The sequence below is a fragment of the Marmota flaviventris genome, chromosome 5 (genome assembly GCF_047511675.1).
Source record: "Marmota flaviventris isolate mMarFla1 chromosome 5, mMarFla1.hap1, whole genome shotgun sequence".
NCBI classification, from domain to species: Eukaryota; Metazoa; Chordata; class Mammalia; order Rodentia; family Sciuridae; genus Marmota; species Marmota flaviventris.
The window spans coordinates 87,472,106-87,616,284 of NC_092502.1; the positions used below are offsets into that span (position 1 = coordinate 87,472,106).

Sequence of the window (144,179 nt, forward strand, 5' to 3'; positions counted from 1 at the left end):
AACCAAGAATCTTATATCCATCAAACCTAAGCTTTATATTTGATGATGAAATAAAAACCTTCCATGATAAACAAAAGTTAAAAGAATTTACAACTCAAAAGCCTGCACTAAAGAACATTCTCGACAAAATATTCCATGAAAAGGAATTGAAAAACAACAATGAAAATGAAAAAAATGGAGGGATTACACTAAGGAAGAAACTAATCAAAGGAGAAACAAAGTCAAGTTAAATCCAAAAATATTGGCTGGGAATACAAATCATGTCTCAATAACAACCCTCAATGTTGATGACCTAAACTCACAATCAAAAGACATAGACTAGCAGATTCAATTAAAAAAAAAAAAGACCCAACAATATGCTGCCTCCAAGAGACTCATAGAAAAAGACATCCACAGACTGAAGACGAAAGGTTGGGAAAAATCATACCACTCTCATGAGCTATGGAAGCAAGCAGGGCTCTCCATCCTCATATCAAATAAAGTAGACTTCAAGCCAAAGTTAATCAAAAAGGATAAAGAAGGACATTTTATACTGCTTAAGGGAACCATTCATCAACAAGACATAACAGTAATAAATTTATATACCCCGAACAATGGAGCATCTATGTTCATCAAACAAACTCTGCTCAAGTTCAAGAGTCAAATAGACAATAACACAAAATTTCTGGGTGACTTTAATACCCCTCTTTTACTACTGGATAGATCATCAAAACAAAAGCTGAAAAAAGAAGCTATAGAACTCAATAATACAATCGATAACTTAGACAACTGACATACATAGAATATTTCATCATTCAATAAGAAATACACTTTCTTCTCAGCAGCATATGTATCCTTCTCTAAAATAGACCATATATTATGCCACAAAGCAACTCTTAGCAAACATAAAGATACTACCCTGCATTCTATCAGATCATAATGGAATGAAATTAGAAATCAATGATAAAATCAAAAATAAAAGCTACTCTAATACCTGGAAATGAAATAATATGCTACTTAATGAACAATGGGTTGCAAAAGACATCAAGGAGCAAATTTTAAAAATTCTTACATGTGGGCTGGGGATGTGGCTCAAGCGGTAGCACGTTCGCCTGGCATTCGGGCGGCCTGGGTTCAATCCTCAGCACCACATACAAAGATGCTGTGTCCGCCGAAAATTAACTAAATAAATAAATATTTAAAAATTCTCTCCTCCCCCCCCGCTTTTTTTAAAAAAAATCTTACATGTGAATAAGAACAGATACAACATATTGAAATCTCTGGGACACTATAAAGGCAGTACTAAGAGGAAAGTTCATTGCATAAAGTTCATTCCTTAAAAGAAGAAAAAGTCAACAAATAAGTGACCTCACTTTACATCTCAAAGCCATAGAAAAAGAAGAACAAATCAACACCCAGAGCAGTAGAAAACAGGAAATAATTAAAATTTGAGCTAAAATCAGTGAAATTGAAACAAAAGAAAAAATTGAAAATATTAACAAACAAAAAGTTTGTTTTTTGAAAAAAAATGAATAAAATTGACAAACCCTTAGCCATGCTAATGAAGAAAAGGAGTGAGAGAACTCGAATTACTAACATATGTGATGAAAAAGGAAATATCACAACAGACACTACAGATATACAGAAGATAAATAGGAATTATTTTGAAAAACTGAGCTCTAATAAAACAGAAAATATTAAAGGAATTGACAAATTCCTAGAGTCATATGATTTGCTCAAATGGAATCTGGATGATATACACAATTTGAACAGATCAATTTCAAGTAAAGAAATAAAAGACATCATCAGAAGCCTACTAACCAGGAAAAGCCAGGGACCAGATGGATACACAGCAGAGTTCTACAAGACCTTTAAAGAAGAACTGATACCAATACTCTTCAATTTATTTCAGGAAATAGAAAAAGAGGGAGCACTTCCAAACTCATTCTATGAGGCCAATATCATCCTGATTCCAAAACCAGGCAAAGACACATCAAAGAAAGTAAACTTCAGAACAATATCTCTAATGAACATAGATGCAAAAATTCTCAATAAAATTCTGGCAAATTGAATACAAAATCATATCAAAAAGATAGTGCACCACGATCAAGTGGGGTTCATCCCAGGATGCAAGGTTGGTTCAACACATGGAAATCAATAAATGAAATTCATCATATCAGTAGACTTAAAGATAAGAACCACATGATCATCTCAATAGATGCAGAAAAAGCATTTGACAAAAATACAGCACCCTTTCATGTTCAAAACACTAGAAAAACTATGGACAACAGGAACATATCTCAACATTGTAAAAGCTATCTATGCTAAGCCCTAGGTCAACATCATTCTAAATAAAGAAAAATTGAAAGCATTCCCTCTAAAAACTGGAACAAGACAGGGATGCCCTCTTTCACCACTTCTATTTAACATAGTTCTTGAAACACTGGCCAGATCAATTAGACAGACAAAATAAATGAAAGGGATATGGATAGGAAAAGAAAAACTCAAATCAGCACTATTTGCTGATATAATTCTATACCTAGAAGACCCAAAAAATTCCACCAGAAAACTGAATTCAGCAAGTAGCAGGATAAAACAAAGGCATTTTTGTATATCAGTGACAAATCCTCTGAAAGGGAAATGAGGAAAACTACCCCATTTACAATACCCTCAAAAAAGAAAATACTTGGGAATCAACCTAACAAAAGAGGTGAAAGAAATCTATAATAAAAACTACAGAATGCTAAAGAAAGAAATTAAAGAAAGCCTTAGAAGATGGAAAGATCTTCCCTGTTCTTGGATAGGCAGAATTAATATTGTCAAAATTACCATATTGCCAAAAGCACTATACAGATTTAATGCAATTCCAATCAAAATCCCAATGACATTTATCACAGAAATAGAAAAAGTAGTCATGAAATTCATCTGGAAAAATAAGAGACCCAGAATAGCTAAAGCAATCCTTAGCAAGAAGAGTGAAGCAGGTGGCATCACTACTATACTGGACCTTAAACTATACTACTGTGCAATAGTAACAAAACAGTATGGTATTGGCACCAAAATAGGCTGGTAGACAAATGGTACAGAAGAGAGGATACAGAGACTAACCCACACAATTACAGTTATCTTATATTAGACAAATGCATCAAAAACATACATTGGAGAAAAGATAGCCTCTTGAACAAATGGTGCTGGAAAAACTGGAAATCCATATGCAACAAAATGAAATTAAATCCCTAACTCTTACCATGCACAAAACTCACTCAAAGTGGATCAAGGACCTAAGAATCAAACAGAGACATTGTGTCTAATAGAAGAAAAAGTAGGCCCAAATCTCCAACATATCAGAGTAGGGACTTCCTTAACAAGATTCTTATAGTGCAAGAATTAAAATCAAGAATTAATAAATGGGATAGATTCAAATTAAAAAGCTGTTTCTCAGCAAAAGATTCCATCAGTGAGGTGAATACAGAGCCTATATCTTGGGAGCAAATTTTTACCCCTCACACATCAAATAGAGCACTAATCTCTAGGGTATACAAGGAACTCAAAAAGCTAAACTCCAAAAAAACAAATAACCCAATCAATAAATGGGGCAAGGAACTGAACAGACACTTCTCAAAAGGTGATATACAATCAATCAACAAATATATGAAAAAATGTTCAACATCTCTAGCAAGTAGAGAAATGCAAATCAAAACTACTCTAAGATTTCATCTCACTCCGGTCAGAATGACAGCTATTAAGAATACAAACAACAGTAAGTATTGGCAAGGAAGTGTGGGAAAAGGCACACTCATACATTGCTGGTGGGACTGCAAAACGGTGCAACCAATATGGAAAGCAGTATGGAGATTCATTGGAAAACTGGGAATGGAACCACCATTTGACCCAGCTATTCCACTCCTCGGTCTATACCCAAAGTACTTAAAAACAGCATACTGCAGGGACACAGCTCCAATTAACATCAATGTTTATTGCAGCACAATTCATAATAGCTAAACTGTGGAACCAACCTAGATGCTCTTCTAGGTAATGAATAGATAAAGAAAATGTGGCATATATACACAATGGAATATTATTCAGCAATAAAAGAGAATAAAATCATGGTATTTGCAGGTAAATGGATGGAGTTGGAAGATATAATAATGCTAAGTGAAGTTAGCCAATCCCCCAAAAAACAAATTCCAAATGTTTTCTCTGATATAAGGAGGCTGATTCATAGTGGGATTGGGAGGTGGAGCATGATTAGATTAGAAAAACTTTAGATAGGGTAAAGGGGAGGAAAGGAGAGGAAGGGAGCAAAGGGGTTAAAAAAATATGGTGTAATGAGATGGACATCACTACCCTGAGTACATGTATGAAGAAGACAGGAATGGTGTGAATATACTTTATATCAAGCAGAGATATGAAAAATTGTGCTGTATATATGTAGTATGAATTATAATGCATTCTGCTGTCATACATAACAAATTAGAATAAAATATTCAAAAAGAAGGAAAAAATTTTAATGACACCTCCCCCCAAAAAAACTGTTTTATTTGACAATAAAAACAGCAACAACAAATATTTGTGTTTGACACCATAAACAAAGTCAAAATATAACTGACAAACTAAGAGAATGCATTTCGATATATATCACAGGATGAAGACTAACATCCTTAATGTACAAAGAACTATTAAAACCTGGGGAACAAAGATGCAAAAGCTAACAGTAAGTGGGAAAAAAAAACATGAAATATAGTTCACAGATACAAAGGTGTACAATAGTCCTTAAGCATATTTCTTAAAGACTCAAAATCATTAATAATCAGAATAATAAAATTTAAAACATTGAGATGACACTTCTTGTCTATTAGAGAAGAAACTATTAAAATTTATGACAGCAAATTCTTTTAGCTAGTTTATAGTGAAGCAGTGTACAGCAACACATTATTGCTGTACATGCTAACTGGTACCATCATTGTGAAACAATTTGGCGATTTCTAGCAAAACTGTGTATGGACTTATTTTTTAAAAAATATATATTTTTTAAGTTGTAGATGGACACAATACCTTTATCTTATTTATTTATTTTTATATAGTGCTGGGGATTGTTCCCAGTACCTCATGCATGCAAGGCAAGAGCTCTATCACTGAGCCACAACCCAACCCCTGGACTTGCTTTTGATAAGGAAATTCCACTCCCAGAAATGTATATCTCCAACAATATAAACATGCATGTACAACGTTACTTATTGTTGCACTGTTTGCATTTTAAAATATTACAGATATAAATGTCTATGTAAAGAAGAGTCCTTGAATACATTGTGGGTTACTATGTAGCAGTAATAAAATGGACCAGGAAGATGTTTGTGAATTGTTAAGAATTGGCTTCCAGAATATCATTAAGTGTAAAAATAAAGCAAAAAATAATAATAATAATCTATGGTAAGTTATTTTTTAAAATGATGGATATATGTCAAAATACATTTATCTGCTCATTTATGTAAAAAAAAAATAATCCTGGAAGGATAAAATAGAGAGTAATGAGATAGTTTATCTATAAAGTATGGAAATGAGTAGCAGGTTTGAGAGTATTAAAAAAGGAACTGTGTACCCTTTACATACAGTTCTACTTGCGGAACTATTGTCATTGCTGTAATCTGGACCTTGAGTGTCCCTCAGAGGTCCAGATGATGAAATCTTAGTGTCTAGGATGGCATACTGGGAGCTGGTGGGGCTTTAAGAAGTGGGGCTTAGTGGGAAGTCATTAAGTCCTTGCAGGGGATGTGACCTGAAAGAGACAGTGGGACCCAAGTACTTTCCTCTTATTCTTTTTGACTTCCTGACCACAAGGTGACTGGCTTTGTTGTACCACATGCTTGCTTTCTGCCCAATGTGAGTCCTCACCACAGGCCCAAAAGCATCAGGGCCAAATCAATCATGGACTGAATCCTCTAAAACTGTGAATGAAAATAAACCTTTTCTTTTTATAAGTTGGTTATCTCAGATGTGTGTTATAGTCATAGAACACTAACAGTCATGTTTCATATCCATTTTATTTTATTTCAAAATTTTATTGTATTTCAAATTTTTAGAAATTAAATTCATCTATGAAGTAAACTCAACCCTAATGGAATACAAATAATAACAAATGTACCTAACTGAATACAAATTAACAATCTAATCATGCTGAAGAGGGTTGGGGAAAGACAAGAACAAACCCGAATACTGCTGTGAAACAATATTTTCACAATAACTCTAAGTATGAGGATAAAAAGAACTGTACATGAATGGTGCATGGTGTACATGAATTTGTTTTTCACAGGGCTATGTGTTAGAAATTCCAAAACTATATTTGTACTCTACAGCTGAGAAAACAAGTAAATATATTATGGGTAATGAGATGCAGATGTCTCTTTCTGGATAAAGAAATTACAAATAAAGAGAGGAGGAAGGCTAGAAGGAATCCTGTGGGATTGGACTGGAATTGGACATGGCAGTTATGAACTCATGGATACGCACACACGCGCACACACATGCACACACACACACAGACACACACACAGAGATGGATGGATATAGAAATAAGATTTGTGTGTGTGTGTGTGTGTGTGTGTGTGTGTGTGAGAGAGAGAGAGAGAGAGAGAGAGAGAGAGAGAGAGAGAGAGAGAGATTATCTGTTCCTATATTTCCTAGCTCCATTCAGTTAAAAGGCCTAGAAGCAATGAAAATTCAGTTAACAATGAACACCTAGGTACCTGGATCTTGTTAAAATTCAATCTCCATCTTGATTTAAAGAAAAAAAAAACCACATAGCAAGCTGAGGATAAAATTAAATGTCCTAAATTGGAAAAAGAGTATTTTTGACTACCACATTACATTGTGCTCAGTGGTAAAAATATCAAAAGTTTGCCTTTCAAGACAGGATGGTTATTCATGTTAGCCATGAATGGTTAATGGCCATTAATGCTGCGATTTCTCATTGCACTGGATGACCCAGCTCATGCTGGAAGGCAAAAGAAAAAGAGAAAAAAAAATTTAAAAATAAAAGTTTTTTAAAATGATAAAATTATCATTATTTATGGATGTATGTTTTATATAATAAAAACTTGAAATGAATCTACAGTAAGAATTAAAAATAACAGGGAAAGCAGGGCACAGTGGTGCATACCTGTAATTCCCAGCACCTTGAGAGGCTGAGGCAGGAGGGTCGCAAGTTCAAAGCCAGCTTCTGCAACTTAGTGAAGCCATAAGAACTTAGTGAGACCCTGTGTCAAAATAAAAAATAAAAAGGGCTGGGGATGTGGCTCACCTCCAGCCACCTTGTTAAGCTCCCCTGCGTTCAATCCCTGGTACCAAAAAATAAAAAAACTGGGAAACTTTTCAGGATAAAAATCAATATACAAAAATGAATTTTATTTCTAAATGAATAATATAAAAGACTATAATTTAATTAAAGAGAGCATTTACGATATTATAAAACATTACCTATATTGAAAAAAATCTGCCAAAAGATATAGTGGATGTCTACAGATAAAAATTATAAAACTTTATGAGAAACAGCAAATAAATAATTGACCTAAATAAGTAATTAATACTGTCTTGAAAGACCAGAAGACTTAATATTACAAAGAAGTAAATTCTGCCCATACTATTCTATAAATCCAATGCAATCCTCATCAAAATCCTAGTAGGATTTGTGTATAACATGAAAATATATTTCTAAAATTTAAATGAAACAGTAAAGGGTGGGAAAGAACTACACCACTCCTGAAGAAATTGAGAAAACTTGGATACTGAGCATCAATATTGCTATAAGTCTACAGCTGACAATGTTTGTTTCTTGAACTATATAATCACTGCCCAACTATTTACAAATATACATGAAGCTATTAATTTATGCTTATTCATTTTTTTGGAATAGGTAATTTTTGTTGTTATGTTTCACAATGAATGGGGTATTTGAAAAAGAAAATTTTTTTAAAAGTTCCTTCTTTCTGTCTTTCCAACCAAGATTCATTCATGAGTATTAAGCATTTGGCCTGCAAATGGCTCAAAGCCATGCAATATGTTATTTGCTCAGTGGTATTTTGGCTAAATGCTCCTTGACCTGACTGAAATTTTAGCTGGGGAAATTTCAAGTATACTGACATTTTATGTAAGAATTGGCTATGGGTAACCCAGGACTTTTACTAAAATTTTTCTTTTTATATGTATATTAGGTCTGGCCCTTGAATTCAATTACATAACTACTCTTTATGTGAAGCCCTATTCAAATACATCAGGAACAGTAAATACTGTTATTTTGTTGTTGTTGTTGTTGTCGAACAAAAGAATTCCTAAGTAATAATGCAAGGGAAACACCCTAGATAAGTTTATTAAAGAGCTAGGTAGCATGTTTCTTTTGCTAGAACACTTTCTGTAGTACTTTTTCAATGTCAATAAACATTGAAAACATTTAGCCTGGGTACTATTGAAAAGAAAAAAAAAATCTTTAAATCTAGTCCTTCCAGAAAATGTATCATACATGTTTTTCAAAGTATTTTTGGGAGCCTGTCTCTCTTTTATTTTATCCTTTTAAATCACTATTTTGTTCTTTCCTTCTAGCTCCTCCTCCAGATTTTTCTTCTACTTTTTTTCTTCTGATTCTATCAATCTGTGTCTTCAGGACCAAATAGAGTGGTTAAAGAGAAAAGGATTCAGAAAACAAATAAAAGATATAGGCAAAATGAAAGCCAAGTGATAACAGAAGGCAAAAGAAAGTCAAAGGAAACCTGTAGTCATGAAGAGTTAGGTTTTGTACAGGAAAATGAAGGAAGAAGAAGCACAAAGAAGGATGGAGGGGAGTGAAAGTTATCCACGGGGTAAGTTAAAATCATGTGACCTATGCTTGGTCATCCAAGTGAGACTGACAAAGGCATTTAGATAGTCCTGTAATACAAATGAATATCCATCAGAATGGATTGAATCTAAGGAACAGCTATTTTCTCTAAAAGGGGGATTTAAGTGTGTGTGTGTGTGTGTATGTGTATGTGTGTGTGTGTGTGTATATATATATATATATATATATATATATAATTTTAAAAATATATAAACACTATTAAAATATGTATATATAAATATAAAATATATATAAATATAAAGAATATATATACACTTTCAGTACAGCAGGAACTAATATAACCTTCCCTTCCTGGATAAGATCCAGAAATCAAGTTTAGAATTTCAGAGCACAGTTAGGAAAACAGAAGGGACCTGTGGTTTCCCAACAACTGGTTTCCCCAAGGAGCAGTGTGCTCTGAAGGTAACTTTGGGAATTTTAAATGGTCCAGGATGATGACCTTTTTTAAATCAAAAAGCAACCAGTGCATAGGATTTGATTTCACTGAAAAGGACACTTGATATTTTCTGAAACTTTTCTAAACCTCCTCTAATATTTCACTGTGCACCATCAGCGTATGAGAAATAAAGCTGAATTTCAAATCACAAATGATCTAGAGAAGAATATTGTTTATTAAGAGTAATTTTATCTCCATGAATGAAATTGTACAATTTCATGATCAAAGTCAAGTGATAACAGAAGGCAAAAGAAAGATAAAGAAAACCTGTAGACATGAAAAGCTACAATTCCATTGTCATCAAGCTCCTATGTAACATCCTCCTTGGAACATCATGCCACCTGCCCTAGAAATGGAATATTCATAAACACCATGGATATGGTTTATCATGCAAATAAATATGTTATCAGAATATTTGACTAGGAGATAAGGAGAATTTCATGCAACCTTTTCAAACTTGTATTTGTAAATTGATTGATATCTAGGAATGAGAATTAAAACAACAATGATGAATATTTGTTGTTTTCTATGTGCCACAAATTTAAGTATCTTAACTTATATTTAATAAAGTCCTCATAATAACACAGTATACTACCAATATTCCCATCTTATATTTTATAATATGGATTCTTATCTGCAAAAAAAGATATTATTTAGACAAATAATCATCCATGCTTATATTCATTTGAGATTGTTGTTGAGTGATTTGTGCAAGATCTCTGTGATATTTAATGACCAGCTACTCATGCCAAGCGCTGGGCTAAAGTGTTGCAAGCACAATGATAGACAAAACAGAGAGCACTCCCGACCTCATGAGACTTACATTTTAGGGGCTAGAAGTAATTGCCTAATGAGGCAGTAATGTAAAATCTTTTGAGTGCACTGTACAATAAGTACATGAAGTCTGTTATAAGCAAATAAAAGCCATACTAATCTGGCTGAGAAGAGTAGGGGCTGGACAACAAAATTGGGTAGAGTGTTTTGTTTTGTCTTTTTTTTGTTTTGTTTTGTTTTAAGCAGAAGAGGAATCCAGATGCCCTGATTCCCAGGCCAGGAGTCATTTCAAGACCTCATGCTGTGCTGCTCCATTGTACCTCCCTTAGGTAAAGGCCTCATCAGCCATTATTAGTGTTGTCTATCTTTGATGCTGTTTGATCAGTAAATAGTGTGTGTTTGTTATGCTTCAGAAAGGGGAATGCTTATCTACTTCAAGCTAGGATTTAATCACTCAATGTATGCACATACATGTCTTGACTTTGGTGTACACATGTAACACAAAACTTGACTTTACAAGTAAAAGCATGTATATATTATGCCCATGAAAAGGATTAAGGCATCACCTATGTCAAGAGATAGTCACTGGCTGATGGTTGAGAGGGTAAAATGACTCCCAAATTAGGATAAGATGCATATTCTTAGTTTAATTTAGTCTGAACCCCAAAATATATGAATTGGATGGTAAAACTAGTTGAAAGACCCAGTCCTGTTCTACCTTACTAGGCCATTCTGGAGAGTCATCTCAGAATCATTCTATCTAACTAGTTCTAAATAGGATGGCTACATTTAAAAAGATGGACAATAACCATGTTGGTGAAGATGTAGAGGAATTAGCCTCATACCTTTCGGATGGAAATGAAAAATGGCTCAGTCACTTTGGATACAGTTCTGGGAAATTCCCCAAAACATTAAAAATAGAATTGCTTTATGATCCATCAATTTCATTGCTATATCCAAGATATTTTAAATGTATGCCCATACAGAAACTTGTATATGGATATTTATAGTAACATTATTTGTAATAGCCAAAAAGTGGAAACAGTTCAAATGTCCATTAACTAATGAACAGATAAACAAAATGAAAGATATCCATACAATGGAATGATGTAATGATACATGCTCAATATGAAGGAAACAGGAAAATATTACACTGAGAAAAGAAGCTAGACACAAAGGTCACAAACTGTATGACTCCATTCGTGTGAAGTTTCCACAATGGACAAAACCATAAAGATGGGAACAGAAAGCAGATCACTGTTGCCTGAGGCTGGGGAAAAGGAGAAAGAGAGGTTGCTAATGGGCAAGAGGTATTTGTAGGGGGAATGACAAAATGCTTTAAATTAGGTAGTGGTGATAGTTGCAAAGTTATGTGACCATATGTAATAAAAAAAATAAAACTATTATCTAAAAATTATGCACAGACATATAGTTTATACAGAAACCATTAATATGGTTAATTTTTATACACTTCTGACAACTCAAAGTATAAAATGGAGAAACATGTGAGCCTAAAAATACTTTTACCACAAATACACAAGTACTTTATGCTAGTATAACTTTTTCCATCTCATTGTCTCTATTCTCCATTTCAATTTAGATGCACAGATCTATTGAATGCTATTTTCAATTCTAATGCATTGCTTTGGAGTGTTCTTTCTTTTCTAACCATATTCCCTTGCAATTCTTCTGTCTCTATTTTCCCCATGTCCTCAAGCAACTCTTCCCATTGTTTTGTGACTCCCATAAAATCCTTTTTCTGGGTTATGTCATTAAAATACCTGCTAAAGTGTAGCTAACATGAAATGAAACTCCAAAGCTGGAAGTATGTCCTCCCCTGGATCAGAGCCTCTTCTAGTTCTGTGACATCAGAGTTACTTGTCAGTGTTTTTATCATCTAGCTGTCGACCTGAGTGTTTTCTACTCCTTTTGACTGGATGTGTCTGGAATTGTTAACCAAACAAAAGCAACCTGGTTGCTAAGCCTGCAAAGATCAAGCTGTTCACTGACTACTTCCTGTTTGCGCTGCATGGTGTGGGCAGAGGGGAGGGCAAGGCCTCACTCTGCTTACGTCTATTTGGACAGAAGATGAGCGAGGAGGCTGTTTGTATCTCACTTACCCAGACACACTCACTCAGAACTGCTTTCTGGATCCATCTGTGGTAAAATCTGAAAATGTGCTACGCACAATTACACAAGCAAACACAATGTCCCAAGACAAATATGCCCGATTAGTAAGCAGGCCAGAATTGAAGTAAAAGCAGGTGTTTCCTATATTGGAGCTGATTGCCTACATGTGTGGCTACACTGAAATTATTTCTTAATTACTCTGAAGGGCTAGCTCCAGCATAGAGGGAGAGAGAAAACTCCATGGGAGTTCTGAGGGCTCCCTGGTCCTCCCTTGGCAGAATTAAAGCTTAAGGAGCTGAATCCTGTAATTAACTAATTTTTTAAAGGAGCTATCATGGCCTATTTTTGCTAAGCAAGAAAATTATATAGTCTAACATACACTGTTGATTTTCTTCTCTTCATATTATTTCTGAAGGATCACAGCGTTTATTAATCAAGTGCCCCACTAGATAGGGACCTGGATTGACTTCATGCCACATGGTCTTAATGTTCCTGACTTTATGATCAATATTACATTATGTGATCATAAGAGAACTGAATTACATAAAAAGAGATGTAATCTCCTTAGCAGAAATAGGCATGCTTCCATGTTTGCATTCCCAAGACAGGACCACCCTAACTAGCCCAGGGAAGCAGCCATTTATTTCTGGTAAGTAGAAAAGACTGATGGTTTAATTTTGTTCTCAATCTCAGGTTTTTCCATGGACAAAGCAAAAGGGACAGTGCTCAGTTAAGGAGACTATATATAGTATAGGAAGACTCACCTTATTCTTGGCATCACATTAGGCATCAAAATGTGAAAAAAATTACAAATTGTTGCTAGCTTCAAATCATATTCAAGGACATTTTACGATGAACTTAGTACTTAGAATGCTTAAATAACTGTGAGGAATAATTTTTTAAGTATACCAAATGCCAAAAACTGGCATAAAATTAATGTTGCAACTGTTTCTTCTTAGCAGTGTGAGATCTGAGGTATGACCTGGATGAGGATGGTGTTGGAAAATAGGAAAACCTAGAAACTTGGTAGATTATTGAAATAATGCTAAAGAAAAGGTAATTCTGAAAATTCTCATGATATCCCTAAAGAGTTTAAATCAAAAAATTAAAAAGGTTAAGCAATGAGGTCCATCTCCCCCACATAGAGAAGACTGGCTCCTGTTTTGGATAACCAGTTAGAATGAACTTTAAAACCCTGTGCTCTTAACTGTACAATATTACCCCTTTTCTGATATTATGTCCATTCTTATTTCTTTGAGCTATAAAAGTGCTACTTTTATTAAATTCTGATGATGACAAAGAACAAGATTTGTTTATTTGGCAAAAGACTAAACATTGGCAACTATAAGTTCATCCTTCTCCCTCACCCTCAAATTTTACTGATCCCCCAAATCCTAATGTCTAATAATCATTTCTCTATATCTAATTTTCCATAAGAGACAGATAATATTCTAAACTTTGTAGGTCATATGGGTATCATTTGCAACTACCCAAATATGCCAGCGTAGTACAAAAGCAGCCATAGATAACACAAAAACAAATGAATGTGGTCACATTACAATAAAATTTTATTTATGGACACTGAAATATAAATTTTATTAGATTTTTCCTGGTTTACAAAATATTATTATTCTTCCAATGTTTTCCAACTATTTAAGATGTAATAACCATTATTAGATCTGAGATTACACAAAAATTGGTGACTGGGCAGATCTGGCCCTTAGGCCATGGTTTGCTGACCCTTGTTCTAGATGACAACAAACTGGGAAAATCATTAGCCTATGAAAACAGGGAGTGACAAACTTATCTTGACAATTTCCTTTTATGAAAACATACATCATCCTTTGTCAATTTTTCAAAGCAAAAAATCAGGAACACAAAAAGGATAATTTTTGCATTAAGTTTTAAAACCTAACTACAAGTTGTACAAAAGAGTTATAAACCCAGCACAGAAAAACTATAGCCGCCTGCCAATGTGACTCTGGTCAAGTGTGAGTTCCAACGGAGTAGCTTTACAGGGAGTGGTAGCTTCCAAGGAGAGGAGAGTGACAATCCATATTGGTTCAGGGAGACAAAGGCCATCTGCTCCCTTAAAAACAAAACAACAACAAAAAAACTTGATCAGAAATAAAGGGAAAAGAGAGTCAAAAATTCGAGAATATTCACTTGTATTAAGTTGTGTAGATATGAATACTACTATTGAGTTCAATAGCATTGAAGCAATAGACATAGAAGACAGGCATTGAGGCTAAAAGTTTGTATCTTACTGTGGATGTCAGAGGTTGAAAGTTAATTGTTGGGAGTGTGCCTGCTATGGACATGTTTTGTTTGGAATCGTCAAAATCCAGTTTGTCTTAAAAAATCAAAAGATCTGATAATACAAGTCCAGCATTCCTGTACTAGTGAGTATCCAAGAATGCAAGTACCCAAGTTTTCCATAGTTCCAAACTCTTGTTATTGAATTATTTATTTCTGTCTCATTTCATTCATTCTGTTATTGTCATACAGGTATAGCTCAGATACATTTCAGATCCTCAAAGCCATTGTACTCTCCTTTGCCTCCAAGCCTTAACACATTCACACACACTTTCTCACACACATGTGTACACACATGCATGCAAACACACCAGTCCACTACAGCCTGGCATGTCCTACTTACCCTTCAGGGATAACATTAAATGTGCCTACACAGAGACACTGCTTAGTATTCCAATCCAGTCCTCTTGGAGCTTATGTTCCAATGATAGGTATAGACAATAAGTGAATAAACACATAACTAAATAGTTTGTAAGAGAGTGCCAAGTGTGATCAAGAAAAGTGAAGCAGAATAAGGAATGAACAACACAGGGAGAGGTGCTGCTACATTCTGTAAAGTGCATAGGGCAGACTGTGGTGACAGAATGACATCTGAGTAGACACCTAAAGGCAGCAAGAAAGTGAGCTGCCAGGACATCTGGGAGAAGACTATGCTAGGCAGAAAAGAGCAAGGACAAAGGCTTTGAGGTAGGTGTGTTTGTGTTTGAGGAGGCCAGGGTAGCTGAAACCATGTCGGTGAGGCAGAACACAGTAAGAGAGGGAATGAGGCCAGATCTAGGACATTGAAGGTCAATGAAAGAACTTTACCAAGGACACTGTTGAAGAGTTTTGAGTAGAGACATGACATGATCCAACTTGTTTTTAAAGGGGATCATGCTGGCCATTATGTTGAAGGTGGACTGTGGCAGGTGGCCAAAGGACAGAAAGAAGGAGGTAAATTAGAATGCTATTTTTTCTTCTTTAAATAAAACCTATATTTACTTGGGCTTTAGCAATAGCAGTGGGTATAAAGAAAAAAAGGAGTGGAGAGCTTTGAGAGATCTGAGAATCTGTTTGACTCAAGGATTGATCTGGTATGAGGAATGATGGAGAAGGAGAAATCATGGCAAGCACTAATAAGCTCTGGGTGGTAGCTTCTAACTGCTGTCCATCTCTCTATGTTTGACATGACATAGAAGTTCAAGGAGGGCAAGAATATGTATGTATTATTTTCAATTTTATCCCCGGTGCTGGGTGTGGGCTATGCATAATGAATGAAATAAGCAAGGTATATTAAAGAGAGATTTGGGGACAAAGATGGATTTGGAACTTGGAACTCAAAGCAATGGTATTTGCTTTTCTTGGAAAAGTTGAATATTAAGCCATTTGAATTACAAATGGTGGGAAGGGATGCTGGGAGTTATTAAATACTTTTAACAGGTTTTGCCTCTAGGAAAACCTGTAAAGGAAATAAAGATTTTCATGAAAGCATGGATCACACAATGGAAACTCAGATAGGAATGTTTAACTCAGTAAATATTGACTCCTAATTTAAAAAAAAAAATTGAGTTAGTTTCCAGTATTACAGTCAGCATTCATATAGAAATTAAGATCATAGAATTCATATTAGATACCAGAATTAATATAGAAATTTAGATGTCTATCTTCTGTTGGAAAAAAAAAAAGTCAATCTGTGGCCATACTGGCTTCTTATTTCTTCATGGCAAACATTGGTTGATGCTAAGTCCCATCCACCATCTTTAAGAAGCCTGTGTTGCCCCTTCTCCAGTCAACAGATTTCCCACTCTTTCCTGGGAAAAGTGTCATCTTTTCCTGTCATCCTCCAAACACTAAGAATGAGAGTGGTTCCCTCTGTCACCTTATGCTCTACTCTCTTTCTCATATGTTTTCTTTTTTGGATACATTGGGATTTTTTTTTTTTTTTGTCATCATTTCTATCTCCCAGGTGAGCTCCTTCTTCATTCTTCCCTCATGAGCTCACTTTTCAGGAGCCCAGAGGCATCATCCTGCCTTCTTTGCACTAGCTTGTGTTGAAGGCCTACTGTGCCATACACTGGAGATAGAATGGTCTTTGAGTAGACCCAGGGTTTGCCATCAGGAACTATAAAGTATAAAAGAAAAGACAGGAAAAAGGAACAAACCAACACAAATAATTTTAAGCTATGGTAAAACCATGAAGAAAAAAAAAAACACATAACAAGAGAAATTAATCTGTAAGGAAGATTGAATTTCAATAACTGTTCAAAGGAGGCCTCTGTGATGGCGGGGGTGGGGGTGGGGTGGGTGATAGTGAAGCTGTGTGAAAAGCCAGAGGAGAGAGGGATGTGGGCAGAGGGAACAGCACAACAGAGGTCCTGAAAGGACAGAGGGTTGGCATTGTGAAAACCCTAATGGAAGGAGGCCCACCTGCCTGGGAGACCCTGAGCCAGGCGAGAGAGCATGAGATGGTCTTAGAAGTGAGCATGAGTCAAACTCTGCGGGACACTGAGGGCTGCAGCAAGAGTTCCCCACATGTAATAGGGCCAGGATAGCCATCAAAACTCACCACCAAGAAAGGATCAAGAATGCCTCCATGGTAGAAGCCTAACTCACTGGTGGGAGTTAGTAGGTTGCTTTTGTTGATGGAGGTTTGATTTTTGTTTTAATGAGAATCAAAACTTTGAAAGATGAACATCCTCTGCCAAAATGAAACGTGTCAGCAGGATGCATGGAGATCTGAATATAAAGACCTTCATAGTTTCTGAATGAAATATTTGGGCAGAATAGTCTCTTCCTGGCAAAATAATTTGAAACAGGAATGAATTCAAACTGAAAAATTAATGTGCTTTAAAATAGGGTTAGGTTGTATGTATTATTTACACAAGCATCTCATTTGTTCAGATAATTTGTCTAGAAAACTTGACTATGTGGGACATGCCTGGGAAGGAAGTACAGAACTTAGTTCTCAGTAGCTAAAGTAGATATCATAAAGCCTATGTATTATGCTTATGCTGCAGGGATAATGTCATAGAAGAGTTTTCCCATTGCCTCTCCAGGGCACTTCATTTTCCAGAAGTTTTAAATGAAGTTGCCAAAATCAGGTACCTTGATGGTGAACCATAATGACAACTGACAATATTGCAAAAAGGGTAGATAAAGATAAATATAAAATACTACCAAGAGTTTGGACCATTTGCTGGGAGTGGTGGTACTCCCCTATAATCCCAGCAGTTTAGGCTGCTGAGGCAGGAGGATCCTGAGTTCAAAGCCAACCTCAGCAACTGAGCAAGGCCCTAAGCAACTTAATGAGACCCTGTCTTTTATTATCCCCCATGTCAAGAAATGGCTGGGGATGTGGCTCAGTGGTTGCGCACCCCTGGGTTCAATACCTGGTACTAAATATATATATATATATGACAGTTAGTTCACCTGAGGCCATTTAGCATGGGTAAACAACTTCATGAAACTCTCCTAGCACTCCAGATATCAGAAGTTGTATAATTGAGATTTATTTGTTAATTTTCATAGTGACAAATTGATGCATCAAGATAGTGTCAAGTCATATTGTAAAGTCTGTTTTAGAACTTGGGGAAAGGCAAAAGATATTATGAAAGGATATCTCTCAAGAATGATTATATAAATCAGTTTCAGGAGCTTAAGTGTCAGCCTTCATTAATTCAATTAGCAAATTTTCAGGGACCATTTGTCCCATGTTCCAATAGCAGAGAGACAAATTCCACCCTGTAGGAACTGTTGTAGGAGTGTCCCCACATACAAGGTGTATAAAGCTAGATAATGGGACAAAATAATAAAGCTTTGGATTTGGGATTTTTGCTTCATAAGGAGCATACATTCTCAGTCAACCCTGGGCAAGAAAGTTCTTCTTATGATTCCATATTTGCATTATAAAGAGAAAGGTTGTGCAAGATGCATAGCCCTCCTTATTTTTTGCAACTAAATAGCAAATGTATTACCTGATTATTCTTGTTTAATCTTCCCTAATGAAACTCTTAATTACTGGAACCATGATGTCAAGGTTTATTATCTTTATCTTGTTAGAACCAACTTGGTTTTATTTCCAAAGATTATTTATAGTTTGCCTGGAAAGAAAAATCACTTACTGACCACTGTTTTTTTTTATGATAGCATCTAATTACTAAGAATGAGACTTACATGAATAATTTTTGGTTCACAAAAAAATCTGTTCTACAGAAAAGAATATTTCACTTCCATTCATTCTTCACAGAAGAAATAAGAGACAGCCTTTCCCTGTAACTGAGCTGGGGCCAAGCCTGCTCCAGGAGAGAATACAGGATAGGCTGCCTATAACCTGCCTGTTCTTTTTGGTAGTATTTCAAGTCATTCATCTTCCAGGTTTGACTTTCTTGCCATATTTTTGTATTGCTATTCAATATGCATTATTGATATATTTCTATACTATTAATTTAAAAATATTTTAACTGACTCACTTTTACCTTAAATTAACTTAGAAAAATTTATATCACTATCAGAAATGAAAAATTAGTACCAATTGTCACTAATAGAGGATACCAATAAAATAAATGCTTTGTTGATTGCTTGCCAAAGGCTCTGAGCCAAATGCTTCCCTTTATTTTATTGGCAAAAGAGGTTAGCAGCAGTTTTAAAAGCACACAAGCGCCAAACTGAGCCATTCTCCTTGATAGTTATTGTTATCGGAGAGAGAAAAGGCACTGCATTGCTCTTTGAGACTTAAGATTACTTAATATGGGTTCAGTGGACCACCTAAAATCATTTCAATTGCCACTGGTGAAACACTTGGGAAATACAGTAATTTAAAAAAGAAACAATCTCTGTTCAATGTAATTTATTGGGGAAGGAGACTAAATTTTGCAGTGTTTTGCAGGTTCCATTAGGCTCAGCATAGGGCTAGGTGCAGGATAGACAACTCAGTGATGGCCAACTTGATGTCTATCATCATGACTGCACCCCTGCCTCTGGCAGCCAGCCACAGAATTGCTTCTTTTGATTATAAGGATTAGGGCATAGTGAGATGACTGAACTCCTGGAAAATAAAAATCATACTGCTGGGACTATTAACAGTCCCTAACCTAAAAGTAGCAATGTCACTTTTTTCCTCCCAATACTGGAAATTGAACCTGTGGATACGCTAGGCAAGTGATCTACTACTGTGCTAAAGCCAGGCTACTGTGTATATGCTAGGCAAGTGATCTACTACTGTGCTAAAACCCCAGCTACTTTGTTTTTTATTTTTTTTTTATTTTGACAGGATCTCACTAAGTTGCCCAGGCTGGCCTCAGTCTTGAAATCCTCCTGCCAGAGCCTCCTAAGCAGCTGGAATTATAGGTGAGTGTCAAAATGCTTGGTTGCAATGTACAATTTTTTTTCTTTTAAAAAGGGATTAACTTTGAATCTAGGTTCAAATCTAGCTAAAAAACTCCCCAGTTTCAGACCTTGAAAAGGTTATTTAATCTCTTTGGCTTTGGTTTCCTTGTCTGTAATATCATTCTGATAATGCTTTTCTTATGGGAATGTTATCAAAATGAATGGAGTAATATAAATGATACAGCTGCCACATAATAGAGTCTCAGTAATTAAAGCCATCTCATATTACAATTTAGGAATAAATACACACACACACATACACACACACACAGAGGGAGAGAGAGGGAGGGAGGGATGGAGGGAAGGAGAAGAGAGAGAGAGAGAGAGAGAGAGAGAGAGAGAGAGAGAGAGCGAGCATATTAGAGAATTCAACAAAGCCAAAAACCATTTCTATGGATACATACTAGAAATCTTGAGGGAATTGTTCAAAATCCCAAAATCCTGTTCACTGGGACTAATTAAGGCCAGATTAAATTGTGTCTATGTTTTATTTTTTCTTTTATTTATTTATTTTTTATCTTGAGTCATCTAAAGAATTCTTGCATTCTCTTTTTGGCAGTGTGGCTGAAGTACTAGGCAGAAGGAGTAGACACCTGACTTTTTTCATCTTTGACTCAGGAATGTTCTACATATTTGAGGATTATTTTTACATTTAAGGTTCTTACTTGATGTCAAAGCATTTCTTTTGATCAGATCAATATATCAAAAATATTGATTGAGTCTAGTTACCTGATAAAAGTCAATGGAGCATGTTCCATGCACACTGGAAACTTATCACATGCAGGCTTAGCTGCACATTACCCACTGAGAGCAGCCCAATCTGTCATTCATCTGTAGGAAAACCACTTTGGATCTTCTTAACAGTGCTTTTCTGTGATGCCCAGTGTGCCTCCTGTGGTGACCTTGATATATTATTTTGATATAACTGGAAATTGCCATTTTCCTTTTTATATTGTTCCACTCTTAATTTCATAAAGAAATTTTGTTCCCTTAAGATGCACAATTTCCTAGATGTATTGTAGTAAATATAACTACTCATTGGTGAAATACGCATATAGGCAAAATAAAAATAAACTGGAAAATAAATTCATAGAATATAAAAATCTGCTTAAATACTTCCTTAATTAAAATTAATAACTCTTCCTAAGTCAATGCCAAGAGGATTCAAAATTGAATTCATATACACATAGTCACATAAATTAACAGAAAAAAATATTCAGTTAAAATTATTTTCAACTTGGGGATTGAACCCAGGGCCTCATGCATGCTAGACAAGAGCTCTACCACAGAATTTCACCCCAGTCCTCCACTGGCATTATTGGATAGCTATTTATGCTCTGTTTTGAAACTCAGAAATTTAACATCTTTTCATCATTCCTTTTAGGCCAATTTTTCTATAAGAAATTTTTCTTAACTGAAGTAAACAAAAATTTTTCCCCTTTGAAAGAAGTCATGCTTGTTCATTTGATGAACTCATTCCTTATCTACTTAGAATTTCTATGACAAGACTTTTTTTTAAGTCACCAATTTCTTCACTTACTCACTTCATCATTCATTCATTCCAAAGACACATATTGAGAACTGGATAGTATCTGGAAAAAATGGGTATGTGGTGGGAACATGAGAAAGTAAAAGAAAGCAAGGAAGTATGTGACCATGAAGCAAATGTTTAATCTCAGAGATGAGAGGCTTAAAGAAAAGGACAGATCAAAACCTAAAAAGAAAATAAAAGATCCCAATGCACTGAAGGAAAGAGAAATTCCCCAATACCCTTCCTGTTTATTCTTTTAATATAACACACAACTGGGCCCACTTTATCATAACCTGGTTGATACTAACTTTATCAAATTTTTCCATTAAAGCCAAACTGGACTTAGTGCAGTCAATGATGGACCGCTTGTATGCCAAGTGTATCCCTTGTATAACTGACTGTGTAAGGGTTGAAATTGAGAAATCGGGCAAAAATATCAAGTAGCTGTAAAGATTGCAAAGGATCCAGGGTTTGAATGATTACCATGCATGCACAAATGAACCTATGCAGATAACTGCTGAGTACAAAGAGTACAAACTCAACACATGTGTTACATTGTGGCCAGTTGACCATGACCTTAAAGGAAGAATCTGGAGGAACCCTGGAGTTCCTATCATGCACATTTCTAACCACAGATACAAAATTGAGTGCCAGATGATTATGGAGCCCCTTGGTTCTGATTCTTTTTATTTTACTTTTTTTTTTTTTTTTTTTTTTAGAGAGAGAGAGAGAGAATTTTAGTTTTCAGCGGACACAACATCTTTTGTTTTGTATGCGGTGCTGAGGATCGAACTCGAGCCGCACGCATGCCGGGCGAGCACGCTAGCGCTTGAGCCACATCCCCAGTCCCTTGGTTCTGATTCTTATAAGACAAAATCCTCTACCTTCCTTCAACCAACTTTCTCAGTTGCCAGTTCAGTAAACAAGCTATAGAGTATAGAATAATTCATATAGCAGGAATTATTTTCTCTGTTATTAGCTGAATATGGTTAAATATACTCACTTCTTGATGCTTTTTGAAAATGATATTTTGTCTCATTTAAAAATTGTTGCATTTTTAAAATAAATCAGATGTTCTAGTAAAAAAAAATCTAAATAGTGTTACCACTAGGTTAGATTCTTAGAGACAATATGGGGGTGGTAGGTGGTGCCCAAAAGAGGTTTCTGCCTTTCAGGGGACTACAATCTGTGGTTAGATAGAGTACAAATAAGCAATTGAACATGTTCTATAGGAGTAAGTGATAGATATTCTTGAATCTCGCAAGGAAAAACAAACTGGAAGAATTAGAAGACAGATCAGATTGTGGTTGGATAGGCAGGATGTCATCATATGAAGATGATGTAGAAGGAGGGCATTCCAGGAGGGGAGAGTTTTCTTCATATGAACTCATTCAATTTAGTCTGAATCATTATTTATTAAGTTTAGATACCTGAGGTGCTGGGATTGTAGCTCAGTGGTAGAGTGCTTGCCTAGGACATGTGAGGCATTGGGTTCAATCCTCAGCACCACATAAAAATAAAATAAAGGTATTGTGTCCATCTACAACTAAAAATATATTTTTTAAAAGTTTAGAGAACTTAGAGAGAAAACGATGGTATGAAATAATCCCTATGCAAACAAAAGACCAGATCAAGAGGTCCAGCAATCAAAACACAGAAATCTCAAACAGGGAAAACAGAAATGTCAATAGTGAACTAATAATTCCTTTGGTGAGGAATTATGGTGGATGGCAGTTGTGCATGTATCAGAGGGTGAGATCATATATGAAATAGGAAGCCAGAGAGCCAATCTTACTCTTGTAAAAATTGCTTCCTTTCTCAAAGACAACCAGGGTTCTAGGAGAAATGCCTTGATCTCTTCCAAAAGCAGCACACCCAGCAAGAGATAACTATATCCCATTAGGCTCCACCTCAGGTAATATTGTCACTCTGGGACCAAGTTTCCCACCTCTGAACCAAAAACCACATGCAAACCATGGCAGCAAGGAAATGAAGGTCCAGTTTGTCATGCACATTTCCTGAAAGCCATGCTCTGGGTAAACAGAGGCCTGGGCTGAGGCACATCACTGAAATTTCAGAACATTGGAGATAATGTTTTATAAAAATTGTAAAATCCTCCAAAAAAATAAAATAAAAGAAGACAGCTTTGAGTACATTAGCAAAATCTTAGTTAGAGGTAAGATATTGGAGCAATGTATACAAATGACCAGGGAAAATCACATTTAAAATATGGTATTACACATTCATACAAATCCTTGATTAGATATGAGGGCTGAATTTAAGGCATTTTTAGACATGCACCTTTTTTCAGGAATCTACTAAAAAAGGATCCATAAAAACAAAGGAAAATACCAAGATGGGCAGAAGATTTGTGACCAAGCATATTAGTTCTAACTCAGGAGAATGGTGAAGAGAATCCCTGACAATGATGAACGGTTCTCTCCGCAAGGTGCACGGAACATCAAGAGAATCTTGTCCAGACAATCCAGGTTAGAAGGCTCTAGAAAATGACCCCAGAAAGATGGCATAGATGGACTATGTGATACATTTAAATATAACAAGAAGATATTTGAGAATTTTAGAGATAAATTGGTGATAATTTTATAGAAAACAAAACAAAGAACACAAAATATTCAGCATAACAAAGTATATACCATGAGAAAAGCAATCAGAGTAGACAATATGCCTTAGGGGTGAATCAACTTTATATGACCTAATCATGAAATTACTGAATGTATGACTGGAATGAATTTTGATGTATATATGAAGAGACAGAAGCTATTGTAAATGGAAGGGGTACAGTGGTGGTTAAGATGCCTTCAGGTGGCTAGATGCCTTCAGGCCACACAATGGCTAAAACTTTAAAACATCAAGATAAAAGAAAATCCCAGCAGTTCCAGAGGCTGAGGTAGGAGGATTGAAAATTCAAAGCCAGCCTCAGCAACTTAGTGAGGCCTGAAGCAACTTGACAAGACCCCGTCTCAAAATGAAAAAATATTTAAAAAGTAGGAATGTGGCTTAGTGATTAAGTGCCCCTGGGTTAATCCCTATTACCAAAAAAGAAAGAAAGAGAGAGAGAAAGAGAGAAAGAAAGAAAGAAAGAAAGAAAGAAAGGAAGGAAGGAAGGAAGGAAGGAAGGAAGGAAGGAAGGAAGGAAGGAAGGAAGAAAGACCCAATATTACTTAGAGGGAAATTTTTGAAAGTCAAGAAAGTTGAAAAGTTGTCTTGAAGGAACTGAAATCAGATACACTGGGGAGACAGAGAACTATTGTTTGCTCTAACCATGTGTATAACTTGATCCAGCTAAAGCACCAAATATTTTAAAAGATACCATTTTTCTTCACAATTTATCCAGGGAGTCTAAGTTTAGGAAAGGTTTGTATGGTATATGATCCAATTAAGTGGCAAACAGAAACGCCTTTAAAGATATCTGGTTGACTGCAATTTTTTGATCAGTGATATTATATTTGTGACTCTGTATTTAAGACCAGACTTTCCTTATGTGAATTTGATCAACATAGGCAAGCTCTATATATTTAAATTTTTTGCATTGATCTTACTGAAAGGGAGTAAACCCACAAGAGCTGCAAGATTTTAAGCACCGACATAAACACATACAAACATTCAGTTTGTTCTAATTGGAAAATGCTACATGCAGCAGAAGTATCTACAGTTCAAAGACGTCATGTAGAAATAAAATTGTCCATAGAGGTTGAGTGAAACTGTTTCCACAGCAGCCAACACAATGTTTGGTGTTGATGAAAGCATAGAAAATATTTGTTGAACAAATGAATTAATAAAATATAGCAAGTTGGTTTTTTGAACAGCTTACAGGATGATTTCCACATGCCAAAGCAAAACATTTGGTCACTTGCTTTCACTTCTCCTTTAAATCCACAAAGTAGCAAATAATTGGATAGTGTCAAATCCCTAAGGGACATAGGGATATATGCACAAAACTCCCATTCCATCAGGAGTCACACTTAGAACTTTACAATTTATAGCTCCACACACAAGTTAATACACTTTCTGTAATATGCTCAGTCTAGAAATGAAGACAGCAATAGCTTTTTTTGTAAGGGCACTTCAATCCCATGCTCCAGATAGATGCCCTGAACTGCTTCTGGTCCCTCATTTCTGCTCAGTCAGAATGACCCTGGCTTTATATGTTCTTTCCTTTACAACTGGGAATTCCATCCAAAAAGAAATCTCTACCACATAAAATATCTAAAAACCACCAATGTGGTAAGAAGCTGTTATAGCAGAGTGTTTTTTAGTTCTTTTTATATTTTCAGGAGTGATGGGAAAGTTTGTAGGGTCTTGGAACACAATGGACAGCATTTAAACCAATTTAGTTAGAGTCTCAAAGACAAGGTGCCTCAGAGTGTACACACACACACACACACACACGCACACATACACACCCTCCAGAGTACGCATCAAAGGGCAATATGTATCTTTTGTTTTCCTATAAACAAATGTACTATTATAAAAGAAGAAAACCGTATCAGGTCTTTCCAAGTAAACTCAGTCAAATTATTGCTGTTATTTTATTATCAAATGCAGGCAATGTTAAGATTCTTCATTTCTCTATTCTTTAATCAAATGACATTTAATTCCAAAGAGAGCTTGTGCAGGAGCGTATGGAATGAGTGTGTGTGTGTGTACGTGTATATATGTGTGCTGGATTTACTTGGACCTGTTCAGTATGCATTGTTTTCTGATGGCATCAGTTGCTTTAAATTGTTTTGCCTATCTTTTGTAAATTAGCCCTTATGCGCAGTATTTCTGCTGCTACCTGAGGTCCTAACTTGGATTCAGGTTTCTTGAAGTTCTCTGGTGATCCCTCTACCACTTCCAAGTGCCCTCAGATCTGCACACTTTCAGCTGTAATGGTATTACTGAAAAGCGTGAGAGAAGCCCTAAGGAGTCTCTCATGCTTTCTCATGCCTGGGCTTATTTTATTTTATTCCTCCCTTGCCATTGTGCTGTGAAGCATATATGCACCAATGCTACTGCACTGTCTCAGATGGGAGCCAGGTACCACCTGCCTCTCTCCAAGTCTGTTATTTAGCTCACATTGACCAGAATGATCTTTTGAATTAATGGGACATCTCTTCTAATTGGCCAATGCTTGCAACTTTCTAATTGTTAAATACTTGGACTCCTGCCTGTTCTCCCAAATCTCCAAATGACAGGAAGCTCAGTCCCCATCCTTCCCTCCATACCTTGGTCTTTGAGGAAAAGCTAAAATTGCACACTCATGTTTCTCAGCTGCTTTTTCTTCAAAGTGACCCTTCTTCCCCAAGCCTCAGCAACCTTTATCTAGTCTCTAGGATACAGCAGTCTAGCTCTGTATCTATTCTCTTTCCATCCTATTGTTTGTGACACAAACTTTATGTGTTACTTCCTTTGGGGCTTGTCCGCTTGTAGCTCAAAAGAAACTGGATCTTGAATATCAATACCCTTGACTTTATAGATTACGTGTGTGCAGTGAGGTTTAAATTGTATTTTTAGCGATTCAAAAGCTGAGCACTGACTGCTTATTTTCTTTTTGTGTTCTGGTATAAAACACTGCATCCTCTCTGAAGCAAAGCCTGCAGCTAACTGAATAGGAAAGGAGCTTGGGGAACCCTGGTTCACATCTCCAAATCTTATCCCTCCACACAAATTCTAATGAGGAGCCTATCTAAACACTTCCTCCTGCAAACACAGAAGAAAGTCCAGAAATTACAGAGACTCAGTTGGCCATGGTAGCTTTCAATATCATATAAATGGTAGACCATTTTTTAGTGTAACAAGGATTATGGGAAAAAAATAAGTCAAGTTATATTTACAATTGAAAATGGGTTTCTTATGTAAACCAGTAAGGGATTTGTCAGGGGGATGGGTGGGTACTAGACATTGAATCCAGGGACACTCTTACTACTGAGCCACATCTTTAGCCCTTTTTATTTTTAATTTTGAGACAGGGTCTTACTAAGTTGCTGAGACTGGCCTCAAATTTGCAATTCTCCTGCCTCAGCTTTTTGAGAGGCTAGGATTACAAGTATGTGCCACCACACCCAGCCAATGAGGTATTTTTTTTAATTGATAAAAAATGACAGAAGAATGCATTACAATTCTTATTACATGTATACAGCACAATTTTTCATATCTCTGATTGTATATAAAGTAGGTTGACACCAATTCATATCTTCATACATGTACTTTGGATGATGATGTCTATCACATTCCACCATCCTTGCTAATCCCCTGCTCTCTTACTTTCCCTCCCACCCCTCTGCCCTAAAGTAAATCACTGGAATTCACTGATGTTCCTTTGGATAATTGAAATTTAATTTACAATACCAAATAGCAGACTTCATCTTGCTTGCCTCCCCTACTACACACCCTGACTGCCTCCTCTAAAATTTACACATAGCAACAGGATCTGGAACTCATCTTTGCTCATAACCTGACTTCAAAAAATGCAGACAAGAGAATGTCAGAGATTTGAAAAAAAATGCATGAAGCTTAGGAAATTTACAAGGTTAGACCAGACTTGGAAATTAAGGATTCTAGAGTAAGAGATGGCATGTTTCTGAAATAAAGAGAAGAGTGGGACTTTAAAAGGAGAGCCAATTTAACAGAGGGATAGACTGTAAGAAGAAGAGAAGAGAGGTAAGGTCAGAAAAAAACAGGAACCACTTAAAATGACAGCTGCTAGAGATCTAGAGAATATTCCAAAGGGATCAAGTTTCTGGGCAATACCTTGGCTCTCTTCTCTAGGCCAAGAAAATAGGAGATCTAGACAAAGCCTTTATTTTCCAATCCTCCACTAAATTTATTCTGCATGTTTTGAATGTACCACCAGAAATATACATACGCTTATTCTGGGGATTAGGGGCCAAGGTGGTTCTTTAAAAAGGAAGGGAAGGGGCTTCTTCCTCCTTTCTCTCTTTTTTTTTTTTTTTGCTGTCATTTTAATTTTAATAAAATAGATAATTTCATATTACATAGAGAGCAAGTCCATCCACTCATTGTTGATAAAATTTTAGAAATATTTTCTATAAAAAGTTTAGTATTTGATTGGGAATTAGTCCATTATAACATAACTTCTACAGGTACAGAGTTCCATCCTCACTCCCATTCTTATTAACTTTGAGAAATTTTAAAAATACAGAAAAGTACAAAAAATAAGACAAGATATCCATATACCACAATCCAGAATTAGCCAGTATCTTCATATATTTACTTGCAGTCTTCAAGAGAAATGGATGTTTTATATAAAAAGCTGAAGCCCCCTCCCCACCCTACCTCCCATACTTATTCCCTTCCCCTCTTGCTCTTCACAGGCTACCACTATCAAAAGTTTGGCCTGTATTTCTCCATTTCAAAAATGTTAACATACACGTATGTATTCATTACCAATATAAAGTACTAAATTTCATGAAATTTTAATTCAAATTTACAAAGTCACTGTATGTATCATCCTGCAACTTCTTTTTCCCCCTCAATGCAATTTTTTTTAGATCCTTCTGTTAATAACATGTGGATCTCATAGTTGCATTTTGCAGATGTATAGTGTCACATCATAAGAACTTCTTTTTGTTCCTGATGAACATTTAAGTTGTTTCCAATATTTGGCTACAAATCAAGCCACAGTAAATTTCCTGGTATCTCCTGAGCATATACACTCACAAGTAAAACTGCTAAATATTTTTAAATTTGTTAAGAAGGAAAGTTTCCCTACTCCAAAGGTCACAGCCACTTTAGTGCATGGCTTTTGTATCTTTCAGTCTTCAATTCCCATGAATTTTGCTTGTGTGTTCATGGTCTATTTTCTTTCCCCTTCAGAGAACAAATTACCTCCAAATAATTTTTTTAAATAGTCCCGTATTTACTCATCTGATGAATTTATTTAATATTGCAAGTTCTACTAAATGCATAGTTCTCTTTCTGGAATCTCTTTCCCTCTGCTGAAGCAATACCAGAGTTTTATTACTTATAGATGATCATACCATCTGTTTTTGTCTCTTCCTTTCTAATACAAATTATTACACAAGTGAAGAACTTCACATCTATATTGATGGAGTAACAGGCCTGTTTTCTGTTCCAATTTTAATGGAAATGTCTATTGTTTCAGCATTACCTTTACCATTGACTGTGGAGTATTTTTTTTATTGGCAGTCTGCTTATCATACAAACGTCTTCCTCTTCAGTATGAATTTTCAGTGTCCTCAAAGTTGTTCCCTTCATTTGTGATACACTGCCTCAGAATGACTTTATGATATATAAATTTTTGATGTGTTCCTATCTTGAAGGTACTCATAGGGTTTTTAATGAGTATGAATTTTCTGATGTCTAATATGGTGTGATTTCTGGCTGAAAGCTTTCCCACATTCACTGCATTGGTAAGGTTTCTTACCTGTATGTATTCTCAAATGCAGAGCTAGGGTTGAGAATTGAGAGAAAGCTTTTCCACATTCATTACATCCGTAAGGTTTCTCACCTGTATGGCTTCTTACATGTACAGTGAGAGATGAACTCTGAGAGAAGGCTTTTCCACATACATTGCATTCATAAGGTTTATCACCTGAATGAATTCTCACATGCACAATAAGTGATGTTCGTTGAGAGAAGGCTTTTCCACATTCATTACATTCATAGGGTTTCTCTCCAGTGTGAATGTTTTGATGCTTTATGAGGTACTTCTTCTGGCCAAAAGCTGTTCCACACTCATTACATTTAAAGGGTTTCTCTCCAATATGAATTTTCTCATGCTCAGTAAGATTTGATTTCCCACTAAAGGTTTTCCCACACTCCTTACATATAAAGGGCTTCTCTCCTGTGTGAGTTCTCTGGTGTCTGATAAGGTTGGACTTCTGAATGAAAGCTTTCCCACAATCTTTGCACTCAAAAGGTTTCTCTCCAGTGTGGATTTTCTGATGGGTAAGGAGGTTTTCTTTCTGGCTGAAGGATTTTCCACAATCATTACACTCAAAAAGCTTCTCTCCAGTATGAGTATTCTGATGTTTAATGACATACTGCTTTTGGCTAAAGGCCTTCCCACATTCATTACATTCAAAAGGTTTCTCTCTATTATGAAAAAGCTCATGCTCAGTAAGATTGGATTTGTGGCTGAAGACTTTCCCACATACCTTACAGGCAAAGGGGCTTTCCCCACTATAAATTCTCTGCTGACTGAGGTGTGACATCTGAATGGAAGCTTTCCCACATTCACAAGGTTTCTCTCCAGTATGAATTTCTTGATACATGAGGATTTACTTTTGACTGAAGATATTTCCACATTTCTTTCATTTAGAAGGCTTCTCTGTATGACCTCTCAAATGCAGAGGAATGGATAAGATTTGTGAGAAAATTTTATCATCTAGCTAAAGGCTTTTCAATACTCTTTAGAAGCACAAGGTTTCCCTTCAGCATGACTTCTATGTTCAATGAAATGTGATATGTGGGTAAAAGTTTTCCCACATTCAGTAAACTCATGAGGTTTTCCTCCAGTATGAATGCTCTGCTATCAGATGCTATATCACACTTTTTATACTGAAGGCATTTCACACTGCTTTACACTTATAGGGGGATATTACCATAAGAAATAAGCAGTGGTAGAGAACATCCAGCTAGTAAAATTGGAGACTCAACTACATACCTTCCCTCATGGTTAAGTCTAAACAGTTTCAACCTAAAACTTCAAAAATGTTTCCTTAAAGAAATGAGGTTGAGCAAACAGGATTTTTCCAATTTTCTTATATCCACATCCTTTTTTCCTCAGTCTGTAGTTTGATGAACACAACTTGCCTCCCAAGTCTTGTTGCTTCTCTATCTGCTCATCATCTTCTCAGGCTTTTTCTGACAAGACTTCTTTTCTACTTTTTCCCCACCATCCAGTGGATCTTCTTGCTTCAGTGGAGGATCATACAGTTTGGTCTCTTTATCACCTGCATTGGGCAATTCCTCTTGAAGAAATCTGCTTTAGAGAGAGTCCTGCGCGCCACGTGGACCAAGAGACCGTCCTGACCCGCGGACAAAGACCAAAAATCTTCCTCCTTTCTCTGATCTCCAATTTTGCAAGGACGAGAGCAGAAGAGTTATGCCCGGATTGTCTTCACCATCATTGCTTTCTACTTCATGCCCTGCTGCCCCTTCACAGCCTCCTCCTTCTATCTGCTGAGTGGACTTCTGGACGCTTTTGATGGACATGCTCAATCAAGGAACCCGGTTTGGAGCCATGTTGGACATGCTGACGGACTGATGCTCTACCATGTGTCTGTTGGTCAACCTGGCCCTGCTGTACCCTTGAGCTACCCTTCTCTTCCAGATCAGCATGAGCTTGGATGTGGCCAGTCACTGGCTGCACCTCCACAGTTTTGTGGTCCGGGGTAGTGAGAGTCACAAGATGATTGACCTCTCTGGGAATCCAGTGCTTTGGATTTACTACACCTCCAGGCCTGCTCTGTTCACCCTGTGTGCTAGAAATGAGCTCTTCTGCTGCCTCCTCTACCTGTTCAATTTCTCCGAAGGACCGTTAGTTGGCTCTGTGGGGCTTTTCCGAATGGGTCTCTGGGTCACTGCCCCCATCGCTTTGCTCAAGTCCCTCATCAGTGTCATCCACCTGATCACAGCTGCCCGCAACATGGCTGCCCTGGATGCGGCAGACTGTGCCAAGAAGAAGTGACCCTGACAACTTCTGGAACCTCCCACCTGATTGGTCATCTTATTGTGCCACATGGCTTCCCTTTCCCTCCTAGGAGGCCCATTCTCATATCTTCCTAATGTGTTCTCCAACGTGCTGGGATGGGGGTCAGCCTCTCTTTGGTATTGTCACAACCTCTGTAACCCTGAAGATTAGGCCCACCCTTGTGATCCCCAAAGACCTGGTCTACAAATCAAAAAGGATGCTCAGGAGGCCCTGTGGTACCAGGCAGCCTATTTGAGGATTATGCATAGCCACACATGTGGTTGGCTCAGCCCTGGCTTCTGGCCTGGCCTGAGGTTTTAGGGACACTTGAGAGAGATGATACAGGGGCCATGTTTCCCAAAAGGCAGGTGAGTCAGATCTCTGCCCCCTGCCACAGGAAGCCTGGGACACAGTGCCCAGGAGGAAAGGGGCCGTCTAGATCCTTCCTATGGCAGTCTCCTCCATCCAGTCTACCCTGACCTTGAAAGCCTTGATAATAAAGGCAACAGTTTCTCTCTTCTGGACTTGGTTTCCTTTTAGACATTTTTGGATCAGGCCCTGGATTAAGGGAAGATTGGGAAAAAGGAAGGTCTGGATGTTTTCCCCTGGTTTGAGGCTGGCTCCTTTCTGTCATTCCAGAATGACAGAGAAAAGTCCTTCCGACCACCCACGCTCATGCCACATCTTCTCAACCCACCTTCTTTATGTCCCAGATGGTCATATTCTTGATATTTCTACCCCCCACTAGAGTGTAAATTCCCTGAGTGCACAGACTTCCTGTTCCTTTCTCTGTGGTTAGATAGATATTTACCTTAACCTGACATTCAGTAGTTACTTAATAAATATTCCAGAAAAGATTAGTTGGTTTCTCAGAATGTGGCTCTTAGACCACTTATAGGTTATTCTCAGAATGCAACCTCTTGGACCTTTAGAATCAATCAGTCTCCAGAGATGAACCCAGAAGTCTGCAATTTTAATAAACTCCACTTAATTCTTCCTCCCCCCGCCAAAAAAAAAAAAAAAAAAAAAAAGGAAGGGAAGGATTTCCTTTCTCTATGGACTTTGATAAATGTTTTCATCATGGAAATTAACCTATAAATGACAGACCATAGGAATGGTAGCATGGATAACAGTGTCCTGTGCTCCAACATACATCTCTAGGGCAGCCAGGGACATATTCCTTGGAATTTCAAAGGATAAATTTCATATGGATTATGGAAATATATTCTTTTTATTTTATATAAGTTGAATTATATACTACAAATTTCACATATTAATTGTATAAAATAGACTGTGACAGACCTGTTTATGGGGATCCACTCAATGTACATAAATGGAAAACTTCTATAATCTAGGCACAAAATAAAATAAGGTACACAACTGTGTCAAATAAATCTCTGGATCAGAACTTAGGCAAAGACCTGGATATCAGAATTGTTGAGTTGTGTGATTTGTTGCCTTACATGATAGGATAAGTTGTTTCTGGGCAATGAAAACAGTAAAGAAATCAATCTCCTACTTTTTGCCCTAGGTCTATCAGATTTCTCATCTCTACAAGCTGCTGACCAGCATCTCATCCCCTGGGAAGAAGGGGAACCTCAGAGGCTGTGCTTGGTCAAATGCATCCTTGTCAAAGGTGTTCTAGTAGCCTTTTGATGTTTGATATGGCTTGTGGATAGAACTCATTGTTGCTTGTGAGTTCCATTTCTGTCATTAACTTTCTTTTTAAAATCATCATCATTATCTTCATCTCCTGTAACTTCTGCTCATTTCCCTCCTCCTCCTCCTCCTCCTCCTCCTCCTCCTCCTCCTCCTCCTCCTCCTCCTCCTCCTCCTCCTCCTCCTCCTCCTCCTTCTCCTTCTCCTTCTTAGTGGTAGTCTTTTTAAATTTGGGTCAAAGACATTGTGACCTCGGGTAAATTGCTTAATCTCTTGAAACCCCAGTTTCTCTTGAAACCTCATGTATAAAACTGATAACAATAGTAGTTCCCTTAAAGATTTTTTTTTGTGTGAGATTCAAGTGATATAGGATCCTTAGTAGAAGAGTAAGGACAGGGAAATTGCTTAGTTTGCTGCTATTATTAATGACAATAAACTATCACTTTCCACATAATATATCAATATATTTCCATAACAATAAATATTCACTGGTATGATTTTTAAGGTTGCATAGCTTTCCATTGTATAACTACCCTATGGTTTATTAGTAATTAAATACTGTGATTCTTTTTGATTGACCACAACACTTCCAGCTAAAATTTGTTGGTTAAATATAAGTGTCTACTTTCATTCTCTCCTAAAACCCTCCAAAAACTACAATGAATGAATTCATGGAATAGGAATGATAGGAGTGGAAACAAAAATAAGAAAATTATGGAAGCAGAAAAGCAGATAATTTAGAAGACCCGATAAAACTGACTGTCAAATGAGTGGCAGGAAAAGCCAAGAAGTAAACCTTTCTACACCTTGGAACTTCCTTGGGCTTAGGAATTGGCAACTATAAAATAGGTCTGGTCATTGGGATGAAAATAGATGCTAAAATAAAAAAGATTGCTTGAAAGTCTGTTTGAGAAGTTTCTGACATCACACTCTCCACTGCCAGAAACTGTCCTTCTACCACCCTTGAGAGAGACGGAAGGTTTCTTCCTCAGAGAGTAAAACTGGGGCTCACCAGGGACATCAGGCACCTTTAAAGCTGGAGGTTTCTCACTGAAACATGAAACGTCCCTTGAGATACAATGTATGCTGAGTTCCCGAGGGTTCTGGTCCACTCCCTCAAGAATCTGACAGACCCAGAAGGAATGCCTTTGGGAAACACTCTGCTACCAGAATTCTCTCCTCTCATCCACTCAGCAGACCAATCTGCAGCAAAGCACTCGACTGTCAGTCCCCACTTAAATGATCACAGTCTTTCTCTCTTTACTCTTAATGTGGCTCAGCAACCAAGTATCACCAGAGATCTGAGGAATGCCCTTACTATGAGAGAGGGAGCTGAAACCAAACAGGGGAAAACAAATTACTGAACTACCCAGAGAGAGGAAATTTTAAAAAACAAACAAACAAAAGAAACTGGTATTAATATTCTAAACCTTGAGAGAACAGGGGCAAAGAAAAAGAAACAGTCATAAAGCAAAAATAATCTCTTGAAAATTAATACTATTAAGTGAAAAAACTCAGTAGAAGGGTTGAAATATACATTGAGAAAAATTCACAGAAAGTATGACAACAAAAAAAGAAGAAACGTAAACAAGAGAAGAAAAGATAGTTTATAGACAATGATTTGGTGGGAATATTTAAAGAGGATATTTTAAATCATAGAAACCAGCAGAATTTGGAGCTTGAGATAACATCAGAGAAGAATTCAAATTTTTGAGTCAAATTTTTGATTTACAGTGCCAGACCCTTAAGACAGACACCAGTACGAAATTACTAGTGATCTAATTTTTTTAAAAAAAGTTTTATGCCTAGCACCAACAACATGAAAAAATGTTACGTGAGGTTTATTGGCAAGTCATAATATCAGTACATTACTTTTTGATCAAAATAGAAAAAGCATAAGCTAGAAACATGAACTGGTACAAAGAACATCCTCTTTATGTAAGTGTCTCCATTTAGCCTTCATAAGCTCACACAGGACAAGGTTGGGTGAACTCTCAGCTCAAATGGCTACTTCTACAATAACAACCGTGATTCAGCAAAGGAAATTGTTTAACCACCAGGTTTAATTTTCTTTTATCTTTATTTCTAGTACTGCTAAAATTCATTTGGAAAGTCCTTAAGATTCCATGTATTATAAGGTGCTGAAATTCATTTTGACAAGGTCATATTTATCCTAAAATGAAATAGAGAATTGAGATATTTAAGAAATCTTAGCATTTCATTTCCCTTAAAATATGCAGGTAATTGAGACAAATGTGTTTTTGAAGTTATCCTGCTTTATTTTACTTCTAGGCTAAATCTATGTCTATACCCCAGGATAACATAAAGAGCAGGAAATGATTAAGTACATTTGATTCATGTATCTCAGCAGATAACCAATGATACCCAATAGAATCAACTAGCATCTTCCATTCCACACCAATTAAATCACAACCTGGGAGTTTAGGACCCCGGCAACAGTATTAAAAAACTATTAAATGATTATAGTATGCAGCAGAAAATTATAATCACTGATAAAGATAATCAAATATACAATTCAGGTAAAATATACTTTGAAAAATTGGTAATTGAAAAATACCTGCTTTTTGGAGGCTGTCTAGATATAGGGTTCAAATTGGTGACCATACTTGGTTAATTATTTCATATCTGGCACTAGGCTTTTGTGTGTTTGTGTGTGTGTGTGTGTGTGTGTGTATTTTCCCAGCATTTAGGTGCAGTAAGTCAGGAGTTGGAGCAGGAAGTGAAAGTTGATAAAATTCTTGGAGTGCCTGACTATCTTAGGAAAAAACCCGTCAATAAAAAAGTAATATTTCTATTGTGGAGAACAATAATTCTACATCTAGTTTTGTATCTTCATAGGAAGAACTTTAAAACCTACTGTCAGGGCACTGAATGTGGATCAACATTGATAAGCTCCAGAAACAATCATGGCTCTTTGAGGCCTTGTGAGATGGTGAGAGCCCTCCAGTGATGTGAGGAAATGGTTACTTGAACCTAAAGATTAGCTTCCTAATTGGATCCAGAGAAGATATACATGTGTTAGTCTTTGAGTAATTACTCTGTTTTTTCTCCCTAAGTTCAGTGGTATTATTATCTCCGAAGAGATAATAATAGAGTTAGCCTAACAGTGGAAAATAACCTCAGGCAATCTATTTGAGATGGAGAAGGAGGGGGAGGAGGAGAAGGAGGAGGAGGAGGAAGAGAAGGAGGAGGAGGAGGAGGAAGAAGAGGAGGAGGAGGAGGAAAGAAATGAGCAGAAGTTAGAGAAGATGAAGAGAATAATGATGATTAAAAAAAAGAAACTTAATGGAAGAAGAGGAGAAGAAGGAGTAGACCATGAAGTGGAATTGGAAGAGGAAGAGAAGCAGTAAGGGTAGAAGCAAATGTTAGTTGAGGGCCTCTCAGAGTGTTTCTCATAGCCTTGAAGGGTATTTGTTGAAGTTCGTAGATTCTTCGGTCACGCACCATCTCAGAATGTAAAGGGGTTAGTTCTTAGGAATATGTATTTTAAGTAAGCACCCCAGGTACATGTTATGTGTAACAAACTATTTGAAAATTATTGCCATACAATATTTGGGGCAAGAATGCCAAGTTTACAAAAACAACAAAAGATAGTAATATTTTAAAGTAAGATAAACCTAGGGAATGGTGCTCCTAGAATTAATTTGAAGACATGGACAGTTCTCTTTGATGCAAAGCCATGAAAATAACAAGAAAAGATAGTCTAATAGTCATACAGCTAACCTTTATTGAGCCCTGACCATGCATTGAGCCCTATTTGAAGGGATTTATATGATTTAGACACATTCAGTTCTCATAAATAACAGGCAATGTTATTTCCTCTGTTCACAGAAGAGAAAACTGAAGCTTCAAGAGCTGTCCCAGGTAACTATGCTAGTAAGAGATAGAGGGGACTCAATGCTCAACTGCTCAAAATATTAAACTTCAAACTAATCCAGTAAATGGAGGGTGGGAGCACTGCAGACCTGAGCTCTGGTTTTAGCTCTGTCAGATTAACTAAGAAAACATGGGTGTCCTTGCCTCCTTAGCTTACTTACCTATACTCCCTTGATCATGGTTTATGTAGGCTGGATCCAAACTTACCCACATGAAGTTAAGAAAGAAACTAAATCATTGTGTTACTATCCAGTCACACAGATAGAATCACAGGCTGGGCTGGTTACAATAGCAAGAGAGCAAGGTGTAAAGATAAACACAGTTTAAAAGATCCCCCTTTAACTATTTTCACTGCTGATGTTGAATGTTGAATCCATATTTAACAACATCAAGTCAAAATAGTACTTTATTGTAAGGTGTCACTTTTGGAGAACATGTTAAGAAATAGCAACCCTCTAGGTTTTATCAGTACCCTTAACTCATCACTGATTATTCTCCATCTTGAAATAAAATGCCAAGAACTGAAAGAGGAAAGGTATGGTACCAAGTCAGACGTGTGAAGCCAGCTGCACGAGCCATGAGTCAATCACTTCATACTCAACAATTCAGTGAACAGGAGTTAATAAATCTGTCCTCCCTCTCTATTCAGGCTTATGGGAAAATCAGTTAAGATTATACTACAGGACTATGAGAGAAAGAAAAGTCGAAGGGGAGGGGCTGGAGATGTAGCTCAGTGGTAGAGTGCTTGCCCAGCACATGTGAGTACACACACACACACACACACACACACACACACACATAAGATGAAGGGGAGCACACAGAAAATTAGTAGGTAGGAAAAGAGGAGAGAAATATGAGTGTTGTGAGTCATGGCTCAACAGCTTTCGGTTTTGAAATCATTTCCCCAGTCAACCTGCCTCCACAAACACACAACCTCCTCCAGACTCCAGGACTTGAAAACACTTGGCATAAAAAACTGTGATGTAAGGAGAGAGCTTCCCCCCCACCCCACAACTCAGTAAAAATAACTCTCATTGACTTGTACTAGAAAGTACAAGTTATATATAATAACTCCATCAGGTAAGTCACCTTTATGCTCCATTTTATAAATGAAGAAACTAAAGTAAAGAATTGTTGAAAACATGTCCAAATGTCCCTGGCTAATAAGTGGCAGAGCTGGGATTCATACCCATGTGGTCTGCAATGAGTCTGCTCTTATCTCTGTGCTGAATGTTTCTTGAAATAGTATTCACCTAGTGTATTAAATGGTGTCAGTTTTCTATTAGTTTGTAACTAGCTTTGCTGATAAAATTAAAGCTGCAGCCTTTACTTTGTTCATTGACAGAAAACTAGGAAAGGAGAAGCTGGATCATTAGCTATTGTGCCCACTTTCTCATTCCTATTTCTTTCCTGAATTTCTCACTGTTGAACTCACTCGCACATTTCTCCATATGTAGGTACCTGATTAATTGAGACTGGAGAGTCAGAAGAATTTGAGTAGCTTTAATGTGCTGCCTTACCCTGCTTCCATCTCTCCCACCTCCACCCTCAAGTTCATTTCTTTCCCAAACACATAAGATTGGAATAAGTTTTTGCAGTTTGATATAACAACTCATAATTGACAATACACATTATTTGCTTGAGATAGGGTACCTACTGGCCTATCCTTCACTTTCTGCCTCTGAGTAGAGAGCCATGGAAACACAAGGTCAGATTTGAACATTGTAGAGTCTACAGGAGGCCCTAGGGAAGGGTTGAAGACACAATCACAGCATTCCCAGGAGACAGGCAGACACTATAATTTAATGGGTAAGTCTGGCATAAGAGAAAATTCTGTCTGGGCTGGGGATATGGCTCAAGCGATAGTGCGCTCGCCTGGCATACGCTGGGCGCTGGGTTCGATCCTCAACACCACATAAAAAATAAAATAAAGATATTGTGTCCAGCTTAAAAAAAAACTAAAAAATAAATATAAAAAAAGAAAAAATTCTGTCCTTACACTTAATTCTCTCTACTATTTTTCCCTCTACTTTTGATAGGGTTAAGCATTCTTGTTCTTCATTATGGGGGAGGAAATTAGAGATGAAGTAAACACATTTGCAGAATTTGACACTTTGTCTTAGTATATGAGAATAGTGGGGACCACTGTTCTCAGACCTGCACTTTCCAGTTTTAAAGAGGAGCCATTTTTTTATGAGACATCTCCTGAATTTAAATATTAGAAACTAATTTATAATTTTTTGAAATACATTTTTAGTTGCAGATGGTCACAATATTTTTATTTATTTATTTTTCTGTGGTGCTGAGGATGAAACCCAGTGCCTCACATATGCAAGGCAGGCACTCTACCACTGAGCTACAGGCCCAGCCTTATTTTAGAATTTTTAAGGTAATGTGCTATGTACTAATTCTGCCGTAACACTTATGTTTTTTCCCTTTCCATGATGAAGGTCAAAGGGTTCAAGGAGAGAAGAAAAGATACAGGCAGCTGAGAATGGAGTTGTCAGTCTTAGGATGTGAATTGGTTTCAGATTTTTTCCCCACCCCAGCACCAGCTGAAGGCTTGGTCACCTCAAGGTTTCTTACTAGCAGGTATTAATCCACTGAGAGATACATAGTGAACTGAACATAACTTCAACTTTGCTTCTCGCCTCCTTCTAGTGATTCTGGATTAATCTGTTTATTGTTTAATCAATGATAATCTTGAAAGACTGCATTGAGATACATATAAACAAACAGGGAAAAATAAACCTTCAATGATTATCTCTATTAATGGTTAAAAGAGTGTTACCATCCTGATCCCAGATATGACAAGCAAGAAATACAATCAGTAAAACTGAAAAGCAATCTCCTGATTTCACGTATGTGCTAAGTTCAATATAAGAGTAAATTTATTCTGAGACATCTGAAATAGCATCAGAAATCACTGCAGAATGTTAGAAGAATACAGATCAGTGCTTAAAGACTATAAGTGGTTAAAAATTCTCAGTTCCAATAATAAAAGGGAGGTGAGTTCCCATCAGTAGATGATCATAAAATTCAGAACAACTAAAAATTTGGTTTGTGTACTCAAAAAAAATGTTGATCAATGACACCTAGCATGACATAGGACAAATTATGATAATGCAAGCCAAAGCTAGTTCTTTATATATAAAATGGCCATTATCTATCTGAACACTTAATTTCATGTGACAAGATGTTTCTGCTATCTGGTAAAGCAAATTAGTAACAGTGCCGATTATTAGATCAATTTTAACTTGTAGCAGATTTTTTGGTGGGTCCGCCTTCTTTTCTTTCTAAATCTTATTACTACTGTGAATGAAGACACTAATGTTTACTGACACTTACATATACAACTTGAAGCTAGGAGCAAATCATTGGATGATAACATCAAAATTCCAAATATCTTCAGAACCTGAAATTCAGTGGGAAAAAAATATTGACTTTCACACTCTGAGCTCTCTCTCTCCCCATACACATATAGAAAAAGTAAAAACTATACAAATCAGGTTGGAAGTGACTTAATATCAAGCACATGTGAATAATAACAGATATTAGAAGACTATTTGTTAAGTAAGAAAAAATAAAACCAATTCTATTTTAGGCAATTATGACAGAAAGTTTCCTAAAGGAGACAAAATTCCTGCTCAAATTTGCATAACTGTAGCCAACTATACATTTCACACTGCAGTCTCAGTACCATATATTAAAAATTATGTTTAAAAGATCCTATTCAGACATGAGTAACCACAATGCAAAAGTTTTTAAAATATGAGGGGTATTTAACTAGAGTAGAAAAAATTTAACAGGACATAATAATCTGTCTTCAAAATATGAAGAGCTAGAGCTATCATGTAGAAAAGAGACTTGTCAGAGTGTTTCTATAGGGAGAATTAGCATGCTTGACTGGAAGTAGGTAATGAGGGAAGATTTATGTCATTGCAAGGGTGGACTTTGTAACCATTGTGCCAATCTAAACCAAAGAAGTTGCTTTGGGAGACCATGATTACCTGACAACTTGCTAGGAATACTTCTGAGGAGTGTCAGGCATATAAGGGGTGTTAACTTGTTAACTAGATCTCAAACTTCATGTGGAATGATTCACCAAAGACTCATTAAGTTCTGAATCAGTAGTTCTGGGTGGGAGTTGATGGCCTGTATTTCTAATAAGCTCCCTAGTGGTGCCCATGGTGCTGGCATGTGGACCACATGTTGTAAAGCAAGGAACTAGATAACATTGAGGTCATTTTTTCAATACTAAGCATTTATAATCCTCATAGAAAAGTACACCTCAGGAGAAAAGAAAGTAGTTATATATGAGACATTCCTTGGGAAACTGAGAGTGTTTGAGAGTGCAAACCAAATTTGTGCAAACCAAAAGCATAAGCATTTCCTAGAAAAACAAGCAGGAATATTCTAAGATTCCCTTGGTAAATGCATATTTTTAAAGAATCTCCTCTAAATAAGGAAGATTTATTACTAAATACTTGTATACAATTATGTTTAATTATCCATTTTCATTAAAATATTTTTTCAGTACTAGGAATTGAACCAAGGGCTGCTTTAGCAGGGACCTACATCCCCAGCCCTTTTAATTTTTAATTTTGAGACAGGGTCCCTACTAAGTTGCTGAGGCTAGCCTCAAATTTGCAATCCTCCTGCCTTAGCCTCCTGGGTAGCTGGGATTATAGGGATGAGTTACCACACTTGACTAAAAACCATTTTCAACAATTGGAATTAATAGCATCCATTGCTTCAAGTTTAATAATTCTAAATTAAATTCAATATTTTAAGTGTTCATCTATTTTATTCAGCAAAATCTTCATTTACTTCAGAAACTTTTGAAGTACAGGCTTAATTTTGTTATTCTCTTACCTCTCTTTCTATGATCAGTGCTTCCAAACAGTTAATTATGTCTCTCAAGATATTTGGTCTTCTTATTCCTAGTGAAACCCAGGCTAGCAGCTTGATGCTGAGCTCCTAGAACTCAGTTAAGCAACTAGCTATGACATTGATATCTACTTCAGCAACCTGCTACAAGTAAGTCCCTTTTCATGATGTGAAAAGGGTCTATGAATCTGCTGGAGGAATTTACATTTTAAGTGTGTGTAATTAGTATAACATGCCCAGCAAAATTTGGTCATGGGAGAAGAAATAATGAAGAAGCAAGTCAGGTGTTCCTGTCAAGTGTATCTTTACATGTGTCCCTAATATTAGTCTTCCCATATACTAAATACTTTTATCCTAAAGCTGGTCCTTGGTAACTTCTCTTAAAGTCATGTGTATTTTCCAATTTGGAATTTCAATTTTATTTTGTGATACTTAACATATAAAATTTGAATAGATTCTATATCTATGTGCATCACCAGGTGAAATTATAATGGTGATTTTGACAAGGAAATTAAAGGAAGCACTATTATATTATTTAAAATCAAATAATCAAAATTGCAAGTTGTTGAATGGTCATAGGGTGTTTTAATAACATTTTTTTATTGTGCAAAGAAGTTTCAGTGACAGTGCTATCAAAAATTTGAAAAGATAACTGAATGTGGTGGTACATGCCTATAATCCCAGCTAGTTGGGAGGCCAAGACAGGAGGATTGAAAATTCAAGTCCAGCCAGAGCAACTTGGCACAAAATAAAATAAAATAAAAATTTTAAAAGGGGCTAGAGGTAGTTAAGTGGTAGAATACCCTTGGGTTCAAACCCCAGTACTTAAAACATTTTTTTAAAAAAAAGAACATTCATCTTTAAAATGCTTTGATTAGAAATGACATTAAATACTTTTCAGGCATTAAACCTGATATACAAAGTTATATTGATGGAAGTATATTCATATTTCTCAAAGTCATCTATATTCAATTTTAATATATTGCCCAAAATGGTGTATTTTACTTTCTTGTAATTATGTAATATAAAAAAAAAGTCTTCATCAAGTCCCCAAATTTCCTCCAGTTTATTTAAGTATGTCATACAAATATCATTATATTCTGTGTTGGGAAACACCATTATAAGTAATTTTTCCTCTATAAATATACTCTGTTACAAAATAGCTTCTAGTTTAATTTTAGACTAATTGATTACACATTCAACTTCATGTACAATTGCTATTACCCTCAGCAAACAATTGTCTACATGACAATTAGAAAATGTTAAACTAAAGTTACTTCTTCACCCTTTCCTTTTTCCTTATTTGAAACAGGGTCTCACTATGCTATCCAGGCTGGCCTCTAACTCCTGAGCTCAAGTGATCCTCCTGTCTCAGACTCCCAAGTAGCTGAAACTATAGGAGCACATTGACACCTGGCTTCTTGCCCCTTCTTCAGTGTCTCTTGAAAGTCTTAAAATATTATTATTCAAGGCTCAAAATGTTATTTTCCTTGACCTGGATGTTTACATATATATTCTGCAACAAACCATTAAGTACATTGTATAGTGTACATGAAAGGGTATATTTTATTCCACATTAACAAAGGTTTAAACCATTTGTTTTCTAAGACTAACAAAATCTGGCAATCTATAGGAATGTATTCTTACTTCCTGCTTATACTAGCCTTGTTCTTGTTACTCCCCAAGAAAACCTAATAAATTATTAACTGTCACTGGGCAGTTGGGAGAAGTCCTGAAAAGCATGACATTTAATAATTCAGAATAGAAACATAGGCCTTTTTAGTTTCTGATACCCTGTTTCCTATATAAATTAATCAGATCAAAGGAATGCTACTAATCTCAACTTAAGAGTTATCAGTGGCTTTTCCAATCCATGTAAAACATGATATATGTATGTGGGCCTGAATCCAAAAAGCAGGATAAAACTAGCCATTGATATGGAAACTTTAATGTGGATTCTAAATATATTTATACCCATACCTTGGCAGAAATTCATTTCTTCTGCATCCCAGAAGTCGTCTGAAATAAGATCCTTTGGATAAAATTCAGACAATTTCAGTATAAATATGGATATGTATTTATGGAAAGGGAGAATTTCATTTACCTTATTAAATATGTCAATTACATGTTTATTCCAAGCCTGTATGGTATTCCATTTAAGATAAATGAGACACTGGCCTAATTGCTAACACTGTTCCAAGCTGATTTACTTGAATGATAATAAGAAAGAGACAAGCATGTTCCTGCTCTGACCATATCTACCATTACCAAACACGTGCCACAGGTTTCCCTTGCCTTTGTTAGCATCTATCTGTAGTTAGAATGAAACACTCTAGAGAGCTAGTGAAAGATTGTGCTCTATTTGTGTACAATGAATCGAAGAGCATTCCACTATCATGTATAACTGATTAGAATAAATTTTAAAAATTTTAAAGAATAAAAAAAGAAGACAGCTCACCCAGCCATCAACATACACACGTGAATTTACAGAGCAGACAACAGAGCTATTAATCGTGGCCCTCACATCTCACATGAGAGTTACATTGTAAATCACTTAGCTTCATCACATGTCTTATTAGCTTAGGCCTTTGTTTTGATAAAGCATGTTTTATGTTTAATGAAATTATCAGTCTAGTCCACATTTCTGCAAGCCCAGAGGAAATCAAGAGTTAGCACTTCTGAGCCTTATCCTCCACCAAGTCTTGTCTCATTTGCTTCTTGTAAAAAGCATCTTTTGCTTTCTTTCTCCATATATCTTTGTTTTCTTTCCAATCTGCTTCCTTTTCTTTCCACAGGCTAGATTGCGCCCCCCGGCGGTTGGGAGTATTTTTAAAGGATTTTTCTTTTTAATCTCGGTCTCGGTACACTTATTCACTTTTGTCTCACTGCAATTTTACTTTGGGGGGCTGAGTCCAACCCGTTTCACAAACTAAGATGCAAAAGTCTCGATCACGAGCAAAACCACACTCCCTCCTGTGGCCAATTCCCTATTTGCTATTCTAACGAAGAGAAAGGCACCGGTCAAAAGGAAACAACTTGGAACTGGACAGCTGCAGAAGAGATTTCTTTGGTGCTCAGAAGCCAGAGCAGCTCCGGCAATTGTGCACCTTGTGTCGCTGTCCAGAACTCGGTGCTGAATATTAGACACTGGTTTCTCTCTCTCTAGGGTCAATCCCTCTGGATCCAAATAGGTTCCGCCAGAGTAGACTGAATTCATTTTTCTCGGGTCGGGGGTGGGGAGTTCCTTTAAATGTTCGCTTGTTTTATTTTCACGGAGAAGCATTCTCCCACAAAGATACATTGTGCATTTTATGGGAAAGTAATCGCACAGCTTTAATTCAATACCAAAGTGAAGAGCTCGAGTGAGAGAAAAATGGAAAGTTCAGGGTTAATGAAACCTGATCTTTCCTTTCTTGAGTCAATAAAACGTAATTTGGAACCCTAGACCCCAACCCCTTATTGATAAATGAAAACATGTTTTTTCAAAAATCATGTGACTAACCCCCCCCGCCCCCCATTAAACACTGTAATGGTGCTGATGGTGCTGGGCTATGCATAAAATTCTATCTGGGATAGAATTTTAGATGTTTTTTTCCCATTCCCAGTGTGAAACGGTAGAGAAGGAAGTAAATTTGTGAACTAAGGTGGTTTGAGTGATTAACACTTATTTTTTTTAAATATTGTTTTAACATTGTCTTGTAGACATGGTCATTTTGTTAGGTAATGAATCTGGGCAGTAGCAACTTACTCTCCTCCCACCCACCCCCGCTCCACCCCACGACTCTGTCCAGTTTGAAAGATCTAAGAGCCTTTTTTTCAAAGGACCAAAAGGACCATTATAAGAATCCCATGCCGCCCCACTTCTCCAGGATACAAGACACCAAAGTAAATATAAAGAAAATGGATATAGGGACGGAAAAGAGTGCTGAGCTTCCAGCCTTTGGCTCTTAGTAGTTACATTCAAATGGGGGCACTTCTGTTTGAGAAGTGAAAATATTTCTCACAGCTCCAGAATATACGGGGAGGCAGGGAGCAGAATTAACTGATCCCGGCAAAAGGTTCCTTCCTTTCTTAATCCCTTGCTGCTTATTTTAGCCGTTTCTCCACCCCGCCGGGAATACCATCCAGATCTTAGTCCAGGTAGATCTGACGTCAAGAGATGGCTTTCGTCGATTTGACGTGTAAACACTCATTTCCATTCTGTCTGGGAAGGGCTGGGGCTCCACTCAGCTAGAAGACCAAAGCGCTTCAGTGAGCGCTTGCCGCCGCCCAGCCTCTCCTCGCGCGCCTCCTAGCTCTTCACAGAGCTACTAGGAGCTAGGAGTGATTCAGAAACTGAGGGTAGGAAGATCCAGTCTGTCTGGCTTTTCCCTGTCTTGCATCTTTTCCCTCTCTCCTTCCCACTCTGTGCGAGAAGTGTGTGAGCCATGGAGCGAAGAGCCTGGACTCTGCAGTGCACTGTTTTCGCCCTCTTGTGCGCTTGGTGTGCTTTAAATAGTGCAAAAGCGAAGAGGCAATTTGTCAATGAATGGGCGGCGGAGATCCCTGGGGGCCCAGAGGCAGCCTTGGCCATCGCAGAGGAGCTGGGCTATGACCTTTTGGGTCAGGTAAGAGTTTGCACTTTCAAGAAACTTTCTGGTGTCCGTGGGGACTGGTGAGACTAGAGCGCGGTTTCCCAAGTGGGAGCCCCTGGTTGCACTCTCCCGCGCCTGGTGTGGTTAAGAGCAAGGAGCTTCTCTTGCTCTCTCCCTCGGCACGCTAGTGGAGGGAAAAGGCTTGCATTATTTACTGTTTGCGCAGCCAGGCAGAGGAAGCAGCAGCAGCTGGGTTGAGATTATTCTTACTGTTGTCCTCTCTAGAATTGAAATCCTTTCCCGCGCGGTTTGGAAGAAAAACCGGTCCACGCGTCTTCAGGGAACTTGAGATGCACACAGGCTCTCACCAACCGAGCGCCTCTGGGAGATGCGCTCGGTCGCCCGGGACTGGGCAATTTGCGTCAGGAGCCGGCCGTTTCCTTCTTTTCAATATGGCAGCATCAGATACAACTCCTAATGCAAGGGACCTAGCAAGCTTGGGGATGTCCGTCGGCAAGGTTTGGGGGCACGCCCAGAGCCCTAGGAGAGCACCAGCTTCTGGAACTAGCTATTCCGAGGTTGGGGGGCTGCGGAGTGGACAGGGAAACTGGCAGGAGATCAGGTGGGTGCAAATCTCTTAGCATTTTCAGGGAGCCCTGGCTTTTCACCGGGAACTTGGGGAGTCCCAGCTTCATAACTTTGCTCTGCAGGTGGCCCTGCAGGATCGACCTACAGAATTGACTGTGGGCAAAGGATCTATCTCCTTCTTATTCTTGAGCCAAATGCGTAATCGTTTCCAGTTTATGAGGGAAAATGACTCGCTATCCAAGAGGCGACTGGTTAATAGATTGCTTGGGGAGAGGGGTGGAAAAACGCGAAGGCATTAAGAAGGAGCCTGGTGAGCCCCAGGATTCCAAGTGTCCCCCAGGGATGTGACTTCTAATCTAGAGCTTTCCTTTTTCTTGACTCAAAATCAATCCCTTGTCCCTTGTCTTGGAATTGGTTCGCATCAAAGCGGGGGAGGAAGGAGTTGTAAAATATTTTGGCGCGTCCCCCCTCCCTTCCCGAGGTGGTAATTGAGACTCAGCTGAAGTCATGGATGAGTAATCAGCGTGGGCGTTGGCGATTCCATAGATCGACTCAGCTGGGGAATATGCCTTCCCTAGCTAGAGGCTTCATTCTCCAACTTTGTGAGCCCAACTGTCTTTGAAATGCCCGGTAGCGTTGCAGTGGATAACCAAATTGACTTCTCAGTGTCCCAGTAGCAGACTGAGCCTTTTGCCTTTCCCAGTCTTGCTCTTTGCCATGATCTGTGTTGAAGTTATTAGAAAGGAGGAAAAGAATCCAAGGAATACAGAATCTAGAAGAAATTGGTTCAGAAACAAATGATTGCAAACTAATGCAATTTGTGTGGCAATGCAAGTTGTGCTTGGAGTCTCAATACAGTATTCGTTAACTGAAGCAAAGAAGGTGGGAGGGAATATGGGAGATGTGAAAGAAGACTGCCCAAAGGAGGAAACATTTGCACAGGTTTAGGAAGAAGAGTAAGAAAATGCTAGGAGAAGATAATGAGACGGAGAAGGCAGTCAGAAAACTGCTTGTGGGAAACAGGGAGACACAAGGCAGCCTAGAAGTAGTCTGTTAACTACCTGCAATTTTGTGAAATTCCGTGAACAAACAGAAAATGACAGATGGAACTACACTGGTGAGCACCATGGGCACCATGGAAATCTTGTATGTCCTGTGGAAAAAATAAAAACTGAAATTTTAATTCTGTATTCCTTGGGCAGCTACTGGCAGGCTCAATAGCCCTGACAATTGTGTAGGAGATTGAAAGAGAAAGCAAAAAATAAATCTCTTCTTTTCTCACCTGTTAGTACCATACACACATCCAAACCTGGGAATATGAGAATTGCTTTTCAAAATAAATAAGCATAAATCCAAAAAGTAAAATGCAATAAATCAGTGTTCTTGGTAGGATCTTTGTGATAAGGATGGTATAGTCACAAAAATAATTTTAAAACAGTGAGTGGGGGGGCATCTATATTAACATATGATTTGCAATACTATCTTTCCTCTAGCCATTTCTAGATAAAATTGCATTACTAAAACAAGAGTTTTTAAATTATAATTCTTTGTAAAAAGAAACTGATAGTGCTTTTCTGGATCTGTTTATTTTATTTTGTTTAGCATTCCTATGATTATACCAATTTAATATTACTCTCCTAAAATATTATTGCCTCAAGATAAAACTAAGATGAAGGTAGAGACAAAAGCAGTTGAAGCAGAAACAGAGCCAAGAATCTGTGTTAAATCCTTATGGCTTCTGATCTTTCCCCCCCAACTCTGTCCATAACTTAACAGTTATGCTGCCTAAGGTGCAGTCTTAGAGCTGGGCGTAGCATGTCTATTAAAAAATTCCCTAGGTGATGAAAGCTACCTATTCCAATTTAAATAACATACTGCCTCTGAAATGAAGTGTTGTCAATTGTTTGGCTCTTGATTTAAAAAATGCAAGGTATCTAGAGAATTGGGGGGGCTTCAATTTTATTACTATTTTGTGTAAAGAGCTTAAAGAATAATGATCATATTTCTAAATGGACCAAAGATGTTGTTAATCACCCAGAGAAACATACATACCCTAAGCTTGGATCTGTCCTAAATATGGCATGCTCTTCTTGAGAGTCTTGAACTAGTAGAAAATCAAAAGATCACCAAATAATAGCTTATAACAATTATATCACTATGGACTTAATGACTGCATTTTATACCAACAATATCTTTGAATGTGACACCACAGTATAGAAAAGTCAGCTGACAGGATACATTTGACTCTGTGGGTATATTTAAAGAAACGTATACCTATAAAATATTTATATACACAACTCCCTTCCACACTCTCTCAACAAGTTAGTTCTTCTAAAACATGTGAAAAACAAGCATCATCAGTCCCCAAGTACACTTTGAACACAAGCAATAATGTCCTGAGATTCATTTCAAAGCCTTTATCAGTGCCTTCCTTGTAAAGAAAAAAGCTAAATTCAAGGAATAAGAAATGGACTTAATAAAGTTTCATGTCTCTAAGTTAGTTAGTTTTTGAACTAATCCATAAGTACTTACTTGTGAAAATAGATTTTTATTTTAATTTTTTATAGATTGGATCACTTGAAAATCACTACTTATTCAAGCATAAAAACCATCCCCGAAGGTCTCGAAGAAGTGCCCTTCATATCACTAAGAGATTATCTGATGATGATCGGGTAAGTGTTGTGCATTTGTCCACAAACCAATACCCTGAATTGTCAGCTTTCTTTATGATTTCCAATGAGAACAAAAAGCAGTTTGCAAATGTGATTCTTTTTACTCTATCATAATTGTTTACCTGTAATGTTTCTAGGTTTTTTTTCCCAAGTGCTTATAACTACACATATAATAGCAAGATGGGATTGCATTAGTTGCGCTGACTAAAGTCAGTAACGTGTATATTCATTTATGTTATATTATTTACATTATGTTAATTATGTTGATTTTATATATAATTTTTTTATTTTTAAATATTGAAAATCAGTTGTCAGTATTGAAAATTTTTGAGAATACAATCAACAAATTTCAATATGCACCTGTTATGTAGCAAGTTCTTTAATACCATGTGAGTATGCCAAAGACATGCAAGACCTCTACTTTCAGTAGCATTTCAGTATGACTGAAAAACATCCATGTTTCCACTACTATAACCATACTAGTGTTTGTGAGAGAGCTCTAAATCCATGTGTTTATGAGGTAGATGACTCCATAAATATTGTACTATTTGATTCAAACTATTTCATCTCTTTTCTTCTTGTTTTATATACCTATTCATGGTAACAGCAAGAAATATCTAAAATGAATTTAGATAAAAATGGTAGGGACAATTTGAATGCCTGCATAATTTATCTATTAATTTTTTAATCTATTTTCAGTTCAGCAAGTGTATTATTAGGAAATGTTGACTACATTAGTAGTGTTGAAATTTGCATACACATTGTGGCCTCTTCTCAAGACTGTGTCATACTGAGAAAAGTTTATTTTGGTTAGCCTATATCTGTATACATCATTTCAGTTGTCTAGGACACCATGGGGAATAAGTGAGGAATATAAGAGATATAAAATGTTTTCTCAGCTTCCTAAGAGGAAAAAAAAAAATATGAGTCTCAGTGGTAGAACAGTTAAGGGTACATGGGATTCATGAAAACTGTGAAGGAACTTGATGGTTTATTTTGCTTGAAACTTATAGAATTTTTTAAAAATAAGACAAATTATAAGGGTAGTACATTATTGGGCCTTGGTCACCAGTGTTCAAATGTAAAACAAACAAAAAAACAACCTCACAGTAACAAACATCGCTGTATCAGGACCATGGATAGCAAGCTTGCAGCTCCAGTAACACTTCTTGCTAGCTCTTTATGTCAAAATGCACACTGAACTTCATTTTAAAATTTTTCTTGTTCACTGAAGTCTCCCTTTAGCCACACAAAGGCTGAGGGCTTATTGTTCTGGGGCTCTGGAAAGCAGATGGTTCTGGCACTCTAACTAGGCTTGGAGATTTCCTTCATTAATGCACAGGAGTTAAACTGACCTCCCCTCTCATTTTCATAGGAGAAATTGGTCAGCATCAAGTACACTGTTATTCTAACTCAGATTATCTCATGATAATGTACAGATGTCCCCATTCTGCTCTTCTTAACAGTTAATTATGAGGGACAATTCCAAGGCATGATACAAAAATCTAAGAACTTACTCCCAAGTAAAACTTCATAAATTTTTTATATAGTCCCATAAAAAATTAGTCCTAGAATAATTTAATTTTAAGATAAATCCTGAAACCACAGAATCTTGTATTAGAAGGTTGGACTACATGATTTTTAATGCTATTTCCAGATCAAAAGTATTATTTACAATTAAGTACATGATACCTATTATATACATAATAAGAAGACACTGCCAATTTTCTCTGTTACATTTGGTCTGCTCTTCTAGATTAATATGCAATTCTGAGTTAATGACATTAATCATAACACTGTTTCCTACAATTGGATGTTTATCTGATCAGATGGCAGAGCGCCTCTTTTTATATTCCATTTTTAAAATTGCCTTTGATTTTCATTTTATTGCTCTTTTTAAATGAGTGATAATACTCTTTCAAATCAGCCCTATGAAATGCAGCAATAGTCTATCTTTATAAGTCTGCTAATGAAATATCCAACTGTGAGTGACCCTCTCCCACAAAGATTAGTACTTGTTCCCTAGCAGCCAGCTCCCAAAGACTGACTTAGATGACAGGCAGTGTATTCCAAGCATGGAGGTATTTTAAGCCAAAACAATTAAGCTTGAAAATACAAGCACTTTAAAAATAAATTATAGTGACTAATTTCTAGCTCTCCAGTCCCTCCCAGTGTTTATAATAGGTTTTCAGTATATTCCTAATTGAAAATTCAGTACAGATTTAGTGGATGGTTTTATCCTTTAGCTGCAAATTATTTTTCAGTTCTTATTTTTGGATCTGACTCATGAGGACTCTCACATTGACAATACCCAACCACATACTGGACTGTCATGTATACAACAGAAAAGCTATGTTCGGAGTAGAAAATAGTCATGTTGCCCAGCAAAATAAGAGTATAACACTGTCTCATAAGGCAGTCTCTCATTCTCTCAGGGCCTCAAGTATAATAGGATTAGGCCATAAATGTGGGCCAGGTAATTTTTGCATTGTCAGATCTCTTTGCATAATACATGAGACTGAATTAATGGCAAGTGTGTCTGGTCAGTAATGCTCATTCATCACCTCAGATCTGTTTCTCATATTAAATACTCTTAGGCAGGAGGCTGAAACAGAGAGGAACCAGAATTTCAAATTTGCAAAGACACTGTACCATTCTTGCCTTATGTAATATTTGTAATTTGTACCTTTTGCATGTGAAGAAAGAGAAATGAAGCTGTAAGAACACCATAACAGAAGTCTCAGTAGTCTCTTGTTGATTCATTTCATGAAAATGGACAAATTTTCAGCTAAAGAGTCCTGGAACTTCAATATAAAAATAGATATTATGGCCCATTTTCTGATGAAAGCAAGCTGAACTTTTACTTCCACTTTAACCACAGTGTAAATAATTTGAGGGAATCAACACTTCACTGATTGCTCTCCTCCCCCTAAAGATACTCTTTACTGTAACAGAGGAAATGTTCATCTCCCCTGTGAGCAATCCCTCCTTCTCACTGAGCTGCTAGTTTGATCTGTGGTCAAACAAAAACATGGCAGAGCTGCCTGAGTTCTGATGGGAAGGGTCCTAGAGATAGAGGGAAGATGATTACACAGAGGTGGCTACTTGACATTTTGATTTTATTGCTATAAAAACCCTTATAGGTGATATGGGCTGAACAACAGTATGAAAAAGAAAGAATTAAACGTTCAGCTTTAAGAGATTCAGCACTAAATCTCTTCAATGACCCGATGTGGAATCAGCAGTGGTATTTGGTAAGTAACTAAAGAAGGACTGTGTGGGATCTGGGCTTTTCATATCAGCTGCACAATGGAAAATATCGCCATCTCTATCTCCTTCTCCCCCACTCCCGAGAGAGAGAGAGAGAGAGAGAGAGAGAGAGAGAGAGAGAGAGAGAGAGAGAGGTGTGTGACAGAACTATGTTATCTAAAGATTAGGGCTGACACTACCCTCTTAAGCTGGAATTTCTATTTTTGTGGGTGAGGGTTTCTGAAACAGCTCTTTATCTGTTATGAAAAAGAGAACTTGTCATCTTTTTGTCTTCTTAAGTTTATCTGCAAAAATCATATTTTGCCAGGATAAGAGTCCTAAAAGCAGTATTCACAGTAAAAATCTCTTTTAGTTAAATTATTCTTAAGAAACCTCTAAATCACTCATAGAATACATTGAACATGATAGGTATATACAGCCATGAATGGCAATTCTTACTTGCTACAGGTGAGGATATCTGAATAAGGCTAAAGGAAGGAACGCAAGGAAAGTCTGTTTGCAAATGTCTAGACTTGCACACTGTTCTACCTTTAAAATACTTACTGAATCTTTATAGGTGTGTGTGCAGTGAGTGGAGAAATTGTAATTGATGCTGCTTGCCTGTAGGGTGTTCTCTTTTCTGTTTTAATGTTAAACCTCTATAGAAGTAATACATGTTAATAGAAGTATTTGCTGCTGAAAATATCATAAAAGACAATTTTCCACAACAACTGTAACCTAAGGGTTAGACACTTTTGTTGCATAATGAATGGGATAGGGGATCAGTTCCTCTTGCCATTCTCTTCACCTAAGCAACAGTTGCTCATTGCATCAAAAGACACCTATCAGTCAATGCTTGTGCATTTATAATGTGCCCAATACTAGTATGTTTGACATAAATTAACTCATTTAGTTTTCACAAACACCTTATGTAGTAAATCTAGTAATTATGCCCATTTAATAGGAGAAGAAACAGAGATGTTGTCAAGTTGAATAATTTTCTGAAATCAAATGATGGTGGGCCATGATTCATGACCCCAGAGGTCACACTCTTAACACCAAACTCTCATTGCTCCTGCAATTGACACACAGAACTTCTTCCTAACTTTGGATAGCCGTTTATGTGTGTTTCCAATCTCCTGTGATTCAGCTTCACACTAGCTTGTTGAATTCTTGATTTCACCTTTTTATGAGGCTCATTCACAAGGGGAAAATCCATTCATTGACACTTTTGATTGTTGTACTTATGAATTTCTTACTGACTCCTGGTACCTGGCACTCTTCTACTGTGACTCTCACATACTTGGAAGTACACTTATTTCTGTGCTGCCTTGTTACTCAGTTTTTCTCCAATATAGTCGTACATACTATAACAGCAAAATTATTTGAAAAGAAAACCCTAAATCTCCTTTCACAGATATTTATTCTGTAAAACACTCATGCATGGAAATTGGCAATTAAGTTACAATTACTGATGAGACCACATTCTCCTGAACATTCCACATTTTTATTTTTCTTCCAGAGGAAAAGTTCTAAAACATCCATCAATGACTTTGCATCTGACAATATAATGAGAATTCAATATGGCAACGGAGGCTCAGGACTTTGGGGAGATGGAAACACAGGTCATCAAATAAATCTTCAGTAGATGAAAAGCTTGAGCATGTTATTATAAAAGAAAGAAACTTAGAGGCAAACTTCTTTGAATTCATATAGTTCAAAGAGAAGTCACATAGGATGATTCATGCTTTCAACTGATTTTCCATTGGGATAGTTGGGGGAAGAGGAGCACTCTGATGATTTGATTGGCCCTACCCTCCACTTTGTTTTTCATTTCACCTAATTGCCTTCTTCTGAATAGTAGAGTGACCCAAGGTAAAAGAAAGATAGGTCTCCAGATTGTAGTTTAAGTATCCATTTTATAGCAAGCAAATCATGATTTTACCAATGCTTTCATATTTTGCTTTTGTTAGCAAGATACCAGGATGACTGCAGCTCTGCCCAAGCTGGATCTTCATGTGATACCTGTTTGGCAAAAAGGCATTACAGGCAAAGGAGTTGTTATCACTGTACTGGATGATGGCTTGGAGTGGAATCACACAGACATTTATGCCAATTATGTAAGTCTGCCATCCCATGACTCTGACTTAGGAAGCTGTCTATAAGCAGCTTCTCCATCCCTTCAAAGGAGATGGTGCTCTGATATTAGCCCTTGGCATGGTGGCTGATGAAAGGCTTTTCTCCTTCCTTCACCCTCATTTTAGCCCAACTTGTTTTGAATTTGTTTTTTATCAGTAGACACTGGAAAACAGTGGGGTCAAGGCTTATACAAGACCACATGTGTTAGGGAAGGGAGGTAGGAGTACCTACCCCAATTAATTGAAAGTCATTTATTGGATTAAAAAATTGTGGGAAGGAGATACACACACACACACACACACACATACACACACACACACACAATGGAGTTCTTCTCAGAAATTTAAAAAATGAAATTACAGCTTTTGCTGGTAAGTGGATGGAAATAGAGAATATCATGCTAAGTGAAATAGGCCAAACCAAGAAACTCAAAGGTTGAATATTTTCTATTATAAGCAGAAATTAGAGTAAAATAAAGGAAAGGGGTAGGAAGGAATAAGATTATCTAAAGAATCAATTAAATACAAATCAATGGATGACCAAAGGAATTCTAGTGGAGTGGAGGGAAAATGGAAAGAGAAGGAAGGTTGAAAGGGAAAGGGGGGAGGGGAAAGGGGGAATCATGTACCAAAATTGACTTCCAAGCATGTATGAGTTTGTTGGGATGAATTCAACTATAATGTATAACCATAAATCTATAATAAATAATAATGATAATATTTATTGCCATGGGAAGATACACACACACACACACACACACACATATATATATATATATATAATATTATGTGAAAGAGCAAGTTTAAAATGGAATATATATAGTGTGATCCTACTTTTGTAAAATAATTATAAAGTTTGCTGAATAAGTGAGTGGAAAAAAGTCAGAGTATGAGCCAGCCTTCTTTGGGGAAAATAAAGCAACCAAATCAAGCCTAATGTCTGTGATCATTTTCACAGTTTTCTTCTCATATCCTTTATGGGTTAATATCCCTGACACTATGAATGTTATTCTTTCCATGCAAATTCAAACAGAATACTACGCAATGTGAAAATGCCAAGTAAGAAAGGAAAGCTTTACTAGAAATTAGAAAAATAAGTAATTTAAAACTATATGCTAAATTGTTTAGGAAGTTTATAACTTGAGCCCAATAATATATCTTAGGTCTTTATGTCAGGGTGGTGGACATTTCATCTATAAGATTGTCTTTTGTCTTTCTCTCATCCTTTATACCTATCTGGCATTCCCCAGTCACTGCTCAAGCCAAAGAGCAAAGGAAAAGGGAAGAAAAAAAAAAGAGATGAAAATAGATTATCACAAGGTAGTAATTGGGAAATATTGAAAGACATGGAAAATACTGAGAAGTAGCAGTAGTGGTGAAAGAATTCCTACATGGAAGACTTTAAGTGTGTCGATTTGGTTGGAAAGGGGGGTTGGACCTGGAAACTGGTTTCAATTTCAAGCACATTCTCTTTTATTAAATTGCATTTCCTTTTAGGGAGAGGCTGAAAGAGACCATATGGACCTGAGCCTCAACTCATTGCCCCTATTTTCATCTAGTCATAAGATACAAGAGTCAAAGTGTCACTAGCTAGTTCTATGGCTTTAGTTAAGTCATTCAACTTCTCTGGGACTCACTATTCTCATTTGAAAAATGAGATGACTAAACCCAGTAAACTGATTTTTTCCCCCCAGCTCTGTCAGCTTCTATGAGCTAAGGGTTTTGTAATGCTCACTGAGAGTTGGATGCTGGCTCTCTTTGCTGAGCTCATCATTGCTGTCCAGTTTGTGTGTATAATAAATGTTCTGTGACTAGGCTAGAAACTATCTGCCCAAATGGGAAGAGGCAATGGAGAAGACTCAGGAAGTGCTTTTTTTTAAAAAAATGATGCTACAGTGTTATTTTTATTGTCTCTTTAGGATCCAGAGGCTAGCTATGATTTTAATGATAATGATCATGATCCATTTCCCCGATATGATCCCACAAATGAAAACAAGTGAGTAAATGTGCATTTTGGGGGGAATAAAGTACCTTAAAATGTTTTTTATCTTGTTTGAGAGAATTATACTATAAATTTGGTCCACACTTCAGCTCTCAGGAAATGTTAATATACATCATCCATATCGAAATACGTTGTTGCTTTTAAAACCAAAGCTTCTGTTTTTATATTCCTTTTAGATTCTAGAACAATAATTAAACTTCATATTTACAATATTCTCCTTCTTATATTCTGAAATTCTTCCATCATGTGTGACTGAATACTTACAGCTTCAGAAAGAATGCTTGAGACATAAAGGGTACAAACTTTGTGTTCTCCCTGTCTCCTATCAATTCCTCTGTGAATCTTTGTGCTATTAGCAATATACTGAATGTTAGTCACGAACAGAAATATATATGAATAAATACATGCGAATAAATCCCCACAACTTTGTATGGTGGTTAAAACCACCCTCATCAGTTCCCCAGTAGAGCCTGGCCAGATAACAGACAAGAGAACTGCAGCTGAGGTCTGGCCCCAAATCCAACACAGTTTCCAGGGCTTTGAAGCAGTTAGTAACCTGCTCCAAATTTCTACTGGTCATAAAGGCAAGGGAAAAGACAAGAAACAACATTGGACTCCTAGATTATTATCTGCTCATTGCAGCCACAGAGATGAGGGAGGCCATAAGTCAGTCCTTTCAAAGCAAGAGGCCAAAGAAAGAGCCAGAAGCTAGGGACTTTTAACCCTCTTTCCTAATACCAGAGAAATTTCATCCTCCAGGCATGTGGTCTCAAAGTGTCCATCCCTTTGTGGGAATTCATCTTTATCCATACTGATATCTCTCACAAACCCATGGAGACATTCAAACTTTCCTTTTCATTTTCCCCACCAACAAGAGTTCACATCAAAATAAACCAAATCCAAGGTCAAAATTAGGGGTTTGTTCTGTAAATGGTGATGGAAAGAACAAAGCAACTAAAAAGCTCTTGGTAGTTGTTACACAAAGTACTTCCCTTTTTCTTTGATAACTGTCTACTGATTCTTTTTTTTTTTTTTTATATTTTTTTGGCTGTAGATGGACACAATACCTTTATTTTGTTTATTTATTTTTCTGTGGTTCTGAGGCTTGAACCCAGTGCCTCACTTGTGCTAGGCAAGCTCTCTACCATTGAGCTACAACCCCAGCCCTGGATTCTTTACCAATATGGGTTAGTCAAGTCAATCTCTTGTCTGTCTCTCTCTCTTCCTTTCTTTCAACATGTGGACAGAGCATTAATATTTACCTAAAGTTCTTTCTTGCTTTGGATGGTCTTCACTCCAGAAGGCCACCATACCCCAGAAGGGAGGCTGGGCACATGGACTTGACTTCAATGTCTGGATGCATATTTCATATTTCTTTCTGGAGGGGTAAAAGGTACAACTTCTTTAAGTACCATACATTTCTTCAAGGATATGAGTAAAGAGTTTACCATTAATATCTTTAGAGATTAGAACATTCCAGTAACAATATAATAGGAATCACTGGTAGGGCACTCTTGAAGGACAGTGAAAGTGTCTCTGGAATGACAGCAGGGCCCCTGGATAAACTTTTAGCCACATTCCTAGGTCAGGATAGTGCAGAGCCAGCAGGAACACTTGCTCTTTTGGAACACAGCCTTCTAATGTCAGCCTAGCTGATAGTTACGACTTGCTAATTATCAGTGTAGAGCATGACCTTGAGGAAATCATTTACCTCACTCTGCCTCTACCTTTTTTGTGTCTCCTAAAATTGGAGTTAAGGCACCTACACCCCAAATTTCTGAAAGGAACTTCCTAAGTAAATGAGAAAGAAGTACATAGAATTCATGGACACCTGCCTTAGAATGGGGTAAAAAACAATAGCTTTTATTTCATTGGAATATTTATTATAATAATAATAATAGCTTTTATTCTACCCTGTCATTAAGACCAACAGGAAAATCTGCTTGGAGAAACATGGGTGCAGCCAAGAAGACTTAGCTAGAGGTGTCAGCCTCTTTTTTAGTTAATGTATCATCTTCTCAGGTAGATCCTGGGTGTGGTCCCAGGATCCAGTTGGGTGATAACTTGTGTAGTGGCTGCATAGTAAGTAAGTGAATACTTGGTGAGATAATATTTTCTGGAGTAGTCCTTGTCAAAATAAGAGGGACTAAGACCTTGTGTTAGTCATGTTGGCATTACTGTAACAAATATCTGAGATAAATGAACTTAAAAGAGGAAAAGTTTATTTGGGCTCACAGTTTTGGAGCTTGTATTCCGTGGTCAGTCGACTGTTGCTTTTGGGCCTGTAAATTCAATTTATCAAAGTAGATAGTAAGTGATACCACAAGCTGCTCAATTCATGGTTACAGAAAGCAGAGAGAGAAAGAGTACATCCCATAGTCCCTTTGAAGGCATGCCCAAAGTCACCCAGAACCTCCCTTCTTCCACCATCTCCCAGTAGCACCAAACTGGGGTCAGAGACTTTAACACATGGGCCTTGGGAGATTGTTCAGATCCAAACTATAGCAGACCATCTTCTTCCCTAACCACAAAAGGAGGATTCTCCAAAAACAACATTTATAATAGCTACATTTTCCCCAACTCAGGGAGCTCCAAAATCTCTATATAAGCATTTCCTGCTGTGGACCTTCCACATGGCATGGAGTTAACATGGCATAGCCCAATGGTTAAGAACAGACTTTGGATCTTGATTTCAATCAAATCTTAGATCTTCCACTTAACCATCAAACTATCTTTCATAGATTATTTAAATTCTTTCTTCTTAGGTTTTAATCCTCTTTTGAAAAGGGATAGCTATTGGGTTATTATGGGGATCACATCAGCTTGGACACTGCCTGGTACATAGAAAAATAATCAAATGACTATTGAGATAATGATAATGATGATGAAGAAGATGATAATGAAGAAGATGATGATAATGATAATGACAAAGATGACGAAGATGATGTCAACTATGGCATCTCACATAGCAACTGAGATAAACCTTATTTCAGTGAGAAATCAGAATGACTGGAGTAGTATCTGATAGGAGAAGGAGAGACAAGTCAATTTTCTGAGCAAATTCAGAATCTGCTATTCAAAAATGACACAATGAGCAACTATCAGTGTCCTGTTGACTATCAACCAAAAAGATAGCATCCCTATCATTTATCAGAAGATATAATAAAAAATAGAGTCACTCTTTTAGCATGTTATCAGGCATAAATCCCTAAGATTTAGAAAATGAATGGTCCCATTTTGTTAGCCTTTATAGCAATAGGAGATCTATTATCTCCCAATTCCAATGGCATTATCTCTCCCAACACTTCTATTGCTGCTGTTCTTTATTACTATGTAAATCAGACTAACAGAGCCATATTTAAATGCTCCTCTGTAAATCAAAAGAGGAATCACTAAGTAATAAAATTATAAAAGTACAGGTAACTCTTACTATTAAGCTGGCATGAATATGCATTCAGTATTTCAGTATTTCAACACCAATTATAGATTATTTTCCTAGTTAAATAGCATGTGTAACAGGGATATTTTAACCAGAATAATAGTAGTCTTTAAGTATCTTGTAGAATAGTTTTTAAAGATCAATTTGTTTAAACGCCAGTTACTACCATTGTTCTAAGTTAATGGAGGGTTCGTTTATCTCAGCTCCTGACTTAGGAAAGAAAAAGAACTGTGGGTCTATGAAGAATGACACAGACATACTTTGATAAGGTCTTCCCTATTTCTCAGTATGTGGAGGTGGGAAGTGAGGATGAGAAGAGAAAAAATAATCAAGCTATATTTGTACCATGATCCTACTGCTACTTTTTATTAGAAAATCCATTCCTATGTGTACTAGTACATAAAGAGATAAATAATAGGGAGTGTCACATTACTTTTTTTTTTTTTTTTTTTTTGGACAGAGGCACAATGCTGGAGATGTTTGTCAACAGACTGAGTCTATTGGCTCAATCTGGAAACTTGCAATTTTGCTATCCTGAGCCCTGTCTCCCCTCCTGTATAGATGGAGATACAAGCAGTGGTGACTCAGAAAGCACCTTTCTCAGAGGATGACAACTGAATTTCTCCCTTTAAAAAAGACAAAGAGCTAATCTCTCAGCAAAGTATTAGGTGTCTTCTATGTGTTCCGATGTGTACACATTTTTCAGAGAATGGTCAGGACATTTTCAGTGGCAAGGGAAAGAATCCTAATAATAGATTAAATAAAAACAGGGGCTGACAAATTTTTCACCCAAGGGATGCTGTAGCTTGCAGTGTTGCAAGATCCAGGAGCTCAAATAAGGTTTCCTTAGGACAGTAACCCACGATTTATTTCCATTCCCTGGTTCTGCTTACCACCACTTACTTACTTTACTTCTCAATATAATATTGCCTGGCAGCAAGAGCTGCATGACTCTCCTAGAACTAAAACTCAAGATTTCCAAGAAAGAATGCAGTTCTAATTCCTAGCATCAGCATCAATCTTTGAAAGCTGTCTGAGAGAAGGGTCCTTAGTACAGAAAGAATCACAAGGAGTTAGGAGGGCTGTTTCCTCAAAAGGGAAAAATGCTAGCATTCAAAAAAGAAGCAGATGTCTGCCTCCAGGAGGAACACCTTGAATTATGGAAAACTGTATTGCTCTGACTTGAATTCCTATACACTATTAAGATGAAGAAGCAGGAATATTTTTTAGTGGAAAGAGACCAGAAAATCGTCTTTCAAACTTCATGAAAAAAAAAAAAAAGATAAATTAAGCAGAATTATTTTGGATGGCCCAGTCAACCTAGGATATTAGTATTCCGTGCCAGGTGGAATTAATAGATGGCTAGTGTAGCATTGTCTACCATTGGTGATGTCTGGCATTGTGGCTCAGAGGTAGTCCTTCCTTTTCTTCCCTCTATATCAGCATATCTGATCAGTGACCCCACAAGTCACCAGGGGCTTTCACACTACTCCCAGGTGTTTCCACAATGGAAGAAATTCATAAAATGAGTTCACATGAACATATTCTTACTTATTGGCCTTCCTGATTTGAGCTGGTGATGGAACAAGACAATTATTATCACCAGAATTTCAGAATGGATGCTGTAGTTCAGGTGGACTTAGGCATGTTTTAGAGATGGATTTCCCCAACCAAGTATTCTGAAATCATCAATTGTCATCTTTGTTGATTGAAAAACAAGTCTTTTTTAGGCTTCTGGCTATCGTCAGAGTTGTGAGAGTTCCCTGTTTTTCAATTAGTCTGTCATGTCCTGAGAAAATGTCAGAGTCTTCTTAGTACCAGAAAATCCCTAGGAGTCTTATTGTGATATATGGTTAGAGGAGAGAAGGGGAGGGCTATGGGGGATTCTTCTGTCATATTTTACTAGGGCTAGTCCAGGATAACCTAATCCAGAGTAATCACTAGGAGGGAATTTGAGGTGCCATTTCACTACCAAAAAGTAAGAGGAAGAAGTCGTGACTGAGGCATTGCTCCTGAATGAAAGAATTCTCATTGCAGTATCAATAGTTGCACTTTTGGGGCCCTAAAATATGCCAGCCACTGTTTTAAGTACACTACATAAATATCTCCTACAATTTTCACAATAACCCTTTGAAGATAAGTGATTGACCCAAGTCACATCACTGGTTAGTGCCAAAACCAGAATTTGAACTCACAATACTTTGACCCTAGTGCCTGTACCTTTTATCTGCACATAATTTTTTATAATACTGGTTTAAAAAGTCAATAAGAAGTCTGACAAAAAGCTAATATATTCATGTACCGTGGATTCACATGCAAAATAAACATTTTTCCTTAATTAAGGTTTATAATTCTTACTTTTTAATCCTCAGACATGGGACCAGATGCGCAGGAGAAATTGCCATGCAAGCAAATAATTACAAGTGCGGGGTTGGAGTTGCATACAATTCCAAAGTCGGAGGTAAAGTTCCTGTAGTTGGGCACTTTAAGTTGAAAATGGGTAAAGGAGACATTTCAACTACCAGAGGAAGAAATGCATTCTGTGTAAAATTTGCTGAAGGACTAAGGGTTACTTGTAAGCCAATCAATGGATCTAGATTCCGAGAAAATGGATAGCTGAATATAGCCTATACATCTTCACAGGGAAAATAATATAATTGTTCAATAGCATTTGAATGAAATCTAATTTGTTCTATGTTCTGATTTAGGAGGGATATTATTGAACACTTTCTAATGGAACAGAATGAGGAAGTAAATTTAAACAGACATTCCCTGCCTCTCAATTCTGTATATAGTTTTTTCATTTTGTACCAAAGAATAGCTGCAGAAGAAAAAAAAAAGTAAAGCACATGCACATTATTTTAGCCAAAGGTTACCTTTGATGACAAATATATGTAATCTCTATTTGTTTTAGTCAATTTTCTTATGGGGAAAGCCCACTAAGTTAATTGGGGGACATTTTAATTAAAGAAACTATATACATGAGTTAGAGGAAACCAACAATGGAATAACAAATACTGATCCTATTACCTTTAGGCCCAAGGGAACAAGGAGAAGGAGAGTCAGTGGAAAGCAGGGAGAGAAATTTTTGGTCAGAGAGAACCACTGAACAGGAGCTTTGCCCCTGTACACACCAGGAGCTACATCCAGGCAGGGAGGATCCGGGGAAATAAGACCTCACTCTCTTCTTAGCCCACCTTTCCACTGGTTTCAGAGAGCCCTTTTGATACGGTGGATGTTCTAATAGAGCAGGCTAGGGAGGGAATCTGCAGGGACAGAGAAGATAATAATTGCCCTCTCCCTTTAAGCTCGTCCTGCCTCAGGGTTTCAGGATGATTAGGTTATGGATTCCTTTTTGAAAACCCAAATAAATATTCAGGATGTATATTTATTTGGTTTCTAAAAAGAAATCCATATCCAAATTCAAGATATAACTAGAGTTTAATAAGTTTTTATTATAATTGACATGCTCTACAAGTTACCTTGTTTGTAGTGATAGTTTTTGAAAACCAAACTAATCTCAAGCTTTATTGTACAACTGTAAAAGTCAGAGATAAGAAGACTATAAATGGGGGAGGGATATGGTTGATATATAGGTATCATATACATGTATATATATCACTAATACATGAGACTCATATTTTAAGCATCATTCTTGATTCTTTTGATTATGTCCTCTCAGAGTGCTGTGCTAATTCAAAGAAAATGAAAGCAGACACAAAAATTATGTAATCAACTAGAAAAAGAATTTGCTTTTCAAGTTCTAATGAACTAAACAGCTATAGTTTATTAAAGAATCACCTGATACTTCATTTTTTCAGTGAAAGAATCATAAGAAAATTTCTTAAGGTGACAAAAGCTAGTTGTGGCAGTGTAGAACTGAAAAATAATACTTTTGATTCAGACCCTTTTGATTGTTTTCATTAGTACAGTCTTTGATGGTCTAGCCCCAATTTGAATAATAAATTTCATTTTCTAGGTACCACCATCTGTCAATCACTTACCCTACCTACCTATTATAAGTAGTGTATTCTGTGAGTAACAGGATAGATTTGGGTCCAGATTTTTAGAGTTTAAATCCTGGTCCCCACTTTTAAATAGTGTGGTCTTGGATAAGTCAATGTATCTCTTTGTTCTCAGTCCCTTCACCTATAAAATATAGAGAATTATAGCACCCATTGATAATGGTAGTTGTAAGCATAGAAGAGTACATATGTCTAATGCCTATGTAATGGTGACTGCATATAAATATCCTCAATGCATATTAGCTCTTATTATCATTAATATTTTACAGTTGAAGAAACTGAAGTACAACAATTAGAAAACAGAGCTGGGTTATTTTTTCTTTTTCTTCCAAATGCATGTTTAAGTAACTATCTGCTGTTGTTGTTTTAACAAATATGACTTTCACTGATCATGTCAGTTATATGTTGTTTTACTTTGGTTCCATAATGAATAATAGTATGAAAATCTAAGGCTGTGAGCTCCATTGCATTATTAGCCTGAAATTGCTTTTCCCTTCCTGGCTCTTGAATTCATGAGTCTGATGATGGCCGACAGCCTGTTGGAAAGCACAAAGAGCTACCATGTCTGCCTTCTCCTGATGAAAAATGATTCCCCCTCAGGAGTGAAATCCATGGCAATGATTTCATCCTTGAAATGATTTAGAAGAAAAGGAAGCATGTTCCTTTGCAAACACATAAAAGAATGGCCTCTGGGTTATTTTTAATCAGTGCTTAGAAACAAGAGTTCTTTCCCTATTTGTTAGTTTCCTATTGTGGACAGATCTTTTCAATCTGCAGCTTCCTGTACGGGGCCTTTGTATGGCACAGACTGGGCCATAGCCACTCATGTACACTCATGAGCAGGTGTGTTGAGGGAGGGCTGTTGATGGTTTTTCCTGAAACCTATTAGGTGATTTTGTTGGGGTGGTGGAGGGTAGGAAGACATTTGTAATTGCCAGCAAACATATCCATTCCTCTTATCCAAGAATGCTACTCCCTTTCAACCTCAGGGGTATTACTGGGAACAGAGCCTTGGGTGGGACAAAAAACACAGCTGTTTCAAAGTGCACAGCATTATCTCTAAAGGGCAGACAAAAAAAGTTTACAGAAGCACTGACATTTCCCTTCCTTTTGTGTTGTCAGTAGCTGGGTCACAGGTGTTGGGAACCTCAGGGCTTATCTTTTTTTGATTCTTTTGAGAGTCCTTTAAAGATATGAATTTTAAGGCCATCGTGTTTTTCAGTATGTATATATCTTTGTGTTTATTTTCTTCTCTGCTCAGGCATAAGAATGCTGGATGGCATTGTGACTGATGCTATTGAGGCCAGTTCAATTGGATTCAACCCTGGACATGTGGATATTTACAGTGCAAGCTGGGGCCCTAATGATGATGGGAAAACCGTGGAGGGTCCTGGCAGATTAGCCCAGAAGGCTTTTGAATATGGTGTCAAGCAGGTGAGATGTTTAACCCAGATGCATGAGATTAAACCCACCTATTAGGATATGAGAAGGGAAGAATACTCAGGTTATATGGAAAGAAAGACTGACAAATTTCGTGACACAGCCCTTCACAATTTTAAATGCAGTTCGAGAACCAAATCATTTCTCAGGGATGGAAGTTCAGAGTTAAGAGAGTTTCCCTGCTTGGGTCTGACATTGAAGAAAAATTCATTACTTTAGGATATTTACTTTGAAATCCTTCTAGACAATTTTCCTTTCTCATTTTTCTGCTACTTTGGGTCTTTCACTAGGTAAGCTAATACCCAGATTCTGAAAATGCATTCTTGAATACAGCAACCTGCTTCCTCTGGCTCAGCACACACCCCTGCAGTACTTGTGCATCATTTGTCACTTGGGTTTACTGCCTTCTTTCACAGATTCTAAGCCTTGAACTCTACAGGATGAGAGTAGAAACTTCGGAGAGCACAAATTGAAAAATCATAGAAAGAGTGGCCTTGACGAGTTACATTCAATTGAAGAATTCCTTTTAAAGCAGCTGCAAAGCAGATCTGAATAATGCCTGATTTTGTCATTCTATCAGTCAGCCAGAAGATTCAGGCAGAAAGAAAGAGGAAGTTCAAAGATTCGAGTGCAGTGACATAAGCCAAGAGAAGAGTGAAAAATTACTAAGGAATGCTGAAGTCCAGATTATGAATCTGCAGAATTAAAATAGGAAAAAAAAAGTGTTTGCTCAGCCCCACTCCAGAAGTGGCCCACAAGACCAGAGGCTTGAAGGGCCAGAGTCTAGTGATTTATAATACAGTCTCATGAGATTTCCAGTGTGCCTGCTGGGGACCTAGGGTTAAATACAAATCCCCCAAATTTGTCTCTGAGAACTTCACGAATGCATTTGTTGGGGATTTTAATGGGGTTTAATAGTGACCTCAGTAGATAATAATAGATGTTGTCCATTTCGGCTTTTCCTTTAGGGGAGACAAGGGAAGGGCTCCATCTTCGTCTGGGCTTCTGGGAATGGGGGGCGTCAGGGAGATAACTGTGACTGTGATGGATACACGGACAGCATCTACACCATCTCCATCAGCAGTGCTTCCCAGCAAGGCCTATCGCCCTGGTACGCTGAGAAGTGCTCCTCCACACTGGCCACCTCCTACAGCAGCGGGGATTACACTGACCAGCGAATCGTATGTTGCTTTTGTCTAACTTTCTCTGCCTGGGGAGGAGAGCACACCTTGCACTCACAATGATCCTCCTAACTGACCTTTGGTGGAATTGATTTGCTTAAGTTTGATGTCTCTGTCGGGAAGACTCATGCTTACTCACTTGCAAGGCTGGCATATATTGGGAAGTTTTCTCTCCAGAGATAATGACACTTCTGCCAAGATGATCTTCCCTCTCTGTCATTTTAAAACTCAGCCCTGAGAAGTCACCAAACCTGTCATTACACACAGCTGAGACTCTAAATGTCTTTTCTGCTTGTCTGATGCTTCCCTGGAAACAGCCTGAAAAGAGATTTCAGGGTTGTAGGGGCTTTATCACCCTTGTACTTGCTGATCCTTTAATAGCAGGGATATAGACTGACTTGCCCTTTAGCAAATGATAAAAATACAGAGTCTACATTGGCGATGTCTCCGAAGAACAGACGGCCTGCAGGAAAAATAACTGTGTCAGTTTCCCCTGAGGTGAACTCCTCAGCCTCTGGGTCCAAAGCTCAGGCTGTATGCTCAGAGAGCTCCTCCAGCCCACGCTTGCTTGTGCCTTCACCTCCATGAGTCACACTGCCAAGAGCGATTATTGGATCTCCCTTCAAGGGCACAAAGATGAAGGGCCATTTCTAGGTTTGGGGAACAAAGAGAGGCACTTTTAATTTAAAAATTTAAAGTCTCAGATTTAACTCTGGACACATAAAGAACCCACTAGATAAAGTATATAGGTCCTAATCTCAGTAAAATAGCAGGGCATGATCCAATTAGATTGTGGGTGACTGCCATAATAATTACTTCGAAATGCGTGCACAAGTCTCATTAATGGCATCTTAGCAGAATTGTCAACACTAATGTCTTCTTCATACAGGATCACTATTTTGTAACTCTGCTGTTTCTGCAACAGTTTAGGCAATAATGCTGTGTGGTCTCCACTTGAAAGCACTGCCCTCCCTCTCATGTCATCTTCAGTTACTTGAATAATAGGCAGTGACATTCAACCCAATGGTTCTTTATGGCAGGCGCAGTTCATAGCCTTTGAGACAGGCGTATCAGACATCTGCCCCACTTGTGTTCAGAGTCCCCTGGCTCTTGCCATTTCCTTGGGCATACACAGCTGTCTTTAGAAAATGGCCTGTTATACCTTTTAGAATCACCATTTGATAGACTGCTCTTCATCTGGGCCACCCTGTACCAAAGAAGGGGGAAGATTTTCCACTTTCATAAAGATTCCCCCCACCCCAAACCAGCCCTGGGAGAGACAGCTGGTGGATTCTATTTGAGACAGTTGCAGTAGAGGAGACTTTTCTTACGCAAACCTCTTCCTCAGCACAGTCATCTCTGGGGGCTTATTTGCGTCAACAGGTAAAAAGGGCAACTTTGCTTCCGTTGCTCTCTGAGGAGCAGAGCCACCATAACTTGAGAAATTCAGAGACTCCAAGCAGGAAGCCAAAGGAGGTGATAATAGAACAAATTATTTTTTTACACCTCCCTCCCACACATTGAAATCTCTAGCTAAGAACTGTAGTGCTGTAGCCTGGGTGGGGGTGCCTTGTTAGTAATTCTTTGGCTCAACTACTTGTTAAGCTAGCAGTGCAAGGGTTCTTAAAGCAGACTGAATGAAAGTCTTTCTGCTTTCTTCCCTTTATCTCTGTAACCTTCATTACCCTAAAGAAAGCCTACATAATTCCTGATATGCAATAATATTGCATTTCCTAGGCAGGATCTCACTCAAACCTCAGAATAGGAGTCAGGAAATGTAAATATCATTTTACAGATGGGGAGCCAAGTGATATGCCCAAGGAATACATCTAATACATAGCAGTTCTAGAATGTGAACCCAGAACTAATCCAACACTTTTTCATTTTTAAAACACACCATTTTCAACAAAGTGCAAATGGAGACACTAACCCAAAGATGTCAAATCTAGTCCCAGAGCATGAAAACTACACACTAAGCAGATCCTGTGCAAGTAGCTCAAGATCAGGATGGCTTAACATCCTTGTGCTGAAGAGGCAGCTAAATGTTAGTCCAAAGGGCAAAAGGAGTTTTATATGAGGCAGAATTTCTAAATATTACAGACCAAACACAATGGACCTGATGATTAATGGGCCAGCATGATTCACAGTGATGTCAAAACAGTTCCTTTTTTATAGACAGCGCTTCATTTGGGAATCTCAGAAGAGAAAATATTCATAGTGGGAGTACTTCATCCCCTGAAAAGGCATCTTGCTGCCAGAATTGTAGACAAGTTGCATATAGAGGAGAGGGAACTAAAATATCAGCAGATGGCAAACATCCGCTCATGGTTTAGAGGAGGAAGTAGGGAATCGAATCAGCTGAGTTTCCTGGTCATAGCAGATGCAGACCTTGGTGTGGTTACCTTGTCTCACACTTGTCATATGTCCTACCTCTCTCTCCTCCCTATTACCATCCAGACAAGTGCTGACCTGCATAACGACTGTACTGAGACCCACACGGGCACCTCTGCCTCTGCACCTCTGGCTGCTGGCATCTTCGCTCTGGCCTTGGAAGCAAAGTAAGAACCAGAAATCTTCTAATCACCTTTACTGAGGCTGCTTCTCCTTGTTAGTAATACTAGTTATTTCCTGAATACATGGTTACAGTAGAAATTTTGGAAAACTACAAAACAGTAGTAAAGATAAGCTTTCTTCCTGACACTTTGAGATAACTTTTGTCAGCTATCAGTGTAGATTAAATACACATATCTTACAAAATTAAGATTCTGTTATGCACATTATTTTGTAGTTGTTTTTATAATACATCCTACAACATATTAAACATCCATCCATGCTTTCTCACGTCCAAACCAATCTTCCTTGACCTTTATAAATTCATGTTGTCTCTCCAAGTCCTGTTCCCTCTAACAAAGAGGTCTTCTTCTCCATCAGGCAGAATTTGATTCAAATAATTTCCTGTGGGTGTTAGGAATAACAATATTACAAAACATTTTTTTTCAGAATAAGCTAGTCTTGGAGTTAATGTTACTATTTCAAGGGACATGAGAATTAAAGATAGAATTTTCATCTTTTCATAGTATAAATAGCAAATTATTAAAGTCATCTAATCAAGCTTAAACACTCTTGTCCATAAAAATTTGTTGCCATCTCTGATAAATTTCTCAGGGTAAATGCTCAGGTTGTGAATTTCTGGACCAAAAAGCAGGAGTGTTTTAATGCTTTTTAATACTTATCAATAAATTGCTACCTTGAAAAACTATATAATTTTCTATTCACACCAGGAGTATATATTTGGAAGTACCAATTTCCAAAACCCTTGCCAAACTACTTTTATTATCTTTTAAAATGTTTGCTAATTGGATAGGTGAAAATAGAATCTCATTTTTCTATGCTTTTGTTTAATTTTCTAAAGAAACTCAATACTTTGTCATGTAGTTATTTGTCTTGGCCATTTGACTGCTTCTTTATGGCCTTCATTTTGTTTAATGAAGAAAATCTATCAGTATTTTATCAATTTGACATTTACTTTTTAATTTATTTATAGGTCATTTTTAGTCTAATGAAGTTAGAATGTAAATAGACATGTTTGCCAGTCTGTTACTTTAAAGCTACTTTCTTTGCTTTAAAGCTCAGAAAAATCTGCACAGCCAAAAACTGGATTCATTTGTCTTTTATTTTGGTTCCTTTGTCATACTTAAATTCTAAATCTCCTGGAATTTCTTTTGGTGTAGGATGTCTGTTTTCCCCCAAAATAGTTACTTCAACAATCTAATACTTAATAATGAATAAGAAAACTAATCATCTTATATGACAAATCACAGATTTTTTATTTTTCCTTATTCCTACTTCCTGCTGTTGTGTGGTGACAGCAAGTCTTGTAAACTAGTATTGTCCTTCCCAATAAGAAGGTTGTTCTAGAAGAAGGTACACTTTATCTCTAGAGAGAGGACAATGCAGTCTCCTCATGCCATGTTCAGTGAACTATGTTCACAGGAGCAGTGGAACAGAACATCTTTGCCTTTGCCACAACTGAAAAGCCCAGAAGTTGCCGAACCTTTGTCCAGGAGAGGCCAGCATAGCTCTAGGAGCCTTGGGGCTCCCGGTGGTAATGTGGTATAGTTCCTGGGTATCTCAGCAATGGCATAGCCACAGTGGCTAAGCAAGACAGTCTGCCAAAGATCTTACAAAGAGTCTAGCTGCTTGGAAGGACTGAGATGTTTGATGAGGAAAGAAAGAAATCCAGGTACTTGATCAAAAATAGATTGGGGGGCTAACAGAAAAGCTATATTTAGAATCTGAGTTCACTTGTAATAGGGAGGGATAGACAGAAGACAAAATTCCATGAACACAAGCTATAACTGGAACCAGAAGATCCAAACCAATGTTGAAGAAAAAAATAGTCCAAGCAAGGAAATATACTACTAGTTGTCTGGCTTTAAGCAAGGTAATTCACATGTAGGGCTTCATCTGTCCAGTTGTAAAATGAATGAAAGGGTCAAACACACCAATTTTTTTCAAACTTCTTCCCTTTATAAAATTCTCAGATTTGAAATCAAAGATAAGGGTATATAGAGATAATCCAACATGACTTGTTGAGGTTGGTGGTAAAGGGTCTAAATATGAAACAGAGTGTTTATGATCTCAGAATACAGATCATTAGTCACTGGGAGATGTTAAAACAAAGCCAGCCTTAAAATCATAAGTGTAGAGTCTTTCTTCTCTTCCCTACACTTGTCAGATGCATGTAAATATAACAACGAGGCCTAGCCTACTTTTGTCTAATGATGAATATGTTAGAAATAGTCATCTAGCCGAACACTTGAATAAATTCCAGTCAAAACCAGAAATTTTTGAAGTTTAATTGCTGGTTCCTAAAATGTCAAACCTTCTTTTTCTACATAAGGAGAAAATCATCTAAGAATGACCTAGTCTCATTAATTTCATTTGTCTCTGATGAGACTTTCTAAAGCAGGGTTTGTATTGCACAAGGCTGGGTCCCTGAGGTCCATGAATGTCTTTGCAACTAAATGCAGAATTGCTTATGAGTGTGTTTGAAATTTTCTGGGAGTGGTATGTAGGTTCCACAGCATTCTGTCTATGCTATCCCAAGTGCAAATCATAAGAATTCAGTTCCCTTTATTTTTATTCAGAAGTGAGATGGACATGATCTGTCTTAACATTTATAATTTCTCAGTAAGATAGATATGATCTGTCTTAATTTTATGTCTTTCTTTCCAAGTTACGTAGAAGTTATTGAGATTTCTGTTCTCAATTGGATTGGATGGTTCAATTGCCTATACCAAGATTATTAGATAATAAAATCTCAATACCAACATTTCTAGATGTGTGATCAAGTTTTATATCTAGACACTCAAGATTCAGAAAATCACTTAAATAGGTACCATCCCTTAAGAATCAACTGGATGATGAAAAACTCTGAACTAAACTTATCAAGAATAATGAGATCAATATTTATCCGTTTTGTACTACATGCCATACACTTATATGTATTAATTCTAATCCTTGCAACATTCCTATAACATAGAAATTATTAATTGGATTTTATCAATGAAGTAATTGAGGCTTAGAGAAGTTGATAAATATAACCAAAATCCCACAAAGAGATTTATACTCAGGTCTATCTGCCCCCAAAACTATGCTATCAGCAATTACACTATGTTGCCTTCACAGCCTTGGGAGAGAGGAATGTTGAGTGGATGCCTTACATTCCATCAAATAAAGGAGGGTTAAGAAGATTGAAGTAAATGAACACATATTTATGAGTTGCTCCTAAGTGTCCTGCTACACTGTGTATTAGCTGCTTTAAATGTGATGAAGGTAGAGAAATAAGGAAAGAAAAAGAGAAAATGTATTTTGGATTGACATATGTATAGGGGGATGTTTCCCTTCCCAAGAACAGTGTTTTTTGAATGCTGGCATAGATACTAGTCACCTGAGGAGTTTATTTAACATCAGGTTTCCAGATCCTATTGCCAGCAACTCAGATTCTGAAGTTTCCCCTACACCCCAGGTTTTGCCATTTTTAGCAAGTACCTAGGCATTTTAATGTTATTGGTACTTTCACCTAACTTTGAGAAACAACTGCTATAAAGAACTATTTTATATAGCCTTTTCCAGATGTCCATTAGGTACCTTAATATCTTAATAGGCATATCTTAGAGATAAATGTTAAGAAATAAATGCCTTACATCATGCCTGTGGCACCTTCGTTATTAAGTAGTGAATATACCTAAGAAAGCTGGAAGACAATCACCTTGGTCTATGCATGAAACCTCAAAAAGAATCATAATAATTTTTAATAAGGGAGAACAATTCTGAGGTGAACCATGGATCCCTTCATACCTTTGGAGGTACTAAACAAACAGGCAAGCCAATTTTCTGTTTTTATTGAAGTCTAGAAACATAGATTCTCAATAATGCATATGGAACCTTTGGGAGTGGGGGAAAAAATCATAAGAAAAAAAATCTTTGTTGTTGAAAATGTTAGAAAGGCCAAAGTAAAAAATACTCAACATCTGGACTCACCAGGGTGTGTGATTAGGCCAAACAGGTAGCCTCTACAATTTTCACTTTGGAATTAATTTTGTCTCCAGACCTACATCTCTTCTAATGAGAAACAATGCTTCAGTTCACCATTTAATTCTGTAATGCTTATTTTCTGTAAACACCCTTGATTAGCAACACAATGCAGTTCTAAAATTTTTAATTATTGTGGATGCAGTTGAGCATTAATCCACAAAGGAAGGCTGTCAGGAACAAGTTTGCACTATTGTTAACAGCTGTTTTTCATTTATGAGCTGCAAACACACAAATGAAGAATAACTCTGTTAGGAAAATGTGTTTAACTTTCCTAATTGTATGACAGTGAAGCTCTTTAAATATTTTTCAAAGACTATATAGGATAAATTTTTAAAAAACAGTAAACTTGCAATTAAATATTAAATAAATGTTCCACTTTAGAAATATAGAAAGTGTAAGCTTTGTAGTTTGATTATCAGCTCCCTGACATATACTTTTTTCATACTTTTCCTCATTCCTACCCTCTTAAGTACACCTACATACATTGAGGATACAAATGGAAAACTGGTTTGTTGCCCATTGACCACCTTGATAGGAGACTTTTTACTTAAGACTCCTTTTGAAAGACTGGAAGAAAACACACGTTTCAATAAAGTGCATTATAGGATACGATTAGGTTCTACCTTGAGAAAATAGCCATTTCTGCTCACTCAGTTAATGGTTCCTGAAGGTGGGATAACCAAAAAAAAAAAAAAAAAAAAACAAGAGCTAAGAAAAGGTATGTATGGAGCTGGGTTGTAACTCAGTGTTGGAGCACTTGCCTTGCACTTGTGAAGCACTGGGTTTGATCCTCAGCACCACATAAAAATAAAGATATTGTGTTCACTTCTGACTAAAAAAAAGTTTTTTAAAAAAAGTGTTTATAATATTAGACAGATAGAATATCTGAACAGTAAGGAATTCTAGAGACTGTCATATTCTACCCTTTCATATTATAAATGAGTTAACTCAGGCCCAGAGAGATAAAGTAGTTGGATCACCCAGTTCTTCGATAGTAGAATGCAATTTAATGTGTTTTCTACTGCTCCCTATTCTGACCCCATGATTTGAAATGATTTATAATTGTCTTAATTGGTCATATTGTGTAATCTTTCTACCAGCTCCTGTTATTTTCACTATGATACAGAACTGACTAGACAGATTTTTTTAACTATGAAAGTCATGCCCTATTCTTATAATTATTTATTTATTTAGGCAACAGGTAGACATGTAAATAGGTAAGTAGATATGTAGGTAGGTAGGTAGGTAGGTAGGTAGGTACAGGAGTGTTCTACCTCTGAGCTACATTCCCATCCCTTTTTATTTTATATTGAGTCAGGGTCTGGTTAAGTTACCCAGGCTGGTCTCCAGCTTGGGATCCTTCTAACAGCCTCCTGAATATCTGGGAATGAAACTTGGTTATAGACATGGACCACCGTGCACCATTATCCTCAGACATTTTGACTAGTAGGTTTGAGGTGGGACTCTAAAATTTTCATTGTTTACCAGTGTTCCAGTTGCTTATGATACAAGTGGTCTGGGATTCCCTGAGAGTCACTGAGCTGGAGTCCTTCTATGGTCTCCATCAATCATTCTCTGGAGTCAAGTAGGAATGCAGCTCAACTGAGAGTGAGCTGAGCTATCAGATGTTGGAGCAGCCCATTAAAGCAACAATACAAAATGAAAGCATTAAGTCAGTCTTTTATCACCCACTGCTATGGTATAAGCAAGAATTTAGAACCAGAGAAAGCACCAGTTAGCCTGATTCCATTTTCCCTCATGGAGCAGTGTACCAGTCATGAGGATGAGTACGGACACGAGGGTGTCTCTCTATAGAGGGAACCCTGAAGAAAAGGCTTCAGCAGTTTTTGTGGACCTTCAGGTGTGTAGGGAGAGAGGGCTTGTGGAGGGTAGGAGTAGAAAAGCACTGGGTATTGAATCAGAGCAAGGAACAGTGTCTTCAAGGTTTTTTTCCCTTTCTTCACAAGGAAACCTTGGTAAAAGTGCCTGAAGAATACCTCTGCCCAAGGCCTTAGACAAAGACACCTGGGAAGAAGGCACTCACCTACAGGAGTCAGGGTTGTACAACATGCAAAGAGCCTGATAGCCAGGGGGCCTGAAGCCTTGACTGCTAGGCCTCTCAGAGGCTGTAATGCCCCAGTTGGGCAAATAGGTTAGCTTTGGAGGGCACCATTATCTAGTGCCTGCCAGGGAAGGACTGAAACTGCCTATGGTCTGATTTGTAATGAGGAGCTTGACTCCCATTGTTTGTACTCCCAATCCCTGGGTATACAAGGGATTGTATAATCAGTGCATTTTTTCCCCTGGGGAAAGGCAGCAAATTGAGCCAGATTCCCCCAGTGACTGGTCTACAGATTCATAGTAAGTAGGAATAGGAACCTTGAGAAGTATTTGGGTGTTATTTATTACATAATGCTTAATTGGTTAAGGGAAACAATGCAGGTCTCAAAGGCAAGGGAATCAAATGACTAATAGCAATAAGTTTTAACATTATATTCAATCTGTTTAACATAGGCACATAATCATTCAACCAACCGATATTTACTCAGCATATGCCCTTCCTAGCATTCTTCTGGGTGCTTGTTACACATCAGGGAACAAGATAGATGAGGATCTTACTCTTTCTCATGGTTAAGTTCTAGCCGGGGAGACAGACATTAATAATACACAAAACAAATATATTTCCCAGTATGTTTTAAAGTGATAAGTGCTATGGAAAAAGAAAAGGTGCAACAGGGTAAGAGCTTGGGAGTGTATGGGGAGGATTAATGTTTTAAATAGGGTGATCAAGAAAAGTTTCATCATATTTTAAAAGATTTCAATCCCTTGCCTCTCTAAGTAATCTTTATATTGTTGCTAAATTAATCTTACTAAGACTTCCAATTTTACCATATTCTTGCTCAAAAAACCTCCATGATTCCCATTCCCTAAAGGATAAAATATAAACTTTCTTTTGTGGGATTCAAGGTCCTCATTGCTAAGGCTCAGTATTTTTCATTGCCTCTTTCCTGCTCCAGCAAACCAGACTGTAATCTGATCTCACAAGTGGGCAGATGTCATTTCAAACTTTTTTTCAAGTTATATGGAAATAATTCAAAATGAGGGACAAAGTTTTATATTTCTTCAATGCAGAAGATTGAATTGAATATGTAAGACATATTTTATGGGCAGAAGTTTTCAGTACTGCATTTTGGATGCCAAATAAAAGAGCACACCAATAGACACTACAATAATATTGATACAATCGCAGAAGGTTGTTCATAATTCCTGAATAAAGATGCATATTTTTAGCACTTGCTTTGGGAAGGTTATCCCTGAAAGATCCTTTGGGTCACTTCCCCTCCAGCCCAAATCTCACCTGGAGAGATATGCAGCACTTGGTTGTCTGGACCTCTGAATATGACCCACTGGCCAATAACCCTGGATGGAAAAAGAATGGAGCAGGCTTGATGGTGAATAGTCGATTTGGATTTGGTTTGCTAAATGCCAAAGCTCTGGTGGATTTAGCTGATCCTGGGACCTGGAGCAGTGTGCCTGAGAAGAAGGAATGTGTTGTAAAAGACAATGACTTTGAGCCCAGGTAAGTGTCTCCAGGAATTTTAAACAAATATATTTAAATGTTTGGCATAATTTAATAAAAGCCTAAATTTTACTTGTGCCTATCCTTCTAAACAATTGGAGAAGGAATTTGCCAGTGTTCTCCATGGCTTTTCATGGGGGGTTACTGAGATCTATAAATCGGGTTAGCATATTTTCATTTTTTTTCCTCTACAACACCCATGACTTTGCATTGTCTAAAATGCACCATTGTTTTATGTACCACTAGGAGAAAACATTGTCAGTTAAACTGTGACCAACCAGTCATTAGCTTTAAGATTAATCCTAGACTCAAAGATACTAGACTACTCTTTAAAAATGTATCTGAGGGTTAATGAAATGAAGTACTTTTAAACCAGTGTTACCTAAAACCTACTTTTCTATAAGAGCCATAGAGCTGTGGGATTCTTCACTTTTCTTCCATATAGGATCTTTTATCCATATAGGATCTGCTTTTACACAGACCACTTTTCACTCAATGTATGTGGCCACAGAAGCAGAAACTGCTATGAATATTTTGTTATTTCTGTCAAGGCAACCATAATAATACTGAAAACCCACTCACACAAAATACCCAAGCATCAGAGGCTCGAGAGCTGCCTTAGAAAGGCCTTATGGATAAAATCATAAAAACAGGGCCTTTTTGATATTCTAGTAATGGACCACTTTTAATGGATCCAAAACAAACTTTCTTGAATTTGATTCTATAGTAAGTAACATCATACTGAAGCATTTATGTTCTTTACTGTTTTCTTGTGCATGAAATTCACTTATAGCTAATCTTGAATGGGTTCTCCTCCTAACAGAGAGTGACAACAAGCCTAGCTGAGTATCTAGTGAAGTCTGATGTGTACACCTATGCATAAAATTCATGAAAAGAGACATACACTTTATTTAATACTAATTCCTTAATGTATTTAGAGCCCTGCAAGCTAATGGAGAAGTTATCATTGAAATTCCAACAAAAGCTTGTGAAGGACAAGAAAATGCTATCAAGTCCCTGGAGCACGTGCAATTTGAAGCAACAATTGAATATTCCCGTAGAGGAGACCTGCATGTCACACTAACTTCTGCTGCTGGTAAACAAACCATTTTAAAAACCATTTATAAGCCATTTGTTTAAATTCTTAAGTGTATATCAAATTATTTCAAATCAATTATTGTTCTTGTTTGTTAATAGAATGAAATCTCCTTATAGCTATTTTGAGATCTTAAAAACATACTTATTTTTCTTGGTATTAGATTTCCTTTGCCTTGTTCATCCTGTTCATTCCCAGTGGTTCTTAGATAAGCAAAGAATGTGACCTATGTCAATAATTCCAATTAATATCCTTCCCTCAAGTCATGGGTTTTCAAACTATGTTCACTTTCCAGGGTTCTGACCTCCCATTCATTTTTCTTATGTAACCGTTAGTAGTGAAAGTTATTCTGATAATTAACAAAACTTACAAATATATCTGAAATATTCAAGGAATCGAGTAAGAAAAAACCCCTGGGAATTCTGATCCATAAAAGAAGGTTGAAAAGACTAATACAGTCCTCTTAATGATGTGAATCAGGCCATTTGATATGATGTATAGACACATACCCTGTTCCCAAGCAGGTCCTAATTCAGATGTGAGAGCTGGTTGGACCTTTAGCCACAAAAAAAAAAAAAAAAAAAAAATTGCACTAAAGTTGTCTTGATCTCTTTCATATTTTAGTAGTACTCAACTGACTAAATCGGATTTCTATAGGTGATAGATGAGGAGAGATGAGCTCCCTCTGTGGTCCCCTTTCTAGGATATAAACTGGAGTTTTGGATTAGCCTCTGTTAATTTTAGAGTTATGCTTTCTAGATGTCTTGGATTTGACCTGAAATATTAGTAGGAAGCATTTATTTTTTCATTGATGGGTCTATAGTTCATTTAATCCTTTTATTTAGAATGAAATATTATTCATTTATTTGCCAAAGACTTGGACTTGGAAGTTTCATATAAAAAATACTAGTTTTTATATGATAGGAGGTTATTAAAGTAACTCATAATTAATTAATAAGTTGATTAAATTAATTTTTATGTCTACTTAGATTACAGACTCAAGAACCTATTAAATTTTTAAATTTCCTTTTACATTTCAAAACAATAGTTTTATTACAATATATTTTATATCTTTGATTCCCTTTTTAAATACAACTCATAAATGTCGCTCTCTGAATTCTGTTTATTCAATAAACCTTAAACACCATGTTTATTATTATTTTCTATATATATTTTGAAAAATTATTCTATGCAAGTGCTGTGGATAAAAACATTTTTTTTCTTGTGATTGTCTCCATCCTGACTTCATACTAAAAGGGAAAATTAGGACTAATATCAACCAGCTTTCATTTTCAGTTATCAGATGCAAGAGTGTATCCCACTCTCACACATGTTAGTATATTCATTAACTTGTGTTTGTTGTATGAAAATAGGAACTAGCACAGTATTGTTGGCTGAAAGAGAGCGGGACACATCACCTAATGGCTTTAAGAATTGGGACTTCATGTCTGTCCATACATGGGGAGAGAATCCTGTAGGCACCTGGACTTTGAGAATTACAGACATGGTAAGTATGAAGGAGAGGATGAAGAAACACACATTCACTTTTCAACACTTTGAAGCACTTCTAAGGTTATATCATCATTAATTATGGATTCTAAAGAACTTGACCACTCCTTAGTAGAAGGGCAAAGAATACTATTTCAAACAGATAATAATTTTAGAAGAATATTAGGCACCAGCCATACTAGAGAGAAGAAAAGATATGCTGATAAACAATGTGACAGACTATGGGACAAATCCAGGTGTTCCATGTCTGAGCACAGCCCCACATGTCCTATGGCCTTGAGAGACAACTGTATTCCCAAAGTTAGATGCTCAGATCAGCTTTGCTATGGAGTCTTCTGGAGTCACCTGAAGGCCCTCCTGCAAGTATTCTATGGTGGATATCAAGTAGCAGCTTCATGTTCAGCAAGATATCTTATTTAATGAGATCCCCCCACCAGTTTCAGTTACCAAAAAAATCATTTTTTCAAGTGAAAAAACTGTCAGCATTGATATTTGTTTTCCACATTGTTTTACTGGTGCATTATAGTTATACAGATTTGTTACATATTTTTATATGCACACAATATAACAATATAATTCAACCAATATTACTCCTTCTCCCTCCTCTATCCCACACCCAGGTCTCTTTCCTGTACTGATCTCCCTTTGATTTTTAGGAAGTCCACCCCCATCTTTGTTTTCCTTTCTCCTCTCTAGCTTCCACATATGAGAGAAAACATAAGACTCTTAACCTTCTGAATTTGACGTATTTCACTTAGTATGATGGTCTCTCATTTCATCCATTTTCCTGCAAATGATATAATTCCATTTTTCTTTACGGTTCAATAAAGAATCACTGTAGTATAATGGCTTTAATTCTCCAAGATAAATCCTGAGGAGTGGTATAGCTGGGTCATATGGTGGTTCCCTTCCTACTCTTTTGAGGAAACTCCATGATGATTTTCATAGTAGTTGTACTAATTTATGGTCCCACCAGCATGTTTAGATTTTTTAAGATAGTTTAGAAAACAGTTATAATTGAATTTTTAAGAATATAACCAATATGGGAAAGAAAAATTATATAAGGGAGCTCTGCTTTTTTCACTAGATGCTTGAATATGAAGCAATTAATCAGTTTTTTAATTGTTGAACTTATAAAATACCAACTTTTATGTCAAGAGTGAATCCAGTGGTTTCTTTCAAAATAGAGCTCTGAACATGGAACACACAAAATCTTAAGTTTTGACTAGGAAATCCTTAATATTTTAAGTGAGTTTATTTTATATTCAAAACACACACTAAAATATGTGTGTGCTTTATTTACTAGTCTGGAAGAATGCAAAATGAAGGGAGAATTGTGAACTGGAAGCTGATCTTGCATGGGACCTCTTCTCAGCCAAACCACATGAAACAGCCTCGTGTATATACATCCTACAACACTGTCCAGAATGACAGAAGAGGGGTGGAGAAGATGGTGGATGTGGAGGAGGTCTGTATGGCTCTGTTCTTACTGCACTATGTTCTGAACTGTGGTAGACAATGCAGTGAATGAAGTTGCATCTAACTTTTAGGCAGGGAATAGAGCAAATATGCATAGAGAGGAAGCAGGGGTAGCAATAAACTGTTTCTTCCCCAACAGATGAAAGAAATATTATTTTTGTGTGCTTTTATCTAAAATTTATTATGGATAAAAATTTTCAAGTTATTATTAAATTTCTTAATATGAATTTTGCCCACTTGTGACACAGCAAATTGTAAAAAAAAAAAAATCTATCTTATTACATGGTCACATACCTGATATTTGTACTAGACTGAGTTTTTAAGCATTTTCCACATGGTCTGATTTTAACCTATAATCCTTGTAACCTTGGAATGATAAACATTAGTGTGTCCACTTTGCAGAAGGAATACCAAGCTAGCCAAATCACTTAGGTTTACTTGTTCCTGTTTAATAAGTACCATTTAACTTGCACATCTTAGCAACACCAAGAAGAACTATGGGATCACAATTTCTGTCAGAAAATTTCAGAAAATAGACAAAGTCTTTCATGCTCCTGGTTCTCGGGAGCTGCTGGCTTCTCTTTTATCAGCAGGTGGCCAGAAACCCACATTTTCTCTATCTCTGTTCCCCCCAGCATCTAGCACAATGCCTCAGATGTAGTACATAGGTTTTTCCAAATTTCCAGAGTGACCTTCCCTGAATAGGTCCAGCTCTGTGCTGGATGTTTTAGAGGATGTAGAAACATAGTATTTATATTTATTCAAGCAACTAGCTGTGTGGAAGCCTTAGCTTGGATTCTGGCCCCATTTTATTCTGTTAAGCAACTTCCCCTCCAGGATCCAAATCCCTGGGGCCTTTTCTTCGTGGCCCCTAAACTAGGTTCACCTTGTTAGTGTTTCTCCCTCAGAGATTCCTTGAAAGATATGAATGGGGCCCTTCCATGGTTAAAACATTGAAATACAGTCAGCCTTCCATATCCATGGATTCCAAACCCTTGGATACAGCCAACTGTGAATCAAAAATATTTGAAAAAAATGCTGTCTATGCTGAACATGTTTACATTTTTCCTCATCATTATTCCCTACACTGTACACAACTATTTGCATCATATTTACATTGTGGTACTACAGGTAATGTGGAGACGATTTAATATGTACAGGAGGATATACATAGGTCATGTACAAACCCTATGCCATCTTATATAAAGGACTTAAGCATTCACAGATTTTGATATCTGTTAAAGGTCCTAGGGGATATCTGTATACAATGATTGACAAAGAGCTATTTCTCTGATCTTTTCTGTCCCCTCCTACCTGGCCCCTTCTTATAACTTGATAGTTTCTCACAGAGCAAGAAACTGCTCCTACTCTACAGCAACCAGTTGGTGACTTACAAAAGAGTTGTTAAATATTTAATATTATCTTCTTCCCAATATGGATTCCATGAGAACAGACTAGCAAGTGAAGGAAATCAACACACACTGAACATTTTCCTGTATTATCTCATTCAGTTTTCAAAACACCAGAAATGGAAGTAGTCTTAGTCCTGTTTTACATGTGAAATTCAGGGAGATTAAAAAGGTTGCCAAAAGTTCATCAGTGAATGGAAAAATGAGGATTGAAACTTAAGTCTTGTAACTGCAAGCCTTGTGCTCTCTCTGCTCACCAAATTGCCTCTCTGTGGACATGCAGTGGGCTTGTGCTAGGGCTGCATCTAGGTTGCCTGACTAGAAATAATATGTGTTTTTTCTCTTTGTTGATGGCATTCTGTATTCTAGGAGCAACCCACAAAAAAGAACCTAAATGAGAACCCCCCGGTGTCCAAGAGCCCCAGCAGCAGCAGTGTGGGGGTAAGAAGAGATGAACTGGCAGAGGGGGGGCCTTCTGAGGCCATGCTGCGACTCCTACAAAGTGCTTTTAGCAAAAACCTACCTTCAGAGCAATCACCAAAGAAGTCTCCAAGTGCAAAACTCAACATTCCTTATGAAAATTTCTATGAGGCCTTGGAAAAGTTGAATAAACCTTCCCGACTTAAAGACTCTGAGGACAGTTTGTATAATGACTATGTTGATGTTTTCTACAACACAAAACCTTATAAGCACAGAGACGACAGGCTGCTGCAAGCTCTGGTGGACATTCTGAATGAGGAAAATTAAAATAAGTATGTGGTCCTGAGTTGGAAATATTCACACATCTTCCTTTCCCTTAGATTTTGCCTGTGTCTGAAGTGGTTGTTTTGGCATTGATTCCTATGCTTGTAATATCCTTTATGGTACTTTTTTCTTTGTCTCCCCACATTGTATATTTAAAGGGGATGAGCTCAAATAGGAAATCCAGCTTCCAGAATTGAGGATAGCTCTTTTAAAACATGTCTTCCCTGCCAGCACAAGTGAAGTGTTGTATTCTTTAGAGAATTGACACATGCCCCCATGCCAGATTAGAATGACTCCTTGAGCCTGTCCATTTCATTTCTCACACAAAAAAGGCAAAACCTGGGGAATCCATTCATTAGAAAAGTAATCTGCAAAAATTAGGGAGGGGAAAAACTGTTTCTATAGCTTGCTCTCTATCCTTGTCATGTGGTTCTTTGAATTTTGCTGCCAAGGAAACATTCAGAAAGCAGCTAATGAATGAGTCACAATTAGGCCCATAGCTTAGGTCTATCTACTCCCAAATACAATGCATACCAGGAGGGATGATCTGGTCATTGTAAGAAATGGATGGATTTTTTTTAGGCCCAGAAAGTGACTCTGGAATGTGTATCATGTGTTTAGAATGGTTCTGGAGTGTTGCTCTTTGCTTGATGTGCCAAATAGAGGTCTCTGTGGATCAAAAGGCGACTGTGACTCATGCTGTGTGCCATGGTCTTTCTATGTTTCTCCTTCTTCTTCAACTTTTTCATATTTGTTTCCTTTCTCAGCCACAAACTCAATATTCAGAGGATTAATTTACACCATTTCAGAACAAACTTTCACTTGGGACTTACTCAGCAAACTCCTCGTCATAATAAATTTGTTTAATAGTAACAGGTAACCACTTAACATGAAGAACCTATGTAATAACAGGAAAATATTCATAATGGAGAGAATCAGTAAAAGATTTTGTTTGTTTGTTTTTTACTTTAAATTGTGCTTATTAGAACATGTTGTTCTGGATCTTTGGAACTTAGTCTCCATTCATTACTGGACAAAACAGGATCTTCTCAAATCTTAGAACTGATAGTTTCCAAATTCTTACCAAATTCCTTCTATGCTTTAAATCAGGAGACATAGACTGGCGGTCTATAGGTCTCACATGTCCTGTGATATGCTTTGTTTGGTATGCAGAAAATTTAAAAAATTGGAGTAATTGTTGAAAATTTCACATAAAACCTGATTCTCAAACCCACTTTCTCTCACGGCAAGAGTTAGTTAGAGCTGAGTAACAGCTGCCCAATTAGAGTTGAGGTCCAAGACTCCCAACATGTTCCACACTATCTACAATGGTCACCTTATTCCTTAGTGTTCAGCATCCAGTATTTGATTTTGTCCCCTCCTGTGGTGAATGAATATGTGCAGAGTGTGAATGAATTAGGACTAAAACTACACTCAACTTTTTCCAGGCAGAACTTATCATTAAAATTCATGAGTTTGTTATGATATAATTAATTTGTTGCATTTACAGGCAAAAAAAGTTATTTTAGGCCCTGGAAATATCTCTGAAATCTAGTTTGACATATTCATTTAATCTCATCTCACTTGCTTATTCATTTCTATTATTCATTGATTGCCAGTCTCCTAGCCTTTCCCTGTGAATATGCTCAGAGTCGCCAGTCACTTACAATGCTGTAGCCTCCTAGTGAGTTGTTGTTTACAAACCTTCCACAGAGTTTGAACATAGGGTCACCCATTACATTGAACTAGTTCAGGAAGACAGCTCATTTGAAGTGGACTTGTTAAGACAAGCTTTGACCCTTTCTTTCACCATTTGCATTTGTGCAGAACAAGGTAATTTCCAGAGCAAAGCTCATGATACCTGGAGACTGCTCTCCTAAAACACTTGCAATATTACTTTGTTTCTGTAAATTTCACATGTTTTTTGATAACAGCATGTTAGATAGAATTTTGAATATTGCAGCACATCACAAAGTATTACAACTTAAAAGGACCTAGGAGTTATTAGATTACATTTCAGCTTAAAAAAACAAAACAAAACAAAACAAAAACACCACCACCAACAAAAAAAAACCTACAAAAGCTAAGGTCCAGAGAAGCCAATGGGTGGTAATAAATGAAAGAGTTGGAGCTACAGCTTATCCTTTCCCCATTCCTAATATCTAGTGCTAAATGTATGCAGCTTTCTTTTAATCCTTCTTAATATTATCTTTTCCTGGTTAAACCCCCAACCAACTCATTGGGTTATAGCCAAAGGTTCACTCTTAGAGAAGCTTTAATATTTAGATAAAATCATGTTTGAATGTTTCCAACCTGGAATTTATTGTTCAGACATAAAATATTTTTGTCAATCTTTCTTAGTGCCTGTGTGGATTTTTGTGACAATGTTAAAGAGGAAACTTATGTAATATTTCCCTTGGAATTTTAAGGTATATTTTCTTTACAGGCATTTATAATGTATTGATGCTTTTATCAAACAGAATTTTAAAAGGCATAATAAATTATATTAAAGAACCAAAAGTTTTCCTGAGAATAAGAAAGTTTCATCCAATAAAATATTTTTGAAAGGCATGTTCTTCTGTCAATGAAAAATGTATAATAAGTATGTGTTGTATTATTAAAAATGTCATTTGTCTAATATCCTAATGCAATGTATAACTGAGTTTCACATGTGTGGTCTTAGAATTCTTAAGGGAACTCCCACATTATACATTTGATGTATTAACCAGAGTATGTAAAATATATAAATCAGAAGAATAAATGATTTTGCATTAAGTAAAAAAAGAAAACAGCTCATGTTTCCAACAAAAACAGAACCTCCCCTTATACTGTGTTTCCCAAATGGAATCTAAAAAAGAAAAGTTGAATGTTCACATTTAGAAGTAAATTTCTTTCTTTTGGGGAAAGCAGGCTTTTTAGGAGGCAAATTAAGCATCCACTTGAATAAAGCATGTTTCATTATACTTCCTAGGCCAGACTTTCACTTTCTTGATAACACACAAAAGTTGTATGACTGAGCCTTAATTGAAATATTGAAGAAAAGAAAAAAGCAAACAAAACTAAAGTGACTTACTACGTGTAAGAGAAACAATTTACAACAGTTCAGTGAACATGATTTGCCTCATAGGCCAGAGGAAAGCAGCCAAGCATTAAATCCCTCCCTGGGGTCCTCTCATCACAACCTCCAATTCTCATTTTGGATCTTCTGTACTCAAGCCTGATCTCCTTCAGGTTTCAAATCTCCATTTTGGGTATCTCCACCCACCATCTCAGAATCTGGTCTTTCCATCCCTGAGGATGCACCTTCTCCTACCCCCCCCCCAATACTTTCCTTTCTCCTACTTTAGAGATATCAGTTGAACTAAAATACTGTTTCAAGAATTAACTAATGTAATTGGGTTTTGTCCTCCAGGTCCATATATCTCTGAAGTCTTCCCTTCAGAATAGGTTGATGACATGACTCTTTTCTATTTCTATATTTACCTATTTAATATATATTGTGATGCACAACATGATGTTTCAGTATACACAAAGAAATTAGCATTGCAGCCAAAGAAATTAACTTATCTGCCTCCATCACTTAGTTCACTCCTCTTCTAACTTCTCTCATTTTTCCTCCTTCTTTTCCTCCTCCTCCTTATCATAAAAGCACCTAAACTCTACTTGTTTAGCACATTTCCCCATATACAATACAATATTATTAGCTCTAGTTTTCATGCTATATGGCACATCCTATTCATCTATATTTCTGTAACTTTGTACCCCTTTGATGAATACCTATCATTTCCACCCCGTTTCCTGCTCCTGTAACCACTGTTCTACTCTGATCTATGTAGTTTAAATTCCACATATTCATATATTATTCTTTCTGTGTTTGGTTTATTTCACTTATCATAATGCCCTCCCATTTCATTTATGTTGTTGCAAGTGGTAGGATATTCTTCTCCTTTACTTTTAAGGCTGAATAATATTCCATTACACATACACACACGCCATGATATTATATTTTATATATGTATATATTGCATATATCACTATATCTCACAATTTATCTCATTGTTCATCCATTGATAGTCTGTTTTCTTTTGAATGTTTATTTGGTAACTGTTGAAGGCTGTGAGCACAAACACACATATCCCAAGAACAAATACTGATTTTTGTTGTTGTTGTTTTGTTTTTGTGGTCCTGGTGAGTAAACACAGGGCTTTGTGAAAGACTGGCAAGGGCTCTACTAGTGAGCTACAACACCAGTCCACATTAATTCTTAAATATACATTTAAACCTATAAGGAAGGAGAGAAATGTTTTTCTTAATTGCCTTGTAATTGACAAGGCTGTGTATGTGTGTGTGTGTGTGTATATATATATATATATATATGATAGTTTGATTGATTCACTCTGCTCCCTCTGCCCTGTGGACAGAGTGCACTTTCCTGAACCATTGATGTTGAACTTGACATGTGATTTACTTTGGTACATGGAATATTAGTGAAAACAATGCAATTAGGGGTCTTAAATGTACAATCCCAGTTTGGCTTGCCTCTTGATTTATCTCAGAGAGCTACTGCCCATTCAGCTTGGTTCTAGAACAAATGTATACGGGAACAGATCTAAAATCAAATCCCCATTCAAAACCAAGCCCAGCTCAGCCAACTCATAGCATGGAGCAGAGCTATCCTGGTGAATGCAGCCTAAATAAGCTGAGCATTTCCCCTGGTCAACTTGTTAGCATGAGAATAAATGCTTGCCTCTGAGTTTGGGAGAGTTTGTTATGCAACCTTACTGTGGTAACAAAACTGACCAATAGAATAAAAGTAACATTGGTTCGTTTCACCAATACCACCCCTTTCAAATTATGTCTTCTGGAACCCAGATACTCCAGATCAACCCAGTACTAGCATATAAGGATCAGACGAAAAGTATGATGAGGCCAAAGAGAGGAAAACAGGTATACGATTGCACTGAATGCAAGTTGATGGGGGTATACTGACAGAAAAATGGTCCTGGGTCAGAATGATGGATGTCTGTAGAGGTTTTGACAAAGGTGACCATCCTAGCTGAAATGGTTTACCTTAAACTAATACCAAAGAGTCAAGCACTTCCTTGGAGCCATGGTTTGGTTGTAAGGCTCACCATAACACTCTTAATAGTATATTAGGAAACTATGCAGAAAAATTTTACTAGGGTTACTCTGGTTAGGACTCAAGGTGGCTGAAGTCATGTCAACCTGAATCCATATACCAGAGTGTGAAAAAAGAGCCAGTATTAAACAATATACCTCTTAATTCTGATCCCATAACTCAACATAAACCCTGCACAGACTTTGAAATTCTCTTTTCAAGCTTTGACTTGGCTAAACATTTCCTAAAAGCAGAGCCTTAAATAATGATTTGTGTTTAACTAATTTATTTAGGAGGTAACAGCCAGAAAGCAGAAGTGACTCACACATACCCAAGAATAGCATGGGAATAGTGATCTATGTCCATTAGTAGACAGAAAGATGGAATGAATATTTCTGCTCACATCTGCATTGATAGAAGTCAACAAGAAAAGACTCTTACACTACCCCATCTCTACCTCATTTAATGCCTTGGAATTTGCACTCTCTTCTCTCAAAACTTTATACAATCTTAGGGAGAGGGGAGAAACATGATTTACTGAGATAAAGTTCTTATCATTTATTGGAAAAGCAACTCATCAGAAACAAATTTTTGATATTAAAAAATTAACTAATTTTTGCTCATCTGGGTATTTGCAATTTATACATGCAGCCTGCATGTTGCTATATAGAGATATTTGCAAGCATTGCTCTATCATCAATGCATGATCAAGGAGGTGACTACAGTCATTATATGTCCATCATTCTTGTGCTCTGTGCCAAAAAGGCACAGCCCACTTTCCTAGTTTCTATATCTCTACCATTTGTGCAATTTCAAGTCAATTTACCTGGAATGCTACAAAGCAGTTTTACTCTCCTCCACACCCCATACCATGGGTATCTTCATTGAATGATAAAAAAGAGCCAAACATTTGAATTTGTGATTCTTACCTACAAATCCAATGAAGGATAAAATATCAGAATCAATGAAGAAGGAGGAAATACTGTATTATATCTCTACATTAATTATGCTGATTATGTTTGTCTACAGAATGGACTATAGCTCCAAAGGAATTCCTGTTCTTAGAAGAAGGTAGGGGAAACACTGTTAGGTTTGTTCCTTCAGGACTGTCACAATTGTTTCCTTCAATTCCTTTATTCCTGTCCCTAGTATCCCCAGTGGAAGGTGATTGACAAAGCTAAATGATATTTTAATGTGAAAAGAGTAGTGTCCAGGCTTGGTTCTGCCCCCAATGATTTATAGTTCCTTCCCTCATCATTGATCCTTTTCCACACCCACAAGGGCCCAGTCCCAAACTCATTCTTGGGGAGGGTCCAGTGCTCCCCCACCTTATGCACAGATTACAGTTTACAGTCATTTTCACCTAAATAATTCTCACTTCCAAGGTAGAGTACAAGATGCCACTCTGTTTGGATGAGAAAATTCTTCTTGAGTGGTATAAATTTTGAAACAAAAATGTTAAGAAAGATTTATCATGAAAAAAATATATATGAGTTGTATCAAGTTCTCTTGCTAAAGAGACCAGAAGGAATAAACTCACCTGTGAGATTCTATACATCTTATCAGGCTTCCCAAAGTGGATCAAACACATATTGCTTATGTGAGCATTCACTCCAGGTAGATGCTTATCATCTGGTCTGAGCATCCAGACCTTGGTTTTGCTCACTCTCTACTAGTGCTCACTAAGCTTCCATGACATGAATGAATGGCCCTGAACTACCATCTTATGATTTTATTTTTTCTTACAAAAATCAAAAAACTGCCAGGCATGGTGGCACATACCTGTCATCCCAGCAGCTCCTGAGGCTGAGACAGGAGGATCACAAGTTCAAAGCCAGCCTCAGCAACTGACTGAGGTCCTAAGCAACTCAGTGAGACCCTGTCTGTAAATAAAATATAAAAAGGGCTGGGGACTTAACTCAGTGGTTGAGCACCCCTGGAGGAAATCCCTGGTACTGGCACCAAAAAAAAAAAAAAAAATTCAAAGAACCATAAGCCTTAGATTGTTTCAATTAGTTGTTGCAAATTATTTTGTTCTAATTTCTAAAGGGTAAATAGAAACCATTTAAAATGAAGCAGCAATACAGAGTGACTAGAGGTATTGACTTGGGAGTGAATTGGAATTTTGGCTCTTCCACCTCCTAGCTGTGTACACTTGAACAAGTAACTTTACTTTATGGATCTTATTTTCTTATATATAACAATGACAGATGTTAAAGATTCGCAGTTAGGATTAAATAAAATAATGCATAGAAATAATTTAGTATGGTTGTACATAGCAAGTATTCAAAACATTAGTTTTTGTCATTAGTGCAATTGTGGCTCTTACTATTACTGTGGTGTTGAGAAAAGAAAATGAATTTTAGAGCCAAACATCTGAATTTGAAATTCTTATCTAGAAATCCAAGGAAGAATAAAATATCAGAACCAATGAAGAAAATGGAAACACTTTAGTATATTATATATTTAGTAGAGATTACATTGATTATGTTGCCTTGGAAATTGTCATCCCAATGTGAATCTACAAACCATACTGAAAACCATTTAATCATAGCCAGTGTAGACTGGACTGCAGTGGCACGAGAGTGCTCACAGTGATAGCTGAGACTCAAAAAGCAGTACCCTAAGACCAAAAAATAGCCAGAGGCAGCAGGTGAAAGGGACTAATGAATGAAGGACATCATTTATTTAATTTCAACTTATGTTTAATTTTTTTTGTAATGAGTTGGAGTACACATTTTCAAATTTAAAAATATTATAAAGCATTGATAGTTATAATAATATAATATAAAGCATTTCATAGTTATAATAATAACTATGAAAAACAATGAATGTTCAACTGTATTCAAAGCCTAGTGTTTTGTTTAAATAATATTAGTGTCCTTGTTTTGTAGAACAGGAAACTGAGGCGCTGAGAGGTAATTTTGTTGATTCAAAGCCAAACAGATATTAAGGAGTAGAATGGATATTTTAAAATTCCATTGCCAGATTATGCCTTTATCATTAGCAAGACATGAAGGTCACATACATCATAGAACATATTCATAATATGAGAATCAACTGAGAACCATGTATCTTATGCTATTAATTATCTTCTGCTATTTAAAATAATAATAGAAATAATTTTGATCAGATGTTTACTATATGCTAAGCACATATATTATATATTTTTACAATGATGACATAATAATTATGGAGAATAAGAAATTATTTCTAATGCTTGTATTATCTTGCAAGTGAGGTGCTTTTACAGATATGGAAAGCAGAAGAGATTAAGTTAGTCTTCCAAGATTACACAGCATAGCCAGAATTTTAAAGCTGATCATTGGACCCCATTTTTTCCCACTGTCGCACTTTTCAGCTTTACTTTCACATTTTGCCTTAGCGGGCACTCTCATGATTCCAGGAACACCCACATAAATTTTATATTTCTTCTTTTTTTTTCAAATTTTGGAAATTTCAATAAATTTAAAAGTGACGGAAGAAATTATCCTTGTCAATCACCACTCCTTGACTGATCTTGAAATAAACAAAATCTCTTATGGCAGTAAAAGTTCAACTCAATGGCTCAGAAATCTCTTGGATCAACAAATCCATTTGTATTTATGTGCAGTCTAGGCCCAGCATGGCTAAAACATTGACAATCAGGCCATTGACTCTAGGGGTGTTGTACTATATTGAGCCATTTTATTTCTCACCCTATTCTTTGGCTTTCCTACCTTGATGTATTCTGTATTTCCTTTTTAATTTCCTAAAGTATATTCTTAAGCATATTGATCAGTGGTCAGTATGAAATGTATCCATAAGTTTAAAAAGGACTTCTTGGTCTTGTACATTTGTAGAAAAATTTGAGGATTATTTTTTCATCTAATTATTATAAGGTTTCTCAGAAGTCCTCTTTATATACTGGCATACACTATGACTCCTTAAGGTGGGGTACATTTCTCAATATTTCTCCAGACAGAATCTATTTTTTCTGGAGCATGTCTTAGAACCAATGTTCTCTCAATTAGTTCCAGGAGATATGATCTTCCAGTCAACTATCTCTAGATACTAATTGTCCAGCTTGATTCTGGGTTCTGAAGGATGAGTAAGGCTTACACCACATGTCTGATTATTTCTGGAATCCTACTGCTCAGATATTCTCTTTGCCTCAGTAAAAAATGTAGCAGCACCAGTCAGCAGACAGAAAGCAGATGCTAATTGTGGTCAGTAAGGAGGGAGGATGATTCAGAGCCCAGGAGACGCCATGAAAAAGGATAGTGGGAACTCACCTCTCTGAAGAAACTCAGATGAGGGGATCAGAGAGAGAACCCATACAGCCACTTGTGTATGGACACAGGTAGAGGGAGGGACCATTGTCCCAATTTGTTGAGGACCACCTTAGTTTATCCCTGTTGCTCCAGCATAATTATTATTTCATTAAGTGTCTTATTGGACAATAAATACATCCAGTTACCAGAGCACAGGTGTTGACTACCTTCTTGGTTCATAGATGATAATACACTTCCTGAAATGTTTTGTTCCCACTACAATAATTGAGTCTCAAAACTAGAAAGAATTATATATTTTTCTGCCCAATTTTCCTACACTTGAGAGTGATGCCAGGTGGATTCCGGGAAAAGTGTTGCTTCCTCGTAAAGAGGTACTGAGAAAAAAGGATCTCCTCTTCTTTATCCAGACCCCCCTCTGTCTGTATAGAATACCTGGGACTTTGACAGCCACCTTGGAACCTTCCTGTAAAACAGCATCGAAGAGCTTTCTGACTCCATAAACATCAAGTCCCATAGACCTGGATGTACCTTCTACTCATCTCCATAATCATGATGTCCATGAACTCTCTCTCCTGATTATCTTTCAAGTCTTCCCATTTGTCTACCTCCAATGCTGCCATCCTGGTCCACACTGCTATCATATTTCATATCACTATTGTGGCTGATTTCTCCCTGATCTCCTTTCATTTTGTAATGCTTCCAAATTGTGTTCCATCACATCACTCCTTTCTTGAAAACCTACTATACTAGGAAAACCCTAAATGCTTAATCTGGGTTGAAAGCCTGGAGAAGCTGGCCCTAACCTGTCCCTATAGTTCCACATTATCTCACAGCATTCACTCTCCAGGGCATAGTACACAGACCTTCTAGCTACTTTAATGATCCTGTTATCTATGAGGACATATCCTTCTGTCAAAATGTTTTCCTTCATTTTTTCCCTAGTTAATTCTTTTCTACTTAACTTAAGAGTTCAATTTACAAATCCCTTCCTCAGGAAGACTTTCTGACCATTGCACTGATGAAGTCAGAAGCTCTACTATACATTCCTATTTATCACAAGGGCAACAGCATACACAATTAATTTTTTACTGTTTCTCTGGTTGGAATGTAAGCTTCACTAACATCCCTCTGGTTAAATACTACATCCCCCAATACAGGTACAATATCTTATACAAGATATTAGATCCTCAATAAATACTTATGGAATGTTTTATTAAGCACTTGGTTTATCTGTCAGGCCATGGTACACTTTGGAAATTATGAATTGTACAGCTAAGTCCTGTGTCTCAAGCAGCATGAATCAGCAGTAGTAGTATTTTTCTTCCTAGGGATGGAGCACAAGAACTGACTCTGAGAACAGAGTCCAGAATCAAGCTGAAGTGGATTTTGATTTTGATTCTGTGACTTAGTATCTAGGTGACACCAGATGAATTTCTTTTCCTTTATGAGTCTCAGCTTTATTATCTATAAAATGGGAAGAGTAACTATACTTACCTCATAAGATTGGTTATTTCTTTATTCAACACATAGTTATTAAACACCTATGTGTCAAGCACTCTGGTAAAAGCCAGAAACAGATTAATGTACTACATGGACACAGCCTTCCTTCCCCTGAGCACTGTTCTTATTCATCTCTGTATCCCCAGCTTAGCACAGAGCCTGGTACATAATGGCTGTTTAATGTGTGTTGGTTCAATTAACTCATATAGATCTTTGTTTTCCCACTGATTTAATGTGCAATGGACATGAAAGTACCAATGAGTAAAAGTAAAGAAGAACTGCTGATACTCATAGTCCCTGGGTGGTGGGCAGAATGCTGAGCCCAGTACATAGACTGCTTCACTTAATCTTCAATCAGTGATGTCGATCCACTTATCATTATCCCCAATCTACAGAGAGGGAACTACAACACAAGCAGTTGAAGGCACTTGGTCAAAGTCACACAGCCTGGAAGTGGAGAAGATGCATGAGCTCAGACAATTTCATTACACTGACAGCACACTTATATTCTATCAAGCTCTAGCTGAGAGTCCAGAGTCCCAGGGAGAGAGGAAATGAGGAGAGAGATTCAGAGCTTAGAAGAGGAAATCAACATCAGAAAAGCAGCAGGGAAATATCTTTCTCTGGCTATTTTCATCCAGCTGCTTACTTATCTTTGAAGACATCATGCACCTTTCTTCCTTTTATGTCTCTATGTTCTATGTCAAGTAATAATAGGCTTAACTCTGTCAGGTTGTAGTTTTATTCATCTCTACATTCTATGTCATCAGATGAAGCACTGAATCATTAGAATGCCATATAATTTTATGTGTTTTGATAAAGAACTGCACTTAAAACCCAATTGTAGTCTGCTGATTTTTCCTCAGACTGATTTCAAAGTAGGCTGATGAAGTAACATAATAAAAGGCAGACAAAAAAAAAAAAAAAAAGCCATATGTCAGATGTAGTAAACACAAAGAAGCCAGACAGAAGACTAATATCTGAGATCAAAAAGCGTGTGTGACATGGCAAAGCAAACAGCTTTCCCAGGAGACCAAGAGCTACACTCACCAACATACGTCAACCAAGCCAAGTCCCAGTGCATCTAAGTATTCATGAGCCTTTTTAAAGCTTTGTTTATCTTTTTGACTTAACTCATTATTAATGTAACTGCTATTGTTTATAACACCCAATTTTATACTCAAACCCCAAAGCCATCCTAATCTAATTGCTGAATACATTAATTTGTTTGGTATAGCCTCATGATATCCACATACAAATCCCCTAAGAATAATTTACTGGGGGAATAGTTCTTAAACTTTTGGACTTAGATTTTCTTTACACTCAATAATATTGAGGAATTCAAGAAGCTTGTTTATGTGGGTTATAGTTTTTCAATAGTCTGTATTTATAATGAAAATTGAAAATTTGAGTATCTATTAATTGAACATAATGATAAACCCATTGCATATTAACATAAACAAGTTTTATGAAATAAAATAATTATAAATATAAATCATTTTTATTAATTATTTATTATAATTATTTATATAAACATTTGTACTCTTTCAAATTAGAATTCATTGGTCTATCTTGCACTTTGAATAGCGCTTTTATTCATGCATCATTGTGTAACATTATGCATTGTTATTTGGATAATATTAATTTATTGAGTTATGCAGATATTTCAAATGTTTACACATTTCATCATACAGTATTTTAAAAAAATCATATTAGTTAAGGTCATCACTAATTCATAATATTCTTTGAAGTATTAAGAAATTGTAAGCTCATGGTGGTGGAAACAAATTTTCCAAAATTGATTTTTCCTGAAAGTTCAAATTTTCTATTTGGCAATAAATACTGTCTGTTTTCCTGGCAGTAACAGCCTCATTTTACTCATTTTTGAGAAAATTTCTGCCAAATACTGAGGTCAGAATAACCATAGTTTGTCTGTAAGTCATTTTTTCTAGTAAAAATGATGTCATGAATAAAAGCAACCAGTTTATGAAACTCAAACAATTACACAAATGTTTTTCTCAAAACAATCAAGATGATTCAGCACGCAGAAAAGTGCTGTTTATTAACTTCCCATTTTGTCACCCAACTTACATGGCACATATTCAGGGGCCATTTTAGTCTTCAGTGACAGCATTTTTAAATTATCTGGATTTTTTTTTTAAGTGCATGATGGTAAAACATACAATAACTACTGGTAAAATTTGGTGTCGCTGCCTCAAGTACTGCTAAGGTAGCACCACAGTTTTTGCACCATCTGTGCAAATGTCAACAAAGTAAAAAAGGCAGATGTTGTAATAATTAGTTTGAAATTAGTTTTAACTTTTTAGACACCTTCAAAGGATATTGAGACTTCCAAATGGGAACTATGTTTTGAGAGTTGAGAATTTTCAATATTAATTGATATTGTTCATTTTAGATAAGCCAATGTGATTGAGATTGAAACCCAAAGAGGAGACACTGAAATAGAAATTGTTCTGTTCAAACATCATGATGTTCAACATTCAGGCCAGGCTGTTGTATGCCTGATCTGTCCAATCTTGGCACTTGGGTGGTGACTGCCATTGTAGGTATAGCCAACTGGCTTCATACACTTTCCCTTAATGCACCTCTGACCTTTAAAAAAAGTGTCAGAAGGACTGGTTGAGAAGAACTTGTGCCATAAAATCAAATATGTCAAAACAAACATGTTGTGCAGGAGAGAGAAAGAGAGAAAAATATTCATAAAAAATAAGTTCAATTTGTAAATAGATATAGAGCAAACTCTATCTCAATACTCATTATTCTTCTGCTGCTAACTCCCAATTCTTACACACCAGGGAACTAGCATCTTGGATGGTAGTGGTAGCTACTATTTTGATCCTAAAAGCCTTGCTTTCCAATTTCCTTATAATGATTCAGCTTTGTCTCCTGACCTGCCTCCACGGACCATAGTAGCTCCTTCTCACTGAGCCATTCCACTGGCAATTACAGGAATAGTGAAATTATCTCCAGTGTCAATGTGACAGGTAATTATAAAAGGTTTTTGAATACACATTTGGAATTCATCAAAGTTAGTATTTAAAATGTATATACTTCATCATTGTGATTTTTGTTGCGATTTATGTTGCCAGTTAAGAATTAAGAAATATCTTCTTTGATATATATATATATAAATGAACTTATTAAATGCTCACATCAAATGTCTCATTCTGACATGGGGATGTAGTTCAGCAGATGAGTATTTGCCTACATGCACATGGCCCTGGGTTCAATTCATAGCATTGCAAAACAACAACAAAATCAAATGCCTCATTCTGGTTTATTAAAAAAAATTAAACCTCAGTGATATTTTAAATGCAATACTTGTTTTACTCTTGCCCATCATATTTGTAAGGTTTTTCTGATTTTAAAGCCAATAGTCAAAATCAATGAAGATATGGTGAAACAGATTATTCATTATTAATGAAAGCATTTACTGGTATAAGGACTATATTAAAGTTTCTAATTTTTGACCCTATAATCCCACCCTGAGGAAATATTCTAAGAAAACAGAAATTTGGTCTAACTGGAAGACTTTAAATGGATAATGCATAAATAAGCTATAGTACTTATGTGAAGTAGAATGATATTGCCATTAAAATGCACTAAAATTTTTATAAGAAAGTTTTCATAGTAATAGAGCATTAATTGAAAGTACATGCAAACTATGTACATGATTACCATTTATTTCTTTTTTTTTTAATTTCAATATTTATTTTTCAGTTTTCGGCGGACACAACATCTTTGTTTGTATGTGGTGCTAAGGATCGAACCCCGGGCCGCACGCATGCCAGGCGAGCGCGATACCGCTTTCCTTCTTTCCTTCTTTCTGTCTTCCTTCCTTCTTTCCTAACTTCCTTCCTTCATTGTGTGGTAAGAATACTTAAGATGTGTCCTCATAGCACATTTCAAGTATACAATACGATATTTGTTAACTGTGGACATATGCTGTATCTTAAACCTCCAGAACTGAAATTGTGTGCCCTTTGACCTACATCTCTCCATTTTGCCTTCCTTCTGACCTCTGGAAACCATGGTTCTACTCTCTGGTTCTACAAGTTTAACTACTTAAAATTCCACATGTAAGTGAGATTATGCAGTATTTTTATTTTTGTGTCTGACTTATTTCACTTAGCATGATATCCTCTAGGCTTATCCATGTTGTCACAAATGGCAGTATTTTCTTCCTTTTTAAGGCTGAAAAATAGTGTGTGTGTGTGTGTGTGTGTGTGTGTGTGTGTGTGTGTAAAATATTCCCCCTCTTATTAGAAATAATATTTTAATGAATTAAAATGATTCTTTTATTGATATGAAAACCTGTGTGTGTATGTATGTAGGTATATGTGTGTAGGGAGACAGAGAAAGAGAACTTTTTAAGGAATTATTTCACAAGTTTGTGGGGACTAGCAAATCAAAAATCTATAGAATAAACGTATAGCCTAAAACTCTCTAGATCTTAAAGCCTTCAATTATTTAGATGAAGCCCACATACATTATTCAAGGTAATCTCCTTTATAATCTCCAAAAATATCCTCATAGCAATGACTAGATCAGTGAGTACTATAGTCCAGCCAAGTTGACACATAAAATTAACCATCACAGAGGGCTTTTTCCGTTTTTTCCCATATTTCTAATCTTTCTTTAATGAACCTAAATTATGCAATAAAATTTTTAAGAGTAAATGCATATGCATAGTAGAAAATTTTTAAAAAATACATCAAAAGCAAATAATGAGTTATTGAAACAACTTTTCTTCATACTATTTTCTAAACTCTTGAGAATGCTCAAGAACTTTCCCCTTCAGGTCTTTCCTTATACAGCTATGGGGAAAGTTGATGAAAAATTTTTCTGTATTTAAGAAACAAAAGAACTTCTATGTTTGAAGACCTCTAAAAACCTCTCAGTCTTTTATTCTATGGTCAATTCCAATCCTCCACTTCCCATAAACTTCCTGAGCATTATAGCTGTGGTTAAACTGCTTCTTGGTTACTATTTTTCATTTCCATGGTTCTGATTAGGACTCTTGATTGCAAATTATAGGCTCATTTCTAATTTAAGAAAAATAGGAATTATTAGTATTATAGAAATTTTGTCAGAATTTCAAGGAGAAACAGAAATAGATTTAAAATGGTTAGTGACTAGGTATAAAAGCCCACAGCAACAATACTATGCTACTAAACTTTTAGTCACTGTGACCAAAATACCCAACACAAACAACTTAAAGAACAACTTAAAGGAGGAAATTTTATTTGGGCTCATGGTTTCAGAGGTTTTAGTCCATTATCTGCTGGCTCCATTGCTTTAACCTGAGATGAGACAGAACATCATGGCAGAAAGGTGGGTAAAGGGATAGGAGAGGTAAAGAGGCCAAGGACAAGTCCCTGGTGCAAGTGCAAGTCCTGGTGACCTACTTCCTCCATCCATGCCCCACCTGCCTATAGTTTCCACCACTTCCCAGTAGTCCATTCAGCTATCAATTGCCGTAATTCAGTGATGAGCTCAAAGCCCGCATGATCCAATCACTTCACATTGAACATTGTTAATTTGAGGATTAAGTCTTCAACACATGAGCCCCTGCAGCTTACTTCATATGCAAACCATAACCAATGCCCATATATCTGTGGGACACATGTTGATAAAAATAGCCCTGCTGCCACCACCCACAAATTAACCCTGATCTGAATACGAGAAACACTACCCCTGAGACGCGAGAAAAACCAGCACCTCTCTGCCACCACACTTGCCAGAATATTGATCTCTCTGTAACTGCATCTTAATGTAGCTCCCTTTCTCATCCATATCTTATAGGGGTGGGACTGACTGGAAAAACCTAGGTCATGTGCTTGTACTTCAAACAGCTAGAGTTTTTAATGCAGCTTTTGAATCATATTTTGAAAGGAGAGGACTTAAAATGTGGAAAGCTATCAAAACATAAAAGTATTTTCCAAAGATATTGAGCAGCCACAGGGGCATAGTGTAACTCTCAACTCATAAATTATTCAGACTGATGTAGATAGGATAGTAAGCCATAAAGAGGGCCCTAGGTAACATTCTCTTGGTGTATCATTCCTACCTTTCCACCTTGAGCCTGTAGTTTGAAGGTCAGAATCTATTTCAGCCCAGAATACTTTCTGTTACACATTCTCTATTTTCCAAAGTTTCGGAATAGACTAAGTGTTCATTGGTATATAAAGGTTGTTCCTGGGATGTCCTTTTCTAAAGGACTTTCTTGTTTTCTGGTAATGGCTCTGCATTTTAAGGTCCTGAATATGTCCTGCTGCTTTTTCATTTGTCATAGTGCAAGAATCAGATAAAGGGGAAAGGGGACATTTTGGGGAAAAACAACAACCACCACCACCACCACCTACATTTGGGTTAAAAACATATGGGCTCAGGCAGACATCTCTTTGGTGCTAGGGAAACTCATCTTTTCTCCATCAAGTATATTTGAGTAATTGGCACGGCAATTATCCAATATTGAGTAGAGTGGAACAGGTTTTCCACATAAGGTACCCGATTTTAATGTTTTTAATACATGTTTTATACCAGCTGCACATGCTAAATGGAACAACAACTCCTGCTGCCCATACAGGCTTCAGTCAGGAAGATATGAGGGAAGCAAAATATAGACTTTGCTAAAACAACCAAATCAGGGAAAATAGTATGGGAGGTCAAACTTTTCTGGACTCCCAGTACGTTGGAATTTCGGTCAGGCTTCTTTTTACCACTTATAGAGTTGGAAAACTTGTCTGTTAAGATCTATCCTCCAGTGATCAAAGAACAACAAGACTGGTGGCTCTAACAACTCAGATTCTACCAATATGATATTTCATGTTCCACATCCAGCACAACAGCCTCACAGATGACAAAACTGCCCATGTTGTACCTTTGAACATAATCTCTTTCTTAAATGTGAAGTTATCCATGGAATTATCTACAATGCTTCCAAAATATTAAGCAATTTTCTATATACTTTAGTGAGACAGAAACACTGGCTATTGCTGAAAAAGAAAAATGCCTACATTCTCTGTGGAATATATTTGGCAAAAGCAAAGAAGATTAAGTTGATCTCCCAGAGTTAGAGGGTTCTATTGCATTCGTCTACCTATTTTAGCAGAGGAAAATAACACATTGTTATAGAACCTAAGATATTTCATGTCCTACCCTGTGCCTTACACAAAGAGCCTGTTATCCATTATAAACATCCCCTTAGTGCCCTCTGCCACCTCATTCCCAGCTTACAAGTAGAAATGATTCTGAAGCCTTAATTGCTTTTTACAGGTCACTATCCCTGTCATCCAGTACTCTTGAGGAGCAAAGCACTATGTTGTATGTACTGTAATCAGATGTCAGGGTGCTCAGCTTTGCTCTGTAAGACAATCCTGCTTGTCAAATGAAGAAAATGTGTTACAGCAGAAAGATGTGCATGCTTGAACTCAAACAGATGCTAAAGATTCTTTCTTGAGAAAACAAGGAAAATGGAGGATCAGCACAAAAGACAGAGGGGTGTACGTTCTAATTAGCAGTTTCCTTTCCCAGCTAGGACTGTACATCATGCTAAATAAACTCAAAACTAAAAGCCAATGCCAACAAGGAAAAAAAAAACTCTGCAGTTCAGCTTGGGAGCATGATCATAAGAATAAAGAAAAGGTTATAGTCACAGGCTGAAAGTGGGGTTTCTGTGATGATGAATAATAGAATTATTATAAGCCTACAAGAAGCATCAAGTAGTGGCAGTGTTCTTACCCCCACCAAAAGTTGGGTAGACACACAGATCATAAGAACATCTACCAGACTCTGCTTCCCTGGTTAAGTATAAATTGGTGCAAGAGATATCCAGGAGCTTATTTTCTAAGATGGTACAGAAAATGCTCTCTTCAGTCTTCACTGAGGTGGCTCAGACTGAGGATGTCCATTAAGCAAGGAAAGAGGGTCACAGGAAAAAAAAAAAAAAAAGGAAATGAGAGTGGTTTCCATGGTGCAGTCTCAGGGAAGGCAGAAATTGGCAGGCTTCAGACAGGAAGATATGAGGGAAGCAAGCTCCAGCAGGGTTTATTGCTTTTGTTGGGATGGAGACAGAATTTAAATTCGGAAATAGCCAGGACCTCCTCGCTACCCTTAACCCTAGCATCAGACTTGCTCATCCTCTGCACAAGTCCATTATAAACATCCCCACATTTGTGGTCACTCCCTGGGGGATTCTAATCTCTCTAGGGGTGTTCAGTTGCTTGCTTGGGCCAGTAGGGTTCATCTTCCTAAAGTCCTTCTCCTGCATGTTCTCATAACTTCCAAAGACAACTACCATATTACCCATTGGCTTGAAAAGTCAACTCTGATTGAGGTCAGAGTTTGTCAAGAGTTGGTCTAGTCAAATTCTGAAGGTCATGGGTATATCTTATGTGTTACCAAATTTCTGAAAAAATAAAGAATTGGAAACAAAGCTCACAGGAAATTATATCCCAAGTAGAATTCAAAAAGATAAGGTAAAATTAGGACCATTGAAGGAGCTATCTAAAATTTAATAAAGTGTCTCACCGCTGTCAAACACACCTGGGTTCCACTCCTAAACTTCCATTCAAGACCTAGGGATAATCACTTCAACTCCCAGAGCCTCTATTTTTTCATCTCCAAAATAAGGATGATCTCTGATTCATAGACTAGACAGGAGAAAATAAATGCAAAATGGTTCTGTGCAATATCAGTTCTTAATAAATATTGTTAAAATTTTTTTAAAAAGAGAAAATCAAGTGAAGTTAATTATAAGGCAAAATCAGAAAATTAGCTAAGTGTTTATAAGTAGTGATTTAAAGTAGTGATTATAAGTAGTGATTAAAAAGATAGCTAAATATGCTGCCTTAATATTAGAATATAAAGTGCTTTTATATTTTCTACATACATTTGTATCAATTTTAAATCCTGCCATGATGGAGTTTTTTGTCTTGTCTCCTCTTTGTATCTCATTTTCAGCCTATTAGATCTTTAAGACTAGTATAAATGGGCTATCTAGGCTCCTGATGAAAATTTTTACCAAGGCAAGTATATAATTTATTAATTATATACCAATAAATACCAGTAGGTATTTATTCAGTACTTACTATGTGCTAGATGCTTTGATAGAAAATGAGAGACCCAAACCTAGAGTTGTTCCTTCTTTCTTTAATTTACAATTCAACAAGTTAGAGAGACACAGAACCTCCTGTTGCAAGATAATGGATGAGAAGTGCTATTTTATACCCTGTGATTCCATTCACCTTATAAAATGTTTTATCCCCATGTTACTGGCTATAAATGTTTCTGGAAAAAAGAAGGAAGGATAGGAGGTGAAAAGAAGCGAGTTATCAGAAAATAAGTGTGAATGTGCTAAGCCTCTTCCCTATTCCTCATTGACATCTGACAATAAGCCAAGCACATCTACCCTCCCCTTTGGGCTGTTCAGGATTAGTACAGTATCTACAGGAGGTGGGGATTTTATTGAGTAGCCTTGTTAATGACAACCTTCCTGGAAACTTTGCCAGAACCTCTGACTTGCTTCCCTCCTCACCATCTCCGCCTTTGGAGCAATCATGCTTTATCAGCTTTTCTACATAACAACCTATGGAAATGAGCCAATGAGCCAACCATGGAAAAAATTACTCCATTTACTTAGCTCTGAACTACAGATGGCCTGGTGAGCACTGTGAGCTAATGGAAAGCTAACACATGCTTGCCCAGGTCAACAGCTGTTTCCATTGTCACTATGGCCTGCAAGAAACAGGTGTACTTCATGGGCCCTTACGTACACTACCATCTGCTCAATGGAAGTTCTTCATTTCCTTTAAATATGAGAATAGATACCAGGAATTGAAAGTGAGAGTGAGTGTACACGGACATTAACTTGACTTATTTTAGGTCCGCATGGTTGGGGGGGGGGGGGCTTCCAAATTGATTTGTGTCATGAATAGGTTAAGTTGTAAGATAGCACCTCAAGCTTTCTTACCACTCTGCTATGAGGCAAACAGGCATGACATGTGCCTTTTGTGTTGCTTACAGATTGGGTATTTAGGTACTCTCATAATTCCACCACATTAACTGGCTCTGAGTGATAGTTGAGTCCTGTAGTCACGGCAATCAATCTGGCCACCTACAATCTAAACTCTGCCATATCCCCACCATGAAAACAGAGAGGGTGGGGATAAAACAACAGGACTCTTGACTCCTTCACCCTTTTACTGTGAACTGCAGCTCCTTTCCCTGTGAATTTCAGTGTTCTGTGTACAAAGGTTTAATGCTGCTGTGGGAAAAAGAATTAAAGGACCAACCTGGCTCTGAAGGGATGTTTGAAAGTTCCCCATTACTTTCTGTAGTTTAAAGTGTTCATATTGCCTATTTCCCTCAGTTTGGACCCTTCAGTGGAAATTACAAGAAAATTAGAACAATTTCATTTGATACCCTATTAAAGGTGTTTGCTTATCTTTTGTCTTTTTTGCTCCTAGAAATATTAAGCAGGAAATCTAGTCACTGTTTTATCCCCAGAGCTTCTAATGGTGACTGGTACATACAAGATTCTGGTCCTGGTTCTACTACTGCCTAACATTGTATGATCCTGGGAAAGTCGGCAAGTCATTTAACATCTCTAGACTTGTCTTTCCCCACTTAGTATTTATTAGATCATTCAATACCACCTATGATTAATTCCATATAAGAAAAATAGTAATAATCCTTAGCCATTCCGATCTTTTTTTATTTAATTTAACTTACTGTGAGAAATCACCATTCTGCCAAAAGCAGTTGAATAGCAGAAATTTCTCATGATTTAACCTGTAATTACATATAGTTTATTCAGCATCTGCTACATGTGAGGCCTTATTGTCAGACTTGGGGGATAAAAGATAAAAACCTCATTTTCATGTCTCACTTTGTAATTGGAGAAGACAAAGAATAAACAGATTAACAATTGAAAATATAATGGGTGGTGCAGTGAAGAGAGCTTATAAGGAAAATAAAATAGAGACCTTCAAGATAGAGGCAAAAACTGAAAAGAGAGGGGTTGTGTGAAATTAACTGAGTGTTGTGACACTGCCATCTTTCCTGCCTTGGCTCCCAGATGTCTGGCAGTGGGATGATGAGACATCAGAAAGATTAGGAGATGCTTTTCTAAAGAGTATGATCACCTCACAAGAAAAGATCTAAAGGTACTAATTTGGGGTGTTCATTCACAGAATGGCTCAGCCAGATCCTGTAAAGTGAAGCCTTGCCATAGGGCTTCCAAAAGAGCTTTCTGGTGGCCCACACTTGAATATGAATAGGCAGCAAAAGACTGCCAGATATTTGAGGAAAGCCACTAAACCAAAGGTTAGGAGACAAAGCAAAAAAAAAAAGCGAAAATAACTTAGAAAGAAAAAAAGACTCTAAGGGTTTAAAGAAACCTTAAAAAAAATAAAAGTCATCAGAGAGAAAAGAAATATATACTTATAAATGTTCAAAAATAAATGTAGAGGGCTGGGGTTGTGCCTCAGTGGTAGAACGTTTACCTAGCACATGTGAGGCACTGGGTTCGATTCTCAGGACCACATATAACAAATGAATAAAATAAAGTTTCATCAACCTCTAAAAAAAATTTAAAACAAAGAAGATAAAACTTTTTTAAAAATAATAAATGTAGAGAATAAACAGTACAGTTTCCATGAAGTTTAAAAAAAAAAAAAACTTCTGAAAAAAAAGAAATAAATAATAGGAGAATTACACGGTAATCTTCCAAGAAACAAGTAAGAGATATAAAAAATAGAGAAAAGTAAAGATATGAAAAGTTAGAAATAGGAATAAACTTAAAATATATAGATTTTTTTAAAAGACAATAGTTCACAAGGTTAATATTCAAATGACAAATGTCTAAAAAGAGATAGAAGATAATGTTGTCAGGGATGAGAGAATCATCAGGTAAATAGTTCAAGGAATTATTGTAAAGTTTCAGAATTCTAACCACCAAGAACACTTCAAAAAAAAAGGGAAGAAAAGAGACTTCACCCAACAGTTATATTCAACTTTAGGGGGGAAATGGACCGGCATTTCTAAGCACTAGGAGAAAGAGGACACTGAGATGAGTCTGAGAATCTGAAGGCAGAAAGCCAAAAATTCTAATGTCCAGGGACAGGAGATGGGTGTCCCAGCTCCAAGGGAGACAGCAAATTCATTTTTCTTTCACCTTTTTGTTCTATGCAATCCAGCAATGAATTGGATACCTGTCTACACCAGTGAGGGCGGATATTTTTTACTTGGCCTACAGAGTCAAATGTTAATCTTTTCTATAAATACTCTTATGAACACATCTAGAAATAATGTTTTATCAGTTATCTAGCTGTCACTTTATCCAGTCAATTTGACACATAAAATTAATCCTCACAGCAGGCAGAGGAAGGGGAAAGATCATGTAAGTTCAATGTCTGTTCATCACTAAAATGGAAGTTGTTGGTGGGCTAAATTATACACCTAAGTCTGGAGCTCTGTCCTCACTAAGCTAAAGATGAAATTGGGGTTTTTTTTTTTTTTTTTTTTATTTCCTACATTCCTCCTACTAAACATGATGGTCATTTTGGTGTCATTTTTTAGGCAGCAATAAATTAAGTCTTTGGTTTTTTGTTTCTATACTTGTTCAAAGAGGAGCCTTTGTTTTGTTTTATCATTTGATAGTTGCAAACTTTTGTTTCCCTCTGGGATTGTGAGCAAATGTTGACCATGGTCATATGAGATGGCATATATATCTAGAAAGCCTAAGCACTCCTTACCACGATTCTGGCTCCTATATGTTGATTTAATTCTAATTAAATTTTAATTTAATTTAATTAATTCTAATTAACTAATTAATTAATTCTAATTAAAAGGGATGTTATAAACCCTGTTAGAGGGAACAGATATTTCCTATGTGGACAGAAAGCTGAAACCAGATCTCCTATTGCATTGAACCATGGATGCCAAATTTCTCAAATAATACATTCAAACAAGCCCTCTGAACCCCCTGGAAACAATTGTCTGACTCATTTGTAATCGATAACACTACACTCATTTTCTTGGAGCTACACACACATACCCTAAAGGAATTTTAAGATAAACAAATTTGATGATTCAGATGAAGCAATTTGTGCTTAATTTCCTCAAAGTAATACTTGAGTAAGGTCCTGATTGTAGCCTCTCATTTGATCTTTTAGTTCGTATTACCCATTTCTCTGTGAAGAATATTTCAAGAAACACAAAAGAAATCCTTCCTGTCAAACCATGACAACATATAAAGTAACATGATAAAGTCTTAAGCACCTTGGAGAAAGGTTCTTCAAGAACTTCTTTTTTTAATTGATTTTTTAAAAAAATAAATGACAGCAGAATGCATTACAATTTTATTACACATGTACAGCCCAATTTTTCATCTCTCTGGTTGTATATAAAGTATGTTGACACCAATTCGTGTCTTCATACATGTACTTTGGAGAATGATGTCTATCACATTCCACCATCCTTGCTAATCCCCTGCCCTCACTTTCCCTCCCACCCCTCTGCCCTATCTAGAGTTCATTTTTTCCTCCCATGCTCTCCATCCCTACCCCACTATGAGTCGGCATCCTTATATCAGAGAAAACATTCAGCATTTGTTTTGGGGGGATTGGCTAACTTCACTTAGCATTATTTTCTCCAACACCATGCATTTACTTACAAATGCCATGATTTTATTTTATTTTTTTAAAATATTTATTATTTTAGTTTTCGGCAGACACAACATCTTTGTTTGTATGTGGTGCTGAGGATCGAACCCCGGGCCGCACGCATGCCAGGCAAGCGTGCTACCGCTTGAGCCACGTCCCCAGCCCTAAATGCCATGATTTTAAAGGTGCCAAAATCATGCATTAGAGAAAAGATAGCATCTCCAACAAATGGTGCTGGGAAAACTGGAAATCCATATGCAACAAAATGAAATTAAACCCCTATCTCTCACCCTGCACAAAACTCAACTCAAAGTGGATCAAGGACCTAGGAATTAAACCAGAGACTCTGCATCTAATGGAAGAAAAAGTAGGCCCTAATCTTCATCATGTGGGATTAGGCACCAACTTCCTTAATAAGACTTCTATAGCACAAGAATTAAAGCCAAGAATCAATAAATGGAATGGAATCAAACTAAAAAGTTTCTTCTCAGCAAAAGAAACAATCTGTGAGATGAATTGAGAGCCTACATCCTGGGAGCAAACTTTTACCCCTCACATCAGATAGAGCCCTAATCTCTAGGGTATATAAACAACTCTAAAAGCTAAGCACCAAAAAAACAAATAACCCAGTCAACAAATGGATCAAGGACCTGAACAGACACTTCTCAGAAGAGGATATACAATCAATCAACAAATATATGAAAAAATGTTTCTCATCTCTAGCAAGTAGAGAAATGCAAATCAAGACTACTCTAAGATATCATCTCACTCCAGTCAGAATGGCAGCTATTATGAAGACATAGAGCAATAAGTGTTGGAGAGGATGTGGGAAAAAGGTACACTCATACGTTGCTGGTGGAACTGCAAATTGGTGCAGCCAATATGGAAAGCAGTATGGAAGTACCTTGGAAATCTGGGAATGGAACCACCATTTGACCCAGCTATCCCTCTTAAAAACAGCATTCTATAGGGACATAGCCACATCAATGTTTATAGCGGCCCAATTCACAATAGCTAAACTGTGGAGCCAACTTAGATGTCCTTTAGGGGATGAATGGATTAAAAAAATGTGGCATATAAGAACTTCTTTTTTGAGTTGCATACAATCTTTGGCCTTCACACTTTGCCCACCTTGTGGGGGATTTGTGAATATGATAAACTCCTCCAGTATTTCAATTGTCAGGTTGGCCCTTTAAGAAGTGATTGGCAGGTGGAAGCATACCCACTGGTTAATTCCAGGTGAAGAAGCAGAAAACACCCACCTGACAGCTGTTTTGGTCTCTGTGATCAGAAACATTTTTGTTGGTTTACTCTTCTTTGATCCTTTCAGAAAATCTGAAGAACTTTCCATTTATTTGTACATTTATTATTTTGTTATTTCCAACTCCTCCACCTCCTTCTCTAACCTTCAGCACTTAAAATAAAATATTTAATCATTTTATAGCAGTATATAAGTAAAGAATAAATGGGTTGTTTTCATCTATTTGTAGTGACAATTTAAAGACTATTTTCTGCCAATTTTTTCTTGTTACTCCCACGCTACCTTTACCTCCAATATGTTTTTCTTCTAAAAATGACTCCAAATATGATACAGGTGTGCAGTAGACATATACACACTTTATCAATCAAGATAAGTCAATTATACTGTGGTAAGGAACAACTCCAAATCTCAGTTGCTTAAAGCAACAAAGCTTTATTCTTTGCTCATGATATATTTTTCTCATGTGTCAGCTGAGGGCTCTGCTTGATCTCATTTGGTTCTTGCCAAGGGACCCAGCCTGAGAGAGCAGCCCTTGTCCACATTACCTGTTGCCAAGTCAGAGGGTAGAGACAGCACAGCAAGAAATGCACTGATTCTAAACTTCTACCACGAAGACATATGCATCCCATTGCCATAAGTTTCTTTGGATGCAGCAACTCACATAACCAGATTTAACTTCAAAGGGTCAGATAAATAAAATTTTCTATAAGTAGGGCACTAAATATCAGGAAACAGTTATACAGTTTATTGTACATACTCAACTACAGTATTATAATGTATCTGCTAAGAGAGGAAATTTCTGCTCTTTTTTGCCTAGATGTTGTTTAGAAAAACATCTAAATCCTGAGATTCAAAGTCCCAAGCCACTGTCTCAACCTCACTTTGTATGTTTGGTTAACAGCTAATGGTGTCACATTTTGTAGATAAATAAAGGTCATCATCTGATTAAATGAGTATGTTTCAGACCACAGGAAAATGTGTGACATGGTTACCAAGGTTCTTCACTTATAATGAAGCTCTGAAAATGTCACCAGGGGAAACCAAGGGCCAATTTCAGGCAGGGAGAATCCATTGCAATTGTGATTGTGCAATGGTAATTAGGCAATTGTTTGTATTCCTCTTCCCCAGTTTTATAGATGTTGGGAAATGTGCTGTTTCTTTTAACACAAATTCTGTGTGGCTTAGAAAGATATTTGGGGCACATGAGAAAATGAAATTGGAGTGGGAATAGTAAAAGGATAACTTGAGATCAGGAATTTTGGATTTTCCAGTGTAATTTGAGAAATCAGGCAGTTTAGTCAGTTGCCAATCAAGTGTGGCTTGTATACACAATTTTCTCCAGTACTACCTTTCCATCGTGGTCATTTGCACAGATGAGACTTAGATTATTTCTTACCTAGACTATAGCACTACTTTTCTTTTTTACCTCCAACTCTACTCTCTACTTCAACTTCTGAGTTATCTCACCGAGTTATCAGCCCAGTTTTGATGATAAAAGTTGTGTCACCAGAAAAGAGTTTATAGACTCCTTACCACTTACCAAATGAAGTTCAACCTTTTCTCAACAACCTGAGGCCAATGTGCTTTCCAGTTTTTATATTCCCATGCACTGCTAAGTTTCAATAACGTAAGTAAATGATACTAGTGATATTTTCCCAGTTGCAAACATCCTCTTATTTTGAAAAATATATAAACATCCATCCTTCCCCACAAATTTAAGTCTGTCAGATTACAAAAGATCCTTGGTAAACTCAAAACTACAATTAGGCTACCTGATAAAAATAAAAGACAAAAACATCTGTAGTCATGTCTTGATGAGGAGTTAATGTGTTGCATTCAAAGAAACAAAGATGGATCTCTTAAAATTTATGGCAAAATATCAGGTCTCATGTCAGAGTGAAGCCAAAAGAAGAGGAGATGATCAGATTTGTCTATAATCATAGCAAAGTGGTGAATTACATCAGTGCCCAAACATGAACATATCCTTAAAAGCAAAACTCATTTTAGACCACAGCAAGAAATCAACTGCAATTTCAGTTAAGATTTATTTAAATGCAATTTTAACAAATTGTCCCAATTGACTTGCCTGAGTAAGGAACAGTTTATACTAATGATTAGAAAAAAAAATGGTGTCCTCACTGGTTTAAAACAGAGTGAGATCATTTTTAAAAAATCATAGCGGATTATTTTGTTTATAATGTTTCATGTCTTCTCCCCCCAATCTCCCAATCTGCCCTAGTTCTTGTGCCCACACTTTTCATTTCACTCTCCGGAAACCCTAGCTCTCTAATAAACAAATCTATATTTTCAAAATTATCTTCCTGCACTTTCTGCTCATAACCAAATTTAACTTCCCTGTGATTATTTCCTTGATAGCTCCTTTTAATCCAAGTTGCATATTTTCTAATTTCCCAAGTACGCTATTATTGGGAGTAGATCCATTTCCAGACAGGTGTTTTCCTACCCTCTGTAAATCCTGGACCTTCTTGGCTTCATGTCATGTAGCCTTTCCCCTCTCAACCCTCTTCATTGCTGTTATAATCTGCCAACCTTCTGTATACCATCTGCGATTTCCCTCAGACATTGTGATTTCCTTCAGACATCTTCAACCTCTTACTTTTTCTAACCCACAAACTCTTAGCAAATTATTTTACCTCCTATTTGGGGAAAGTAAACCATTTTATTTAACCTCAACCTCTATACCAAATCCCTAATCTATTCTTTTCTCTCCTTTGTGTTTCAATATGAAGAGTGTCCTTTACCATCAAAAGCAACTCATCCATCTAAACTGAGGTTCATCTCCTCTGAAGTCTCCTTAGGGGTTATACACTGTGAACTGACTCTCTCTCAGTCTCCTTCCCTCCCTGACTCCCTCTTCTTCCCTTACCTACTGTACCCTAGAACTTAACCATATTCACCTCTTTCCTCTCAAAACTTAAAAAGAAAACAAACAAAAAACCCATAGTCCTTTCCATCATCATGCTATGTCTCTCCTCCCTTCTACTGTTAAAATTCTTTTTTCTCTTTCCTGTCTTTTTTCTTTTGGATTTATTATTTCCCTCCTATTCTTTATTCTAAATATGGCACCTGGGCCCACCATCCCATTGATATTCCTCTTTGCAAGGACATCATTGATCTCTATGATAATACATTCTATTAATGCATTTGCATTCTCAGTTTATGCAATGACTCAGTATCTCTCTATGGCTTCCTAGCAAACACACCTGATGGTCCACACAGGTCCCTTTAAATCAGCTTTCTCAGTCTGTGGGCCTTTCCCCTGGTTTTAGTCTGCCTTTGCTTCCAAGGGCCATTCAGAGGTCTTTCTTTAGGGCTTTGGAGTTGGTCCTATTGAATTGCTGGAATGACTCTTAAGAACATGGGAAAAAAACAACAACAACTGACTCACATTAAGTGAGCTGGTAATGTCAAAACAGCCTCATCCAACTTCTAAGGAAGAAACCTAAAGGCCTGGAGTTGTGGGCATGCTAAAATGGTTCTATATAAAACCTGAGAACTTGCTCAATAATGAAGGTGGGAAAAAAAAAAACCCAGTTCATAGGTACATCAGCTTGATATCCTGGCATAAACTAAAATAAGTCGCTCTTGCACTATATTTCACCTAGTAGGGTTCCAGTTTTAAATAGTTAGCATGCCTAATGGTTTACTTTGTGTGAAGAAAGTGGAGGCTTGAAGAAAAGGATATACATGGACTCCTGAGCAGTGAAGAAAGTCTCATTTGGAACTAGATAATTTGGACTGGAAGACTGGTAACAAAGAGGACTGGAATGCAGGGACCTATGAGAATGGCCACACAACGTGTATCATGTGTTAATGTCCATCAGGAAGTATTTATATGGAAGAGGCACTACAAAACTGGTCAGACAGGATGACTCAGTTGATTGGTAGCCTTGGCCATACCAGAGCTGGCACACACTGAGTCTTTTCACAGAATATCACGTGGGTACAAAAATAAGCTGTCCCTCCCACCAATGCAAAACTAGTTATTGCTATTGCTACATTCCAACCTATCAAAAATAAACATGAGAAGAGGAGCAGCGGCCTGCTGAGAGGCAGAGCCGCCCCCTCCCCCTGCACCGGCAAGGTAGAGGGAACTGTGACCACGCACAGAGCAGGCCCAGCGGCCTGCTGAGGGGCAGAGCCACCCCCCACCCCCCGTGCCTGCCAGGTAGGTGGAACTGTGACCACCGACAGAAAAGGCCTAGTGGCCCGCGGCGGGACAGAGCTTCCAATCACTCCTGCAAGGTAGGCGGGCCTGCGACCCACCGGCAGAAGAGGAGCAGCGGCCTGCTGAGAGGCTGAGCCGCCCCCTCCCCCTGCGCCGGCAAAGTAGAGGGAACTGTGACCACCCACAGAGCAGGCCCAGCGGCCTGCTGAGGGGCAGAGCCGCCCCTCACCCCCCGCGCCTGCCAGGTAGGGGAACTGTGACCACCCACCAACAGAAAAGGCCCAGTGGCCCGCGGCGGGACAGAGCTCCCAATCACTCCTGCAAGGTAGGCGGGCCTGCGACCCACCGGCAGAAGAGGAGCAGCGGCCTGCTGAGAGGCAGAGCCGCCCCCTCCCCCTGCGCCGGCAAGGTGGAGGGAACTGTGACCACCCACAGAACAGGCCCAGCAGCCTGCTGAGGGGCAGAGCCGCCCCCCACCCCCCGCGCCTGCCAGGTAGGCGGAACTGTGACCACCGACAGAAAAGGCCCAGTGGCCCGCGGAGGGGCAGAGCTTCCAATCACTCCTGCAAGGTAGGCGGGCCTGTGACCCACCGGCAGAAGAGGAGCAGCGGCCTGCTGAGAGGCAGAGCCGCCCCCTCCCCCCCGCGCCTGCAAGGTAGACGGAACTGTGACCACCATCAGAACAGGCCAGACCTGCAACCGAGAGACAGAACAGGCCCAGTGGCCTGAGGAAGGGTAGAGCCGCCCCCCCCCCCCCACGCCTGCAAGGTAGGCAGACCTGCGACCCACTGGCAGTACAGCCCCAGAGGCCTGCAGAGGGGCAGTGCCGCTGCCTGCGCCTGCAAAGTAGGCAGAACTGCGACCACCGACAGAACAAGCCTAGCGGCCCGCAGAGGGACAGAGCCGCCGCCCGCGCCTGCAAGGTCGGCGGACCTGCTACCGACCGGCAGACCAGGCCCAGCGGCCTGCCGGTGTGGTAGGCACATTGCCCCAATTGGAGGAGGGGCAGAGCCGCCGCCCGCGCCTGCAAGGGAGACTTTGCAACTATACAAGACCAATATAAATATATAGGGGGAAAATTCAATAGCACAACAGTTTCACCAAGTAGAAAGGAACGCGAACAGTATGAAGAGACAAGGAAAGAAAGGACCACAAGCAATGCAGGTCAACTCAACGTTAGAAGAGGTAATAGCTGCAGCTGATGGAATGTCAGATAAAGAATTCAGGATATACATGCTTCAGATGATCTGGAGTCTCAAGGAAGACATCAGACAGCAAAATCAGACAATGAAAGATCACTTCAACAATGAATTACATAAACAAATCCAAGAAGCACAAGATCAACTATACAGGGAGATAGAGGTTATAAAAAACAAACAAACAGAAATCCTAGAAATGCAGGAAGCAATAAACCAACTTAAAAACTCAATTGAGAATACTACCAGCAGAGTAGAACACTTAGAAGACAGAACATCAGACAATGAAAATAAAGTATTTCAACTTGAAAAGAACATAGACAGCTCAGCAAGACTGTTAAGAAACCATGAGCAGAACATCCAAGAAATATGGGATAACATCAAGAGACCAAATTTAAGAGTCATTGGGATACAGGAAGGGACAGAGTTTCAAACCAAAGGAATGAGCAATCTATTCAATGAAATAATACGAGAAAACTTCCCAGACTTGAAGAATGAGACAGAACCCCAAATCCTAGAAGCCTACAGGACGCCGAATGTGCAAAATCATAAGAGACCCACACCTAGACACATTATAATGAAGATGCCCAACATACAGAATAAGGAGAGAATTTTAAAAGCTACAAGAGAAAGGAAGCAGATCACATTTAGGGGTAAGCCAATCAGGATAACAGCTGATCTTTCAACACAGACTCTGAAAGCTAGAAGATCCTGGAATAACATATTTCAAACACTGAAAGAAAATGGGTTCCAACCAAGAATTGTGTATCCAGCGAAATTAAGCTTCAGGATGGAAGATGAAATTAAAACCTTCCACGATAAACAAAAGTTAAAAGAATTTGCAGCTAGAAAACTATCTCTTCAAAACATCCTTGGCAAAACATTACAGGAAGAGGAAATGGAAAATAACAATGAAAACCAACAGTGGGAGGTAGGACAGTAAAGGGGGGGAATAATCAAAGAGGAAAACAAACCATGTTTAGTAACATAAAAAAACAAATATGGCTGGAAGAACAACCCATATCTCAATAATAACCCTAAATGTTAATGGCTTAAACTCACCAATCAAGAGACACAGGCTAGTAGAATGGATCACAAAACAAGACCCAACAATATGCTGCCTACAGGAGACGCATTTGATAGGAAAAGACATACATAGGCTGAAGGTGAAAGGTTGGGAAAAATCATATCACTCATATGGACTTCGGAAACAAGCAGGAGTATCCATACTCATATCAAATAAAATAGATTTCAAGCCAAAGTTAATCAAAAGGGATAAAGAGGGACACTACATACTGCTCAAGGGAACCATACACCAACAAGACATAACAATCATAAATATATATGCCCCAAACAATGGTGCAGCTATGTTCATCAAACAAACTCTTCTCAAGTTCAAGAGTCTAATAGACAACCATACAATAATCATGGGAGACTTCAACACACCTCTATCACCACTGGACAGATCTTCCAAGCAAAAGTTGAATAAGGAAACTATAGAACTCAATAACACAATTAATAACCTAGACTTAATTGACATATATAGAATATACCACCCAACATCAAGCAGTTACACTTTTTTCTCAGCAGTACATGGATCCTTCTCAAAAATAGATCATATATTATGTCACAGGGAAACTCTTAGACAATATAAAGGAGTAGAGATAATACCATGCATCCTATCTGATCATAATGGAATGGAACTGAAAATCAACGATAAAAGAAGGAAGGAAAAAGAATACATCACTTGGAGAATGAACAATAGGTTACTGAATGATCAATGGGTTATAGAAGACATCAAGGAGGAAATTAAAAAATTCTTAGAGATTAATGAAAATACAGACACAACATATCGGAATCTATGGGACACATTGAAAGCAGTTCTAAGAGGAAAATTCATTGCGTGGAGTTCATTCCTTAAAAAAAGAAAAAACCAACAAATAAATGATCTCACACTTCATCTCAAAATCCTAGAAAAAGAAGAGCAAAACAACAGCAAAAGAAGTAGAAGGCAAGAAATAATTAAAATCAGAGCTGAAATTAATGAAATCGAAACAAAAGAAACAATTGAAAAAATTGACAAAACTAAAAGTTGGTTCTTTGAAAAAATAAACAAAATCGACAGACCCTTAGCCATGCTAGCGAAGAGAAGAAGAGAGAGAACTCAAATTACTAGCATACGGGATGAAAAAGGCAATATCACAACAGACACTTCAGAAATACAGAAGATAATCAAAAATTATTTTGAATCCTTATACTCCAATAAATTAGAAGATAGTGAAGGCATAGATAAATTTCTTAAGTCATATGATCTGCCCAGATTGAGTCAGGAGGATATAGACAACCTAAACAGACCAATATCAATTGAGGAAATAGAAGAAACCATCAAAAGACTACCAACTAAGAAAAGCCCAGGACCGGATGGGTATACAGCAGAGTTTTACAAAACCTTTAAAGAGGAACTAATACCAATACTTTTCAAGCTACTTCGGGAAATAGAAAAAGAGGGAGAACTTCCAAATTCATTCTACGAGGCCAACATCACTCTGATACCTAAACCAGACAAAGACACTTCAAAGAAAGAAAACTACAAACCAATATCTCTAATGAACCTAGATGCAAAAATCCTCAATAAAATTCTGGTGACTCGGATACAAAAACATATCAAAAAAATTGTGCACCATGATCAAGTAGGATTCATCCCTGGGATGCAAGTCTGGTTCAATATACGGAAATCAATAAATGTTATTCACCACATCAATAGACTTAAAAATAAGAACCATATGATCATCTCGATAGATGCGGAAAAAGCATTCGACAAAGTACAGCATCCCTTTATGTTCAAAACTCTAGAAAAACTAGGGATAACAGGAACATACCTCAATATTGTAAAAGCAATCTATGCTAAGCCTCTTTACTCCTCACACTTCAGATAGAGCCCTAATATCCAGAGTATACAAAGAACTCAAAAAATTAGACAATAAGAGAACAAACAACCCAATCAACAAATGGGCCAAGGACCTGAACAGACACTTCTCAGAGGAGGACATACAATCAATCAACAAGTACATGAAAAAATGCTCACCATCTCTAGCAGTCAGAGAAATGCAAATCAAAACCACCCTAAGATACCATCTCACTCCAGTTAGATTGGCAGCCATTATGAAGTCAAACAACAACAAGTGCTGGCGAGGATGTGGGGAAAAGGGTACACTTGTACATTGCTGGTGGGACTGCAAATTGGTGCAGCCAATTTGGAAAGCAGTATGGAGATTTCTTGGAAAGCTGGGAATGGAGCCACCATTTGACCCAGCTATTCCCCTTCTCGGTCTATTCCCTAAAGACCTAAAAAGAGCATGCTACAGGGACACTGCTACATCGATGTTCATAGCAGCACAATTCACAATAGCTAGACTGTGGAACCAACCTAGATGCCCTTCAATGGATGAATGGATAAAAAAAAATGTGGCATTTATACACAATGGAGTATTACTCTGCATTAAAAAATGACAAAATCATAGAATTTTCAGGGAAATGGATGGCATTAGAGCAGATTATGCTAAGTGAAGCTAGCCAATCCCTAAAAAACAAATGCCAAATGTCTTCTTTGATATAAGGAGAGTAACTAAGAACAGAGTAGGGTCGAAGAGCATGAGAAGAAGATTAACATTAAACATGGATGAGAGGTGGGAGGGAAAGGGAGAGAGAAGGGAAATTGCATGGAAATGGAAGGAGACCCTCAGGGTTATACAAAAGTACATACAAGAGGAAGTGAGGGGAAGGGGAAAAATAATACAAGGGGGACAAACGAATGTCAGTAGAGGGGGCAGAGAGAGAAGAGGGGAGGGGAGGGGAGGGGAGGGGGGATAGTAGAGGATGGGAAAGGCAGCAGAACACAACAGACACGAGTATGGCAATATGTAAATCAATGGATGTGTAACTGATGTGATTCTGCAATCTGTATATGGGGTAAAAATGGGAGCTCATAACCCACTTGAATCAAATTGTGAAATATGATATATCAAGAACTATGTAATGTTTTGAACAGCCAACAATAAAAAAATTAAAAAAAAATAAACATGATGAGAAATATACTATTGCCTTACTAATATCTCGAATGAAGACAAACACACCATTTCATTGAAATTCCTTTTCTTTCTACCCTGGAAAATAATGATTTGTTTTGTTCAGGAAAAACAGGTTTTCTGGTTATAGGTTTTCCTTCCCTCCCACAGGGCCTTGGCCAGTACCCACAATTCAAAGACCCATAGAGTACTTGACTTACAGTCATAGGATCCTGAATAATACTGCCTAAGGGCAAAGGGCCAAATTTATAACAAGGAATGTCGCACAATGTGTTAATGAGCCTAAATCTACTGGTTCCTACACACTGAATAACCCAGACATTGCTGGACTGGGAGAGATTGGAATAACCTCTTGAAGGCACAACTGAGGTGCCAGCTTGGAGAAGATATCCTGTGAGGTTGGGGTGTTGTGTTAATTGTTGTTGATAACTTATGTCTATGGTTATTACTTTGTGGGGCCACATATCCAGTGGTAGATTATATGAATCCAGAAGCAAATGGGCACAATTAGAAAGAATTCATATACCCAGAGACCCACCTGTCACTTAGAAAATGTTTGCTTCTGGGAATTCAGACCTAAGACAAGTAATTATCTACTCTATGTGACAAATGCCAAATCTATTGTCTGAACCACAACTCTTCCATTAGTTCCAAATCCTAATATCTAATCACCTACCTTATATTCAAATTTAACAACTCACAAGCACCTGAAACCTAATATCTAACTTGGCACTCAACCATCTCTCTTCCTAGAAATGTCAATATAAGTAAGGTTGTCATCTACTCAGGACATAAACCAGAAACTTGGAGTCCTCTTTAAAATATCTCCTTTATCTATCATATTCAATCAACTATCATATTTTACCAATTCTGTTCTAAATATTATTCCTACTTTCCAAAAAAAGGGGGGTATTATTAGCATTTCAGACCAGTCCTACTGTCACCACCCAATCCTACTGCTGCCTTTTCTCCATTGGATCATTGGAATAGTTTCCATAGTACAGCCTCTCAAAGGCTGTCTAGTGATTACATCTTTGGATATTCGTACAGTTGTATAGCCTCTATTTTTTATTCTAATAAATAGCATCTAGCCAAAATAATGGGATGTCACTTCCAAGAAACGTTACTAGAAGTCTCTGAATTTCATGTTGTTTTCAGTCTTGTTTGCTTGTTCTGAGGGAAGCCAGATGCTGTGTTATGAATGAATGCTTTCTGATTGTGCCCATGACAACTGAGGGAAGCCTCCTGTAATGGTTAATGTGAACTGTCAACTTGATTGGATTCAGAGATACAAGAGAATTAAGAGGCTTCTGGGTGTGTCAATGAGGGTGTGTCTAGGAATGATTGGCATGTGGGATAGCAAACTGAAGTGGATATCCTCCCTGAGCATGGGAAGCAATCCAGTGGGATGGTGGCTTGGATGGAATAAAAGATGGAAGAACACAGAAGTAGCAGCAGATAGATGCAAGGTCAATTATCCTTGAGTGCATTCTTGATTGCTGTTGCAATAGCCTAGGACATCAGACTCTCACTCCTTCACTCTTCCAAAATGGACTCTGCCAGTGGTTCTCCAGGGAGTTTCCAGAAGCCTTCTGTCTCAGACTCGGATAGCACCATTGATCCTTCTTGTTCTGAGGCTTCAGATTCTTGGACTGTGTAGCTACAGGTTGCTCCAGCCCTCCAGATGCAGACGATCATTGTGAACTATGTGACTTCTGGTCATGTAAGCCAATCAAATAACTTCCCTTTTATTTATAATCATACTTTCTATTAACTCTGTTCCTCTAGAAAAACCTGGCTAAACACAGTCACAGACAACAAAGAACTGCAATTCCCAATCCAACAGCACATAAGGAACCAAAGTCTTCCAAGAGCCACATGAGCCACATGGATGTGGAGCCTTACCCAATTGAGCCTTCAGATGTGATGGTAGATCTTGATGAGACCTTGAGCCAGTGGCACCAGGTGAGCTGTGCATGGACTCCTGAATCCCAGAAACTGTAAGAGGAGTGTTTGTTTTGGGTTTGGGGGTATTTAATTACACAGCAATAGATTCTGAATATAGTTTCCTAACTGGTCTCCATCTTCATTGTCTTCTCCAATCAATCTCCTCACAGAAGCCAAAGACTTACTTTAAAAGTAAAAATATAATTGTGTCATTTCCTATTGAAAATTTTCATATTACCTCCATTGCTATTGGAATTAAGCCCCAAATCCCTGCTCTGGCTTCGGAAACCCCCATCTTCTGGCCCCTGCTTTCTTTGGAGCCTTATTTCCTGTGGCCCATCCCTCATCTACCTTGCTCCAACCACATAGGTCTTTTTCCAATTTTTGGTGGCCATTGTTTGTTTTTAACACGTTATGTTTCTTCCTTCCCTAAACACACTGTTCTTTGTGCCTATAGTGTGCATCCCCTTACTCTCTATCTGGCTCATTGCTAATTTTCTCTTAGATCCCTCTAAGATGTCAAAAGTCTCTGTAGTTTTTACTGAGCTACCCCAGACTCAGTGAGCCCACCCAGCCATCCCATAATACTAACACAGAACAGACATTATTATCGCCTGTGCTGCTTGACTTTTCTAATAGCATGTAAAAGGGAAAGCAGGTGAAAAGGAAGATAAAAGAGGACAGAGGACGTAACTCTCTTGTTCATATCTGTATCACTGGGGCTAGAACAGTGTATGGTACATGAAAAGAGCTTTATTTTATGAAGAAAGGGAAGAAATGAATAGAATTACTGATAAAAATTTAACACTACATTATAAATATGGTCATTTATTTTGAATCACTTAAAAAAAAAGTGGGAAGCATACTGAAAGGCATCCAATGTTTTATCTGCCAAATGTAAAAGACTGATTGTTCTTGTTAAAGCTTTTCTAACTTGTGACATGAATGCTATAGGGATTACAGACTTTGGATATTCAATGCATGTGTTTGTTCAATAAGTCTTTCTCTCAATAAATATTTATTGAAAGTTGTACTATGACAGAGAATTTCCTAGACCTTGAATATCAAGGACAGTAACAAAGTTTCTGGCCTGAGCCACAGAGTGGATGGTGGTGCCTTTATTTGGGATAGGAAAGGATAGGGAGGGGCAGATTTATGGCAAATGCAAAAATTCTTTTACTAAATAAAAAGCATTATAAAAGCACACATTGTTGTTTAACAATCATCCTTATTATTTCTATTATTGAACCAAAATGATTATCAGTTTTAAGAAATTAAATTCAGAGTCCTGAAAAAAAATGTCATATCAAAAAAGACCAGACATCTAGCTGTGGCTGCTTAGCTAAATAGCCTTGAGTAAACTCCCTCTTTTCTCTTGGCCTCACATTGTTCATTTATAAGATAAGGTCTAAATGTCATATTAGCTTTTTTCTGGTCTAAAAATTCTATTTGTGTGAACATTCTCAAAAGGCAGGAATCTAAATTCTATACATGTATTCTGTTTTCATGGGAGTTTTAAGAGTTTTGAAGAGAATGACTAAGCAGCTGCAAATACAGAGTGCCCGTGACCTGGCACTTCTACCCTAGGTATTTATGCAAGAGAAATGATAACTAATGCTTAAAGAAAAACCTGCCTGTGAATGCTTATACTAGCTTTATTAATAATCATCAAAAACTGAAAAAAACCCAACAATCCCCCAACCAGTGAATGGATAAGCAGACTGTGGCGTATCCACAGAATGGAACACTAACCAGCAGTTTAAATAACGAACTATTGATACATGAAACAACATGGATGAGTTTCAAATGCACTATGCTAGGTGAAGGAATCCAGACTCAAAAGGTTATGCATTGTATATTTTATTTATTTAATGTTCCAGAAAGGGCAAAACCATAAGGCCAGTGAACAAATAAATAGTTGCCAAGGGATGGGATGGGGCAGTGGTTTTCTACAAAGGTGTAGAACAAAGGAATATTTGGGGGTGATGGAACTTCACTGGATTGGGGTGGTTTTATACAACTCTATTCATTTGTTAAAATTCAATGAACTGTTTGCCAAAAGAAATGAATTTTACTGAATGCAATGTTTTTAATGATAGAAAAAAATATAGTGTGTCCTAAGAGATGTTGTGCCATGTGCTTACACTGAGTTAGGAAGAGCAAGTGAAAGGGAAGATAAAAAGAGAACAATTATAATGGGCCTGACGCTAAGGCAAAAGTCCCAATAGGCCTAGAATCAATATACAATCTCATTCACCCTGTAGTCCCTTTTCCTGGCAGATTTGCATCAGTAAAATGGTACAATCCAGGAATTCACCCAATACATTTATTAAGCAAGCATAGATTAAGGACCCTATAGGTTAAAAAGCTCTTTGTGGAGAAGAAAATTAGTATAAATCTGGAAGTCACTGAAGCTTGTCTAAACCACCAGAGCCAGTGAGACTAGAACAACTCATTGTTCCACATCATCTCCCACAGCAATAGCAGGTTGATTGAATCTAAAAGAGAGAGGTCAGAATTCTAAACTGGAAAAGAAAGTAATTTGCAAAATACAAATTGCATTTCATTTCTCTATCCTTCTCATATACATAAGCACATCAGGCCAGAGCAGCCCAACAGAACAGAACAAGGCTGTTCAGCTGAGCATCTGTGTTGAAATACTGACCCCTTGTGTCTAAAAGACATTAAATCATGGGATTCAGTGATCAGCCACTTAACCTGATTTTTCAGCTGTGTTTGTGTAAATGATAATAAAAGAACCAATACAAACGATTTCCAATATAATTCAACCTGGGAAATCATGCCTGGCTCAAAAGATATATGTTGGATTTGCTTCCATTGACCTCAGCCTACCTGCCACCCACTTCCTAAGTTTTAGTCACCTGTTCCATTTCTCCCAGGAAAAAAAAATCATCAAAAGCAAATTAAGCCAGCCTATCAAAACTAAGCAAAAAAATAAACAAGAACATGAAGAAAAAGTAAAATATGCTTAACTTCTCATTAAGTCACAGTCCAATTAGACTATTTGCTCAGCCTGCAACCTGATTCTCATTCATTGTAATCTGAATTTTTCCATGGGATATGGCAGCTGTTTGATTTCATGGTTAATACATCAATTTATATCTCATACCACTTGATGGATATCTTGGAGAACAAACGGGATTAACATTCAAAAAAAGAGAACTATTGTACATGAGGAAAATCTATGGGAGAAATTGTCCAATCTTGCATTTGTGTACATATTTGTTTGGATTATATGCTATAAGAGAATAATCTTGAATTGTCTTTCCATCCTAATACTGGCTTCCTTCCTAGATATACTATCTCACCAGCAGAAAGTGTCTATGACTCCTCTTCATTTTTTTTAGGGCTTGTTGTTCTGACCTGAATCTTGTCCCCTGGTCGCATTCCAAAGAACTTGAAATGTGGTTTTGCCTTTAAGCTACTATCCTGACAAAGGCAGAGCTATTAGTTCTATTAAGGCCATAAAGGTAAACTGTAAAGCAATATTCAAATGCAGGTTTCAGTCCAAGTCCTCAGTCAGTCATTAATTCATTTAATGAATAAGTATTGAGCACTCATTTCTCCAAGTGCTAGGATGAATAAACAGAAATCCCTACCTTCACAGAGCTCACATTCCAGCTGGAGAGATAGTAATAAACTTAGAGCAAATTAGTAGATTATAGAGCACAATACAGCAAGATAGGGTAGGTCAACAAGAAGAGTTACAGTTTTAAATACAGCATTGTATTAAATCTGAGATATCAATATTTGTAAATCATGCAATTATTTTGGGGACCACTAAGAAAACTAATGTCAATTAAGTTGTGCTTCATTCCCTAAAATGATAGTCTTGCTGCTTTTAGAAACATTCATTTCTTCTCAGGGACTGGCAGTTTCTTCCTCTGCTTTCAACTACAATGCTTAGCAAATTATAGGCCATACTTCATGTATCTCTCAAGCAAATGAAACTCAGCTTTTTCTACTCTGGGGCAGCCTTCTTATGTAAAGTACCCAGTTGTTGCTTTAAAGGGAAGTCAAGAAAGAGTAATGTAGTAGCATCATTACTGTAAAAGCTAAAGGATATTTTAACTCTCCCCTCTACCCTACCAAAGAGAAAAAAAAGTAGAAAGGAGCTAATTTTAAAATATAAAACAAAGCTTAACAGAAAATATTTAGTATCTTTTTTTAAAAAAAAGTAATAAATTATCCTGATTTTCTTGTCATGAATAATTATAGAATTTATTTTGTCCAGGTGAAATCCATTTGACAAATTGCAATCTAGATCTGAGGACTTCTGAGGACTTCAAATTATTCACTAGTTTACCCTCAAAGAATTTTCAAAATCTGTGTGTGCCTTATTTTTTAACTGAAGTTAAAATTTTCATCATCATTTAAATAATTGCAAATGATGTATGGGTGTGTTGTAAATGTTGCTATTTTAAAATAAAACTGTCAGAGCTCTTTTTAGAGATAGGGAATTGTGATCATTCTTCTAGTGACAAAATATTTGCTTCAAAACCAAATGTAAGATCATTGCCCTCTTCCCACGCCTTTCTTCACACACAATAACTTTGTCTCAATGCTCACAGTATCATAATTTTTAAAGATATTTTAAGTGGTAATGAAATCAACTCATGCAGTACCCAAAATGCACTTAACTCAGTGAAGCAATGCTAATGTGAGCAACTACAACCATGGTCCTGTGGGCTCAGGGTATTGGTAGTGTGGCCAACGTGATGAGAAACACATTCTGTCTTCAGAGATGAGGGAATATGGCGAATGTATAGCTTAGCATTAAGGAGATATTGCTGGTTGATCTCCTTGAGAGAAAAAATACATGGATAGCTATGAGGAAAGAGATAATCTATGCCAGAGAGAGGACGAGAGATATTAATTCAGTCTTATTGATGTGTCTAACTGCCTTTCTGCTCTAGAATTAGAAATTATCCTTTAACAAGTCACCCAACATACCTGAAATTTGGGGCTATCTTAAAGGAAGGCAGCCAATGGAAAGCCAGGTCACAATGGGTCTCCTAAGGACTGTAGTTTCTGAAGCTGTCTTCCCAGGTCAGCAGCATTAGCCTCGCCTGAGCACTTCTTTGAAATGTAGATTCTCAGGTCTCAGTCCAGGCCTGCTGAATCAGAAGATTTGGGGGTGGGTTCGCACTCAGTATCTTAGCAAGAGCTCACAGATAAATTCAGTTATTCCATTCATTGCCTGTTATCCAATTTGTTTGTGTCCACATCTAAATGTCCAGCAGGCTCTTCTCAGGTGTATTCACCTGAGAAGAAACCCTATGTATCTGCTTGAGCCAGAATTTCCAGGACAGCACTGTTTAAGGTCATCTCAGTGGTGGCAGCAACAGTTCCAACTAGCAAGAATTTCTAAGAGGAAGATAGATCCTGGGGAATGAGAACCCTGGATTCAGTTCAGTCTCACATGGACAGTGGTACACTACCACCCTTGTTGTTAAGCTTAGGGGATTTGAGTTGGTTTTACTGAGGTATTATTTTCTAAGGGGAAGGTAATTTGGGGTTGGAAGAAGGTGTTAATAACACTACATCCCTTCACAATATCAGATCTTAAATTATACTATAGAGCTATAATAACAAAAAAGGCATGGTATTGGCAGAAAAATAGAATTGAAGACTGAAGGACTTAAAATCACCATACTACAGTGACTTAGCCACATCAGTGTTTCTAGTAGCTCAATTCACAATAGCCAAGCTATGGAACCAACATAGGTGCCCTTCAACAGATTAATGGATAAAGAAAATGTGGTATGTGTATGTATGTATGTGTGTGTGTGTGTGTGTGTGTGTATTGTGTGTGTATATATATATATATATATATATATATATATATATATATATATATATTAACCAGCCTTAAAGAAGAATGAAATTATGGCATTTAGACCAGTAATGGATGGTGCTAGAGAATACCATGCTAAGTAAAATAAGCCAACATCCAGGACAGCACACACACAAAAAAACCAAAGGCCAAATATTCTCTCTGATATGTAGATGCTAACCTATAACAAGGGAGGCAGGGAGGGGAAGTATAGAAGTTCACTGGATTAGACAAAGGGGAATGAAAGAAAGGGAGAGAGATGGGAATAGGAAAGAGTAGAATGAATTGGACACAACTTTCCTATGCTCCCATATGAATACACAACCCGTAAACTCCACATGATGTTCAACCACAAGAATGGGATCAAAATTGTCATGGTTGTACCCCATGCATGCACCCTACTGTGAGGTATATCTAAAAACAACAACAACAAAAATACCACGATATCATAAGAAGAAAGAAACTTCTTCCTTTCTAATTCTCCCATATATCTCATGGTGCCTGGAGAAAGTCCCCATTCAGTATCTTTGACACATCTCTAACACTTAGGCGAAAAAGAGAGAAACAAAGAGAAAGCCATTTAGCCTCAGGGCCTTTCAGGCTCAAATGTCTAGCTAGAATTGAATATTAATTGCTTGGTTTTGCCATTATTTCTTTTCGTGGTTACCATCTACTATGGCAGAATCACTGGTTTTCCATTTGTAGTCATTATCTAACAGTTCCACTTATATAAAATCTATTTAAGTGAAAGATGCATCATTTGAAAGAAAAACATTTATAAAATTATAGTAGAGGCTGTTTGAGGATATGGTATGTAAATGGGAACCACTATATTAAGGAAGACTGTGGGTTGTTACCTAGGCATTTACACTGAAGAGACTTCAAATTCAAAAAAGAAAATTATTATTCCTAATTTAACCTTCAAACTCTCTTTCAGTAAAGCTTATACATAGTGCCTTGGGTGTGACTTAATCTTTTATAATCACTTTTCTCTTTTTTCCATGTTGTCTATTGGTACATTATAATCATACATAATGGTGGGATTTGTTGTTACATATTCATACATGCACACAATATAAAAATATAATTTGGCCATTTAATTCCCCAGTTTCCCCTTTCCCTCTCCTCCTTCCTTCCCCTGGTCCTTTTGTCCATTTCTTCTATATTTGTCCATTTCCTTCAATTTTCATGATATTACCCCCCACTTTTATTTTCCTTTTTCCTATCTAGCTTCCACATATAAGAGAAAACATACAACTCTTGCCTATCTGAGTTTGGCTTATTTAGCTTAGCATAATGTTCTCAAGTCCCATTCATTTTCCTGCAAATGACATGATTTCATTATGACTGAATAGAACTCCATTGTGTACATATACCAAAGTTTCTTTTTTTTAAAGAGAGAGAGAGAGAGAATTTTTTAATATTTATTTTTTAGTTTTTGGTGCACACAACATCTTTATTTTTTATGTAGTGCTGAAGAACGAACCCAGCGCCCCATGCATGCCAGGTAAGCGCGTTACCACTTGAGCAACATCCCCAGCCCCCACATTTTCTTTATCCATTCTTCCATTGATAGACACCAAGGTTGTTCCATAGTTTGGCTACTGTGAATTGTGCTACTATAAACATGGATATGCATGTATCACTATAGTATGCTGATTTTAATTCTTTAGGATAAATACCAAGGAGTATAACCACTGATCTTAAAATAAAAAACAAATGAACCAAACAGAAAGAGATGTAACAAAGATTTTTATGATAACAACTTTAAGATTAAAAACTAAAAAAAAAACTTAAATGTACAGTAAGTCATGTTTTCTAATGACAAGACAAATAAAAAGATATAAATTTCTCTCCATTACTGGTAGCAATTAAATGCAAAATAATTCCCACTGATAATCATGATTATTTATATGCTGTACACAAATAATACTTCTGTATATAATTTGTAGACATTTGGATTTAAGAAATACTGTTTTATTAGACCCTGGGTACAAAATTTTTCTACTAAACTATTTCTATTACACCCACCCACCTTATCACTTCAAATGTACCACAAGACTATTCACTGATGTTTCCCTGGGCATAGGTAGTGATGGTAGATTTGGGATATAAATTACAAACATTCAGTTATTTTCCACTATTATTTTTTCAGTAATGAACAGTAATTTTAGCATATAGATTAGTAGGTATAATTTATGTTCATTTCTAATTAGAAAATTGTCATAACATATACTTCCTAGAGCTTGGAGCAAGTCTTCTCTGCTTCCTGACTGTTTACTGGCTTTGGAAGATGTGAAAGTTTCTTATAAACCAAGCAAATGTTAATAAAAGGGGCAGTGGTGCCATCTTCCTTTGAAGGGTAATGCTTCAATGAGGAAAGGTCATGCAACTAAGGTAGATAACTTTTGCCCTTGGTAACCAAAGTGACTGGATTTTCCTGTTTCTCTTACTGTCACTTGAGTGAGTAAACACATTATGAATGTCACTAGATTTCAGAGACTACTAAGAGTCTTCAAGCTGATTCAGTTCTTACTAACCAACCCCACAGTCCCAGAGATTCATAGCCAAGATGACTGAGTTAATAACTCATTAAAAATTAACAGAAATAAAATTGAACAGACTGGTGCTACTCATAACATGCTAACCAGCAGGGGGGATGTTGAGGGCAGAGTGGCTCATTGCTTTCAGTAACAAGCTCCTTCTACACAAGGACCTGAGCTGAAAGGGAGCTGTTTGCCGGAGGCATCTAGAGATAAATACACACTCCTGTAGAAAATGTTCTTGATCCTGGGAAGACAACAGCACAAATTAGATAATATTATGTCCTTGTTAAATCTGTACATAATTTGTGTTGCAAAATATAACCTTGAGGCAAATAGCAAAAACATAGCTTGGCTGGATTTTCTTCTTTCTCTTAATATTGACTATTTAAAAAACGAAACAAAAAACTTCACTAGTGGTATTTTCCTGTTAAAGTCTTTCTTTTTCTTTCTATTTTTCCTCCCAGTACTGAGGATTGTTTCCAGGGGCACTCTATCACTAAGCGACATTCCCCAACCCTTTTTTATTTTTAATCTTAAGACAAGGTCTTTTTAAGGCTGAGCCTGACCTCAAACCTGTGATCCTCCTGCCTCAGCCTCCTGAGTCATTGGGATTAATGACACACCATAAAGCCTTTCTGTGCTACTGTCCATGTTAAATGGTTGTGAGTGTACCCAGTCTTTGGAGATTGAAGGAGCCCACTCTACAGAGCTTGAAGACTTTTGTCCCTTTTCATCTACAGCTTTCTGTCTTTAGTAGGACCCTGGGGAGATTTTCAGATAGTCATGCTAGGGAGCTGCCCACACTCAGTTTGCTAGTTTTCCTTAGTTCTTTGTGGTGTTAAGTCCAGCGAGCCACCTACCATCTCTACCTGCAAATCAGACACAGAAGTGTATGTGCTGGCAACATTTTAGTCCTCCTCCAAGGTTGAGGACTGGTATGTATTCCTGCATTTGACAAGGGCATCTTGTATTGCTTGCCTCCATACCCGTAACTTCAAATTTTATGTTAAGGGTTCATGTCACTTAAACTACATGACTATGTGTCTCTGATAAGACAAATCTGAATCTTTCTATACTTTTGGGTTTTCCCCTGCTCACCGTGTGATTCACACTTAGTCACTTAACTCCCCTGCTCTATCATTTCTTATCCATCATGTGCACTGTTGGAACCACTAATCAGTAAAGAATAATACCTTGATTTTACAAAGGGCTAACCTTCCAAGGTACAGACTTCCTGAGGCATGGGGGTGAGCTTCACAAACCCCAGGGATGAAGTTTTTATTGTGTGTGCTGTTTTTACATTTGGGTTCTGCTTTACAGATGCAGCTACAAGGTACAAGATGTTTAAATAATTTATTGGGATAGTATGTTATCATATTTTATTTAAAGCATGTTATCAAAAGCCTCTGGTGGTTCTCTTCTGACACAGGCTATCCAAATCAAGTTGCATGGCTAAAGTACTTCGCTGTAGTATCTGGAAGTAGTCAACAATGTTAGTAATCACCAGGAAAGCCAGAAACCTGGCCTCTCATTATTTTAGCAGGTGCTGGGAAAGATATTTTGTTACTTTCTTCCTAAAATTGCTTTTATTTCCAGGATAAATTCAGGTTCTGTGCCTGTTAATGAAGTTTCGTAGTTCCCACAGCATATACATGGCCGGCCACTACAAACAAAACAACTAAAGAGCTGGAATGGCACAGAGATCAGGACAGAAACATGAGAACTGGCCTTGCCAAGGTGCAAAGGTCAGAGTTGAGAACTCCAGGAGCCAAATCTCTGAGTCTCTAGAGTACAAACAGCCAGGCAAAAGTTCTCCCTGGAACAGGGTGTTGCATTTCCAATAACCCCGCCTCTGGGCCTCTGGGCAGGGCCTCCACTGCTCACAAAGTACCTCTTCCCCAGGGCTCACCTCTAGGAAGAGGACAGAATAGACTCGAGAAAAAGCATCAAGACCATCACCAAATCATATTTATACAGACTGAAATTGAATCTCTCTAGACTAAAATCTCAGAGCAGTTGTCTTTGTGATATGATCGACTCAGAGTGCAATACTTTTTTTTATCTAAATATTCCTATTAGGCCCTGAGACTTGCCCATGTTGTGGCCATACCCAGTGAAATTTGTAACTTCTATTAATTAACAAGGGTTACAAAGGAAAAGGGATAATCAGTGAAGCAAATCATGAAGAGAGCAGAAATAAAATAGCATATGAGGGCACACGCATTAGGTCATAAAAGAAAGAACTACGTAAAACCAAGCAGAGTCTTATCCTCAAATATTTGAAACTGAAATTTGAAATGCACAAATGATTTGAGATGCAAGAGCAGAATAAAAAATAGATCCTTTTCCCTTTCTTTTGTTTTCTCTTTCAGTGTTTCAGCCTAATACTTATTAGATGATACTGAGAATTGCTTAATGATTGTTTTATAACAATTTTTGTGCTACAATTTTCAGAAATAAAAGAATATTATCAGTAATGTATGCAGTCCTTTCATTTCTTATTTGAAACTTACTTCCTAGCTATGCCTCTAGCAAGGAATTCAGAATAGATGAGGCTGAGACAATAAAGAAAAGAAAAATAATTTTTTAAAGTTTCCTTAGCTTTGGAAGCATAAGAAACAAAGTTTCAAGTACTAATTTCTTGTATGTTCTTATAATGCTTGGACTATATCTCTTGGTTATATCTCTCTGATAATGCCCAGAGAATTTTATAAAGTCATAGGCAGTAAGCTAATCAAGAGAGTGGTAAAATGATTGAGTTTATGTCAGAAATCTATTCAAAAGATTTTTAGATCCTGAGAAAAAGATTAGATCTATCCAGGTTGCTCTTTTTCCAAAAGAGAAGGCCAGCACTGAACTTGGCAATATATTTCCTCTAAGGAGGAAAATGTCCAAAAAGACCTTATACTAAATAGAAATGAACATCATGAGCATAGTATGCAGATGTGGAGATTTGTATTACAGAAGATCCACCAGCATACCCACGGGAATGAAGACATCATCTCCAGTGGCTGTGTCTCTGGTTCTGTGACATCTTTCTCCCAGGGTAACAATAGTCATGAATGTTACCTGAATAATTTCTACCTTTCTCTGCATAACTAGAAAAGTCTCAGGAGTCAATTGACACACTAAAATGATAAAGTATGTAAAATGCAAATTTGTATAGTCTTATGGTTTGGCTATGAGGTGTCTCCCCAAAGTTCTTGTGTTAATGCAGAAATGTTCAAAGGGAAATGATTAGATCATGCATGAGAGCTGTGACCTAATCAGTCCATTCTAGTTTGAATGGACTGGGAGGTAATTCTAGACAAGTGGGGCATGGATGGAAGAGATGGAAACTGGGGTATTCCTTGAAAGGGTGCATCTTTCCTGTAGCTCCTTCCCTCACCCCCACTCCATGCCTCTGCTTCCTGACTGCCATGTCTTGAGCAGCTTCCCTTTGCCACGTTTTTCCACCATGATGGTCTGCCTCACCATGGGCCCAGGGCAACAGTCTGCACACCCGGGACTAAAGCTCTGAAACTGTGAACAAACATAAACTTTTCCTTCTCTAAGTTGTTCTTTTTGGGTATTTTGTTCATAGCAATGTAAAGCTGACTACCACATAGGATCAATTGCTATTATATAGCTATACAGAGATTATAGTTGGTTCTTATCAAATGAAAGACTCCCATTTCCTTCTCTTGGTTGAAAACAGGAGAGGGGAAATCAGGGTAAATGGATGGGGGTTGCACTAGAGCTTAACAGCAAATTAAAATGTGTGTGTGTGTGTGTGTGTGTGTGTGTGTGTGTGTGTGTGGATTCATTGTTGCTTTCATATTGGAACAGACTCTGGAAACCCCACAGTAAGTTTTACTTTCCTTTTAGCTCAGTTTTAGTTTTAGGTTTTTATGGTGTCAGGTTTAAATTCGTCATTGTTGCAAACACAATTTTTTTTATATACTCTTCATTTAATATTGTAGAGACAAATGTAAACTAATAATTTCTGCAAAATAGCTCTTAACTTAGTATAACATATTTACTGGGTTAATGAAACTCTTCCCAGATTTATTCTCTGAATATTCTTTCTGATGATTCACAGTTTGGGGGTGATAATTTCCACTCCTTGATGCATAGGTGAAAGATCTAAGTCCTCAGATAGCCTAGGACCAGGACCAGAACTAGTCTCTGAACTCCAAATCCAGTGCTCTTTGAGGTACGTCATTTGCTTCCTTCTGAAGCACTACTCTTTTTTTTCTAAAACACTACTCTTGAAGTAAATAAAAACGTGTTAATGATATTCAAAGCTAATTTGGGACAAATAGTAATGGTAAAGGTTTTATAGTAAAACCTCACACAAGAAACTGCAGAACTCCTTGCAGTGTGGCTTGGACTTGTGTCTTCCAGTGGAAGGCACTAGAGGGCAGTGCACTCTTCAGAACACATTGGGTCTAGCCGAACTTCTGGAAGTGAGGACCTACAATGTTTGGCAAACTTATCAACAGCTTTAAAAACAAACAGGACATATAAATAATATAGGCCTAGTACCCTTTTTGGCTTTGTTGCTGGAGAACGCAACTGAATAGGTATTTAGCTGTGGGCCTTTTCTTCTCTACATCCCTAGGCATGTATATGTATATATATCTCAGTTGGCTGGGGATGTAGCTTAGTGGTAGGGCACTTGCATGTATGAGACCTTGAGCTCAATCTCCAGTACCATTACCCAAAAAAAAAAAAAAATTAGTAAAGTGGAAGCAAAGAACAGAGAATAGAATGTTAGCAGAAAATTACTGCTGCATGAGTCTTGCTGAAGCTTAAATGAGTGGTGAGGAGTGGCAGGAACCAAGGCTTAAGGGTGAGCAAGGGACAGTCACAGAGGGTGTGCATGCTGAGAAAGAGGTTACACTTCTGTGTGAAGATTTAGAATAGCTTTAGCAAAGAGGGACAGAGACAGATTTACACGTTATACTTATCATTCAGGTAGCAATGAAGGGGAGCAAATCTAGAAACCAAGAGCTGATTAGGAGCTTGCTATACTGGTACAAATAAGAGAAGGTGCCTTTGAAAAAGAGTATTGGTGGTAAGGAGTAGAGTATTTGAGAAACACATAGGAGGAAAAAAACATCAGGCTCTGATGATCAGTTGGATGAAGAGATTGAGGAAGAGAAAAAGTCAAGGCTGACATTTTACAACTTCAGTTACTGGGTTAAAAAAAAAAGTGGCACAGAAATAGGGATTGGAGGGAAATTTTACATTTGGGTTTTGAGGAATAGATTCAAAAGTATCTAAAGAGTACCAGAGCAAAGATGACTAGCAGGTGATGGAATTGTTGAGTCTGAAGCTTGCAGGAACAGTCTGAGTTGGGATTGAATGAGCGTCATTAGCATACAGGTGGTAGTTGAAATGCTGAGAGTGGATAAATTCACCCTTGAAGAGTTATCAGAAGAGCAGTGGACTGGTGGGCTGACAACAGACACCTGGGTACCCAGTATGTAACTGGTGGATGAAGGGAGAGGAGCCCAAGGTTTAAAAGGAACACAAACAAGACAAACTAAGAGAGTATAATACTGTCAGGGACAGTGGAGCTTATAATAAACACTGCCAAATGCCCTGGAAATGCACAGCAAGACAACAACTGAAAAATGTCCATTGTACTTTAGAATTAGAAGAATTCAGGTGGCCCTAACAAAAATAGCAGGCAGACTGCAGGGGGTGCAGAGTGAATGAATGGCGCATGAGTGGTTACTCTTTTAAGATGTTTGGATGAAATAGAAGAAGAGGCGGGACCCTCTCAAGGGGACAGGTGTCAAAGGTAGATTTACCTTTTCACAAATGAGAGGGAAACTAACAAGTTTAGTCTGAAGGGTACATATCCCTGCAGCAGCAAGGTTAAAGTTTCAGGAGGGAGGATGACTGGAGTCAGCTTGGAACAAAAGGGGGCACCAAATCTTTTAAAACTGGAGTAAGATAATGAAGGGTGTGGCTGCATCTCAGATTTCAGGTGTGGGGAGGCAAGAAATTGAAGTAGCACTCAATTGTCTCTGTAGCAAGATACATTGTTGAGATATCATTTTAGATTATTCTTAAAATCATAGTCTAGTATAAAACTAATCCTTCTATAGCATATTATAGTAGAATGGACAAGACAGCCTTTGTGCTGTGAGCTCCTGGTCTTAAATCTAAAAGTGAAGATAACTCATGTTTCTGGACAAAAAATGAGTTTGTGGGATACCAGAGTAGGAATTCCCTCCCTGGCTTTTGTTTAAAGTATTATTTAATCAGAATTCTATAAATAGTCCCCACTATACATACAACATGACTATGTTCATACCTACCCAAGAGTAAGTATTGAGGTTGAAGGAGGTAAATGATAGGACCCTGGGTTGAATTTTCTGAGACAGCGGAAGTGGCCAGTGGCAGCAAGTTGTTCAAGTGGTGCACAGCCAGGCCTTCCAAGCCATTTCCTAAAGATGTCAGGATCTCTGAAGGGCTGGCACATGAATGTGAAGGGTCCTGAGCTCTCGGTCATGAGCACCAGGCCACCTTCCTCATGTTGCACCAGGGATGAAATAGGGATGGGTGGGCTTTGGAATGGAGCCTCAAGCCTTTGAATAGATGTTCTAGCCTGGACAATAAACAAATTAGCAATGACTGTGACAGGCTGGAAAAGAGAAGTCTCTCCCCCAGTTTTCTGATCTGGGTTTTCCTCTAGGAATATCTAACAGCCCCTGGAGACCAGAGCCTATAATATTGACTACAGAGCATTGGCACTCTGAAGAAAGAATTTTGAACTTCAATTAAAAAAAAAAACCACCAAAAAAAATGAGATATGACATTTTTTGAACCTGAGTATGTTAAAGAGATTTCATCCTTAATACTTGCCAATTTTCTTGCTGAGGCAAAGCTACACCCACTTCACACATATATTACAGACAAGTATAAGTAAGACTCAGAGAGGCTGAGTTTTGCAACTAAAACCACACAGCTCATCAGAGCTTTAGCCTGTTCTCTCTTATTCTGTGCTAGTTAAAATTGGTGCCCACCTTAGTAATCGCAGCATGGTGTCCACTTCCTCCCCCTCTGCTGTTGCTCTACACAGAAGTTGCCCTCACTTCAGGCCTCACCACAAAAAGCTTAGACTCTCCAGCTGCCTCCCCACAGCTAACCTTTGGCCACAGGAAGAAAGAATCTTAGCTTTGGACCATTCCCTGGCCCCACTTGACACCTGGATGCATCCCAGCCAGAACCAAGAGGTTGTGCCCTGTGCAGGTAAGAAGACAACAGAAATCAAGGGACTGAGAAGGCCCACGGGTTAGTTCTCCCTACCATCATTCCACTTAGACAAAAGGCAACAGAGGCCTCCCAGCAGGCCAGGAGCTGATCCAGCCCCTTAAAACACTATATCAATAGGAAAAGGCTGCTCGTTCTAGTTTTTCAAAGTCTTTTCCAAACACACAGCTCCTCATCTGACTATGCAGAGAAGAGCAGAAGCTTCCCCTATTAAAACCCCCACCAAGAACACCTCGTATGGGTCATTCTAACTCTGGCACACACACACAATCCTGGAAGTGCAGACAGAGGCATAAGAGCCCTGAACTCTTGTCCCCTGTTAACTGGGTCACCACTTCATGCTGAGGGAGGAGGAGGGGACAAGAAACATTTGCACTTAGCTGATGGGCTATTAATGGAATCAGGGAATGTCAAGTAGAGAAGCTATAAAAACACAAGGGCTTCCCCTATAAAATTGGCAGCCCAAGACCCAGAACCTTCAGAAAAGAAAGGCAAATGAGAAGGAAAGCAGAAATTCACACACTGAGTGATATGGCCAGAAGGAAACTACGTGGCTGTGCTCAAGGTATAGATGTTGCCTGAATCAGGATCCCTAGTCAGATGGCGAAGGAGAACCTGGGTGGCTGTTCACACACCAAATCCCAGACCCTGTAGGGGAGGCTGTGAGGCAGCTAAGCAGGTGCCTATGGAACTCCTCAGGAACTTAAACAGTGCCAGCAGTTGGAAGTCTTCAAGAAGACTACCCCCCTCACTTCTCATTCCTAGATTTTCATGCCATTGTTGCTCTGTCCCCAAATCTGGCACACACTTTCTGCAGAATTGATTTTCAGAGTACATAATCATCTTGACTTTAGCAGTTTATATGTTAATTTGTATCCTCACCCACTACTGACAACAAGCAATTCTAGTTGTCTATTTATGATTAAACAATTTATTCAGGTCAGAAAAAAAAAATGTCCAAATTGATTGAAAGGAAACCACCCAAGCAAAATTAACCAAGGTTATATGCAATAGCCTTCCATCTGGGAAGCAGCCCAGGATACTCCCAGATAAAAGAAGCAAACTCAGCTGCAGTCAACTCTGTCTCAACATGAGGATGAAAGAGAAATGGAAACTTAAAACACTGTGTTATGATAAACTGTGAGTTCTCCTTCCCTGCATGGATTCGCTGAAGGTTTGCAGTTTGGGTTTGTTGGGGAGATGGTGTTTTTTTAATCTATCTCTTGGCTAAATTTTCCTGACAGTCATATTTTATTTCCTTACCTTACACTGGGGGACCCTGAGGCCTCCTTTATCCCAGATCACTGCTGGGACCAGTGATTACGTGAGCTGTGAAGGGCTTCTGGCTCCTAATGAGACCTCCTACAGAAGGATCTGCAAAGCTACAGGAGTGACTCGTGCACCTTTTGCCAATGTCATGTTGACAACGTGACATAAAACACACTTTAGCCTACAAATGATTGTATTCTCGTCTTTCCTCTTCATCTCATCATCATTTAAGGCTGAAAAAGCAAAACCAGTTAGACAAGGATTTAATCCATAGTAATCTCTGCATTGAAAACCCTTCCAAATCAGTGACATTTCTGTCTACAAACCCACCAGGCAGGGACAGTAACTTGACTCAGTGCCAGAATAAAGTTGAGATTCAGTAAATATTTAATGTTGTCAATGAAATAATTTCTTTAAATTCTGACCTTTGATTCAGCTAGTTTCTTTGCAGAAGGTAAATAGAAGCAAGAAGAGGTAGGACTATTTTTGTCCTGGTGAGCATATAGAAACAAGAGAAATAAGCCGCAATAAAACACAAGCAGTGATCAAGCTGAAAAACAAGAATGACTTGGCAATTTGTTTAAAAGAGATGAAGGTTTTTTTTTTTTTAATCAATTGACCAAGTTTATTAATGCTATTGGTGTAGTCTATGCCTGTGTCTTGGTTGCATAATTAAGAAGTGTGGGATCCTGTATAATTACCCTTCTGTCAACTCCCACCTCCCCCCTTTGGTTTGTTTTTATGGTGTTCTGCATGTAAACAAGAGAACAGGAATGAAACATATGACCCAGCATGCAAGGGAAGAGAAAAGAGAAGTAAAAGTAGAGTTACTATAACTGAGTTTGAGTCTTTCTCCAATTTACAACTGGAAGGTTTTATAATCTGGGGCAAGCCACTTCATCCCCCAGGCTCTCAGTTTTCATGTAAAATAAGATAGTAGAAATCTTGAGTCATGATTTCCTAGGCACAAGTCCACAGTTCTGTAAGGGTTTTACATAAAACTTCTAAAATTGAATACAGCATGTGGATTGTGGTGAATATATGCTTGTACTTTTCTTGGAAAAGAGTTCATAATTTTATCTGATTTGCAAGTGTCAACAATGATTGTTCTAGATAACATTTAAGGTCTTTTCCTGGTCCTTCATTTTGTTATTTAACAGACCAAAAAATCACAGGAAGTAGTAAAGAGGCTTGGATGTGAGTGACAGAAATAGGCACAGAAGTTTTTTCCTTATTCCTGTACCAATGCTGAGCACCCATGGGTTCTTTACACTCTCCCAAAATCACTCCATGATCTACACAGCCATAAATAATGGGACAGCTCCACAGAAGACGAGAACCCTGCATACAGAATACAGGACACATTACTTTTACTGTTACGAAGTCAATAAAGAATCCTTGGACATTCACAGACTTGATTTACCAACTCCCATCAAATCTTATTTCATTAACTTTGACTGAAAGGAAGACCTTTCATGACACTATCAAGGGAAGCTTGAGAATGACAGAAGACATATACTGATTGTTAGAAGCTTCTTAAAAGCATAGCTTCGGTTGCCTTCTAAAGGGACAGAATCAATAACCTGAGTAATAACTGGAGAAGAAGGGGGTAAGAAGAAGCAATTATGAAATGATAAACTAGTTACAGAATGCAACATTTAAAAATCCAAAGCTGGCACATTTGTCCATCAAGTGAAGACCCCCTGAAGATATCATCATGATTACTTTGCATTTACTCAGATAGAGAGAAGCAGGCACTAAGCCTTCTCACTTTTTGTTGGCACAGGGTCGGGGCAAGGGGTGTCTGGGAAAGGACTTCTGTTCTGTCCATGTCCTAAAGCCCAGCTAAGTCTTCACAAACAATGGAAAAAAGATGTCTTAGGTGAATCATATAAATCTGTTGTCTTTATAAATTAAAAAATTGGTTAAATATCAACAATTCATATGGTTCAACCTAATATACACAATACCCCTGGAGATGACATTCTAACCATTTTGGCATTGACAAGGTGTTCCTGACTCATCGTTCTTTGGCAGAAATAATCAACACTCAAGAGGAAAAGACAAAGGATGGATAATTTACTGCAACATCAAGTTGGACCATTCTTTGTGATTAAAATAATATCTTAGATAAAAACGTTCAACTTCCAAGATATCTTTTAAGCCAATCCAGAAAATAGAGTTATACTCCTTACAGAATTCAATTTAACAAGTCTATGTCCAGAGCCTCATTCACACATAATATAGATTGCTGAGTAGAAGGATATTTGCAGGGTTTCTTGAGATTAATCTGATAAGGAAAGAGAAATCCTTCACTAAATGGGGATCAGCTAACCCATAGGAAATTCTTGCTAATAAAGCAAGACACTGGGGTCCTCAATACCACGAGCAAACTTGTTAGATCTGACAGTAACCATTATGGTTATGTTTGGAACAGAAAAAATGTTAGGGGCATGAAAAGTAGACTGTGACTTATCATGCCTATGATCCTGATTATTGAGCTTCCTTAAAACCAGCTCTGGTCTGGCTATTTCTGGCTGCAGCTCTCCCTAGGGAAACCAGACAGGGGAGCCTGCATGCTAGCAGGGTCACCAGTGAATTTACTGCTTCTATTGGCAGGAATAGGGCTCTTCTCAGTTGGCATTCCAAGCAAGGCCCATCTGTTTGTTCAGCTTTTTCCTGAGGGGTCCAGAAAGGACCTACTCAATCTTGTAATGAGGTGAAATCCCTAATTTAAAAAAAAAAAAAAGATTTGAGATTGAGTCAAAATAGTAAAGCAAGAGACATGATATTTTAACACTCATATTTTTCATCAATTTAAACCTGCATCTATGTTGTCACTTTCTGAGAGTTTTTCCTCCTAATAAGGAGGTGACTTGCACTCCCATCCATATACATGTGGTTCAGGGAAGACTCATAGTCTTTACTGGACTCTCAGTTATTATCAGTGAATCCACAAATATTGATAATTATAATAGTATGTAGTAGATTGTAATAAAAGTTTGACTATTAATTGTAATAATACTTTTAAATACTGCTAAAATTCTTTACCAAGAAAGAAGAGTCAAGACATGTTCTTGCCAAATGGGTTGAAAAAAAAATGGATAAAATTATTTTAAAGATGCCAAATGCAGCATAAATAAAGCTTTTAGCAATAATATCCAAAATACATAATATATTCAATAACTAGTATGGGGGTGAAGAGAGGATCTCAAATGGAAGCTGGAGAAATCTAGGGTTATTTGGGGAGCCAGAACTTTAGTTGTTAGCTTTTTGTTTTGTTTCATTTGTCCCTGTTACAGAGGGAAGGGAAGGTATAGTAAGTAGAGAGCGAGGAGAAGAAACAGGAAAGGGCACGCTTGGCAGTTAGTGACCATAAAACAGCTAGGCTGGAAATGGTGGGTCAGATCTTTTCTGGCAGAAGTTAAGATCTAGCTCAAGTCTTTAGGCAGAGGTTCTGAAACACTGTTGGAGGTCATGGGCCGTTTTTCCAGCAGGGCGTCAGTGCGGAAGACTGATGATGTGTGAACCTCTTACTCTACTAAGGTCATTGGCAGAGAATCCCCCTTGGTTTTTGCTGTTCTGAACACAGAAGGTACACAAATGTCCAGAAGGAGGGGAATCTAACAGCAAAGACACTCAATTTTGGAGCAAGCTCACATCCAATAAAGGAGGATGGGAGAGGGGAATGGAAGAAAGGAAGGAAAGAAGGACAGGTCAAATTCATGCTTCATGCTTCTGGCCTGCAAAGAAAAATCAGAAGATAATTCCATTTAGCAGATTTACAAATTCATCCAGGCTTTCTGGGCAACTCCCTGCGGTCTGGGAGCTCAGTAAGTGCCTTATAAAGTTGACCCACACTTTGAGTTTTTAGCATTTTTCAGAACAGCAGTTTAAAATAGCAACTGGGATCACAAGAATAAATGTTTTATAGTCAATGGAAAGGTTGAGGAAAAGCCTGCAGCACAGGATGAAAGAAAATAATAAACAAAAGTCAGTAATTTTATCTGAAGTAATTTCTTTCTCCTTCTATATCCTTGAGTTGCTGATAAAAATTGGGCTTATTGGGATCATCTTATGGAGATAGCAGAATGGCAGTCAAGCAGAGTATCACCTTCACAGTACCTAAGAGTTGTATACCCATCTTATAAACTGTAGAGCATTTTTTTGTTGTATGTTTTTTGTGGGTTGTGGTTTTCTTTCTTTCTTTTTTTTTGGTAACAGGGTTGAACTCAGAGGCACTTTACCACTGAGCCACATCCCCAGACCTTTTGATTTTTTATTTTGAGACAAAGTCTCATTAAATTGCTTAGGACCTCACTAAGTTGCTGAGGTGAGCCTTGAATTTCTGATCCTCTTGCCTCATCCTTCTGAGCCACTGGAATTACAGGTGTCCACCATTTCACCAGCCTGTAAAGCACTTGTATTTAAAACTCTCATGAATAGGTAAAGTCAACAGGATGGGTTTTATCCTCAATATGGAGATTTCAAAGCTCTCGGCACATCAGAGGCTGCCCTAAGTCATCCCCAGAGAAGGTAGCTAAATCGATGTTCATACCTCTAGTCCAATGGTCTCTCCACCACAAAATTGTTTCCTCTACTTTAGAAGCACAATACAGTTCAAAGATCTTTATGAAGAGAATTTTCTCTTTTATTCTGTGCTAATCCAAGATGCCTCTGTGTGTCTTGAAAACATTATTTTGATTCTAAAAATACATTTCTAGCTCACTATTCCACTGAGGTAAGGCCAAAATATGGGTGATCACTCTGCCTTTCTTTCCCAAAGGAAAAGAATTAATGCTCTCAGACATCCCTTGCATAAAATTAATGCACATATCTCCTATGCAAAGGATGGTGCTGTATACTTACCATTCTTAAAACTCAGAAAATAGTCACTCAAATAGTTTTCAAATGTTCTGTGAATCAGTTGAGGAATCTGGTAGTATATTTCTCTTTGAAAGAGGAGTCCTTTGGTTATCAGAGTTCTCACACTAATTCCTGCCTCTGCTTTCTAGAGGCCAATGCAGGGGAAGCCATGATCTTGATAACGAATGTCCCTTATTGAGAAGTTACCATATGCCAAGGACTCTAGGAAGTTCTTCATACATGCTACCTGATTTACTCCTCACAGAGTTTGGTGTTATTATTATAAACAATAACAACTGTCATTATTAGTAATTACTAATAAAATTGAGACTCAGAAAACTCAATGGAGTTTGTCCAAAGTCACACATGGAATGAAGAACAAAGTGAAATGTAAAGTAAGGTTAGTTTTCCTCCAGAACCATCCCCTACCCACTACACTATACAGGGGGCATATTCTACCACTTTCATGGTTGCACAGGTGTTTGCTTCTCCTTCATCCAGCCCTCAACTGTGTCAGAATAACAGTTACCACTCGCAAATGTAAATGATGTTCGAGCCACAAATTGTTTGTTAAACATTTAAATCAATATTGAAGCTTAATATAAGTATAAAGTCAGATATAAGAATGGAACTTGAAAGAATCTCAAAAGATCATGGGCTCCATTAATTACATTAATATTCACTGGAAGTCTCCTGTGTGCTACATAATGCACTAGAAGCTGAAGATGAAAAAAATGGAAAGTTATAATTCCTACCTTTGAAGTATTCATATTTTTCAGGGAAATACAGGCATATAAAACAAAGGATGGAATTACAATTAACTAGTATTTTAATGAGGTATGCA

The 144,179-nt window shown here is 37.4% G+C and overlaps 2 protein-coding genes and 2 pseudogenes across 2 annotated transcripts; 3 read left to right on the top strand and 1 right to left on the bottom strand.

The window, feature by feature from the left end:
* The first annotated feature begins 21,506 nt into the window (after positions 1-21,506).
* LOC114086497 (rRNA-processing protein FCF1 homolog pseudogene) lies at positions 21,507-22,097 on the top strand (annotated as a pseudogene).
* A 7,560-nt stretch (positions 22,098-29,657) lies between these two features.
* Positions 29,658-30,693, bottom strand: LOC139705781 (zinc finger protein OZF-like). The gene has a single exon (XM_071612386.1). It carries the CDS (start codon positions 30,675-30,677, stop codon positions 29,739-29,741), a length of 939 nt encoding a protein of 312 aa, XP_071468487.1. The 5' UTR covers positions 30,678-30,693; the 3' UTR covers positions 29,658-29,738.
* Positions 30,694-31,648: 955 nt separating this feature from the next.
* LOC114086422 (CDP-diacylglycerol--inositol 3-phosphatidyltransferase pseudogene) lies at positions 31,649-32,125 on the top strand (annotated as a pseudogene).
* Positions 32,126-46,971: 14,846 nt separating this feature from the next.
* Positions 46,972-84,272, top strand: Pcsk1 (proprotein convertase subtilisin/kexin type 1). Its single transcript, XM_027927772.2, has 14 exons — positions 46,972-47,151; positions 50,274-50,378; positions 53,522-53,632; positions 55,601-55,747; positions 57,685-57,761; positions 63,579-63,667; positions 66,493-66,665; positions 67,640-67,852; positions 70,310-70,410; positions 77,799-78,032; positions 78,971-79,128; positions 80,502-80,635; positions 81,944-82,105; positions 83,895-84,272. Exons 1-14 carry the CDS (start codon positions 46,972-46,974, stop codon positions 84,270-84,272), a joined length of 2,262 nt encoding a protein of 753 aa, XP_027783573.1.
* The last annotated feature ends 59,907 nt before the right edge of the window (positions 84,273-144,179 follow it).

What these genes read in the sequence shown, in the direction of transcription:
- LOC139705781 (XM_071612386.1), bottom strand. Translation starts at nt 30,677, where the DNA reads ATGTATCAAGAAATTCATACTGGAGAGAAACCTTGTGAATGTGGGAAA.
- Pcsk1 (XM_027927772.2), top strand. Translation starts at nt 46,972, where the DNA reads ATGGAGCGAAGAGCCTGGACTCTGCAGTGCACTGTTTTCGCCCTCTTG. An exon ending in CACACTAACTTCTGCTGCTG is followed by an intron (nt 79,129 to 80,501) that starts GTAAACAAACCA and finishes GTATGAAAATAG; the next exon opens with GAACTAGCACAGTATTGTTG. An exon ending in CTTTGAGAATTACAGACATG is followed by an intron (nt 80,636 to 81,943) that starts GTAAGTATGAAG and finishes TTTATTTACTAG; the next exon opens with TCTGGAAGAATGCAAAATGA.